The sequence below is a fragment of the Rhinoderma darwinii genome, chromosome 2 (genome assembly GCF_050947455.1).
Source record: "Rhinoderma darwinii isolate aRhiDar2 chromosome 2, aRhiDar2.hap1, whole genome shotgun sequence".
NCBI lineage: Eukaryota > Metazoa > Chordata > Amphibia > Anura > Rhinodermatidae > Rhinoderma > Rhinoderma darwinii.
Window position 1 is genome coordinate 221,944,582 of NC_134688.1, and position 144,179 is coordinate 222,088,760.

A 144,179-nucleotide genomic window follows, 5' to 3' on the forward strand; every position below is an offset into this window, starting at 1 on the left:
TATATACAGGGGGCTGTGTGGTGCTATCTACAGGGTGTATGTGTCACTATTTACAGGGGGCTGTGTGGCGCTATCTACAGCGGGTGAGTGTGGCGCTATCTACAGGGGGCTGAGTGGCACTATCTACAGGGGGCTGTGCGGCACTATCTATAGGGGGCACTATCTACAGAGGGCACTGTGGCATTATCTACAGAGGGCACTGCGACATTATCTACAGGGTGGTGTCTGGCACTATCTGCAGAGGGAACTGTGGCATTATCTACAGGTGTGTGGCCCTATTTACATAGAGCAGTGTGGCACTATCTAGAGAGGGCATTGTGGAATTATCTACATAGGGCACTCTGGCATTATCTACAAATAAAATTCATCCGTTTTTTAAACGGACAGTGAAAAACGAAATGCAGAACGGGTCACAATTAGCCGTCAAAAACACAGACACGTAACAGATGCAAAACAGACGTCAAAAACGGACCAAGACTGCTGTTTTTAACGGCCGACACCCAGATACTGACGTGTGAATAGAAACAACAGCAATTACGGCGTGGTGTGGGTAGGAGATGCGGGGTGAGATTGGGTAGCTGTGAAGGCACCAAAAAATAGCAACTCCCTGATGTTAGGGCTACTGTTTGGCACCTTTGCAGGTTCACAAGGCTGCTTTGAAGATCTGATCTGAGTGGACAGCAGCTGCCTTCTGGGCTCTCCCTCTCGGCACTGCACTGAATATGACACACACGAGATTACAATGTGTGTGTCAGACTTCAGTGAAGCACCAAGGCCAGAGCTGAAGAGAGCACAGACATGCCAGGATCACTTCAGAAGTTTTGTGAAATGACAAGTACACATGTATCTAATCTATCATGTATCCAATCTATCACAAACTATGCTGATAAAAACCACTCTGATAAAATTTGGCATTTTCAGACCCTGGACTACCTTTTTGGTGGACCATTGTGGCAAAAACTGATATTAAAAACCGATGGTAAAAACTGATGACAACGAACAACAACCGATGGTTTTGTAGTAAAACATTGTGAAAAAGCCTGATGGCAACTGATAGATTTTTGCATCAGTTGTAATCACTGAGACAAAAAAAACTGCTGCAACTGAGGCTTTGTTCACATCTGTGTCGGGGGTTCAGACTAAGCTATTGATTCCGCAAAAAAAAACGGAACCTTACGGAACGGAGACAAACGCAAACCATTAGAAATGGAAGCATTACCATTGAAATCAATGGTAATGCAAACGAAAAGCTATGGTTTCCGTTCATGGGTTCCTCCAACGGAAAGTTCTGATGGAACCCATGAACTGAACCCCGTCGGAGATGTGAACGAAGCCCGATATATGTGAAGTGGATATTGCCGATCTTCAGAATGTACACGAATCTGTTGGCATTTGCAGATCAGGAAAAAGGAACCAAAAACACACACCATACAACAGGTATAGAAAGGCACTATTGTTGGAGTTTCTACATGCTAGTATACAATGCATACAGGCCAGATGTATTTGACATGTCTTCTCAGCACATCATTATATCAACCTCAACCTGTATCTCATTAATTCTCTAGATGCCATGCAAATCTATCCACAGAGCCCATATCTTATCACATTTTCTACCTGTTTCTCCATCCTCACAAATCAATTTAATTGACAAACTCCAATAAATTTGGTGCCTCTTCAAATATCCAGTGCTGCACTAAGTTTCTGAATCAAATTGCATGCATGCTACAATTTTTCCAAGTTTAGTAACCATGAGGGTTGCCACATATGCCAATATACAGACAAATGGTGAAAGAGTTAGGCTGGGTTCACACGACCTATTTTCAGACGTAAACGAGGCGAAAATAAGGCTACAATACGTCGGCAAACATCTGCCCATTCATTTGAATGGGTTTGCCGACGTATTGTGCAGACAATCTGTCATTTAGATAAAAATACAGCCTCGTCAAAAGAAGTGCAGGACACTTCTTTCAGACGAAATTTGAGCCGTTCTTCATTGAACTCAATGAAGCACAGCTCAAAATTTACGGCTGTCAGAGAAGCCTCGCAAAATGCGAGGAGCATTTACGTCTGAAACGAGGCAGCTGTTTTCTCCTGAAAACAGTCTGTCTTTTCAGACGTAAAAGGCACTTCTCGTGTGCACATACCCTTAGGGTACATTCAGACGAGTGTCGGCAACGTCGGACATGAAAAACTGACGTTTTTCACGTCCGGGGTGCACCCGTGCTGAACGCGTTGTCACGAATCCCCCATAGACTAGTCTATGGAGGGTTGCATGACACATAGTAAAATAGGACATGTCCTATTTTTTAACTGACCCTTCACACTAACCATTGAAACGGTCGTGTGAACAGCCCCATTGAAATACATGAGTCTGTGACGCCTGTTGTTTTAAGGGCAGTCACACGGACATGATACACACTCGTCTGAATGAGCCTTTATATTAACAGAGTATACATTACTAATTAATCCAACAACTCTTTATAAAATAGTCTACAGATTCGGACAACTCCACATCTGCTGGTTGTGTCTTGCATCTAAGACAAAGTGGGGTATCCCTAGGCCAATATAAAATAAGAATTGCAGTCTTATATACTCTATGTAATAAATACAGATGAGAATCTGTGGGCTGTAGTCAAAGACAGTAGGGGCACCTTTTCCAAAATTTACCTCCAATGATCAGCCTTAAAGGGACAATATTTCCTTCCCATTTGTTTTTAGTTCGCACCTTTTATTTGACCAGGATAGCATCCAAAAACTGGGCATACAAGCTGGATATAACACCAACTGAAAACTCACTTTCAGCAATCAGAACTATAATTTTTTTTAGATATTACCTCAGGCCTGAACCAGGAGTTTCTGTCCAATATGTACGTCAGAGCTGCAAATACTTGTAAAAGTCTGTCTTTGGAAGGTTAAACTCCGTCTGCAGCTGCAAGAATTGTTTGATGTATCCTTCACATAATAAGGCAGTTTTCTATGTGATTTGTACTATTATGGCGCATTTCTTTTTACACTAATTTAAGAACAGATGTTTGCACCTCACTAGACACATTAAAGTGTCTAGAAAAAGGAGCTTGGCTTTGCCGGAAGGGGCCATAGCTTAAAATGTGCTAAAGTGCGCCAAACCAAAACTAAGCCAACCGAGAGTTGGTATAGGGAAGATAAAAGTGTCTAGTAAGTCTAGTACATATCTTCGAAGCGTCCAGGATTCAGCGGGACAGTCCCGGAATCTATGGGAACAATACTGTATGATGACACCTGCTAAGGGGGCATTATACTGTATTGTGTCACATGCTAAGGGACCATTTTACTATATGGGGGCACCTGCAAAGGAGCATTATACAGTATGGGGACACCTGCTAAGGGGGCATTAGACTGTATGGAGGCAGCTAAGGGGGAATTATACTGTATTTGGGAAGCATACTGCATGGGGGGCAGCCATAGAACATCATACTCCATGGGGGCCACTATGGCAGCATTATACTCTATGGGGCAGCTATGGGGGTATTATATTGTATTGGACAGTGATGGAGGCATTATACTGTACAGGGGCATCACACTGTATGGGGGCATCTGTGTCTGCATTACACTGTATGGGTACTTCTATAGGGGCATTATACTGTATGGGGCAGCTATACGGGCATTATACTGTGTAAGGGCAGCTATTTGGCTTTATACTGTGAGGGAGGCATTCTGAGGTATTAAACTCTGTGTGGGGCAGCTATAGGGGCATTATACTGTGGGGAGGTACTATGGGCGCATGATACTGTGTGGGCTGAACTGGGTGAGTATGGGCGGTAATTGGGAGGAGTTATAGGCGTGGTTTAACAGGGAAAAATGTCCCGCAGTGCGCAAGAAACATTGGTTTTTCCTCTTGGCAATGCTTTAAAGTTGGGTGGTATGCTAGTATGATGCACCAAATTTTGGAGCCTGGGCCAAGTTTATGCTATCCAAAACTTTTGGGGGCAGATATAATAAATCTGCTCCAATATGTCTGGCAACCTCTTCACTCCTGCCTGTTTCCACTACCCAAATCCCTCTAAATTTTATATCTTTGGAAGCCATGGGATGTCCCATTAGGGTGTATATATTGTGTTGTGTATATTGCATTCCCACCTTAATTTGTGAATAAGCGTCAAGATGGGTGTGCTTACTGTATATACACTCTAAAATGATGGGCCTTTAACACTTCATTAAAGCTGAAATGCCAGGTAATATGCCCATGGATTAGGATTCACTAGGTTCACTCTTTTCCTATCTCTGCTGTGTTTCCACGAAAAAGATGACTCATTTTGTAAAAGTATCGTATGAAATGTTAAATACTTTTGTGTCAAAAAAGACAAAAGTATAATAGGTATGATACCTTTATTGGCTAACCATAAAAGTTCTATATGCAAGCTTTCAGAGCGCAGAGGCCAATAAAGGTATCATACCTATTATACTTTTGTCTTTTTTGACACAAAAGTATTTAACATTTCATATTGTCTCTGGCTAACACGGTACTACACTATTTTTTACTGTAAAAGTATCGGAAAGGCACCCGGACAGGTGCGTCATGCAACACATATAGCATTTGTGGCATTAATACCATTTTAACTGGTTTGGTTCTGCTTTCCCTACTACCGACAAAAATAGCTTAGAATCAGATCATGCTTATTTTCCTTTTAAAGAGGCTGTCACCAGATTTTCAAACCCCTATTGCATGTGATCGGCGCTGCAATGTAGATAACAGTACCGTTTTTGTTTTTTTCAAAAACGAGCATTTTTGGCCAAGTTATGACCATTTTTATATTTATGCAAATGAGCCTTTCTTAAGTACAACTGGGCGTGTTTAAAGTTAAGTCCAAGTGGGCGTGTATGTACATCTGGGTGTGTTTACTTGTTTTACTAGCTGGGCGTTGTGAATGGAAGTGTATGATGCTGACGAATCAGCATCATCCACTTCTCATTGTTACCACCCAGCTTCTGGCAGTTCAGACACACAGCGTGTCCTCGCGAGATTACGCTGTGACGTCACTTCCTGCCCCAGGTCCTGCATCTGGTCGGACGAGCGAGGACACGTCGGCACCAGGCTACATCGACTTACCTGCAAACCCCGATGCTGCTGCAGAATCAACTGTAGCCTCTGTCGCCTGGTGCCGACGTGTCCTCGCTCGTCCGACACAATGCAGGACCTGGGGCAGGAAGTGACGTCACAGCGTAATCTCGCGAGGACATGCTGTGTGTCTGAACTGCCAGAAGCTGGGTGGTAACAATGAGAAGTGGATGATGCTGATTCGTCAGCATCATACACTTCCATTCACAACGCCCAGCTAGTAAAACAAGTAAACACACCCAGATGTACATACACGCCCACTTGGACTTAACTTTAAACACGCCCAGTTGTACTTAAGAAAGGCTCATTTGCATAAATATAAAAATGGTCATAACTTGGCCAAAAATGCTCGTTTTTGGAAAAAAATAAAACGTTACTGTTATCTACATTGCAGCGCCGATCTGCTGCAATAGGGGTTTGAAAATCTGGCGACAGAGCCTCTTTAAACTTAACATTGGGATTTCATTTTGACGTTACCGTGTTATTGGGAGCGAATTATGTCTATTGGAACCTTAAATCAATTTATTGAGGGTTACAGAGTATTACAGTAGAGCTACATAAACATCATTATGAAGGCATAACAAGGTCATAGTGACCTCTGCAGACATGTTGTCATGTAAACCAATTGTTTTCCACAAGTCTAAATTAAAATGATGTTATTTTATACTGAAACAGTTTTGTAGAAAAATGCGACTTCATCTTTATTCAAAGTGAGACTAGTGTAACCTGCCCACAAATATGCTTTAGATGACATTTTAAAGGCCAGTTCTGCACCCTCATCTACAGGATAGAATTAAAATCTGTTATTTTACACCATGTCCTATGGTTTGAATGTCCTGACAGATTAGCGAGTGCTCCAGCAGAGAAGTATTACACTTGAATAATTGGCAAACCTATGATTTTTCATGTTTAATTTTCGCATAGTGGGCCGCCCGGTTTAACAAATTGTGTGGTCACTCATCACCGCATGCGAGTTTGGTTTCGGCTGCATGCCGCTACATGGGTCTGTATCCTTACAACTGCGCCACCTTACTTCCAATTGAATGACGGACATAAACAAACCTCCAATTATAAAACAACTTTCCATAAATCGACAGTACAAGCAAAAATAAGAAACTTTGTAATATATCTCAGAGAAAAATGCTACTTTCTCCACTTATCAGACTCCTCTCCTCTCCCCAGTTTCTTAACTGTTCACACATTTATAAGTCTATGGAGAGGGGGAGGAGAAGGCAGAAGCAGGAGACTTGCGAACAGTCACCTGCATGCAGAGAAGATCCATTATACAGCAGTAAGGACCATTTTAGCTGAGAATCCAGCACTGGTGTAACAAAGTAAAACACTTACTAGAAGCTACGTGAAGGACATTATACAGCAGTAATGAGAAGTGGAACTGTGAATCTAGCACTGGGGTGAGAGTCAAACACTTGCAAGGAAGCTGCTGCAACATCTGTTTGTCTCACTCACTCTGAAGTTGCTCCCTCCTCCATAGACTTCTACAGGCAGCTGTAACCTGATCATACAATGGAGCTTAGAAACCGTATCCTCCGCCTCACTGAATATGGATTCTATGAACGAATGAATTCTGAGTGAACAGTTGGTGAGGGGTCCTGATAATTGGAGAGGCATTTTTGTCTGTTATTTTATATTTGCTTGTACTGTTGATTTATGAAAATCAATTTATAACCGGAGATGCACTGTAACTACCTCATAGAATGCTCAATGACAATGATTCAATGGAAAGGATATTGTATCCATTCTGAATGTTTTGTCTACATTGGTTTTTTTTCCCCCATGAAACTGAATCAGGTGTACTTTTCTCCTTCAAAAGTAATATTATGGAATATTTAAATATGGCTGTAATTAAGGTAAGCGATGAATCTAGTAATCTGGCACATTTCCACCAATAACTGCCAGAGCATGATGGGAATTGTAGTTTCACAATAGCTTAAGTGTCAACGGTTGCTGACCCATGTATTACATGGTAAATGCTGTAAAAAATATGCACTAAAAAAAAAAAATGCTTGAATCAGTTTTTTGATCACCTTACCATCCAAAAATGGAAGTGATCAAAAAGTTGCATGTACCCCAAAATGATACCAATAAAAACTACAGCTCATCCCACAAAAAGAGCCCACACGTTTACATTCACATGTATGGCACTGCCATACCTGTGAGAACGCACTTAATTTATGGGGTGTCTCCAGAGGTACAGCATATTGTGCACTGAAAAGGCATATTAATGGAAAAATTTTAATTTTCACTTTGCACCATGTGCTGCACATCAATTTCTGGAAAACACCCATGGTGTCTGAATGCTCACTACACCCCTTAATAAATGCCTTGAGGGGTGTAGTTCCCAAAATGGGGTAAATTCTCAGGGGTTTCATTTAGGAATTCACATTGTGAACCAATACTTTGTAAATTGCCAAGACAGACCTCAAATGCACATGGTACTCTTACACTTGAGCCCTGTCTTTTGTCAAGGCAAAAAATGTAGGGTGCTTCTAAAACTGAACCACAGCATAATAATTAAAGAGCAGTCTTTTCAGTGGCAGAAGCTAGACAACATAACTGCCATTTTTTACTTTGCAATATCCACTATGCATTAATTTATTTCTAAAATGGGGTCACTACCCCTAGAGGTTCACTGCAGTGGTACCTCAGGGCAAACCATTCCAGCAAAAAAAACCACAGGCACGCTTTGCTTTCTATGCCCTGCTGTAAGTCAACCGGCAGTTTGAGCATATATGGGCTATTGCTGTACTTGGGAGAAGTTGCCTTTTCCTGTGAAAATGAAAAATTTAGCAGAATCTACATGGGGTAGAGAAAACAAACACTTTCCACAACACAAACATTCACCCCTACATGAATTGTATAGTTTCTAAAAATAAAGTCTGTTAGGGGTATGTGTTTTGGCACCACAGAGCCTCTGCAAACCTATAGCGGCAGTTTGAAACAGCCTAAAAACTAGGCGGAAAACCCATAAAGTACTCCTTCATTAGTCAAGTATTGCACTAGGGCCACACGTGGCAGAGTTCTAAAACATCAGATTAGGTAAACATGGAGTTGTGTTTGGCTTTTAACCATAACCATGTTACAGAAAGAAAAGGATTAATAAATATCGCAACCAAAAAGTCAATTTTGCCTTCATCTCTATGAAAGACCTGTTGAAACATCCAAAATGCTGCTTTAAATTGTGTCTTTTTTGTAGTGTGGTATATTAGACTTTCAAACCAATAAAAAAAAAAAAAACTATTTCCCAACATTTTGAAGAACACTTTTCACTGAGTTCAATGCATCCTGAACTCATGTAAAAGCATTTAAAATTTACTACATAAGTGAATCTGATTTAATGAGCAAGAAAGGTCAAAACTGGCTGCAGAAGGAAGGGATGCAGTTAGGTTAAAAATGGGTAATTACTAGGACCACAATCCCAAGCACACCAGCTAAGAACACTAGGAGGGTGTCTAGAAGTTGGTCCAACCGTTAGTTTTAGATAACACAAATATCTGTGTGTAGTCACAAAATGTTTTTTTTTTTTTACTTTAAATTAAACAGAATGACTATTTGTGGGAGCTGGTCATCCACCGGGTTACATCATATAGATTAGCAAATATATTAAAAGAAAGTTTCTATGAGGCCAAGTATGGTAATGAACGGAACTTTATGCAAAGTGAGCAGTCAAATATATATTTTATGTAACTAAAGATTAACAAGTCAATGCTTAGGAGGGGGGAGGTCTTAGTTTAGGCCATACTGTACAGGTACATGTCTTACAACTACTTAAGACCAACTACATACAATAGCTCTCACATCATCATGACACTTAGACCCCTACAGGTCAACCAAAGTTATAGCTTTTATGGTAAGCAGAATTTGGCTTAGAACCAGGAGTTAGTTATTTGCAACTAGCCTAACATTTGATTTAGGCTCATATAGTCCAGAACCCAAACACTAACAGTATATTTGTTCGCAACATGTCTTCCATTAGTTGCGTCTGTACATTACTCTAACATGAGGGGTAATGGGGTCCTAGAAAGACAAAGTCTAACCAATAGTTCCATAAAACAATGTGATTGAGGTTTAATTCAAATAAAGCAGCACCATATTACAAATAAATAACATTCCCATGTAAATTAGTTACTGCAGTTATAAGCGGTTCTGTAGCAGCATCTTTCCAGGACGTAGCACTTATCTACTACCTCCACTTAAGCGGCTGCAAGTTTCTTTTGCATTGAACATTTAACCACTACAATATAATATGGACTGTAGTTGTAGACCAACCAATGCATTAAATAGTCTAAGGCCCCATGCACACTAGTGTTTCAGTAATTTCTGAAAGTAGACACGGACCCATTCATTTCTATTGGCCACGGACACCTTTCAGTATTTTTACTGATGGTGTCAGTGCTGAAAAAAAATTCTAGACCGTCCTATTCCTGTCAGTAATTACAGCAAGGACTCTCCCATAGAAGACTACAGGAGCTTCCGGAAATACGGCCAGCTGATGAGGTCTTTCCGTATACCGTCTGCATTTACTGAAGCATTGCTAGGCAACATGTTAATGACATCATTTGCAACCTCCTTTCTGTAAGGAACCATATACAGATGTAATATAGGGCCCCTTATGTAGATCTGTATGCATATTGATCTGTATTTAGGGACAGTATTTCTGGATAGATGAAAACTGCCGGGTGCATGGGGCCTTATTCTGCAAGTATTCTTGTGGAAAATGAAGACCACACACACACTTGTTACATTAATCTTTTTATTAAGAATCTAGACGTGCATATAGCAAGCAATCCAGGGCAAGCCACCACCACTACAAAATAAAGAAAACATTAGTGAGCAATTTTAATTCCACTCAAGAATAGTCAAATTGTGAAGGGTATCTAGTGTTCATAATGGTTGTAGCTACAAGAAAATTTAACATGGTGAAGGGCAGTGCAATTTAATATTTATAGCATCACAAACGAAAACCTGGAGTCTGCAGAGTATCTCCTCAATAATAGACCATGGTACACACATGTAGTGCCCACAGTATCCTGTAGAGGATTATTATATTGGTCACAGCGTAAGGACAGTCTGTTTCCTGCCAGAAAAGCCCTCTTTGAAGTGACCGCTAGGCTGATTGTCCTTGTGCTCCTACCTTCAATTCCTGTTCATGAATCCTGGAAGGGAAGCGAAGCATTAAGATTAGACAACATGTTTTATACCAAAGTAAAGAACTCTCAAGTTGCAGCATATCTATCCATCAGAGGCCATTGCGCTGTGAACACAGCATTTATGTAAACCTTCTGAAGTTTTACTCTTTGGTCATGTCCACAGCAGACCACACACAAATAGTTACAGCCGCTTTGGTAATGACCAGTTGCTTTTCTTTGTACCATCAGAGATCTTGTTTAGACAGTACTTGATTAGTTATGATATCATTAATGTATGCATCAGTAACTTCTATTTACCTGATATGTCAACACCTCCAAAAGTCTGCAAGAAAAGCAAATGGTTAGATTTGGAAACCAGCATTTTAGAAATTGTAAACCTTGTCTCAGCATTAATACCAGGTTCACAAACACGAGAGGCCTGAAAACCAACGATGTCACTTTCTGAGTTAATCTCGCACTGTTAAATGAACACCACAATGGGAAAAGCCAATGCGTGCAGATACCATACAGTGCATGAGAACAGACTATTAACTCACCTGAACCCCAGTCCTGTCCTTCCTGCAAGACAATAACAACAAAATGAATGCATAATATCAACTTGCAGAATGACATGTCCAATTCATTAGGACTCTAGAAATCCATGATTTTCTCAGCTGCAAGAGCAGGTCACTTCTAGTCAGAGTTACAAGCTCCGTTCATACTTGGGTCACACAGCAGTTGAACTCAAATCTCATCACGTGATCTGAAGTGCAGCAAGTTGTCATTCCAATTGTAGACCACGGTTTCCAGCGTATGTTTACTTACCGGCAGGTCCCGACTACTGCAACGCCACGTACTGCGCAGCTACGCAAAGCCCAAGCGAGGGTCATCTAAAAAAAAAAAGCTAGGACGTAATCATAAGCAACTGACTGGACAAAGTGCACACAAGTACAAGACTAATTCAGTGTGTTATGCAGTTTATAACCTACTAAGAAAGATTAGCAGGCAAAGCAAACTACAAGCTTTATTTCTGAGGCGTTTCCAACGATATGAGAATACTGCAAAACCCTATCGGGATAGACCTCAACACCAGCCACTTCTGATACATTTCACAATTAACTTTGTTACAATCAGAATTGGAGATAGCCTGCCAAAAAAAAGAAAGCCAGAAACTGTATTATTTTACTTTTTTTGTGCCATATAAGCTCTAGAGGGGGAACACCGGTCTGCGTACTTCTGGGGCTTTCATTCAGAAGTCATTGGTGGCTATAGATTAGACTAAGCGGACATTATAGAAGTCTTCATTTTTAAGATGACGAGATTGAATATACAGGCATGAATTTAGCATTTTACCTTCAAGTCCATCTGCTTGGTCACCGTTTACAACTAGCAAGAAATAAAATAGGATGTTAGCTTTGATAAAAGTAAACTCACTTTATTCATGGTAGGTAAACTGTTCAGACAGTCTTGTGTCAGTCACCCCAAGTCAGAGCAGTTGAACATTGCTGATCATCAGAACAGTCAAGACTGGCTGGGTTATATTAACTATAGTAAGACATGTCCCTCATACAGCTAGGACTAGAAAGACCATTACCTCATGTCATCCTGTAGACTACACCAGCACCTATGGAGAGAAAATAAAGGGCTCTTACAGACTGAAACATTAACCAGGATAACCGAGACGGATACAAAACCTGGTTACCCTTTACTAGTGGCTTGTTAGAATGCCTAAAGGAAAGCTTGAGTGAACTGTCCCTTTAAAGGGATTTTCTGAGATAAAAACGACTGGAAAATGTAAGTATATTACAGATGTATTTGCATTAACAAATTGGCCCCGTTGCCAGATGCTGCCGTGGGGTACTTGACGGGTGACGTCACTCAGGACACTGAATTGATCTTCAATTATTTTACAGGTATATGACACGTCACTTGTGACGTGCATGGGCTGTTCTACAGCCCGTAACACATGCGCAGTCCCTGCTGTTCAAGAAAATAGCAGGGACTGTATGCGCTTTATGGGTGGTACAAGTGACGTGCCATATAACCATAAAAGAATGGAAGATCAAAACAGCAGCCTGAGTGACGTCACCCATTGAGTACCTCACGGCAGCATTTGGACAAAGTATATTACAAATGTATTTACATTAACAGTCATTTTATCTCAGAAAACCCCAGTTCTAAATGTAAACCCAAATATTGTACATACTGGGACGGCCATACAGCACCCGAGTATGATCAGGCCTATAAGCGGATATATTGCCAGTGCAGTGACCTAGTGGTTTATTTAATAGTCATTTTGAATTTGAAGCTGCAGACTGCCAGCAGGGGTGGGTGGTTGGGCCCACACAATGTTTAACCTGGGGCCCTAAGTTGTTGGTGTTCACACATTTAGATTGTTGCCTATGCATTATTAACACTTCAGGCCCCATTTCTATTGAGAATATGGACACCAGTTTTAAAACTGGCACGCATCACTTTAACGTGAAGAACAAAGTGCCATATGCACAACTCCTAGAATAGGCCAGATAACCTTGCAATCTATAAACTCCCTCAGAATGCCTTCCAGGGTTAGATGTCCCTTCCCATAAGTAACACAACTCCTACAGGTCAAGTAGTTGTGGGTTGCAATAGAAGGTTTTGGTCTTAGCACTTCGTTTATGTTTGTACCTAGAATAAGGCCAAACAATGGAAAACCAACGAGTGCTGTTAAGGAAGCTTATAAGATGCACCTACCAGATCAGGGGACGTGATGCACCAGCAACCGCGTGTCATAGCGAGACCACATCTTATACAGCAGCACCTAGTGGGAGAAAATGGTATGACATGTAGATAGCGATCCAGACACTAATGAACATTAGGGAAATGTATAACTTCATAGCGCGCTTTTAGGAAGCCTCCCCCTATGGCTGCTGATAACATGCAGGGACACACGACCCGCTACCACTCTACAAACCCTTCCATAGACATTCACGTGACGACCTACACGAGGTTGAACCTCCCCAGCCTTACATACTACCAGTGCTATTTACAGCACCCTCTAGTGGTGGTGCTACATGTGCCAGGTCTCATTGTCATCACTGCAATCCGTTTTACATGATGGAAGCAAAACCTGCCCGTCCGTATCGCCTCGCTGTACACTAGAGACACATTCATGTAAGATTGCGCCCCATTTCTAGCAAGGCTGCAGCAATCACGAGGATAACCATAAACAAGACAAAGAATTGCAGCAGAAAACGATACGTGCCGCATAGATACAAAGGCTGGTTAGTAAATTCCTTTCAATCCCGCCCATATATAATGTCGGTCACATAGGCCAATGCCCTAACCCAGTACACAGCACAACATTACCTCTCCACAGCAAACCGGGAAATGAGACCGTACAAGGCGTGTGATGGGTTTTTATAGGGTGAGCGTCTCCATCATGACGCCCCGTTCTCGCGATATTTCACTCAAGCGGCTAATTACACAGCAGAACCAGATGGAGGCGCGACGGTGACGTCACTATCGGTTGTTTTAGCTGGCGGTGTACAGCTATGATTATAGGCCATGGTGTACAGAGGGCCCCCTGCTGGTTATGCTTCATATCATCACAACCCAACATCCAGATTCCAGTGGCAAAAGGGGCACCAGCTTGTAGGAGAAAAGGGAAGCCCTGTAGGAAAGGGGGATAGGCTTAACCGGAGCTGCTCCACTGCTTCTACATGGGCTGCTGCTGTGCTATCTACGCCCTTGTTCATAGGGGACAGTTCGCATGTGGTGCACTCATTCAGTATGATTTTTTTTTAATGTCATCCACAAAAGGAAAAATAAGTACACCTTGTTTTTGATCTGTCATTCGGCTGAACTGAAGAAAACTTGTAAAAGATTTATTTTTACTTATATAGCACCAACATATTCCGCAGCGCTGTACAGAGGCCACATAGGGGAAGACATACAAACCCCATGCAGATGTTGTCCTTGGTCCCAGAACCCCAGCGCTGGAAGACAATAGACCACTGAGCCTCCGCGCTTTTAATTCAGTATTATGTTACTAGGAAAAGTGGATAAGGAATAGCAATGTAATATTAAAATGTCACCATTACTTAGTACACGTAAAATTCTTATGTCACCATTTATATTCGATTATTATTTTTTTAAATATAAATATCCCCCTTAGAATAGATAGGTTATTATTACCCACAGGACAGCGGCTGGATGTTCCCTATGGATATTTTTATTCTTTGTATTTACCAGCCTTACCACTATTTTAGAGCCCATTTATTTTCTACCTATTTGCACGTATAGCACTAGTATATTGCTATCCACAACTTTTATATTGTTGCATCAGGCCGCCAGAAGAAGCCAAACCTCACTCGGCAAAAAGTGCGTTGGGACAGAGACGCAGTAGGATAGGGACAGATTGAGAGCCACTAGGGTCAGTAATATAGTCCCCAGGAGTACCCTCAATCCATCCCACACAGCGGTGGTGACTACCACACACGCTGCCTACAATACATAGGAGACGCGGACAGGTGACTACCACACACGCTGCCTACAATACATAGGAGACGCGGACAGGTGACTACCACACACGCTGCCTACAATACATAGGAGACGCGGACAGGTGACTACCACACACGCTGCCTACAATACATAGGATACGCGGCAGGTGACTACCACACACGCTGCCTACAATACATAGGAGACGCGGACAGGTGACTACCACACACGCTGCCTACACTACATAGGAGACGCGGACAGGTGACTACCACACACGCTGCCTACAATACATAGGAGACGCGGACAGGTGACTACCACACACGCTGCCTACAATACATAGGAGACGCGGACAGGTGACTACCACACACGCTGCCTACAATACATAGGATACGCGGCAGGTGACTACCACACACGCTGCCTACAATACATAGGAGACGCGGACAGGTGACTACCACACACGCTGCCTACAATACATAGGAGACGCGGACAGGTGACTACCACACACGCTGCCTACACTACATAGGAGACGCGGACAGGTGACTACCACACACGCTGCCTACAATACATAGGAGACGCGGACAGGTGACTACCACACACGCTGCCTACACTACATAGGAGACGCGGACAGGTGACTACCACACACGCTGCCTACAATACATAGGAGACGCGGACAGGTGACTACCACACACGCTGCCTACAATACATAGGAGACGCGGACAGGTGACTACCACACACGCTGCCTACAATACATAGGAGACGCGGACAGGTGACTACCACACACGCTGCCTACAATACATAGGAGACGCGGACAGGTGACTACCACACACGCTGCTGACAATACATAGGAGACGCGGACAGGTGACTACCACACACGCTGCCTACAATACATAGGAGACGCGGACAGGTGACTACCACACACGCTGCCTACAATACATAGGAGACGCGGACAGGTGACTACCACACACGCTGCCTACAATACATAGGAGACGCGGCAGGTGACTACCACACACGCTGCCTACAATACATAGGAGACGCGGCAGGTGACTACCACACACGCTGCCTACAATACATAGGAGACGCGGCAGGTGACTACCACACACGCTGCCTACAATACATAGGAGACGCGGCAGGTGACTACCACACACGCTGCCTACAATACATAGGAGACGCGGACAGGTGACTACCACACACGCTGCCTACAATACATAGGAGACGCGGACAGGTGACTACCACACACTCTGCCTACAATACATAGGAGACGCGGACAGGTGACTACCACACACGCTGCCTACAATACATAGGAGACGCGGACAGGTGACTACCACACACTCTGCCTACAATACATAGGAGACGCGGACAGGTGACTACCACACACGCTGCCTACAATACATAGGAGACGCGGACAGGTGACTACCACACACGCTGCCTACAATACATAGGAGACGCGGACAGGTGACTACCACACACGCTGCCTACAATACATAGGAGACGCGGACAGGTGACTACCACACACGCTGCCTACAATACATAGGAGACGCGGACAGGTGACTACCACACACGCTGCCTACAATACATAGGAGACGCGGACAGGTGACTACCACACACGCTGCCTACAATACATAGGAGACGCGGACATGGCCGGCCACCATCTTATGTACTTGTGTGGAATGGATGTGCAGCGTTTCAAACAGGTTTTGGAATGCCGCACATGTTGATGTAATAGACGGTTGAACAATGAGATAATACGCTGCATTACAACACCCATTATGTGAAATGCGCTGGTTTACAGCATATGTTGGTATAACAACAAGATTACACACTACAGAGTAACATCCAAAATTCAAACCACACCGCTATAAATATTACCCCTTTGTAATAAGCCATTTTGGAACCTGTTAGGGTATGTGCACACACTTACTAAAAACCATCTGAAAATACGGAGCTGTTTTCAAGGGAAAACAGCTCCTGATTTTCAGCCGTTTTTTAAGCCACTTTTTGCTGTGTTTTTTACGGCCGTTTTTGGAGCTGTTTTTCTATAGGGTCTATGAAAAACGGCTCCAAAAATGGCTCAAGAAGTGACATGCACTTCTTTTTCGCGTGTTTTTTTATGCGGCTGTTTTTAAAAACGGCTGCTTAAAAAAATGGCCCGTCGGAACAGATGTTTGGAGGCGTTCTGCTTCCTATTTTCCCCCCGTTTACGGCCCGAAAAACGGCCAAAAATAAGCCGTGTGAACATACCCTGAGGCTGGGTTCACACATCCTATTTACGGACGTAATTCGAGCGTTTTAACCTCGAATTACGTCCGAAAATACGGCTCCAAAGCGTCGGCAAACATCTGCCCATTCATTTGAATGGGCTTTACGATGTTCTGTGCCGACGGTCATTTTTTTTACGCGCCGCTGTCAAAAGACGGCGCGTAAAAAAGACACCCGCGTCAAAGAAGTGCCTGTCACTTCTTGAGACGTAATTGGAGCCGTTTTCCATTGACACCATAGAAAAACAGCTCCAATTACGTCCGTAATGGACGCAGCGAAAAGCGCCTGCACTTGCCATTACGTCTGAAATGCTGAAGCGGTTTTCTCCTGAAAACAGCTCCGTAATTTCAGCCGTAACGGAGGCTGCCGTGTGAATATACCCTTAGGCTTAAAGGCCATGTACACCCTTGAAATAGACATTTTTATTTAAAAAAAACAAAAACTATCAGTGTGTTTTGTGCAACTTTCTAAATACTTTTTATTAAAAATAATTTTTACTTTTTGAGATGCAGCTGCTTTGTATCCTGTATACAGCAGCACTGACGGGTTTAGTGTCAGCAGATCCTGCATGTCTCTGACACGCAGTGTCCACCTGTTATCGATCACATCTAAGTTATGGACTTAGATGTGATCGGTAACAGCACTGAACCCATCAGTGCCGCTGTCCTGACGGATTCAGATCTCAGCACACGATACAGCTGCATCTCAAAAAGTAAAAATTATTTTTAATAATAAGTATTTAGAAAGTTGCACAAAACACGCTGATAGTTTTTTATTAAAAAAAACACCAACCTATTTCAAGGGCGTGTAGCCTTTAACCAGTTCAGGACCGGGCTATTTTGCGCCTTCAGGACCAGACACCGTTTAGCCCTTTTTAGCACGTGTTTGTTAAATGGCTATAACTTTTTTATTTGTTGGGCTAACGACGTGATTTTTGCGAAGTTTTTTCCGTAGACAATGCAGGTTTCTTTTTTTATCGTTTTTATACACACCTTTTTCGCTATTTTAGAATTTTTATTCATAAAGTTTGAAAATAATAGTAAAAAAATAAGCTTTTTTACGTTTCAGCAATTTTTTTTGGTAATAACATAGTTTTACCCTAAAATAGATCTTTTATTTGTGATCGCCATTGTCTACCGTAAATTTTAATATATTACATGTCTATATTAGGGTAATTGGGTCAGCGCTAGCGTTACAACAATGATTGGCGGGGGGGAATGTTTTTTTTGGGGTGGCTATTTTATGTGTATTTATTATAAAAAAAAATTTGCACTTGACTTTACTATTTTTTTATTACTATGGTCTGTCCCTCAAAGGTCAAAAAAGACCTTTGGGGAACTTTTATATATATTTTTTCTTTCTTTTACACCATCTTTTCCACTGTAACTGGAGCTGCACAGCAGCCCCAGTTACAGGGGAAATCAGCCCTCTCAGAGTGACGATTGTCACTAATAGGGCTGTGCTGGGTCTAGTAAGACCCAGCAGCAGTCTGTCACTAACGGGACCCGGCGATCATGTGACCAGTCACATGATCACCTGGAGGAATAGAGACAGCGCCGCTGCTGCTGCCTCTATTCCTATACACAGCGTTCATTGAGCGAAAGCTGCTTCTATCTTCTCCTCAGGGTCCCCGGCAGTCACTGACAGCCAGAGACCCGACATTCAGCTGCCCGATCGCGCGGGCAGCAAGTTAAAACCCGAGCCGTAAAAAGTCTATGGCTCGGGTTTTAAGGACCCTGACCGCTGGCCGTAAAAACACAGCCAGCGGTCGGGAACCAGTTAATAAGATGGCATGTATGTTTATTTTGTTGGACAATTAGATAGAAAAATACACAGTCTACAAGCAGTCTGAAGGGGATACCAACATATTTTTGTATTCTCTAGGATTATACATACAAATAATTGGAAATAAATGGACCCTAAAATAGTGTTACGGCTGGTAAATATACTGAATAAAACTATACATAGGGAACATCCAGCCTTTGTCCCGTGGGTAATAATAACCTATCTATTCTACTGGTGATATTTATCTAAAAAATTCTAAAATAATAAAGATAATAAATAATAAATGGGGACATAAACATTTTAACCAAATAGATAGAAAAAGTATAGGGCTACATGCACACGTTGCATAATTTGGTGACGAAAATCTGCAATTAAAACCGCAGTAAAGCCCTGTTCACACAGGTTTTTCTTGCCGTGCTTTTCGCTGCGTTTTTCGCCCACAGCTATTGAGCTGCGCGGGCAAAAATGCTGCAAAAAACGCTTTCCCTGCCCCCCATTGATTTCAATAGGCGGTCAGAGGTGGAACCGCAACAAGAAAAAGCATGGCACTTTTTTTTTACCGCGAGCGTATTCAATGGGAGGCGGTTTCAGACGTTTTTTGAAGCTGATTCCAAAGCAGTTTCCGAGTCAAAATCAGCATAATAAAACTCTGTGTGAACTGGGCCTTAGGCCTCATTTACACGAGCGTGTGCGTTTTGCGCGCGCAAAAAAACGCTGCGTTTTGCGTGCGCAAAAGGCAATTGACAGCTCCGTGTGTCATCCGTGTATGATGCGCGGCTGCGTGATTTTCGCGCAGCCGCCATCATAGAGATGAGGCTAGTCAACGCCCGTCACTGTCCAAGGTGCTGAAAGAGCTAACTGATCGGCAGGAACTCTTTCAGCACCCTCGACAGTGAGTTCCGATCACAATATACACCAACCTGTGAATAAAAAAAGACGTTCAAACTTACCATGAACTGCCTGCTTCCTCCAGTCCGGTCTCCCGGCCGTTGCCTTGGTGACGCGTCCCTCTCTTGTCATCCGGCCCCACCTCCCAGGATGACGCGGCAGGCCATGAGACCGCTGCAGCCTGTGATTGGCTGCAGCCTGTGCTTGGCCTGTGATTGGCTGCAGCTGTCACTTGGCCTTAATTGTCATCCCGGGAGGTCGGACTGGAGGAAGGAGCCGGGACTTATCGGTAAGTCCGAACTTCTGTTTTTTTTTACACGTATATGTATATTGTGATCGAAAGTCACTGTCCATGGTGCTGAAACAGTTTAAGTCTTTGAGCACCGTGGGCAGTGACTGTCTCCTGACGTCGCGTACCCGAACATTTTTTGCCGGGTTCGGTCAAAACGAGTTCGGCCGAACCCGGTGAAGTTCGGTGCGCTCATCTCTAATTTGACACTCCGTTTGGATGTTTGTAACCAGAAAAGCACGTGGTGCTTTTCTGTTTACATTCATCCTTTTGACAGCTCTTGCGTGATTTTCGCGCATGCAACGCAGGACCGTCCGTGTGGCATGAGTTGTTTTCACGCACCCATTGAAGTCAATGGGTGCGTGTTTCGTGAAAAACGCAAGAATATAGAACATGTCGTGAGTTTTACGCAACGCACTCACGCAGCGCAAAATTCACGCATCGTCTAAACAGCCCCATAGACTATTATAGGTGCGTACGACACGCGTGAAAAGCACGCGCGTCGCACGCGCGTATAATACGCTCGTGTAAATGAGGCCTAACACACGGGTAATTCCGCAGGTAAAATCCACACCTGATGGTACAGTTTTTACATGTTGTTGAGGAAACAGGTGTGTTTTCTTATAAACTTGTCAGATACAATTCTGAGGCGGAAACGCAAGATAAATTGACAAGCTGCAGATTTTAAATTACGCACCACATGTCAATTTACGCACAGAAAAATTCTGCAACATGTAGATGAGACTACTTGAAATCTCATTTACTTTGTTGGTACCTTATTACGCTGCGGATTTGACGCATGAAAATCTGCATAGTTTTTTGGGTGGAAACAATAGCGCAGTCGACTACGCTATTTATTCCGTCAAAAAAACGGAAACCTTACGGAAAGGAGACAAACGGAAACCATTAGCAATGGAAGCATTACCATTGACATCAATGGTAATGCAAACGGAAGCTATGGTTTCCGTTTGACTTTCCGTTCATGGGTTCCTCCGACGGAAAGGTCTGACGGAAACCATCAACGGAACCTAGTGCAGATGTGCTTAACCAATATGGAGGACAACCTAAATACCCCTCTATAAAGAAACTAAATAGATATCAGTATGTCATATATAATATATTTGATGGTGGGAGGGCATATATTAGAAAACGCCCATGACTACGGGTGACGTCAGCGGTGACTCATAACATAATCAGAATAAAAACCTAAAAATAGAGTCAAACCATGCATATACTGATAAAATATATAATTTTATTGGTACAAAATATAAAAAACACACACATTAATATCAAAGATGATTACCACAGTGTGAAGCAGATGAGGCCAGACAGTTGTCAATAGTTGGATAATAAATAAACATATATATGTGTTTTGGAAGTATCATGAGTAAGGCTTGGAGTAACTGCAACCATGAAAGCACATTCAGTGCTCTACATAGTGTATACAATATATAAACCCGGGAGACATGTAATGTGTTTTAGATAATATGCAGAGTCCCAGGTCTGAGTAATCATTTGAAGGCAAAGATGCAGTCAGCACCAGACCCAAACAAATGGTTACATAAAAAGTATATGTGGATATATAGTATAAGCAACTTACCCGTAGATTTGTGCTGTCTGGCATCACACCCGATGTACATTTCGGCTGAGAGCCTTCGTCTGGGGGCTTATAACTGCACGTAGTGTTATGCAAATTTGTTCTTAATGCCCAAGTGGGCGTTTTTTTACTTTTCACCAAGTGGGAGTTGTAAAGAGAAGTGTATGACGCTGACCAATCAGCCTCATACACTGCTCTCCATTCATGTTCAGCTTTATCCACAGCATAGCGTGATCTTGCGAGATCGGTCAGCGTCATACACTTCTCTTTACAACGCCCACTTGGTCAAGAGTAAAAAACGTCCACTTGGGCATTAAGAACAAATTTGCATGACAATTAAAATGCTCATAACTTTGTCAAAAATAAACGTTTTTTTAAAAATAAATAAATAAATAACACATTACTTATCTACATTAAAGCGCCTATTAGGCCTTATTTACACAAGTGTATTTCACGTCCGTGATACGCTCGTGAAAATCACGCACGTCGCACGGACCTATGTAAGTCAATGGGGCCATTCAGGCATGCCGTGTTTTTCACGCAGCGTCTGTCCGCTGTGTGAAACTCACTGCATGTCCTATACTTGAGCGGTTTTTGCGTATCACGCACCCATTGAAGTAAATGGGTGTGTGAAAATCACGGACATCACACCAACGCACATCCATGAGCTGTGCGTGCTTTGCGCAACAGTTGCTCAAAAAATGATGAGAAAAAGATCTGCACAGCTGATACACCGTCACCATGTCACATATTTGCATACTCCCAGTTAAAACATTTTTATAGTGTCACTAAGCGTCGGGCTCATCTTCACCTGCCGCTTACTGACTTTGAGCGGTTATGTGTTTCCACCCGGTCCCCTGCACACACCATCTCCACACTCTATAAACTACTCCTATCCCAGCGATCCCCTCATCTCCCATCCTTCTGCAGGGCCTGGGAGACAGAATTGGACAGGACATTCTCTGACGCTCAGTAGAGACAGTGTTTTTACCTTTCCCAGAAGGCCTCAGTTGCCATCCGAGCTCAGGAAACTAGCTACAAAATTATTTCTAGGTGGTATCGAGTTCCCGCTGAACTGCATAAATGGTACCCGTCTGTACCTGATGAGTATTGCCGGTGTGGGGTGTCGGGGGCTTCCATGTCTCACATTTGGTGGAGTTGCCCTAATTTGCGGAGTTTTTGGGATGCGGTTCTTAAAATTATATTGGAAGTTACTGGAGTTTCGGTCCCTAATTCTCCTGAGGCGGTCCTTTTATTCATGTTCCCTATGCCGATACCCATTTACAAATGTTCCTTAATTAGACATCTCCTCCAAGCCGCCAAGTCGGTTGTCCCTCGTAGGTGGAAAACGGCAGTCCCTCTACTGTTGGATGAGTGGTTCCAGGAGGTTGCTTTGATACAGCGAATGGAGCACCTTCTGGCTCATTCCCCGGCCACTTCTATACGGTACAAGGATACTTGGTCTCACTGGCTTATGTTCCTCTCTTCTTCCACCTATCGTACTGCAGTGACCTGAGATAATCACCCTTTCCCATGAGACTTCATCACCGTAGGGACTACAGACCGGTGTATTAGGGTTTGTTTGTTCCAACCACATCTCTGACAGGCACATGGCTGCTTCTTTTCATTCTATCTATGATGTTCCGGTGCTGGAGTACAGGTCCGCCACGACCTCCCTTTCTTTTTCCTCTACCCGTGTGTGTTTCCCATTCTATCTTTTCCTTCCCTTATTGTGTCTATTGCGAGTCGTCATTACTTCCTGCGCTTACATGCTAATGCAATTGCATTTTAGGATGTCTGGGTGACTGGATTGGTGTATTCTCTTTTCTTGTTGTTACAATGCTCACTTCCTTTCAGCTTCCTCAGACTGCTGTGATTGTATTTTGCGCTTGTTATGTTCACTCTCCTGTTTGGGCTGTACCCTTATTGTCATGTTCTTTTTATTATAAGGACACATTTTTCTCGATTGTGTGTGTACCTGTTTGTATTAAAATCAATAAAAATTAGAATATGAAAAAAAATGATGAGAACAAGAAAACCACCTCCTTCGTTTCATTTGGCATACGTCAAAACCGCTTGACATAAGGGTGCCTTACGCGCGAAAATAACGCAGACATGCACCAAACACTGATAACACACGGAACTGCCACACGTGCAAAATGCTGCATTTTTTACGCGCGCGAAACTGACACGTTCGTGTGAATTAGGCCTTAGAATAGGTAGAAGATAGGGCAGTTATAAACTTGTGACAGTGCCTCTTTAATCATTTAAATAAAGCAGATATGATAATGCCTTAGCGGAATGAAACTACTTGTACATATTTAGAATGAGTAAGGAAGTAGGACACTACATTAACGATGGGGGGGGGGGTGGCTATCTGTCACAGATAACGTCACAAGCCAGTAGAACAGCCAAACTAGTCCTCCTGATAGTGGGGGAGAAAGAAAAAATAAGGCGTTGTGAGTTTCTGTAGTCTTGTTGTAGGAAGTGTTTCAGGGGTCTCTTCGCTGCTGCAATTGCGGCAGTCGAGGACCTCGTTTTGCTAGCTGCAGCCGCAGCATAGTTTCCAGGTGGTGGAGCGGCCAGAAAATCTAATAGCAGTGTCTCCGCTTCTTCAGGATCCGTGTTGTGCCATCAGGTCTGGTGATGCGTAGTGTCGCAGGATATTGAAGTTGGAAGCGCCATTTGTTGTGATGGAGCGCTGTACAAATCCTGCTGAACACTCTGCGTTTGCGCGTGAGCTCAACAGAGTAATCTCCAAAAAAAAGTACATTGACCCCCTCAATGCGCAGGGGCTGTGCCTTTCTTTTATAGGCTCTCAAGATGTTCTCCTTTTCAGAGTATTCTAAATATTTGACGATGACTTGGCGAGGTCTGTCACGCTGACTCCTAGTCTGCGGCACGTTGTTTCGTTGCATATTTTCAGGCCCCAGTCAGTGTGCGCGTTCAACTTTGAATGGGCCTTCTAAGTCGAGAAGGAGAGGTATTTGCACCGCATATATGTGAAAAAGTGAACTGGCAGGCACAGATTCCGGGAGACCTACCAGCCTTCAATTGCAGCGTCTGGACCTGTTTTCTAGGTCATCAAGCTTTTCCAAGATACGGTTGTTTTCCCGCAGCAAATCTCTAATATGCGTATGTGCTTTTTCCATATCATCTTCAGCGACTGAAATGCAATGTTCCGCTTCATCTAGCCTAACTGCAAGTTTTAAAGAGTCAGTTATAGTCTTAGCTAGTATAGATTTCAAATCCAGAGAGATCCGTCTGGCTACCTAGATGTTGTGTACTGGATTTAGAGTCCTCAGACTCTGCGCCTGAGGAAACTTCTTCTATGTCCTCCTTGCTGGCAGAAGAGCAGGCCGCTGCCATCTTGTGGATGCGGGTCATCAGAGAAATGGCTCCCTCAAGGATGTATGATCACTCCTTCGGTAAGTAGCGTTGACTTCTGCAGGACTGGGGTAATCAACCCGAGTGGTTATCTCTGCGTTGTATAGCAAAGGAGGTTAGGATTTAGGTAGGCCGCGACGGAGCACTCGTCTCCTGCGTCTTCACATGTCAGCGCCGGAACTGAAAGTCATTTTTATCTTTTTTCATGACAATGTATCCAAAAATCACAGACAAACAACATTTTCAAGGATAAAATAGAAAACCATAATGAATCATGCAGATTATAAGTAATAGATTAGTTTAGAAGAGTGATATTAATGCATTAGCTGTAACCTCTAAAATGGTGGTAATTACAATCCTACGAATTGGGACACACTCCTCCAACTTGAAAATATCCTGAATGCATCGATTTCTTTTATGGTCACTGGAAAGTCTATTTTTATGAACTGTCCCGGAATTTACAGGTGGTTGCCAACAGGCCCAGGCCGGTAAAAGTAAATATTTTTACCAGCAATAGAAAGTGCCAGTACTTTTCATAAAAAGAAAGTGTGTGTAAAGTCAAGCTTCTTCCTATTAGTATTCGATGCTCCTCCTTTGCCAGGCCAATCAGCTCTAGAAAAGTCAGGAGTGTCAGCACAAGGACAAGGGTGAGATTGGTGCTGGCCAGAGACTGGCTCTCTGCTGCGTTGACCGCTGCAGAGACACTCACTTCAGTGTCCGGACATGGGCATCCTGTCTGCCAGGGCCGGCATCAGCACCCGGCGAACCCGGGCAAGAGCCGGGGCCCACTACCCTTCAGGGGGCCCACTCGGCCGCCGGGTGCTGATGCTGCCGTCATGGCTCCTCTAGGAGTGGAATCCCCGGAGGATGCATTCATGAAAAGTGATCAGATGAATTGTAATTAAGCAAGGATTTTTTTATTTTTTTTTCACGGTCGCATTCCAAGAGTCATACGTTTTTTTTTTTATTCCGTCGACATAGCCGTATGAGGCCTCATTCACACGAGCGTGGCGTTTTTGCGCACGCAAAAACGCAGCGTTTTGCGTGCGCAAAAACAACTTAACAGCTGCGTGGGTTTCGCGCAGCCGCCATCATTATGACACTCCATTTGGATGTTTGTAAACAGAAAAGCACGTGGTGCTTTTCTGTTTACATTCATTCCTTTGACAGCTGTTGCGCGAATCACGCAGTTCGCACGGAAGTGCTTCCGTGCGGCATGCGTGGCTTTCACGCACCCATTGACTTCAATGGGTGCATGATTCGCGCAAAACGCTGAAAGAACGGACATGTCGTGACTTTTTTTCAGCGGACTCACGCTGAGTAAAAATCACGCACATGTCCGCACGGCCCCATAGACTAATATAGGTCCGTGCAACGCGCGTGCAAATCACGCGCGTTGCACGGACGTTTTTCCCGTTCGTCTGAATAAAGCCTAAGGGCTTGTTTTTTGCTGGACGAGTTGTTTTTTCCAATAGCACTATTTTTGGATGCATCCTTCAGGAGTGGAATCCATGCCAGAGTGTTGCCGACGGGATTCCGCTTCTAGATGGAGCCCCTGTCTAGGAATCGGCGTTAACTACCCCTGTAGCAGCCATAGCGGCTGCTATGCGGCCCGCGGCTGTGTGGAACTACATGGGAGGGTGGCCGTGTGGCACTACGTGGGAGACTGGGCTGTGTGGCACTACCTGGGGGTTCTGTGTGGCACTATCTATAGTGGGCACTAAATTTATGGGGATACAAACTGGGGGCCTAACTTCTTTATGGGGGGCATAATCAGGGCCTAACTACCATATGGGGGCACAGTGACGTTTTATGCCATTTTGCTGCCGCCCTGAGTTACCCCGCAGAGGGGGCCACTGTCAGTGTCACCCAAGGGCCCACATAAACCTAGAGCCGGCTCCGCTGTCTGCACAGCCCCAAACGTAAAGATTAGAGGATTTTGACTGAGTTGCAGTAATTTTGTGTCTAAGGCCCCATTCACATCACGGCCTTCTGTCGAAAAGATTCCTGATGTATACCTCCAACAAAAGGATCAAACATATTCCACCTTTATGGCATACAGCGAGATACAGTACTGGCCAAAAGTTTTGAGACTGACAGAAATGTTCGTTTTCACAAAGCTCGTTGCTTTAGTTTTTATAGTGGCAATTTGCATTAATTGTTATGAAGAGTGATCAGATTAACCCTTTCAGGACCAAGGGTCATCGATGCTTCAATGACCAGGCCTAAATTTAAAGTTTTGGCATACAATCTTTTAAACTGTCATAACTGTTAGGGTATGTTCACACGAGGTCATTACGTCCGTAATTGACGGACGTATTTCGGCCGCAAGTACCGGACCGAACACAGTGCAGGGAGCCGGGCTCCTAGCATCATAGTTATGTACGACGCTAGGAGTCCCTGCCTCGCTGCAGGACAACTGTCCCGTACTGAAAGGTTTGCATTTACCGTATACCTGTGATGGATGTCATACAGTGGCATCACCCATAGGCTTCAATGTTAATAAACGTATCCAGTGCATTTTACTTTTTTTTGTGAGATCCATCATGATGGAATAGCGTATTCGACTCCTGCCCTACCTTCTGCCGCAGGGCTCCGGCCAATGCCTTACGAAGTGGCTAGATTTCTCGGAATCAGCGATGTGCGTTTTGTAGTATAAGTGAATGGAAGTTACAGAAACAGCATAGTACAGCAAGCCATGCTGGTTTCGTATCATGGGAGCTACGGAAACAGCGTAGCTCACTGTTCCTGTAACTCATATTCACTTCCATGAGAGTTCCAGAAACAGCATAGCCAAATGGTTGACGGTTTCTGAAAAATCAGCGTCATAAGGTGGGACGTGCATCCTAGAGATGGATGTAGTCCATGGTAAAATTTGAAACAATAACCTCAAGTGATCCTTAAAAATACATTAAAAAAAGGTCTCCTGAATCCAGTAGAACATCAAAATGATCACTAAAGGACTCTCCCAGTTTGAGAAACACTGCAGTAGCAGGGACATAGGCTAAAAGATCATCGCTAGCCTGTGTCACTGTGACTGCAAGATCAGACTGCACACGGTTTGTTTGTAGCCTGTTATCATGGAGCAGCAGCTGCATCAACCTGGTGCACATAGGGCTGCATACGCAAAAGACTAGGATGTTTTTAATCAAGACCATTTTTTTAACTTACATTTATTGGAATAAAAATAAGTATTGTTCGCACATATCATTACTTGGTGGAGTCCATGCACAAGACATGTTATTCAATGGTTTAAAAGCAGAACACAAAAACTCCACTAAGTCAATGAGTTGTTTTTATTATTGAATGTTATTAAACAGAGCCCAAAGTGCAAGAAATTATTTATTTTAAAGCGTCCCAGGCAATAGTATTGTCAAAATACTGAATACTTCCGATTGTCAAAAAAATATAATTCCCATATTAGTAAAATACATATTTCTGGATTTTGCATTGCGTCTAAAAGATATAATAAATGTGCATCATTCCTTATTACATAAACATGATTTTATGTGGTTATTGCTTAAGAATTTGATATCACTTCAATCCCGTCCAACCATATGCGTAACAGGTGGTCTGTCAATGCGGTAGAGGTACTCCGCTGGATGGAAATATCCAAGGTACTGCACAGAATCTGGCGTTGTGTCATTATGGTAGTGTCCTCCTTCACCATGATGACTGAAGCAATGTGTATGTTCAAGACGCAGGTCAAAGCCCTATAAAAGAAACATACATTTGATCTTTCTGGCCACATTCTTTTTAGTATGGGAAAGTACTGGAAGGGGATGTACAATTTCACCCAGGTTATTAAAGGTTAACTAAACATTCAAACTTCAGAAGTATTGATTGGTGGGGGTCCTAGTCCCCCACCAATCACTAAAACGAATCATGAGAAGAACTCGTGTGAGCGCTGAGCCTCTTACTTTCTATTTGGCTTTTTGCGGAAATCGATGTAGCGGTGTACGGGCTCAATACAAAGTCTATCTATCCTTAGACCCCCACCAATCAAAACTTCTGACGTAACAATGAGATGTCAGAAGTTTGTCAAAATTTTAGTTACCCTTTAAAGATGTTAGAGAAAGCAGTCAACACATCTAAACTAGAATATCGTTCTAGTCAAGAATTATAGAATTCTTTAGTTGCCCCTACACCAAGATTCTTTAACCGGTTAAGAACTAGGCTGTTTTACAGCTAAATGACCAGAGAAAATGTCACAATTTTGCTATGTGCTTCTTTAGATCATTATAACTCTGCAGGTGAATAAAGTTAATCTTTGAATTTTACACTATTTTTAACCCATTTGTGCACCCAGACGTGCTATTACAACCGGGTGTGTGTGTGGGGGGGGGGGTGACATTTGGAACGCGCTCCATATGCTGCGTCCCGGACCAAACACACTGCAGGGAGCCGGGCTCCTAGCATCATAGTTGTGTACAATGCTATGAGTCCCTGCCTCTCCGTGGAACTACTATCCCGTACTGTAATCATGTTTTAGAGGCAGGGACTCATAGTGTCGTACATAACTATGATGCTAGGAGCCCGGCTCCCTGCAGTGTGTTCGGTCCGGGACTTGCGGCCAAAATACGTTCCGTCCTTTACGGACTGAACATGCTCGTGTGAACATGCTTGTGTGAATCCAGCCTAAATGGTACCAAAATAAACTGCAACTCCTCCCGCAAATAAGCCCTCACACCACTCTATTGACGGAAAAATAAAGTTCTGGCTCTTGGAATGTGGGGAGTAAAAAACTAAAATGAAAAATAAAGAATAAATAGTTTTTAGTAGTGAAAAATAAAATAAAAAATATTACGTTTCAGTAAATAAATGTATATTACTTAAACAATATTAAAAGTAAAAAAAAAAACCTTTTCCCATTTTTCCCCTAAAGTAAACAAAATTGGTATCGCTGCGTCCGTAAAAGTCTGAACTATTATAATATATAGTTATTTAACGCATATGCTGAACGCCGTAAAAAATGGAAAATGCCAAAATCGCTATTTTTAGGTCAACTTAGCCCTAAAAAAAAAAATGTAATAAATAGTGATCAAAAAGTTTTACGTACCAAAAAATAATACGGATAAAAACTACAGCTCGTCCCGCAAAAAATAAGTCCCCACATCGCTCTATCGGTAAGAAAATAAAAAAGTTGTGGCTCTCAAAATGTGGCGACGCCACATTTAAAAAAAAATTAAAATGTTATTAATAAAAGTAGTAAAATATAAATTTGGTATCACTGTAATCGTATTGAGCCACAGAATAAAGATAAGATGTTGTTTTTACCGCACAATGAAAGTCGTAAAAACAAAACCCAAAAAATTATTGAGGAATCGCAATTTTTTCCAACTTCAGCCTGCAAAGAATTTTTTTTCAGTTTCCCAGTACATTATATGGAACTATAAATGGTACCAAAAGAAATTACAACTCCTCCCGCAAAAAATAAGCTCTCACACCGCTCTATTGACAGAAAAATAAAAAAGTTATGGGTCTTGGAATGCGGGGAGTGAAAAACAAAAAAAAATAAAAAAATGGCTCAGTCCCGAAGGGATAAAAAAAAGTTAGTTGCCTAACGGAAACAGTTTACCATCTTTTTCGGATTAAAAGACGCACCTGACTACTAGACGCACCCAGGTGTTAGACAACAGAAAATAGGAAAAAAAATTATATTTTACTTCTTTTACAAAGAAAAAACTATTGGTTAAAAAAATTATTTGTTCAGTTTCACCACATTCTGAGAGCCATTTGAGCAGTGTGAGGGCTTATTTTTTGCGGGACGAGCTGTAGTTTTTTTTAGCACCATTTTTTTGGTACATACGATTTTTTTTATCACTTTTTATTTCATTCTTTTTAGCGCTATGGTGACCAAAAGACAATGATTCTGGGGTTTTAAATGTGTGTGTTTTTTACACCGTTCACTGTGTGAGTCAAATAATGCTATATTGTAATAGTTACGGATGCAGCGATACCAATTCTATTATTATTTTTTAACGTAAATTTTTTTTTACACTCCTGCAAATTTATTCATTCTTTTTACACATTTTATTAGTTCCCCTAGGGGAGAACCAGCGATCATTAGATTGCTGGTACAATACACTGCAATACAGGGATGAGTTACGGAAACAGCGCAACTCGCTGAGCTATGCTGTTTCCGTAACTCCCATAGTAGTGAATGGCAGTTACAGAAGCAGCGTAGCATGCTACACTGTTTCCGTAACTACTTTTCAGTTCTATGGGAGTTACGGCAACTGCATAGCTCGGCGAGTTACGATTTTTCCGTAACTCGACGATGTAAGCAGGAAGTGGCCGGAAGACAGCGGAGCCAGGTAAGCTAGAACGGGGCTTAGGGGGTCCTGTTCTAGAGATAAATGCGGGTCCCAGAGGTGGGACCCGCATCTTTCTGATATTTGTGACATATTCTGTGGATATGTCATAAATGTTCTTTATGGGAAAACCACTATAAATGCCGCCGTCGATATTGACTACGGCATTTAACTAGTTAAACGGCCAGGAACAGCGACCATCGCTGTTCCTAGCAATTAGTGCAGCGTGTCAGAAGCGGCCACCTGCAGTGTATGGAGCGGGCTCAACGCGTGAGCCCGCTCCATACATCATCCCCTCGCTGCTCGATGATGTGCTGGCACATCACGGGTCGGGAAGGGGTTAAGTAAGGAGAGGTGTGCTGCCGGGTCCCCTGAAGGCCAACTATAAGATGCAGGGACTTTTTAGCAAGATCTATTCTTGCTAAAAACTGCGTGTTATAGTCCGAAAAATACGTTTATTTTTTTTTGTTGTTGAAAGTTCTACTAAATAATGACTCAGAGAATGTTTACTGTGGAGCAAGCGTACACCTTGCTGTGCTCCTGCAGTTCAGGTAGTGACACCGACTCTGCTTCAGAGGTAGAACTTTTTTCAGACAGTGACGACTCAAGTTCTACTTCTACCTCTTGACCCCATAGCTCTATGGTGGTGGAATCAGTTATCGCTGCACGGCCTAGTGGTGCAGGGATTAGTGGTGCGGGGGCTAGTGGTGTAGTCCCTCCTGTGTTCTGGGATCCCGCAATTTCATTTTACCCCCAGGTCCCGAAACGTTCAGTAACCCCAGGAATAAAAGTGGATATTTGTCCAACAGACAAATATCTATGCAAGACAATTTATTGCACAGTAACGCACATCCCTCTACTCATCATGGACCCCCACTAGTGTCTCTGAGGTTACATTTTTTTTAGGCCTAACTCTAAGGCCGGATTTACACGAGCGTGTGCGTGTGTCAGCCGCGTATGAGGCGTGGCTGCGTGATTTTCGCACAGCCGCCATCATTATGACACTCTGTATGTTTGTAAACAGAAAAGCACGTGGTGCTTTTCTGTTTTCATTCATACTTTTTACTGCTGTTGCGCGAATCACGCGCGGCACACGGAAGTGCTTCCGTGTGCTGTGCGTGATTTTCACACACCCATTGACTTCAATGGGTGTGTGATGCGCGAACAACGCACAAATATCGGACATGTCGTGAGTTTTACGCAGTGGACACACGCTGAATGAAACTCACGGACAGTCTGCACGGCCCCATAGACTAACATAGGTACGTGTGAGGCGCGTGAAAATCACGCGCGTTGCACGGACGTATATCACGTTCGTCTAAATAAGCCCTAAATATGGGGTTGGTCAAAATAACAACTATCTGCTCCTGAGCTGTCCATGCTACCCCTGTATTTGCAGCAGTTATGTCCCGACACTGATATGGATCAATAATGCGCATCATGCATTTTACAGATAACTCCCACATCCCCCAAATAAATAACCCAGGCTACTTTACCTCCTACAAGAATCTTTTCTTAAATCCAACACCCCAGATCAAAATTTATCGGTGGATGAATCCCTCATGAGCTATAAGGGTCGTCTTTCATTCCGGCAGTTCAACCCCTCCAAACGTGTCAAATATGGTGTTAAACTAGATAAGGTGTGCGACAGCACAATGGGGTACACCTGTGTTTTTTTTTAATTATGAAGGCAAAGACTGCCAAATTAATCCCCCAGTCTGCGCCAGAGACAATTGGCACATCCGGCAAAATCGCGTGGGACCTTGTGTACAGAGATCATTTTTATAGCAGTTTCTCCCTGGCTTGGTCATTAAGGTCCAAACAAGCTTTGTCATTAACCCCTTCCCGCTCCTGGACGTACTATTAGGTCATGGTAACCATAGCGTTCGCACTCCATGACCTAATAGTACGTCTCGGGAGTAACGGCCATTTTGGCCGTCCTCCCGACACATACAGGAGCTGTGACAGCTGCTGTCTCGTACAGGAGCTGTCACAGCTCCTACAGCGGGGACCGATCGCTGTGTCCCCACTGATTAACCCCTGAAAAGCCGCGTTTAATAGAGAACGCGGCTTTTTAGGGGTTAAGCTGCCATCGCCGGCCTGCTACACGATAGCGGCCGGCGATGGTGACTATGGCAACCGGACACCAAACAATGACGTCCGGCTATGCCATCGACGGAAGCCTAGTGGGTCCTGACGAGCTGTCAGTGAGTAGCTGACACTTCTAATACACTGCACTACGCATGTAGTGCAGTATTAGAATAGCGATCAGGGCCTCCTGCCCTCAAGTCCCCTAGTGGGACAAAGAAAAAGTTAAAAAAAGATGTGTAAAAATAAGAAAATAAAAGATTTAAAAGTATTAAAAGTAAAAATCCCCCCTTTTCCCTTATCAGTCCTTTATTATTAATAAAAATATATAAACAAACAAATAAACTATACATAATTGGTATCGCCGCGTCCGTAACGGCCTGAACTACAATATTATTTTGCTATTTATCCCGCGCGGTGAACGCCGTAAAAGAAAATAATAATAAACCGTACCAGAATCACAATTGTTTGGTCACTTCACATCCTAAAAAATGGAATAAAAAGAGATCAAAAAGGTCGCATGTACCTAAAAATGGTACTGATGGAAACTACAGTTCGTTACGCAAAAAATAAGTGCTCGCACGGCTTTATTGATTGAAAAATAAAAAAGTTCTGGCTCTTAGAATAAGGTAACACAAAAAGTGAATGATTGTTTACAAAACGTATTTAATTGTGCAAATGCCATAAGACATAAAAAAAACTATAAACATCTGGTATCGCCGTAATCGTATCGCCCCGCAGAATAAAGTGAATGAGTCATTTATAGCGCACGGTGCACGCTGTAAATATAACAGAATAAAAAAACAATAGTAGAATTGCTGATTTTTAGTCACCGCGCCACTTAAAAATAGAATAAAAACTGATCAAAAAGTCGCATGCACCCCAAGAAAACTACAATGGATTCCTCAAGGGGTCTAGTTTCCAAAATGGGGTCACTTTTGGGCGTTTTCCACTGTTTTGGCACCACAAGACCTCTTCAAACCGGACATGGTGCCTAATAAAAAGGAGGGCTCAAAATCCACTAGGTGCTCCTTTGCTTCGGAGGCCGGTGCTTCAGTCCATTACCGCCCGAGGGCCACATGTGGGATATTTCTCAAAACTGCAGAATCTGGACAATAAGTATTAAGTTGTGTTTCTCTGGTAAAACCTTTTGTGTTATAAAAAAAAATGGTATAAAAAGGATTTTCTGACAAAAAGAAAATAGAAATTTCACCTCTACTTTGCTCTAAATTCCTGTGAAACACCTAAAGGGTTCATAAACTTTCTACATGCTGTTGTGAATACTTTGAGGGGTCTAGTTTCTAAAATGGGGTGTTTCATAGGGGTTTCTAATATATAGGTCCCTCAAAGCAACTTCAGAACTGAACTGGAACCTAAAAAAAGAAATATATGAGGCAATACTTCGCTTCTTACATTATACTGATAATGAGCCGTGCCCACCCCGAGATGACCCCAGTTTTGACCGTTTCTATAAACGGAGACCCCTATTAGACCGATTCAGTGCCCGGTTTTCCCAAGCATACACCTCCTCGAATTGTATTTCTATTGATGAGTCCATGGTAGATTTTAAAGGGAGGGTTCAATTCCGCCAGTACCTGCCGGGTAAGAGGGCAAGGTATGGCGTGAAGATGTATAAGCTGTGCAAGCGTGCATCAGGGTATACCTACAAATTTAGGATATATGAAGAGAAGGACACCAGTATTCAGCCCCCAGAATGCCCCCCCTTACTGGGAGTTAATGCAAAAATTGTGTGGGATTTGGTGCACCCACTGCTGGACCAGGGTTACCACCTCTACCTGGATAATTATTATACCAGCGTCCCACTCTTCAACTGCCTCGCTTCCAGAAGTCCTGCGGCATGCGGCACTGCTAGAAGAAATCTGAGAGGCCTCCCTAAGACTCTGCTTGGGCAAACAAGAAGGGGTGAGAGGAGGGCAAAATCTAGCAGCAACATATTGTGTGTCAAGTACAAGACAAGAGAGATGCCACACCAGTACCCATGTACCTGTACGAGGTACCAGTACAGAGACCCCCAAACCAGACTGCATCCTGGACTACAATAGGTACATGGGAGGGGTGGACTTGTCAGATCAAGTCCTGAAGCCCTACAGTGCCATGAGGTGTGGTATAAGAAGCTGTCCGGGCACATCATACAGATGGCATTGTACAACGCGTACGTGCTACGTCGATGTACAGGCCAGACAGGAACTTTCCTGTAATTTCAAGAGGTGGTTATCAAGAACCTAATCTTTAGGGACCAAGAAGGGGGACACCCAGTACTTCTGGAAGCGAGGCCACACACATCGTACCAGGGTAACACTTTCCAGAAGAAGTTCCCCAAACTGGCAAGAAAGGAAAAAGTCAAAAGAGGTACAAAGTCTGCTATAAGAGGGGGATAAGGAAGAACACAATATATCAATGTGACACGTGTCCCGAAAAACTAAGGCTCCGTATGAAAGAGTGCTTCAAAATTTATCATAGATCCCTTGATTTTTAATCTACCCCAGTTTTACTTACCCTGATGCACTCCGCACAGCTTATCCCCTTCATCTTTCCCTCCTGAGCCCTGCTGTGTGCCCAGGCAGCTGATAACAGCCACATTGAGGGTATTGACGTACCCGTGAGAACCCACATTACAGTTTATGGGGTGTATGTCTGCGGTCAAAATGCTCACTAAACCTCTAGATGAATGCCTCAAGGTTGTAGTTTTTAAAACGGGGTCACTTCTTGGGGTTTCAACTGTACTGGTACCTCAGGGGCTTCTGCATACATGACTTCGCCCCAAAAAATCCCCAGTAGGCCAAATGGTGGTCCTTTCCTTCTGAGCCCTCCCATGGGCCCAAACGGCAGTTTATCACCACAAATGGGGTACTGCCGCACTCAGGACAAATTGGGCAACAGAATGGGGTATTTTATTTCTTGTGAAAATAAGAAATTTTCAGCCAAAACTACATATTATTGGAAAAAAATAATTTTGTTTTAATTCCCAGCCCAATTCAAATAAGTTCTGTGAAAAAACTGTGGGGTCAAAATGGTCACAACACTCATAAATGAATTCCTTGACGGGTGTAGTATCCAAAATGGGGTCACTTCTGGTGGGTTTCCATTGCTTTCATACCTCTGGGGCTCTGCAAATGCGACATGGCACCCGAAAACCAATCCAGCAAAATCTGGACTCCAACAAACACATAGCGCTCCTTTCCTTCTGAACCCTCCCATGGGCCCAAACGGCAGTTTATCACCACAAGTGGGGTATTGCCGCACTAAGGACAAATTGGACAACAAAATGGGCAACAAAATTATTATTTTGTTCCCTGTGAAAATAAGAAATTTGATCAAAAATGACATATCATTGGAAAAAATGTCATTGTTTTTATTTCACCGACCAATTCAAATAGGTGCTGTGAAAAAACTGTGTGGTCAAAATGATAACAACAACGATAAATGAATTCCTTGAGGGGTGTAGTTTCCAAAATGGGGTCACTTCTGGTGGGTTTCCATTGCTTTGATACCTCTGGGGCTCTGCAAATGCGACATGGCACCCGAAAACCAATCCAGCAAAATCTGGACTCCAACAAACACATAGCGCTCCTTTCCTTCTGAACCCTCCCATGGGCCCAAACGGCAGTTTATCACGACAAATGGGGTATTGCCGCACTCAGGACAAATTGGGCAACAAAATAGGGTATTTTGTTCCCTGTGAAAATAGGAAACTTGGATCACAAATTACATCTTATTGGAAAAAATGACATTTTTTTAATTTCACAGCCCAATTAAAATAGGTGCTGTGAATAAACTGTGTGGTGAAAATGATAACAACCATAAATGAATTCCTTGAGGGGTGTAGTTTCCAAAATGGGGTCACTATTGGGGGATTCCTACTGTTTTGGCAGCTCAACACCTCTCCAAACCTGGCATGCTGCCTAAAATATCTTCTAATAAAAAAAGAGGCCTCAAAATGCACTAGGTGCTTCTTTGCTTCTGGGGCTTGTGTTTTAGTCCACGAGCGCACTACAGCCACATGTGGGACATTTCTAAAAACTGCAGAATCTGGACAATACATATTTAGTAGTGTTTCTCTGGTAAAACCTTCTGTGTTACACAAAAAAAAATTAATAAAATTGAAATTCAGCAAGATAAATGAAATTTGCAAATTTCACCTCCACTTTGCTTTAATTCCTGTGAAATGCCTGAAGGGTTAAAAAACTTTCTAAATGCGGTTTTGAATACTTTGAGGGGTCTAGTTTTTAAAATGGGGTGTTTTATCGGGGTTTCTAATACATAGGCCCCTCAAAGCCACTTCAGAACTGAACAGGTACCTTAAAAAAAAGGCTTTTGAAATTTTCTTTAAAAAAAAGAGAAATTGCTGTTTATGTTCTAAGCCTTGTAACGTCCAAGAAAAATAAAATAATGTTCAAAAAATGATGCCAATCTAAAGAAGACATATGGTGAATGTGAACTAGTAACTATTTTGGGTGGTATAATCGTCTGTTTTAATTCTGAAAAATGCTATTTTTTCTACATTTTCTCTAAATTTTGCAATTTTTCACCAATAAACACTGAATATATCGACCAAATTTTACCACGTACATGAAGCCCAAAGTGTCACGAGAAAACAATCTCAGAATCGCTTGGATAGGTTTAAGCATTCCAACGTTATTACCACATAAAGTGAAATATGTCAGATTTAAAAAATGGGCTCTGAGCCTTAAGGCCAAAACTAGGCTGCGTCCTTAAAGGGATCCTGTCATCAACATCTTACCTGTTAAACTAGCCTGACCCCTCAATGGCCGCAGCTGTCCAGAGTTCGTTCCTGTTCTCTTCTTTCCTGAAGTCCTCCTCTGTCGGTAAATATCGTCGTTTAAACTTTTCCCGCCTTTTATGGTAATTATTTTTCCCTCTGGGATGCAGCTTCTTAACCACGCCCACTGCCACCACCTGTCCGGCCCTGACTGGCTAAGGAGTTGTCAATCAAAAAGAAGGAGGTGGAGTCCACTCTGAGACACTGGAGGAATGAAAACCTGACTCTTTTCAGATGAAGATTTGACTCTTTTCTGCTCATTTGCATACGGCGTGGGACCACTGAAAAACGGAATACTAAAGCTACAGAGCTTACTTAGAACATATTTATAGCTTAGATGACAATGATTTTTCACCCACTTTCACCAGGTATTGCTGGCTTTATAGCTAAAATGCTGGTGACAGGTTCCCTTTAAGGGGTTAAAGGGAATGTGTCGCTAGAATTTTTTTTTTTTTCAAGGTAAACAATTATTATTTAAGTGATTACAACTTGTTTTAATTTATTTACAAGTCAGAAAATATTATAAATTAGATTCTAGTTTATAACATTTCCATTTGCTGGGCACTAGAGGGAGCAGTTCCCAAAATTGCAGCATGGTCAATGTGGTAAAGCAACCTCAATGATTTATGCTGCAAATTTGGGATGGACACACTCTCTCTAGTGTCCTCACAAAATTCCCCCTCCCTTCTTCTGGCTAGTGCCAGGAGAAGGAAGGGTTTGAATCTTCAAACCTTCTACAATGTGTGCCGCCATTTTCTGAGCGACTGCACAGTGTAGGAGGATTAGATACAGGGCTCAGCAGACAGTATCACACGAACATAATACACACATCGCATACATGAACATAAATTACCTGCTGCCGCCTCCGCTGGCGTACCCTCCTATTCCTTGCCCCTGAACATATGGGCGGAAGTCGTCATCTGACTGTCCGGCAGCTGCTTTCGGTCCACATGAAAATGTCGTCGGATTTCGCGCTGCAAACGAGCTTAGTTTTGGTCTGTGTGTGTCTGTGCGCCGTTCCCACACAGACGGCGTATGCTTATGAGAATGGAATGGCTCCCGTTCGCATTCTCTATGGGGTTGTATGTGCCGTATTCCATCTCTGTATGTGTCGTTATTCGACACATACAGAGATGAAAAGAAAATGGCAGCCTCCATAGAAAAGTAAAAGTAAGAACAATGTAAAAAGTATAACATGAGAACACAAATAAATAAAATTTATGTTAATATCATATTAAAAGCAATATGATAAAAAAATAAAAATACATTCATGACACCTTCCCTTTAAGGGGTTAAGAGCATAATAATACAGAAGAAATAATAACATCTCTCTATGCCTGATGTTATGGTAGTGTTATTCCCAGCGCTCTAAACCAATCAGATGTCTCCTCAATTTTGAACCCTCTCATTTAGTTTATCAGATACAGAGATACTGCTGCTGCATCCTTACTACAGATTGCTGGAAGAGGAGGAAATTGCCACTTTTCCATCATAAGATGTATTACAAAGTTAGAAAAGTTGTACCGTAACTATAGGTATACTTAAAAAAGTGTCACTGCACCTTTGTTTTCCGACCTGATCTTACATTAGGCGTGGAAAGAAGTTAATGCATGTTGGGCGGTACAGTTGCCGAAAATGAACATACGACACCCGATACTTTTGCATGATTTTTATTAATTAGGTGAGGACTTGTGCTCGAGACTCCCCAGGAGGAGAATAACCCCCCTAAGTGTCCCAGCCTCTCTTCACGGCCAGTGTAAGAATGAGAAAGAGAGCAAAGGTGCAGTGACACTTCAAACCTAAAAACAAATGAGACTTACAGGGTCATGAGAAACAAACACAGACTGACAGATAAGAGGAGCCTTCATGTCAAAAAACTTCAACCAGCGATCTACATCTTCATCTGTGTTTAAGGGACAGGCGGAATATTCACGTGGCTGTAGAAAAGTGAATTATATAGACATTGAAAGCATGTGCATAGTGTCAGTAAATACAGTATAAAACTGCAGCATACAGAAATTGCTGAAAAGAGAACATAAGGCCGGATATGCAAATAAAAAACTGCCCTTAAAGAGGCTCTGTCACCACATTATAAGTGCCCTATCTCCTATATAAGGAGATGGGCGCTGTAATGTAGGTGACAGTAATGCTTTTTATTTAGAAAAACTATCTATTTTAAACCACTTTATGAGCGATTTTTAGCTTTATGCTAATGAGTTTCTTAATGCCCAACTGGGCGTGTTTTTACTTTAGACCAAGTGGGCGTTGTACAGAGGAGTGCATGACGCTGACCAATCAGCGTCATGCACTTCTCTCCATTCATTTACACTGCACTAGCGATATAGTTATATCGCTATGTGCAGCCACATACACAAGCCCTAACATTACTACAGTGTCCTTATAATGAATATACATCACTACCAGCCTGGACGTGATGTCTATTCAGAATCCTGACATGTCTGTAGCATCTCTGAGATTCAAGCAAGTCAAGCGTAATCTCGTTTGAAATGACAGGTTACATCGTAATCTCGCAAGATTACGCTTTTCGGCCGGTTTTTGACGAGTTTTGCGGAGCGGATTCCGCTCCAAAAAGCTCGTCAAAATACTCCGTGTGAACAGGCCCTTAAGCGTGTGAACATAACCTTAGCCTGAGTTCACACTGAGTTTTTTGCAGGAAGATAATTCTGCCTCAAAATTCTGTTTGGAATTTTGAGGCAGATTTTCCTCTGCCTGCAATCTATTTGCCTCGTTTTTCGCTCGCGCCAATTGAGTGCTACGGGCAAAAACGACGCAAAATACTCTGTCTGCCTCCCATTGATGTCAATGGGAGGTCAGAGGCGTAAACGTCCGAAGATAGGGCATGACGCTTCTTTTTACAACGAGGCGGTTTTTCAGCTTGCGGTAAAAAACACGTCCGCCTCCCATTGAAATCAATGGAAGGCATTTTCGGCCGTTTTTTGGCGCGTTTTCCGAGTGAACTGGCCCATAGACTGTTACAGCAATCTATAAAATGTATTTCATGGATATTATTATAGGAAAACAGGACTGAAAATACACTTCTTACCATTATATGGAGCTTTGCTTTCCCCTCTTGTATAATAAATGAACCTCCTATTCCAACAGATTTGTCTCCATAATTTTCCTTTAAAGATTTTCTCATACAACTCACAAAATTATCTTTCCCAGTCCGCCTCTTTACCTTGACTTCAATGACCTGAAAAATGCATGTACCGATCATTGAATTATCTCAATATTAAAATTAATCCTCATATCGATTTGCTTCGTTAACCATTGTTGCTCCCTTTGTTTTCGTTTTTTTAGAAGAGTATATTGGGCATTTAGCACCTGTAGTTGCTTAGAGACGCTGAGAGCGAATGTTTGCTAGGCTGTAACCTATTAGGACATGCTCTTAAGGAGTCAACATAGCGATATTAGAGGATAAGCAAAAGAACTGTGTCTGTGCTCAAAGAACTGAATGACCTTGAATGGGTCAGTATTCTGTTCGTGAAAAAAACTGACAGAACACTGAAGATAAAGACAGACGTGTGCATGAGCCCTAAGTGAACTTCCTGTAAAAAATGTAACTGTGTCCCTTTAAAAGCTCAGTGTGCGGATTGTGGACCTTGCAGAGGTCCAGGAAACATTAAGAGACCATTCAGACATTGAGGTGCGGTTAAACCTACATCGAAAAAGTACATAAAAAAACCGCATGCGTTTCCCCCCACAATTTGGTGTTTTCTTTGTTGTGGTTTTAACCAAAAACCACACCAATTAGCAGATTTTGGATGCATTTTTTCGATGCGGCTTAAACCGCACCTCAATGTCTGAAAGGACCCTAAGGCTTAGCCTTTGAACGCTGTCACAACGGGTATGTGCTGAGTGCAGGGGATAAGATATCCCTAAGAACTAGGTGGGAAGGGGAACAGACACTGTGCAGTCACTTGCGCACTACGGTTATCCAGCAGTGCAGGAGCTAGATCGCAGGGAGCCGTAGTAGAATAGCTTTGCGAAGTTGGGTGCTACGGGAACTCCAGACTCCGGCTTGTTCCTCAAGAAGGCCTCAGTGGTTAGTAGCATATTTTCCTGTGGCCGCCGAACGTTACAGGTGGTATTAGAATCTGAGAGTAAGGAGCGGGTCTGTGATGTTAGTGCGGGCGTGTTGCAGCTGCATCTTCTGGCCAGGCGCTCAGCAATTGGGACAGTGATGCCCAATTAATTATATTCAGTTTGATTTTAGATTTTAACCAACACGTTACTATTAAGGGACTTTCACATCTAATAATGTTATGATATAACTTTAGAATAAACCACAACATTTTGACCAGGGGGTGCGACCTCTGGGATCCCCACCGATCACGAGAACAAAGGGACCGCATTTCCTTCATCTTATTCCCTCCACAGCTGCAACCTCCTGTGCACGGAATGGCCACAGGCCCATTTAAGTGTTGTAGCTCAACCAACACTGCGGTTTCTTAATTCGGAGGATGGGTGGGAGTCCCAGCAGTTGAACCCCCATCGATTACTTAGTATTCTAGGAAAACCCCTTTAAATAAGACCTAAATACCTGAAAGAATACATCAATCACACTGACTTTTATACACTATGGGGCAATTTATTAAGACTGGCGTTTCAAATTTATTAAGACTGGCAAAAGCCTCCTAATCAATGTATTGAATGTGTCGGCTGGGTCATGTGCCACAATTGTGGCGCAACGACTGCAGACGTGTGTCGCCCCTACTCGCCATCGGCCATAAAAAAATAAAACCCATTCACCTGACCTTGACTCCCTTCCGGCTCCCTCATCACTCCAACGCCACACATACAAGGTCCTGACACCGAGCAGCGTCAGGGCCTTATATGCGACGCAGCACTTCAAAGACATACAATGTCCTGACGCAGTCCGGCGTCATTACGTTGTATGAACACCGCTTTAATGATGAGGGGACCCGGAGGAGAGAAGAGAATCGCTAAACTGAGTTTAATTAAATGTTATTTTTTGTTTTAACTGTACAACGGGGGGTTGGGTGGTTAGTCTGATCGGAGGAAGGAAAGTTAGGGGCCCAGCACAGACCTATGCCTTGCTACACCCCTAAGAGTGAAAACTTCCCCAAGCTAGGACGAGATTTTCGCATCTGTGGCCATGCCCATTTCCCGGTAGGCACGCCTTCTCTTCACAAAAGAGGTGAGGTTGGCGCAAAAAGGCCAAAAGTCTGGCATAGAACGGTTTATAAATTACCCCCTATATGTGTTGGAGGATGATGTTTGTTAACAAACTGCTGAAACGGATGTGATAATAAGGGATACTATTTACCTTTCCTGGGTTTCCCTCACTGGCATACAGGTTTGAGAGAAGCCCAAAGTCATGGTCTTTGTACTTTTCCATGTATTTCTCCAAAATACAGCTGTTATCCGCAGGATTGATGCTGGCCATGTAATTACCATTTACCGCAGGTGAAGTAGCACTCTCTGCTTTTACAGAAAATATCATCTGCAAAGTAAGTTGAATAACAATTCATATAAATTCAGAAAGCTAGATCACTTCTAGCAAAACATGAGCAAACAGCACTCCTCCAGCTTATACAATAGAGAGCAGTAAGAGTATAGGATGGCCTGGACAAAACGGATCCACGATCCATTCTTTTGTCAAATACACAATAGCTATTGCAATATGACACACTATGATTTATTTACCCATTATTGTGTACATACAGTCTCATCCAGTCTGTTTCTGTACCCGGAAGCTGACCAGCGTCTGGTACTTTTACCCCTCTTCTCAGAAGCGTACACTAACATTCATTAGTCAAGCTTGATACTGACTACAGCCAAACCCCTGGAGGAAGATCACACTTTTTTTGTGTGGAATTTGTGCCAATCTAACATGTACAGGGATGTTATCAGACAACTTCTGATGTCCCCTCCCAGAGAAAAACTAGACTGGCCATGACAGAAAATGACTTCTATGGGAGAGTGTTGTGAGCATGCTCTCTGACACGTGCCGTGGTCACTGTGCAGACAGTGGTAGGTGGAGCTGAGCTGTCTCAACACATTGTCATTGGTGTGATCCTGTGGTATCTTCCTCCAGCTTTATGACAAGAGGATTTACCTTTCATTGTAATCCTGGTGTAATAGCGGACAAAGGGTATGTTCACACGCAAACTCAAAAACGTCTGAAAATACGGAGCTGTTTTCAGGCGAAAACAGCTCCTGATTTTCAGACTTTTTTTTAACACGGCCGTTTTTGGAGCCGTTTTTCAATGGAGTGAATGAAAACCGCCTCAAAAAACGTCCCAAGAAGTGTCCTGCACTTCTTTTGACAAGCCGTCATTTTACGTGCCGTATTTTGACAGCGACGCTTAAAATAAAGGCTCGTGGGAACAGAACATCGTAATTCCCATTGAAAGCAATGGGCAGATGTTTGTAGGCATATTATAGGCGTTTCTTCAGGCGTAATTCGAGGCGTAAAACGCCCGAATTACGTCTGAAACCACTGCGTGTGAACATACCCTAAGGGTTCTTTTACACGGCTCGTCTTGTAGGTCGGCACTCGTTTTCATGACCTGCATTCTGTTGATCGGCACTCGTTTGCGTTATGTATGGGGATGAGCGATCGTTACTACGATCGCTCGTTCCCATACATTTCCATCATGTCAGCATATCTCCTTGTTTACACACGGAGATATGCTGCCGACTAGAGACTATTTTATTGGCCGTGTAATCGAGCAGATCAGCCAATGAATGGGTTTTAGTCGTTCATCGGCTGATCTTTGCCCTGTTTACACAGTTTAACGATCAGGAATGAGCGTTCGCAGAAACGCTCATTTGCCCAATTATTGGTCTGTGTAAAAGGGCCTTAAAAGGAACGTGTCGCAAATGTAAAAAAGTTTTTTTGCTGTATTTTTTTTTCTTACACAAGGTGGAAAGTATTAAAAATTAAATAATAATTTGACATGTTTTCCTATGCTGGCCACCAGAGGGAGAACTTTCCAGAATTATAGCAAGGTCAATAAGGGAAAACAGCCCGACTTACAGCTGCTGTAAAGGTGGAAGGGAGACTCAGCCCCTCCCTATTTTTGGCTACAAGCCAGGAAAAGGTGTCTTCAAATTGCTAAGCATTGTCCAGCTCCATTTTGGGAGTGTTTTTGGCAGAAGCTACAGGACACACCAAAAGGCTAAGTATTATTAAAGTCAAGAGGGAAGACCCTGTGGTGAATGACTTTTCAGTTGACAGGTTCACACGTCGTGTATTTAACTCGGGTTTTGACGTGCTGAAAAACACGTCAAACGCTTGATTAAGCTTCCCATTTACATCGACGGGAAAGCGCGCCATTAGTACATACAACACGATTTTTTACGCAAGCGTTTTTAAAAATGCATTGCGGAAAAAAAGCAGCATCTTGTCAATTCTTTGGTATGTAATGCGCGGCAAATGTTCCCATAGTCCGTTTTTAAGAAATGAATAAAATGGTTAATAAGGGTTGTGCGGGGGAGTTTTTATTTGAATAAAATAATGTTTTTTTTGGGTGTGTTCAAACAGTGTGGTTTTGCCGCATTTTTGCGACGCAGCCAAAAACCGCATCGAAAAAATTGCGGGTAAAACAGTGTGCGCTATTCGATGTGGTTTTCAGCCACTCGGGAAAGACGCGGCAAAACTGAACTGTGTGAATACACCCTTAGGCCCTGTAAACACAGTTTTTTGTAGGCAGAAAAAAAACGTGTCTTAGAATTCCATCATGAATTTTGAAGCCGAATTTAAACTGCCTGCACTTTCTTTCCGTTATTTTCACTACAGTTTTCGTTCGCGTCCATTGTAGCTTATGCAAGAACCATGGGCAAATGCCACGAAAATCGCCTCCGAAAAGATTTCAATGGGAGGTCAGAGGCGGAAGCCGCAAGAAAGGAAACCCCCCCCCCCCCGTGAGCGGTCAGAAGCCACCCGGGAAAAAAACGCCTCTGCCTCCCATTGAAATCAATGCGGGGAGATTTCGGGGGTTTTATGGCACTGATTCCCACGCGATTTCTGCATCAAAGTCAGCGCCAGCAAGCTCTGTGTGAACAGGGAGTTATATCTCGGTTTTTTAATACTTTATTACTACCTTAGTAATTGCAGTTGTCTGTTTGACGACGTCCATTACTAAGGCGGGGCTTAATGTTGGCCAGTAAAAAGGCTAATACTAGCCCCCATTATTACCCCGGTATCCACCGCCACCAGGGGTATCAGGAAGAGTGGAGTACGATCCAGTACCAGACTATCTGTAGTGACGGTTAGGCTCCGGAGCGGCCACAGGCTGGTATTATTGGGCTGAAAGGGTCAAAAACAGTGGTCCTTCCCACCCTGGTAATGCTAGGCTGCGGCTGCTTTATTGTGTCTAGCTGGTTATGAAAAATGGTGGGGGGACGACGACCATTTTCGTCAATTTATTCTTTAAAAAAAACAACAAAAAAAAAAAAAAAAACACGATGTGGGGGCCCCCATTTTCATAACCAGCCAGATACAATAAAGCAGCCACAGCCTAGAATTACCAGGGTGGGAAGGGCCACTGTTTTTGGTCGTTCCCAGCCTAATAATAGCAGCCTGCGGCCGCCCCAGTGCCCAGCCATCATTACAGATGGTCTGGTACTGGATCGTACCCGGCTCTTCCTGATAACCCTGATGGCGATGGTTACCGACGTAATAATGGGGGGGTTAGTGCTAGCATATTTTACGGGCTAACACTAAGCCCTGCCTTAGTAATGGATGCTGTCAAACAGACAACTGCCATTACTAAGTTGGTAATAAATTATTTAAAAAAACACAGACATAAGAATATAATTTTTTATTGAAATAAAAACTTCCCCACACAATCCTCTTTCACCATTTTATTTAAAAGAAAATAATAAAAGGAGATCAGACGTAGCCCAACGAAACTACAAAATAGTCCAAACAGTCCAGTGGAACCTGCAAAACAAAAAAGTTAATAATATACTGCTGCTTCTTCATTCCTTGCTCCTATTGTGAATCGCCATGTAGTTACACGGCGATTCACAGTAGAAGCAAAGAACGATACCAATCAGCTGTTTTGAAGGAACAGTGGCGAGCACTGCTGCTCTGTTGAGCACACCCCCCCCCCCCCACACGCACACACACACACTAACCCCCACACATGCAACCTCGCCACAGACAGACAAAGCCACGCACGCACCTTACCTGCATGTTTTGGGGGGTTTGTGTGAGGCGCTCGACGGAGCAGCGGTGCTCGCCGCTGATCCTTCACAACAGCTGATAAGCGGCTATGAAGGATCGGCGGCGATAGTGTGCCGCTGGTCCTTCATAGCCGCCAATCAGCTGATTTGAAGAAACAGCGGCGAGCACCGCTGCTCTGTCGAGCACTCCCCCACACACAAACCCCCACCAGACATGCAACCGCACTACACAAAGACCCCCCCCCCACACACAAACCCCCGCCACCAACAAACAAACCCCGCACACACACACACACCTTACCTGCATTTTTTTTTCTGGTGTGTGAATGTGTAGGGGGGGCGCTCGACAGGGCAGCGGTGCTCGCTACTGATCCTTCAAAACAGCTGATAAGCGGCTGTGAAGGATCAGCGCTGATCCTTTATAGCCGCCAATCCGCTGTTTTGAAGGAACAGCGGCTAGCAACGCTGCTCCGTCGAGCAGCGCCGAGTACCGCTGATTCGGCGTACACCGCTGCTCAGGCGAGCGCCCCTCCACACACACACAAACCCCCCCAAACATTCAACAGTGCCACACACAGTCCCCCACACACACGCCTCTTACCTGCAGCTGGTCTTCTCCAAAATGGTGCCGACTTTCTCCTTACAAACCAGCCTCTATGCTGGGTCGCTCTGAACTGCGCATGCGCAGTACAGGGCGAGACGGCACAAGCACAGGATGTAACGAACGAGAGCGGTTCTTTATGTCCTATGCCCTGTAGCTGCCGGATTTCATCTGTGTATGTGTCGTTATGAGACACATACACAGATGAAATAAAACATGGCAGCCCCCAGTGAATTTAAAAAAAAGTTAATAAAAAAAAACATTTTAAGTAAAAAAAATGTATATGTACTTTATTTTATTAAATAAAAACACAAATTAATAAAAAATAATAATTCATGACACCTTTCCTTTAACACATGACAAGACCCTTCATTGTCTTGTCAAGACCCACCCTATGTGCCACATAGAAACACCTGAGGAGGACTATGGTTCTGTCCCAGCACAGTCTATAGAACAATGGTATTGCCAGCGACAAGCATAACTGAAAGGTTACAGCATATAACACAAACTATGGCTAAGCAGGAAAATATAGAGGTACATTGACAATATATTATTATTATATCATTCCCTGACAGTTCAAGAATATTTGTGATTAGTGAAAAAAAAACCCTATAAAGCCTACTAATCTAGCAAATAAACTAATCCAAGAGTCACCCACCTCAGCATTTATCCCCACACTTTTATGAGAACACGCTCCAGCACCAAGCATGTAGGCCCCAGGTAGCTCAATCTTCTCTGCTACAGTGTTAATGTTATAAATCTTTAAAACAAACATAAAAACGTTAGATATAATACAAATTATGCAAGTACATAGTAAAAACAATTTACTGTAAGTGCATTATTATATGCGAAGATCACTGGAGAATGTCTGGGCACACTACTCAAGGGGGGGGGGGGGCGTAATAAAGTGGGCACTACTGGTACAATTTTAGCCAGAGATCTCCTTGGGATACAAATGTATGGGCTATACTCTGGTCACTACTATATTACTAATCTGAGGCACACCTTTATGGGTACCACTGTGAAGTAATACTGATTCTTAGGTCTCATGCACACGACCGTATTTTTTCCCACCCGTAAATACTGGCGTAAATACGGGTCCGGTGTCACACGTATTCCACCCGTTTTGCACCAGTATTTACGAACCCGTGCCCGTAAATATGGGTCCGGTGTCACCCGTATTCCACCCGTATTTACGGGCACGTTTTTGGCGGCAAAATAGCACTGCACTAATCGGCAGCCCCTTCTCTCTATCAGTGCAGGATAGAGAGAAGGGACAGCCTTTTCTGTAATAAAAGTTAAAGAAATTCATACTTACCCGGCCGTTGTCTTGGTGACGCGTCCCTCTCTTCACATCCAGCCCGACATCCCTGGATGACGCGGCAGTCCATGTGACCGCTGCAGCTTGTGATTGACCTGTGATTGGCTGCAGCGGTCACATGGCCTGAAACGTCATCCAGGACGTCGGGCCGGATGTCGAGAGGGACGCGTCACCAAGGCAACAGGCGGGAGACCGGACTGGAGGAAGCAGGAAGTTCTCGGTAAGTATGAAAGTCTTTTATTTTATTTTTTTACAGGTTTATACTGATCGGTAGTCACTGTCCAGGGTGCTGAAAGAGTTACTGCCGATCAGTTAACTCTTTCAGCTCCCTGGACAGTGACTATTTACTGACGTCGCTTAGCAACGCTGCCGTAATGACGGGTGCACACATGTAGCCACCCGTCATTACGAGAGCTCCATAGACTTCTATGGACTGTCCGTGCCGTTATTACGGCCTGAAATAGGACATGTTCTATCTTTTTCAACGGCACGGGCACCTTCCCGTGAGAAAACGGGAAGGCACCCGTCGCCAATAGAATTCTATGAGCCCGTTATTACGGGTCGTAATTACGACCCGTAATAACGGGAGTTTTTACGGTCGTGTGTATGAGGCCTTAGTCTGTGTAGTAGAACAAAGCAATATAACATTGAAGCAAACGGCAAAATGTGAAAATTCTGTGGTTAAATCACTAAATTTATCTCATACTTTATCAGGTTGCGCAGTGGGCACCAAGTATGGAACACCTCCAACATCCGCAATTCTTGTCTTCCCACATAGACCTGTAAATAGTAAAGACAATCCAGGAGTACGTACATAATATCTGTATGCAGGACTCTTACACATATCTCTTACTACTACTTTCACATCTAGTAGTGTTCTCAATATAGCAGAGACTACCGAGCATCCGTCATATACTGTACCCTATTTATCAACAATAATGTGTAGAAGGGAGGCAGTTTGACTGTCTACATGGACACGAGATTTTCAGCAGATTCTGTTACAATGAGTGTGATCGGCCATGAAATATCTAACATCTACGGCCAGCTTATAGGATTTTTTCAGTTTTTTGTTGATTTAATTTGAATAATTTTACAGTATAAGTAGTTATAAAAAGTGATGCTACTCTCCAATGATTTGTGTTTCAATTGCTCACACTTTTTAAGATCCTGTCAGCGAATGGAACTGAAAGTATTGTCTACTTTGGACAACCCTATTTCATATGGTATGTTCACTTCTGTCCAGTCTACATATATTTTGTCTGTAACCGTGCGTCCCAATCTCAACTATGGATGTTTATGTAGCTTTTTTACTTCTTTGGTCTATCTTTTCATCCTGAGATTTAGGTAAGATAACTGGTAATGAGAAATCTAAAAACAATCCCAAACAAAAGTGATTTAATCATAGAATCATACCTTTTACAGGGAATCCAAATGGATCCTTTGTAAGATCGGGGCAGTCCACAACTTTAACGTGGACTTCTGCATAATTTTTCTTTAAACCACATTCTAGAACTAGAGCCAAAAAAAGAAATAAAAGTTAGACATTATGACAAACATCTAATGTAATTCCACTTTGCCAATAGAAAGAAAAAAGGACAAAGAAACCCAAACAAACATACTTTTAACCTAAACAGTTTATCCTATTTTCACCAAACCCTTGCCATTGTACGACCCTCATGCCAAGTAGCAGTAGTTGCTGAGCCACACGTTCTATGCTTATTTCTTTGCAAGATCCTTTCAGGGAAAGAAGAATCAGTTATTACTGGTAATTGGATTTCTACAAATCCTCCATAACACCACAGGAGTTGCCCATTGACCCTAATAAGGACAGGGAACACCTCCCCACACCATATATATATATATATATATATATATATATATATATATATATATATAAAACTACTCCGGAACATCAGAGATGCTCAATATTTACAGGAGTAGTGAGGTAAACACAGGTGCTGTCATGGAGTATTTGTAGAACTAGTCCTTTCTTTAATAATATGGACTTTTCAAGATGTAGGCCGCCAGATGCAGGTTCAGAATATCTGAATGAAATATTAGACAGTCTTTGAAAGAAAGACTGGATCTTCGAGTGACAGACTTTGTGGAAGACCAAAAAGGAATCAAAATCAATTTTGCTTTTTCCAACAATATCTTCTGTAACACTTTTAGAAAAGAATTGGAGGCAAGTGCAAAATACCAAGTCTGTGAAGGACTAACTTTCTTTGGTGGTGGCGCCCATTAGATCCTTTCCTTCAATGCGGAATGAAATTGTGAAAGAGCCTCTACACTCAAAGATTTGTCTTTGGGATTCAGGGAGAAAACTCTTTTGACCTTTCCATTTTGTCAGGTCGCAAACAAATCCTTTTCTAGAATTCCCCATCGGTGGACCAAGGTCCGGAACAGCGCTGTGTTTAGACTCCTGGACTTAACCCCTTAATGACCAAGCCATTTTTTACGTTTTTCCATCGTCGCATTCCAAGAGCTATAACCTTTTTATTTTTGCGTCGACATAGCTGTATAAGGTCTTGTTTTTTGCGGGACAATTTGTACTTTTTAATAGCACCATTTTGGGGGACATATTATTTATTGATTAACTTTTATTAACTTTTTTTTGGGGGGGAATAGAAAAAAACCTGAAATTTCGCCACTCTTTTTCGCGTCTTAAATCAACGGCGTTTACCGTGTGAAATAAATAACACAATAACTTTATTCAGTGGTTTGTTACGATTGCAACGATACCAAATTTGTATAGTTTTTGTATGTTTTACTACTTTTACACAGTAAAAACGCTTTTTTTTCAAAATTATTTGTTTTTGTGTCTTCCATATTTGAAGAGCCGTAACGTTTTTATTTTTTTGCCGATGCAGTTGTATGAGGGTTTTTTTTTTTGCGGGAAGACTTGTAGTTTTTAATGGTACCATTTTTGAGTAGATGCGACTTTTTGATCACTTTTTATCACATTTTGTTAAAGTCAGGATTCAAAGAAAACAGCAATTTTTCCATAGTTTTTATTACATTTTTTACGGCGTTCACCGTGCGGGTTAAATAATGTAATACATTTATAGTCGGGGTCGTTACGGACGCGGCGATACCAAATATGTGTAACTTTTTTACTTTATTTTGTTTTTTTAATAGTAAAGCATTGTGTAAGGGGAAAAGCTGGGTTTTTCATTATTTTTCAATTAACTTTATTAAACTTTTTTTTTACTTTTTTACTAGTCCCACTAGGGGACTTTAATATGTGATTCTCTGATCGCTATTGTAATACACTGCAATACTTTTGTATTTTGTACAGTGTATTACTGCCTGTCCGTTTAAAACGGCCAGGCATCTGCTAGGTCATGCTTCCGGCATGATCTAGCAGGCATTCGCTCCAGGCAGATCTGGGGGCCTTTATTAGGCCCCCGGCTGCCATTAGAGACACAGACACTCGGCGATGGTATCGCCGGGTGTCGGTGGGAGAGAGAGGGAGCTCCCTCCCTCTCTCCAAAACCACTCAGATGCGGTGCACGCTATTGCGCACCGCATCTGAAGGGTTAAACGGGTGAGATCGATACTAATATCGATCTTACCCGGCAGAGCAGGGATGCCCCCAGCCCTCAGCTGTCTCTAGCAGCTGAGAGCAGGGAGATCTGACACTCCCTGCTCTGTTTACTTTATCCTGATGCAGCGCCGTGAAAAGGCGTATGCATCAGAATAAAGCCCGTTAGTGGCCGCCGTTAAAAGGTGTATTGGCGGTCACTAACGGGTTAAAGGATAACTAAACATTTAAAAAAACTTTTGACATGTCATAGTGACATGTCAGAAGTTATCGGTAGGGGTCCATGCGGAAGTGCTTGGGTGAGAACTGTGCTGCTTAGTTTCTGATCGCCTTTCCTCAGAGGGTTTTAGGCCCTGTTCACACAGAGCTTTTGTGCAAGCGGAAAAACCTGCCTCAAAATTCCTTCAGGAATTTTGTGTTTCAATAATTTTTATTGAAGTTTTACAAGGAAAGGTAAACTGTACTTTAAGCAATACAAAAGAAAAAAAATCTAGTCGGGGACATTCCCCGTAGATCAAACCATAACATAGAATTATAAATCAAGACTTGCCATAAATCATATAAAAAGGTAAGGAAGGAATAAAAGGGGGAGGGAGAGAAATAGGGAAAAGAGGGCAGAGGGGACAGGAAAATGAGGGTCAAGTGTCCTTCAGACAAAATAAACCTAAGGCCTCATGCACACGACCATAGCCGTGTGCACGGCCGTGATTTTCGGGCCGGCCGGCTGCGGACTGTCAGCCGCAGGCCGCCCGCAAATCGCGGGACATGCACACGCCATTGTTTTCAATGAGCCCGGACCGCAGAACAGGGCCGTAATAAGACATGCCCGTTCTTTCTGCGGTCCGGGCTCACGGGCCGTGCAAGGACCGCAAAAACTATGGTCGTGTGCACTGCCCCATAGAAAAGAATGGGGCCGCAATTCTCCCGTGGATTTTCGGGGGAATTGCGGCCGCAAAAACACGTTCGTGTAAGGGATTGTCCCAAGGTGCCAAACCTGAAGAAAGAGTTCTCCTTTATTAGAGACCATACAATGCAACCGATCATTAACCAAAATCAAATTCAATTTAGACTTAACTAGATGAATAGGAATCAGTGGACTTTCCCAGGAAGTAGCTATAATAATTTTGGCTGCCATGAAAAGAAAGGATCCAAATTTATGAGAGGCTTTAGATAATCCAGGGATGGTCACATTAAGTAACGCCTGTGACGGGGACAGTGTCAAATTAATCTAAGTTATAGAAAATAACATATTAAAGATTCACCGACAGAATCGGCGTACACTAGGGCAACCCCACCATACATGCAGAGGGTCTCCCACACATCCACAGTTTCTAAAGCAAGAAGATGAGGCAGAAGGGAACATCTTGGCCAACCTAGAGGGAACTAAGTACCGTCGTAAGAATACTTTATAATTGGCTTCAACCAGCGAAGTCTCTCTCCCACACTGACATGTATGACAACTTGTCCGAGGGAGCCACCAAAAGGGAATAAAGATTAAACAAGAGATGATGACCCCCAGAATTATTGAGACATAAATTCTCCAACACTGAAGTATTTTGCAGAACAGTAGTAGGTTTAAACGAGGACAAAAAATGATGAATCTGGCGAAAACGAAAAATCTCAGAATTTGGCATATGGTGGATAGACCGGTAAAAATTACAGGGTTTAACGCCTAGTCTTTTTACAAAATTGTCCTATTCGGTATAGACCTATATACAGCCACCACTGAAATGCTGACGGTTGCATACCAGGAGCAAAAATAGGATTAGCAAACAGTCTGGCTGCAGGTGTATGTATGGAACAGAGACGAAACCTAGGACTCCGTTTATCCCACAGCGCTAAGGAAGAAGAGAGAGGAGTGGACACAATACAGGTGGTCTGTGCCTGGGCTTCAGCCATAACAGCTGGTCTACAGGAATATCTGGAATAGCTGCCTGTTCGATAGAGATCCCCTTCAGGAATTTTGAGGCAGATTTTGACCTGCCTGCACTCTTTCCCGCCTTTTTAGCTGCATTTTCTGCCGCAGCCATTGAGCGCTGCAGCCAAAAAGCACAGTGAAAACCACTTTCTTTGCCTCCCATTAATGTCAATGGGAGGAGGTCAGAGACGGAAGCGCCCGAAGAAAGGGCATGACGCTTTTTCCCGCAAGCGTTTTTTTCCACTCGCATGGAAAAAAAGGCCTCCGCCACCAATGAAAATCAATGGGAGGCATATTCGGCCATTTCAGAGGCGGTTTCGGCCTCAAAAAACGCACCAAAAAAACTCTGTGTGAACAGGGCCTAAGGGTTCAAAAGAAAGTCTGCGAGTCCGTACACCACTTGCTGGGCTTTCTGAGGAAAGCCGATCAGAAATCTGCTTGACTGTTTTTGGACTGTCAATTGATGCGTGGCAGAAAGGGAGAGGATCTGGCTCAGAAGATGTTTGCAGAGAGAAGTTGGCTTGATCTGTGTCGCCTTTGGTGGTGAAGATGAGCCACTGTTGTCAGAGAATAAATGAACAAGTCTCCCTTTGCAGCAGATGTTTTGCACTTTTTACAGTTTCCCAAACTACATTCAGTTTTTCATATCCTGAGACTACACACACACACACACACACTGAAAAGTGTGAAAAATGTTGGCCTGCCAGATGCTCCTTCATCTGTGGTGACTACTATGTTGGGTGCCTGATGCCAAACAACCCCTTTTTTCAGAGTAGAGATTTATCTACCGGTTTGGTCAGAGATACCGTATTCTTGACTCCAATCGTTTTTTGTTATAACTGGAGAGAATCAGACTCTGAAAAGGTATTGACACCATGGTACTGCTGAAATGAATGAGGTCATGGATTCTAGAACAGACATGGCTTCCCTTGAATGATCTTTCTCTTCTCTGATGGAAGGTAATTTGTTCTAGGGAGAATAAAAGAATCCCGAAAAAAAATCTTGTAGGGGTGAGATCTGATTTTCCTTTGTTTAGCAAATTACATGTCTTGCAGAGGTAACCGACGAAGGGCAGAATTCGAGATTAACAGGTCGTCCAAATATAGAACAATATTTATCTTCTGTTGTCTCAGATGGGCTACTGCCTCCACCATTAGCTTTGTTAAGATTTGTGGATCAGATGAAACTTGAAGTGATGAAGGTCTTGAGTTCTGTAGACTGCAAACCTTAGAATCTCTTGGTATTTTTCATGAATTGGAACATGATATTATAATCATAAGAGGTTGGAAATCAATTATGCATATGACTATTTTTTTGCAACAAGGGGAATTGGGGACCGGGTGGACTTCATCTTGAAACGTTTGTTACAAATAAACTTGTTCAGAGGCTTTAGATTTATAATGGTTATGAAAAAAATATTTGGTTTCTTTATCCAAAGACTGGAATTGTGGCCTTTGATTTTTTATTTTTTTTTAAATCGAGCACCTCAATGCGAAGTGTACAAGCCTGAGGCAGTAGTTAGAGGAGGAAGGGTAGAGTCGAAAAACCTCTATTGCGCAGCGGTGAGTAATCCAGGGAGTAATCCTATTGCTGACCTTGAATTCCTTTCAGAGAGTTCTCTCTAGCCGATGGCTCCTTTAGTACGGCAGGAAGGTGTCACGAAATTTTTTTTTTTATATGTTTTTGCTTTTAGTATGTTATTAAAATAAACTTTATTTATTTGTGTTTTTGTGTTTTACTTTTTTCTTTCTTTTACTTCTCTGTGGGGGCTGCCATTTTTTTTTCATCTCTGTATGTGGCGATTAACGACACATACAGAGATGGAATACGGCACATACATCCCCATAGTGAATGCGAATGGGAGCCGTTCCATTCACTATAGCGTACGCTGTCTGTGTGGGAACGGTGCATGCACCACTCCCACACAGTCCAAAAGCAAGGTCTTCGGCCGAGCGACATCCGGCGCCATTTTCATGTGGACCGGAAGCCGCGGTCGGACAGTAAGATGACTAATTCCGGTCGAGGCTTCCGGACATATGTTCCAGGCAGCGAAGACGCGAGGAGTAGGATCGGAGGCAGCAGCGGCGGCAGGAGCAGGTAAGTTATGTTTGTGTATGTGATGTGTGTGTATGTTCGTGTTATACGGTCTGATTACCACTGTATCTAATCCTCCTACACTGTGTGCCACCATTTTCTGAGCGAATGCACAGTGTAGGAGGATTAGAAGATTCAACCACCTCCTTCTTCTGGCACTAGCCAGGATAAGGGAGGGGGGATTGTGTGAGGACACTAGAGCATGTGTGTCTACACCAAATTTGCAGCATAAAGCAATGAGGTTGCTTTACCACATTGCAATGCTGCAATTTTGGGAATTGCTCCCTCTAGTGACCAGCACATGGAAATGTTATAAATTAGAATTTAATTTATAATATTTCCTGACTTGTGAAAAAATTAAAACAATGTTTAATCACTTAAATACTGTTTAACTGAAAAAAATACAATAACATTTCTAGCGACACATTCTCTTTAACCTCGTGTTTAACGTACTTATTAGGGCCAATGAGCAACTCCTGTGGTGCTGTGATAGAGAATGAGGCAGGAAAACATAGCTCCATATGTCTTAATGCAATGTACAGGACATATGAAACATTGTTAGCACTTTGGTTGTGTTCATATACCGGTTATTAAACAGTACTTTAGTAAGAAGTTTCCTCAAACAGGGAGTTCTGGGGCTCCACACAACCTGGCTAGGAGTTTCCTAGGACTCAGCAGCAGGACCTATCATTTTTACAGTAGATATGGCAAACTGATTTAAACCAGCTCTAAGATGCTTGGTAAAACATTCCACACATTTCAGCCAGATTATTAAGTATAGAATGCTTTACCCGTTCTATGCCAAGCTTCTATGAGGTAGGAATAAGAAAAAGGGTACGCTGAAAGTGTAAAAAACTTTTAGGGGAACCCCTATGTTAATAACATTAGGCATCGCTGATATACAGCATAGTTTCTGGAGAAATATTGCCTTTTGAGTTGCTATAAGAGACTAAGTGGAGCTACAAGGAATAGGGGTGAAAAAAGTGTGAAGCTGGCTATGCACGTAAAATCCCCTAAGGGTATCGGCCGCATTGGTGACATTCTGCCCATAATGACGATTCTGCCAGTTGACACATAAATAAAACCTTTTATCTATTAAAAATAAACAAGGCAACAGAGACCATGTTGTATTTTTATACTTTATATATCAGGCTTTTCCATTACTCTTAGGCCTTATTCACACGGACCTATATAATTCAATGTGGCCGCTCACACGGCCGTTGTTTCAACGGCCGCGTGAAGGGTCCGTGAGAAAATAGGACATGCTCTATTTTTTCACGCATCCCTCCATAGACTCTAGTCTACGGGGGGATGCGTGATATCGCGTCCCGCAGTGCAGAGCACGATTGCACCTTGGACCTGACACTCGCTGAAACCTGGATTCCTTTTTCTGGAGTGGCACTTGGTGTGTTAAATGGGTTCTAGTTTTTTATGTAATGAAGAGAAACCATATAAAGACAGTACCCAATTCTAGTTATGTATAGAGTATACGCGTGAAACAGATGTAAGATAATAACTCACCCCCGGCAATGTCTTCTAGAGCAGGTAAATGGAGAGGACAACTTTCAGTATCTGCCATACTCCTCTAATGGTACGGCAAACTCAACTATTTAATATAAGACGATTCCAGGAATGACCAAAGTTCAGGCAGCTCTGAAAGAATGAAATGAATGATTAAAAAAATGAAACACAGAAATTCGGTTTGTTCTGGTTCACTGAGAATGAAAAAGAATACAAGACAATTTCAAGCATAAGCAAATGCAATGTGTGATTATCATCATCATCAGTCAAGTGTGGTCGTAGTTACCGACAGTGGGCTGGGGTAAGGGAGGGAAAGACCTTTAAAAAGGGTATTCTACGGGATGTAAAGGGGTTGTTCGGTTTCAGCAAATTCATGTTCTTTTTTTTGTCTAGTTAAAAGTTATCCAATTTTCCAATTTCGAGGTTAACTTTTAGTGGATAAAATTCTGTCCATGGTCATGTGATGAACACACAGGTGCATGGTTCGTTACAGTATGTGAATCAGAGCTGTGTCTTCTTAGCTGTATGAGGACTTGCTGTTTGCGGGATTAGTTGCATTTTTTTAATGGCACCATTTTGGGGTAAATAAACTTTTTTGATTAACTTTTATTACGTTTTCATTGGAGGGGGGGGGGGGGGGGTAGAACAAAACAGCAATTCTGCCATTGTTCTATGTGTTTTAAATTTACGCTGTTCACGTTACAGCGTAAATAACATGTTACCTTTATTCTTTGGGTCAGTACGATTGCGGCGATACCAAACATGTATAGGTTTTTTAAGTTTTACTACTTTTTCACAATAATTGTATTATTATTTTTCTTTACTGTGCACTGTGTTTTAAGAATTTTTATTTCACAAATAATTATTTTTCAGTCCCATTAGAGGGACTTCTCTATGTCATCTTTTAATCGCTGATATGCTTTGGTATACCAAAGCATTATTAGGCATATAGCCAGGGATATGTATATATATTATTAGGCATATAGCCTTTGCTTGACAATCAATTGGGAGCCTGCGATTGCATTTGACCACTTAGATGCCGCGGTACTATTGACCACGGCATCTAAAGGCTTAAATGGCCACAATCTAAGAAAACTTCGATTGTGACCGTTAGAGCAGGAGCCTGGCTGTCATAAGACATCCAAGCGCCCGCTCCATCCCGCAGGACTTAGACTAGGCCATTAGTGACCCCCGTGAAAAGGCATCCTGGTGGTCCTTAACGGGTCAGAGCCTAAATTGAAATTCGAAGTGGAAAACTGCAACAAAATCTGTAGCAAAATCTCTATATCGAACTTGTACATTTTGCTGCGGAAATGCAGTGGATTCGGTGGACGTATCCGTATAGTTTAATGTTTTACTACTTTGGCACAAAAAGTAGTAAAATAATGGCGGAGGCCTCTTAATAAATTTGTGCACAATTCCGCAATAAATTTCTGGTGTAAATGACAGTAAATGCCACCGCTTCTGCTAAGCTCCACCCACTTTGTACACCAAAATACTGGTGTGAAGTTGTTCAATAATTTGAATAATAATGTGTTTTCAGGTTGTCGCTTTCCAAGAGCCATCAATTTTTTTTATTTTTCTGTTGAAAAAGCTATTGGGGCTTGTTTTTTTGCAGGAGCACTTTTCAGTGTTAGGCTATGTTCACGCCTGCGTCCATGTGTTCCTTTGTTCTGCTCCGTCAGAAGAGCAGAACAAGGGAATTATGGAAGCTACGATTCCGTTGCACAACGGACTCCGCCGGTGACCGACGGAACCCATGGACTTCAAGGAGTTCTGTTTGGCTTTCAGTCGGGGTGTCCGTGATTTTATCGGAAACAGCGCAGCATGCTGCGCTAATCCCTGCCAGATCTGCGACGGAGGCCACTAAGGGAGCCTCCAATGGAGATGTGAACAAGGCCTTACCAGTCAGGGGCACATACCACTTATTGATTTAACTTTTATTGCTTTTTTTGAAAGGGTAAATGAACAAAAAAAATGCAATTTAGTAACTTAGGATTTTTTTTTATGATGCACACAGTGCAGGATAATAACGTGTCACTTTATAGTACAGGTCGTTACAGTTGCTGTGATACCAATTATGTCTAGTTGGTTTTAATTTTTAGCATTTTTCATAATAAAACATTTTTTAATGCAAAAACAGTTTTATTCAACTATTTTTAACAATTCTTTCTAGTACCGCTATGGAACTTGAACATGCGATCGCTCACATAATACACTGCACTACTTATGTTTCTGCACGAGAAATTGACATGCTGTAGATTGAGTCCGCACCACAGGTCAATTTCCACGTGTCTTTTCTGCAAATTTTTTCTGCAACATGTGGATGAGATTTGTTCAAAGTCGCAACACATAGCTCTTTGTTGCGGGTTTTACCTCCCCATTCAATTCAATGGGGAGAGCCCGCAACAGCAGAGCAGCCATTCTGCAACATCAATTGACATGCAGCAGCTTAAAAATCTGCACCTCAGGTCAATTTAGGAATGCTTTTTCAAATACGTTGCGGAAAATCTGCAGTGTATACACTGTGTGTGTTCCAACTCTGAGGGTAACTTAACACGTTGCGTAAATACTGCGGTTTTTCCCGCAACATATCCACAGCAAATACAGTAGCAGAAAAGTGGATGAGATAAAACAAATCTCATCCACACGCTGCGTAAATACTGAATCGGACGAACTGCTCAGAGATTGACCTGCGGTGTGGAATTTTATTCCGCAGCATGTCAATTGTATTTGCATAAACGCTGCTTATTTGTTGCGGGTGTTGAATTCAATGGGGAAGTAAAATCCGCAATAGTAGTTGTTGCATTTTTGTTTGCAGCGATTCCGCCACAAAAAAAAATAAAATCTCATACTTACCCAGAAATCTGTGTTCCTCCCTCCAGCGCAGCCTCCTGGGATGACGTTTCATCCCATGTGACAGCTGCAGCCAATCACAGGGGATGAAACGTTATCCCAAGAGGCCGGCCTGGATAACGTCAAAGATCGGCTGCAGCGGTCTCCTGGTATGAAACGTCATCCTAGCAGGCCGGCAAAGTGCTGAAGTTTTCCGCAGCAGACATTTCGGGCGAATAACTGCACCAGTTTAATGCGGTTTTTCGGCCGGAATTCCCTGCGGCGCACAGGGCAGATACGGTGTGTGCTTTTACGCAGCGTATACGCCCCGTGTGAACTCAGTCTTAGGGTGGATTCACACATGCCAGATTTTGTTGCAGAAATTTTCTGCGACTCAAAACCTGTTCCGTTCATCTGAATAGAACTCGCAAAAATTCATACACCTGCTGTAGAAACAACCCCATTCAGATAAATTGTAACGGATTTTCAGTCGCAGAGATTTCTGCAACAAAATCTCCTACATGTGAATCCACCCACGCAGCCTATTATTCCCTGCTTTTGAGGGGGCCTAATTGACTAAGGTGCATATCAGACCTCTAGCCCATCGGCAACCTGTGATCGCTTTGCAGGGATACTGATGGGCTTACAGAGAGAGCCCCCTACCTCTGTAAAAACACTAAGGCCCCATGCACACGAACGTGCTTTTGCGACCGCAATTCCCCCAAAAATCCATGTGAGAATTGCGGCCCCATTTATTGCTATGGGGCCATGCACACGACCGTGGTTTCCACGGTCCGTGCATGGCCCAGGACTCATAGCAAATAATGAATGCGGCCATGTGCACGGCCCGCGATTTGCGGGTGGCTCGCGGGTGACACTCTGCTGCCGTCCAACTCGAAAATCACGGCCGTGCACATGGCTACGATCGTGTGCATGAAGCCTTTAGGTGCCATGGTGATACACAGTAATAATATACATGATCATTTGGACTCCGGTCCTTTTTTCGGTGAATTGCTTTTGTTTTGGATCCTGAATATTTTACTTTGAGGACATTGCGGTTTTCCACAAGTAGTTTTAAAAACCCTTAGAACATACCTTTCAAAAACATGCCAAACTCACCATGAAGCATGGGGAGGCCGAATTATACTCTGGGGATGCACTTGTTAAGTCTTGTGAACAGTTTGAGGGTAAAAAAATTGCAGACAGGTACTGGAACTCCTCTTGGTAAACCTGCTGCAGTGTGCAAGAGAACTGTAAAAAGATTTCGGTTAAGATTTAGGGTATGTTCACACGATGAGAGGCATTTACGTGTGAAAAGACAGACTGTTAACAGCTGCCTCGTTTCACACGTAAATGCTCCTCCTTGTAATTTACGAGGCGTCTGAGACGCTCGTAAATCTTGAGCTGTGCTTCATTGAGTTCAATGAAGAACAGCTCAAATTACGTGGCAAAGAAGTGCCCTGCACTTCTTTGCCGAGGCAGTCCATTTACGCATCGTCGTTTGACAGCTGTCAAACGACGACGCTTAAATTACAGGTTGTCTGCATAGTACGTCAGCAAACCCATTCAAATGAATGGGCAGATGTTTGCCGACGTATTGCAGCCCTATTTTCAGACGTAAATCGAGGCATAATACGCCTCGTTTACATCTGAAAATAGGTCGTGTGAACCCAGCCTTAAGGTATGTTTACACGGCCTATTTTCGGGCCGTAAACGCCCGAAAAATCGGAACCTGAACGCCTCCAAACATCTGCCCATTGATTTCAATGGCAAAAATGGCATTCTGTTCAGAAGGGCCGTTTTTTTACGTGGCCGTTTTGAAAAACAGCCTCGAAAAAGAAGTGCATGTCACTTCTGGAGGCATTTTTTTTTTAGCTGAGTTTCCATTGAACACTATGAAAAACGCCTAAAAAAACGCCTCAAAAGAAGCCTGAAAAGAAGCTCCAAATTAGGCTATATTCACACGGAGTATTTTGCAGGCGGAATTTCTGCCTCAAAATTCAGTTTGGAAGTTTGAGGCAGATGTTCCTCTCCCTGCACGACGATTTTCGCTGTGTTTTTCGCCCGAGTCCATAGAGCGTTGCGGGCATAAAACGCCACGAAATACGCTTTCTCTGCCTCCCATTGAAGTCAATGGGAGGTCAGAGGCGTAAACGCCCAAAGATAGGGCATGCCGCTTCTTCTTCCCATGAGGCGGCTTCACTGCCCGCCGGAAAAAGACGCCTCTGCCTCCCATTGAAATCAATGGGAGGCATTTTTGGGCCATTTTTGACTAGTTTTTTGGCGCGGTTTCCGCGTCCAAAAACTCAGTGTGAACATAGCCTAAAAAGAAGCTTCATTTTCAGCTTAAAAAACGCCTGAAAATCAGAGGCTGTTTTCTCTGAAAACAGCTCCATATTTTCAGACGTTTTTTGTTAAGCGTGTGAACATACCCTTATTTTCCATGTTTATGTGGCTGACATGTTTTATGGGGGAACTTTCTGGCTGCCAATGTTTACGCAGGGCAGAGGCATCTGGCATTGTGTTTGATTTGGTGCATATTTTGTGCCAGAGATACTGCTGCGGAGAAGAAAATAAAAAAAAGATACCATACTCACCTGCCCTGGCAGTCCCTTAATGCAGGGGCGTAGCTGGGGGGGGGGGGGGGGGAGGCAGGCAGGGCATGTGCCCCGGGCGCAACTTAGAGGGGGCACCAGCGCCACCCCCTCCTGCACTATACTTGTACCTGCGTCTATTCAGCGGCCATTCAGCTGCTTTCTACGAGTGAAGCGGCGCGATACTTTGCGGCGCTTGCGTAGTTGAAAGGCGCTGGAATGACAGGGAAAGTCTCTGCCCTGCCATCAACGCCTTTCATAGACACTTCGTTCAACCCCAGGAGACCTGCGCAGAAGAGAGCAGGTCTCCATTGCTGCCGGACGGCGTGGGAACGGGATTAAACGGAACGTGTTGCTAGAATTTTTTTTTTTTTTTTTCAGTTAAACAATTAGTATTTGAGTGATTACACATTGTTTTAATTTTTTCACAAGTCAGGAAATATTATAAATTAAATTCTAATTTATAACATTTCCATGTGCTGGGCACTAGAGGGAGTTCCCAAAATTGCAGCATGGTCACTGTGGTAAAGTAACCTCAATGATTTATGCTGCAAATTTGGGGTGGACACACTCTCCTCTAGTGTCCTCACACAATCCCCCCTCCCTTCTTCTGGCTAGTGGCAGGAAAAGGAGGCGTTTGAGGGTCTTCAAACCTCCTACACTCCTACAGGGGGGCTTTATCTACAGGGGGGCTATCTGTGGAGCACTATATACAGGGGGACTATATACAGGGGTGGGCTATCTGTGGAGCACTATATACAGGGGTGGGCTATATCTACAGGGGGACTATATACAGGGGTGGGCTATCTATGGAGCACTATATACAGGGGTGGACTATATGTGGAGCACTATATACAGGGGTGGACTATCTGTGGAGCACTATAGGGGGCGCTATTTGTGGGACACTATATACAGGGGTGGGTTATATGGGGGCACTATCTACAGGGGGCACGGTGTGTGTGTATGTGTGGGACACAATGTATGGCACGCTATTATATTTAGGGGCGTAGTGTGTGGTATAATGAGAACTTTATCCTTGTTTATAGGTGTAGAAATGTTGGAAAAGTGAGAAGCTGAAGACATCTGAGCGGCAAACTGCAGAAATGGGCTGTGACTGGGAGAAGTCATCATAGAGGTCTGGATCGGATGGAGAAAAAGAACTAGAATCTGAATCTTTGCCCCGGGTGCTGAAGAACCTAGCTACGACTCTGCTTAACGACACGTCCCTGCTCCCACTGTTTGTTCTCGGTTGAGCCGGTCTCCTGAGGTGACATCTCATCCATGTGACGCTGTAGCCGGTTATTGAATGCAGTGGTCACATAGGACAAAATGTGACCAGCCAGAGGAGCAGGGACACGTCGCCAGGGAGCGCAGTGCAGTATTTTTTTTTATTTTCAAGTAGAAAAAGGAATTACATTTTATTTTCCAGTTGTGATGAATTGCAGCTGTAATGCAGCAAAAAAAAAATTAACATTTGTCGCAGATTTTCAATTCCCTATTGAATTCAATGTGGAAAATTTCCAACACACGTGCAACCATCCCGCAGCATGAATTTACTTGTTCCAGATTTAAAAATCCACATCCCATTTGTTAGAAACGCTGCTACTGTAATACGCTGCCTGAAAATCCAGATGAAAGATCTGCAGCAATAACACTACGTGTGAACATAGCCTTATGGGACTGCTTTGGCTGTCCTTATATGAGGGAAAGACTTAGTGGCCATATCTGAAGTCTTCTGAAAAATGATTAACTATAAGAGACCTAGACGAATCTATCGTCCCCCTCCCCAAGCCGTCACGTCGATACATACAATATGTCGTCCAGCACATAAACCACTGACCCTCCATATGTAAAGTCCTGATTATCAGCTCCTGGATCGCTTTGCAGGACGCTCCTGAGCCACGCCCACTCATGGTCATGTGGCCGACATCAGCAGGTCCCGCACTAGGATGCAGTTAGGCTGCACTTTTGTACGTGCCCGAGCGCCATATTTCCGAAGTCTTTTCACAGATTAAATACAGCCATGTTGGTGAAGCCGACAAATTATTAGGGGACGTGTATGCGGTCTGGACTTAAGTGCATTTGCTCGGTAATATGGGTCTTGTAGTCTGCCTTATCCGTCATTCGTCATAACCCTGCGGCAGTCAGTAGAACTCTTGGTCAGTATGTAAGCCAGACTTCACACTTATTTAGTTGGGCAGTTCGTGCATATGATGTGACAATAGTCTCCACTGTGCCAGGTGTTTACCTCATCATGTCTACTGTTTATTTACCCTGCTACATTATAATGTATTTTTTCTTGTAATATTGAGGCTCTTGAGGGAGATTCATTAATGGTGGTGCAATGTACAAACAGCGCGCCAATATTCCCCCATCTCCAGTGTACTGACGTGAGGTAAAAACTTCAGTCACAATAAAGCCACACCTACTTTACCTCAACATAGTCACCTGTGGTGCAGGGTTGTGTCATCAGAGGTCCTGCTCCCAGCGCAAAGCTGATTTTGCTGGGATAATCCGTCTTTGACCAGACGTTTCCCCTGCAGTGGCCACTGGAACCACATGAGTCTGTCGGAATGGAAGCTGCTGGTCTCTGTTCTGGCTCCTAGAAGGAGGTCCCCAGCGGGGCACCCCCTCTATTATGTCTTTATGCCCTAACCGAGCATAGGACAGGGATGTCTTCAGTTCAGAGTTTTTTGCAGGAGGAAAATTCTGCCTCAAAATTCCGTTTGGAATGTTGAGGCAGATTTTGATCTGCCTGCATGCGGTTTTCCGCGTTTTCCACTTGCGCCCATTCAGTGCCATGGGCAAAAACTCAGCGAAATACGCTTTCTCTGGGAGGATAGGGGCGTAAACGGAAATAGGGCATGACGCTTCTTTTTACCGCAAGCGTTTTTGTACCGCTCGCAGTAAAAAAAATGTGTCTGCCTCCCATTGAAATCAATGGGAGGCATTTTTGGATGTTTTTTGGCGCGGTTTCTGCACGTGTAAAAAAACTCAGTGTAAACAGGGCCGGGGTTTTCCACAATCAGGCAACTGATGACCTATCCACTGTATGTGATCACTGGGGGTCCGACACCCTGACCCTGCACCCCTCAGCTGCCTCCAGGCATCGGATGATACTACCAGAAGCAGTTGGCTCTGGTCACGGAATAGCGGTCAAGTGAATAGGCGCAGAACGGCCGCTATGCAGTGGTGGGAGCCATCTGCTTCCGGCTCCAGCTGCTGCATACCGTTGAAAACCTAGGCAGTCGGAGCAGCTAATCGGTGTGGGGTCTGGGTATCAGACCTGCACTGGTGATATACTGATGACCTATCTGGTGGATAGGTCATCGGACGTCCGATCGTAGAGAACCCCTTTAATATAATGTTTGGCCCTTTAAACCGTGAATGGTCGTGACTTCAGACGGTCCGGTTCATGCCGCGTGGCCGTAAACTACACCGCAAAAACTATTGCGGTTTTCCAGCTAGCACAGGTGAGGCTCGTTAAACTGCGGCAATTTGCTGTAAGATCATGTCTGTTTATTTTCTGTCCGGTTGTCAAGATTCGCACCTCAACCGCACTGTCCGAGTAAACCCTAATAATGCATTTTTTGTTTTGTTTGATGAACTCGAGACATAAGCGTTTATCTACCAAAATAAAAAAAACATGTTAAAAATGCAACAAAAACGCACAGTGTGAACCCAGCCTAAATCTGCTGCAATGTGTTATGTGAAAAGGGAGGATGCACTTCTGAATAATTACAGCCTAGAAGGGCCCCCCGTTTACTAAAGCATGACCTAATTTTGTTGGACAGCGACCAATTGCACCAACAGTCTGAAGAAATGTGTGGGGCTTGCCAGAGGCACAGGACGGGTGCAGCGTTCTCATCTGCAGCTCATCCCAATTCTGCCTTCCTGTCCTAATTGCAGGGTTTACAGAGGAGCAGATCTAGGACATATCATTACGTTGGCGTGTTGCGTTCTATAATATGGCTGCACTTCACAGATGAGACTTCTAGGACATATTCTCTTGTGCTGATCTCCCAATACAGTTTGGTCCACAAGTGGAAGTCGTGTGTGATTGGCTGCTCACACGTTACTCGTAGTCGGTGGGAGGAAGAAGTGTAGGAATGAGCTGTAATTCTGTTACCTCAGGTTTTCAAATAGTTTTAAGAATCTTTTACACTAGTCTTTAAAGTAAAAGTAATGCTTATGGGCCATCCAGATCCCTTACAAAACATATGTCATATCTCATAGGGCCTTTCAAAATGTTCAGAATATAATCTTAATTTACATAGCTTAAAGCGATACTGTCACCATACACTGCTGACTTGTTTATGGGCTGCATATTATGGTGGGACAGGCCCGGTCTATTATTAGCCCAAACATTTTTTGGGGAAGATTTATTTTTGTGATTGCGCCTAGACCCTGTGTAATTGTGGAGCGTTATGTCACATTATGTTTTAAACCTATTTATGAGCCAAATGCTCCAAAAAGAACAGATTTTTGTACCTCACTAGTCACTCAAAGGAGACGGTGACTGAAAATGTGACAAAGCAAAAAAAAACAAAAACTGGTAAACTAAGCCAAGTGTCTAGCAAGATTCTCCAAAATTATCATAAAGCGTGCACCACTTTGATAAGTTTGGCGCTTCTTTGGACTGACTGGTCTGTTTACGCTGTCAAAATCTTATACATCATTAGTAAATCTGCCCATTGGTCTGTTTGGCTGATAGATATTAAAGAATCTCCTCCCTTCCCTCTAACCAGTGATTGTTGGCTTCTGTATACACAGCTGCCATAAATCACTGGTGAGGGGGGCCGGGGGAGTGGCCCTCATAAATTCAGCGTGCTGCTAGCTAGTATTCACTAATAGTAAACGAGACCTGTCCACGTACTATGCTGTCCGTAAAAAGGGAAGCAGTGTATGGTCACAGATCTGCATAAAATTACACTGTGAGGGTATGTTCATACCGCTTATTTTCAGCTGTTTTTCGGGCCGTAAACGCCCCACGAAAAACGGAAGCTGAACGCCTCCAAACGTCTGCCCATTGATTTCAATTGGAAACACTGCGTTCCATTCCGACGGGGCATCTTTTTATGTGGGCGTTGAAAAAATGGCGCGTAAAAAGTGTATGTCACTTTTTGAGCCGTTTTTCACTGTGTCAATAGAAAAACAGCTCCAAAAACGGCCGCAAAGAAATACATCAAAGAACGTTTGATGCTTAACCCCTTAATGACCAGCCTATTTTAGACCTTAATGACCAAGCCATAATTTACGTTTTTCCATCGTCGCATTCCAAGAGCTATAACTTTTTTATTTTTGCGTCGACATAGCTGTATAAGGTCTTGTTTTTTGCGGGACAAGTTGTATTTTTTAATAGCACCATTTTGGGGGACATCTTATTTATTGATTAACTTTTATTTGGGGGGAAATAGAAAAAAACCCTGAAATTTCGCCACTCTTTTTCGCGTCTTAAATCTACGCCGTTTACCGTGTGATATAAATAACACAATAACTTTATTCAGTGGGTTGTTCCGATTGCCACGATACCAAATTTGTATAGTTTTCGTATGTTTTACCACTTTTACACAGTAAAAACGCTTTTTTTCAAAATTATTTGTTTTTGTGTCTCCATGTTTGAAGAGCCGTAACGTTTTTATTGTTCCGCCGATGCAGTTGTGTGAGGATTTTTTTTTTTGCGGGAAGACTTGGAGTTTTTATTGGTACCATTTTGGAGTAGATGCAACTTTTTGATCACTTTTTATCACATTTTTTTTAAGTCAGGATTCACAGAAAACAGCAATTTTTCCATAGTTTTTTTATTACATTTTTTACGGCGTTCACCGTGTGGGTTAAATAACGTAATAGATTTATAGTCAGGGTCGTTACGGACGCGGCGATACCAAATATGTGTAACTTTTTTACTTTTATTTTGTTTTTTTAATAGTAAAGAATTTTGTAAGGGGGAAAAGCTGGGTTTTTAATTTTTTTTTCACATTATTTTTTTAAATTAACTTTATTAAACTTTTTTTTCACTTTTTTACTAGTCCCACTAGGGGACTATAATATGCGATTCTGCGATCGCTATTATAATACACTGCAATACTTTTGTATTGCAGTGTATTACTGCCTGTCCGTTTAAAACGGACAGGCATCTGCTAGGTCATGCCAGAGGCATGATCTAGCAGGCATTCATTACTGGCAGACCTGGGGGCCTTTATTAGGCCCCCGGCTGCCATTGGAGACACAGACACTCGGCGATCGTATCGCCGGGTGTCGGTGGGGGAGAGAGGGATCTCCCTCCCTCTCTCCAAAACCACTCAGATGCGGTGCACGCTATTGTGCACCGCATCTGAGGGGTTAAACGGGTGAGATCGATGCTAATATTGATCTCACCCGGCAGCTGAGAGCAGGGAGATTTGACAGCTCCCTGCTCTGTTTACTTATTCCGATGCCGCGACGTAAAAAGTCTATGGCATCGGAATAAGGCCCGTTAGTGACCGACGTAGAAACACTATGGGCCGGTCACTAACTGGTTAAACGGCTGAAACTCAGAGGCTGTTTTCCCTTGAAAACATCTCCGTATTTTACAGCCGTTTTTGTTTCTGCGTGTGAACATACCCTTTCTGGCATTATTGGAAATTGGTACTATGGTTGGGCACTATTTTATGTACTACAGCCTGCACTATTAAGTATGACGATGATATTATATATGCACTGTATCTGATGTAAATATGTATGCAGTATTGTAAATGCGGGTGGCTGTGCCTGGGGCCTAACTCCAAATCAATTTAAATTTGTCACAAAGGGCTCTGGGTCCCATCTGTCACATCTGTTAAGTAAAGGTGGGGGGGGGGGTAGAGTCTCAGCATAGGGGCCACTATCAATAAGCTACATATTTGGGGACCACTTTCCGTTTTTGTGTGGCACCACTTTTTTTTATATCATACATGTATCACTGTTGATTGCCAGTGTAGGGCAAGAGGGGGATACATCTGTCCTACTGTAGATATGAGAGCATTAACACAGAATTTATATTTCTTTTTAAATCCTTTTTATTTTGTTCTTTGACTAGGATGATAGATAGACTCCTCTGTAAGCCTGCAAATGGATCGTGCTGATATTGAGTGTGAGCTGAACCGTAGCCCACCTGGAAGCAGTGTAGAATTCCCCCACAGCCAGGAGCTCATCAGTGATCCAGGACATAGAGTGGAAAGGGAGAACACCATCACAATTCAAACATCCAGCTCCAGTGATGATGAAGACGGGTAGGACCTTCTGATCCCTTTTTCTCTTCCACTGAATAGTTGTGTTACTAACTGGAAATGCTTTTAGTAGAACCTTTCACAAACACAGTAGGACACTATCACATTGATTAGTCAGTCCTGTTTTTGTGTTACCTTTGTTGCAGTTTTCAATGTGGTTTCTCCTTTGATTTTTGTAAACACCGCAAAAAAACAACATTTTAGTGACTAAAACGATTTCTGTAAATATAGCCTTAAATGGGGTTCACCAGACTTTAAGAAAAGGGTTCTATAGACTTCTAATAATCTTACCAGTTCTGGTACATACCACCGTTCTCTGTCCCTGTCCATGGTAGTGACGGATCGCATTTAATCTAAACAGCATGAATTTTTGTGGCCTGTTGCATTGGTCAGTACATCTGTTGACTTTACTTCAGTCATACCTCTTTCCTGTCAATCATCGCCATTGCCATATATGTCCTCATAGGCAGGTCCACTCACATTCCTCCGCATTCCTAGCCTTCCAGCTTGTGTATCTTTAATAGACATTGCCATCATTTTACATTATTGTACATTTGAAACCCAAGTTTTTCAAAACCTCTCATCTGCTAATAGAAAAAATAATTTCTTGTAAATAGTTTGTTCCAGGCTACGGTTAGTGCACCCACAAGGACTAGAAGAAAGCTAAGAGATGGAGAGACATCAAGTTCTTTATCTGCCCTGAATTTGACTTCTGATGACTCGTCAGATTTTGATATTGCACCAAGAAATTTCACATTGAACCAAGAAATCCAAGAGTATTTAAAAAATCCCTTTCGCAAAGGCAAGAGACAAAGAAAAAAGAAAAGGAATAGGTTCTTAGTCAGAAGAAAATGGCCACGGAGAGTTACCAAAAGCAAGCCACAACATTTCATTACTTTAGCAGAGAGAAGGCGGCGACCGATTGATCGAGAAATAAAATTTCCCTTTACGCCTTACAAGTGTCTACCATTTACGCTGTATTTTTCAAATGAGGTAAAGCACTGGCTCCACACACTGTTTATTTTTAAGTCAAATAAATATTGCAAAAAATGGAAATGAAATCCGTTGTCTAAAAATGAACAGCACTTTCTCAGATTGAAGCTGAATGCTGCTTCCCTGACCCGTGGCAATCAGCTGTTATCTGTTAAATGAACGAGCAATCATGTCGTACATGGTCGTGCCGATTTCACCAGTGCTTCAGTCCCTCCTCTTATGTCCTTCTATGTGGAAAGTTGTTTTTTTTTTCCGGTGGGACAACACTTTTAAGGGGTTTGTCAGCAGTTTTGATCCTGCAAAATTTCTGACCGCACTATATAAGAGCCCGGAAAGTAGTTTAAAAACATACCTTTGTGTAGTGTTTCAGTAGCATCAAGAGAGAGAAGTTTTAATCCAGCATGCACCGCTGTCGCAAGTGCCATTTGGGCATTCCCTGATGCTAAAGTGATCTCAGCTCTCTGCAGTAAGGCCGCGTTCACACGAGCATGTTCGGTCCGTAAAATACGGACCATATGTCGGAAGCGTTTCCCGGACCAAACGCACTTCAGCATTTACAGCACAGCACAGCGAGATCTCGCTGTGAATAACAGTTTACAGCGTAATCTCGTGAGACTACGCCTGCTGTGCTGTAACTCAGAGACGCTACAGAAGTGGTCAGGATTCTGAATACACATCACGTCCTGGCTGGAGGTAATGTATATTCATTGTCATTACACATGAGTAGCGTTATAGTGTGTTTATGTGACTGCACATAGCTATATCGCTATGTGCTGTATAAATGAATGGAGAGAAGTGTATGATGCTGATTGGTCAGCGTCATACACTCCCCTGTACAACGTCCACTTGGTCATATAGTAAAACACGCCCAGTTGTCCATTGAGAAACTCATTAGCATAAAGCTAATATTGGTCATAACTCAGTCAAAAATGATCGTTTTTCTAAAAAAAAAAAACACTGCTGTAATCTACATTACAGCACCGATCACATTATATACAATATAGGCCACTTATAACGTGGTGACAGAGCCTCTTTAAGTCAACCTGGCCTAAGCATTTCACAGGCTCAAAATTGCTGACAGACCCTTTAAGCTTTTGTTCAGAGATGCATCAATCTTCCACGTTCCAAAATATGAATTACTGGAAGTCCCAGAAACTGGAGCTCTCAATAATTGGGGCAGCTGTGTGATATCAATGTATTAAGGTATGAGCACCTGACACCCATGCAAAATGCATATAAATCACGTGGGACGCGCAATGTTGATAAGTGTGGTTGAAATTGTTATCGTGAGATTGTGTTCTAGAAAATGCTCTTAAAGAGGCTCTGTCACCAGATTCCCAAATCCCTATCTCCTATTGCATGTGATCGGCGCTGCAATGTAGATAACAGTAATGTTTTGTTTTTTTTAAAAACGTTCAGTTTTGGCCAAGTTATGAGCTATTTTATATATATGCAAATGAGCTTTGAAATGGACAACTGGGCGTTTTTTTTTCGTTATGTCCAACTGGGCGTGTATTGTGTTTTTAACTGGGCGTGTTTACGTGTATGACGCTGACCAATCAGTGACCAGTCAGCATCATACACATCTCCATTGATTTACACAGCAGCGATGTGCAGCCACATACACAGAGATTAACGTTAATCAAGTTTCCTGATAATGAATAGACATGAAATCCAGCCTGGACGTCATGTGTATTCAGAATCCTGACACTTCTGACTTTTCTGTGAGATTTCCAGCAAGGGAAACGAAATCTCGTTTACCTCCGTAATCTCGTGAGAATTCGTTTCCCTTGCTAGATATCTCAAAGATTTCAAACCTCATTTGCATATATATAAAATAGCTCATAACTTGGCCAAAAATGAACGTTTTTAAAAAAAACAAAACGTTACTGTTATCTACATTGCAGCGCCGATCACATGCAATAGGAGATAGGGATTTGAGAATCTGGTGACAGCCTCTTTAAGTCAGTGGGAAAAAATATATATTTACGGGAAGTTGTCCGTGCCATATAAACTTGGTGAAAAAAATAGAACATGTAGTATTTTTTTATTTTACGGACCGTGCTCCCATACTTTATAATGGGAGTACGGCCCGTAAAAATGTCCGGCTGTCCTCGACCGGCCGTGCTCGTAATTGTGGGTCGTAATTACGGGCACGTCGTGTGCATGGGGCCTAAGTGTTATCTCTCACCCTAGTGCTGGATTCACAGCTACACTGCTCATTACTGCTTTGTAATCTTTTCCATGCAGCTTCTATATATGTGATAGATCGAGATATGAGAGCAGGATTCTCCTTTGTTCAGTGTATAGAATATATGATAGTGGTTAGGCTCTGCCCACTAGCTCAGAGAAAATAAAGAATTTGAGAATGCAGAATACAAGTTATATAATGGCCAGAAATAGTGTTATTCCTCATGTACACACATATGACACCTTATTCTCAAACGTCACCTGAAACACAATACATATTTTAATGATACAACTAACTGTATTGTAATTTGGTCATCATAAATTGGTAGCCTTTGTTTCAATGTTCTTAGGCTAAACCTGTACTATTTTGTCTCCTAAAGTTACTAGTTGATCATATGGTCATTTGTTTTATGCAGCAATATGTTTTGGGTGGCTTTCTGAACCATATAAAAAATCTTAAATATGAACGTACCTTGAAATCTTCGCTCAAGGAAATGGAAATGGATGAAGAGATGGAAAATGAAAACTTTCAAATGAGGAAATATTCATATTTAGATGAAGATGGACCTTTATCTCCCATTTCTGAGCCAGGGTAAGCCGCATTCCTCATATCATTTCATAAGTATGCTGATCTATAAATATAACCTCTGGATCTTCTTGCACCAAATATATCATTTATGATGTACTGTTGCATTTACCCCAATTAATAGCCAGCAACAATTTTTAGTATTTTATTTTTATTAAAGGGGTTGTCCGAGATAACATAATATTTTAAATAACACCATTAAATCATTTAAGTTAAAAAAATAAATATATTTGTAATATACTTACGTTTTCCAAAGTGGCCCCGTTTCCAGATCCTGCCGTAGGGAACTTGATTGTTGACGTCTCTCTCTGCTCCGGTTCTGCCGCGTTGTTGATCTTGAATTCTTGCCGGGTACACGACACGTCACTTGTGACGTGGTGTATATCGGCTTGTTCTGTTGTAACGCGCATGCGCGGCCCCTGCTGTTATCTCGAGAACAGCAGGGACCGCGAGAACAGCAGTGACAGCGTATGCGTGTTACTGCATGTGAAGCAGAAGAAGCCGATCTACACCACGTGACAAGTGACGTGTCGTATACCATCCGAGGTCTCTCTGGTGTGAGACCATGTGATCGGGATACGACACGACAGTGGAGGCGGCAGAAAAGGTGACGTCAGCGCTCAAGTGACCAGAAGGAAGAAGCAGCCAGAGCGGAGAACAGAAGCAAGATTGCACAGGTAAGTATACTATGCAATTTTTAATGTGTGTAATGTATTTGTAAATGTACTTTCCTCCCTAATCCACAAATGTTTAATTTTATCCAGGAGCCCTTCTTCCCAGAAGTCTCCTTGTCTGTAGCATTCTGAATTTATTACAGTGGCCGAATCTTTCAGTAGCGCTCGTTGACTCCACTTTCGCTTAACATAGTGTTTCCTTATGGGTTTTCCAGAGGGAGCTGTAGGCAGAAAGAATACGCACAACATGTGGATGCTGGTGGTCATCTACTTTTGGAGGCCACAAAAAAATTCAATTAGGAAATCTGAATTTGATAATGGGCTGTTGTCTGTAAATGCATATATATCCATTTCTAATTGCTGGCATACCCCTTTAAAGATTATTTACAACAAAAAATTTACAGTTTTCTTATGAAATATCCAATAATGGTTGCCCGAAGATTTCTTACCTGGACACACGTGTTTTGTAAGCACTTGTGGTTTCCAGATGTCGCTGTCTCTCTCTGCTGGGTGACAACCTGTATGTGAGATCTAGAAGAAATTATCTCCTGGATGTCCTTGGCTACTGAAGTTCTTTAGTGACTTGTTCTCTAGTTTAGCCGGTAGATCTCAGCAACTTGAATGTTTGTTTAACCCCTTCCCGTCGTAAACAACTTTCAGATTTTCATTTTCGTTTTTTCCTCCCCACCTTCCAAAAGTCATAACTATTTAAGTAGCGCCATTTATTGTGCCATATAATGTACTAGGAAACGGGGGACCAAAATTATTTGTGGGTTAGAAAATGAAAAAAACAGCGATTCCTCCATTGTTTTTTGCGCTTTAGTTTTTACAGAATTCACTGTTGAATTAAAACAACATGTTAACGTTATTCTGCGGGTCAATACTGTCGTGGAAATCAATGGCTCAAAATATATTAGACTAAAATTTAGACAAGTGCTCCAACAGACACTCCCACCAGGAACTTTATCCAGCTTCCTAATCAGGAGATTTCATAACGATATATATCGAGAGAGGAGAAATAACACACAGACGCTGCTGGTATGCTCAAAATACTCCTCTGGAGGTTTATTGCCAAACTCAATTATAAAAATCATTCAAAAGGGGTGTAGGCTTGAGGTTAACCAATCAGGGGCAATGTGACAATATTTCTTATTCAGCCAATAGCAGACCATAAGAACATTTCAAGTACATAATTATAATTCTTAATTAAAATGCTGACATCAGGTAACACCTGGAGACGAGCATATAATGGGGTGTTGTTGTTGGTTCTTTCTCATGGGGGAATTTGTTGCGATTACCCTGAGGCAGGGCTTAATAGAAGCACAAAGATGGCAGACCTGGGTGGCCTTCTTTAGGCCCCCAGGCTGCCATAGCAACCATCGCCACAGCGCGATTGCATTCTGGGGGGGTGATGAGCTGCTAGAGGGGGTCACCCCCCCCCCAGTTTCTAACCATTTAACTGCCGCGGTCGCTATTGACCGCGGCATTTAACGGGTTAAACAAGCGGGATCGCGCTTGACCGCGATCCCGCTCGTTCCTGTGAAGTGCCGGCTGTAACATACAGCCAACACCCGCATCGTATGGAGCGGGTTCACTCCATCAGCCCGTTCCATACTTCCCCCTATCCGGCTATGACGTATGGATACATCAAATGTTGGGAAGTGGTTAATGAACTATTAATTATATTCGTATGAATAGTCCGCTAGATATTTTTGCTAAAGAGATATGTTTTAAAGCATGGAAACCAGTATACAATATAAAATCTGTCCATAAAACGTATTTAGTTAAAAGCTATGTACGCCTTTGACATAGTTGTTGTGGTTTTTAAAAAATAAAATAAATATTGTGCATCAGTGTGATTGGTGAAACTTAGAAAATAAATGTTATTAAAAAATCTTTTTACTTTGAGATACCGCTGCTTTGTATCCTGTATACAGAGCTGCTGCATCTAACGCTGAAATCTGTATCTATGTGACCGGTTCAGTGACAGTGAGTCCCGCGTGTCTCTGACATGCAGGATCGAGCTCTTACCGATCACATCTCATAACTTAGATGTGATCGATTACAGGTGGATCCTATGTGTCATACACACACGGGACCTACTTTCACTGAACCTGTCAGTCCCGCTGACCTCTCGGATTCATATCTTAGTGAATGATACAGCTGCTTTGTATACAGAATACAAAGCAGCTGTATCTCAAAGTAAAAAATAATTTTTAATAAAATGTATTTGGGAAGTTGCACCAAACACACTGCACAATTTAATTTGAACAAAGAAAAAAAAAAAAAAACGATGTCAAAGGTGTACATAGCCTTTAATATCTATTACATATGGAAGGGAGTCTCTCTAGAAGTACTACCTATCAGTTTTAGAGGACTGAGCAAGTAGCTTACAGCACCCCACTTCTCTGGTTCACGGAGGGGAAGGGGCTGTACAGCCCACTATCCTAACTACTCTCATTCATCTTATAAATGCCTGTACCTGACATGTAAGTCATCTACTTTATCAAACAAGTATGAGTTTATTTTAACATATTTGCTTTAATTCTAGAGAGAACCTAAATGAAGAGGAAGCTGAGGAAGAAGTAAAAGTTGTGGTGAGTGTCCTTTTTTTAAAGATGATTTGTTACACAATCTCATTTAATAAAGAAATATGTCCCACCGTGACTGTATTCCTACTACTTCAGCAGTTAAAGTTCATGCTCATGCACACGACCGTAGCCATGTGCACGGCCGGGAGCGGAGTGTCCACAAATCGTGGGTCGTGCACATACCATTATTTGCTATGAGCCTGAACCGCAGAACACGGCCGTAATAAGACCTGTCCGTTCTTTCTGCGGTCCAGGCTCCTGGGCCATGCACGGACCGCGGAAACCACGGTCCAGTGCATGGCCCCATAGGAATGAATGGGGCCGCAATTCTCCTGTGGATTTTCGGGGGAATTGTGGCCGCAAGAGCATGTTCGTGTGCATGGGGCCTTAGGCTGCACGTTGTGAAGTTTTCGAGCAGAAAATCCGCATTAAAACCATAGGTAATTCCACTGGTAAAATCTGCACTTATTAGTGCGGTTTTTACATTTTGATACGGAAATAGTTTTTATGCTGCGGATTTGTTGTGGTTTTTAAAAAAAATCTAGTCCGATACAATTCGCAAGTGGAAACGCAAGATAAATTGACACGCTGCAGATTTTAAAATACGCACCACAGGTCAATTTATGTGCAGAAAAAATCTGCAACGTGTAGATAAGATTTCTTGAGTTTTCATTAACATTGCTAGTACTGTATTACACTGCGGATTTGCCGCATGGAAATCCGCAGGGTTTACCGACCATAGACCTTTATGGAATATCTACGGAAATTGAGACCATGGTGTCCACAGTTCTCATAGGTTGGGGTCCAAGTGGTAGGGCTACCACCTTTTTAGGCATTTGCGGCTTGTCTTGTTGGAATGCCAATGCTCTAGCTAGAGATAACTAGAAATCTTCATATATTGATAAATACAATCCCTCCCCCTCCTTAACAGACAATACCAAAGCTATGTTGGTCATAGTCACCCCTCACACTTCTCCTGACATATGTTTTTTTTTGTATTCAAATGTGGCATAGTGCCCAGTGCCAATACAGATGTGGTGTTTCACCAAGGCGAGATTTATTGAAACATAATTTTTGCTAAACTTGATTATCAGCTAGTTTTCATTGCTGCAGTCTAACGTAAACTGTTACAGTTAATTCAAAGCAAGACTTAAAGGGAATGTGTCGCGAATTAAAAAAAATGTAAGCAAGTTACTTATTTTTATTCTATTTATTTTAGTCTTTTTGGTGTATTTTTTAAAAATAATGTTAAATTTTTCTTCCACAAAGTGTAAAGTATTAAAAATTAAATAATACATTTACATGTTTTCCTGTTTGCCACCAGAGGGAGCACTTCCAAGAATTACAGCAAGGTGAATCGGGCCAAAGTAATCTGACTCACAGCTGCTGTAAATGTGGGAGTGAGACCATTTTTGGCTACAAGCCAAGAAAAGGTGTCTTCAAACTGTTAAGCATTGCCCCAGCTCCCATTTTTGAAGAGATTGTGCAATGTAGCTGGCAGAAGCTAAAGAAGAGGACAAAAGGCTAAGATTGATGAAATTCAAGAGGGAAGATCATGTGGTGAAGGACTTATCAGTTTCACACGGCATGTATTTTCAGCGTTTTTTTTGTGCATTTTTTCTGCAAAAAAAACCGCTTGATTAAGCTTCCCATTTACGTCAATAGTAAAGCGCGCTGTTGGTATATACAACGCGCTTTTTGTTAAAAAAGAGGAGTCTGGCTTTATGGCGCTGATTCCGACGTTTCCGCGCCAAAAATCTGTGTGAACAGGGAGTTATGTCTCTGTTTTTTAATACTTTATTAGCACCTTAGTAATGGGAGTTGTCTGTGTGACGACTTCCATTACTAAGGCAGGGTTTAGTGCTAGCCAACAAAAAGGTATCGGAAAGAGCCGGGTATAATCCGGTCCTCGACCATCTATAGTGATGGTCGGGTACCGGGGCGGCCGCAGGCTGTTACTAGGAGGCTGGGAAGGGCCAAAAAGCCATGGCCCTTCCCACCTTGGTAATGCTAGCCTGCTGCTGCTACGTTGTATCTGGCTGGTTATGAAAACGACCGTTTTCGTCAATTACTTAATGATTTTTTTTAAAAAACTGTGGGGCCCCCCCCCCCATTTTTCATAACCCCTAGCGCCCTATAGAGCGGTAAGCCGCCATATACGATTTAAGCAGCGCCATAAGCAAGACTGAATCAGTCCCCAGTATGGCTCAGTGCCCGATGAAGGTCTCTCGACCGAAATGTTAACGTTGCACTTGTAGCCTCTGGCATATACCTAAAGAAATAAAATCTATGTTGGATACTACTAAGGTGTGCTGAATACATTTCTTCTGACCTCATTTTTCATAACCAGCCTGATACAATAAAGCAGCCACAGCCTAGCATTACCAGGGTGGAAAGGGCCACGGTTTTTGGCCCTTCCCAGCCTGCGGCCGCTCCGGTTCCCTGCCATCACTACAGATGGTCGGGTACTGGATTGTACCCAGCTCTTCCCGATACCCCTGGTGGCGGTGGGTACCCGGGTAATAATGGGAGGGTTACTGCTAGCCTTTTTACAGGCTAATACTAAGCCCCGCCTTAGTAATGGACGGCGTCAAACAGACAACTGCCATTTACTAAGGCGCTAATAAAGTATTAAAAAGAACAGACATAAGAAAATATTTTTTTTATTGAAATAAAAACTCCCCCAGAAAACCCTTTTTCACCATTTGATTTATTTAAAAAAAACGTAGATCATGATCACGTAGTCCAATAGGTCCAGCGGAACCTGAAAAACAAAAAAATAAAGTTAGTAATATGAAAAGTAAGAACACTTCTACTCACCTTCAGCAGACTTCTGTCTCCCCCCCTGCACCGCAAAATAAACTACAGTTCAATGAACTGAAACGGAACTGGAGATGCAGCAGAAATATTAATAGTTATTAATAAAGCTGGCGCATCATGGAGCCCCCCCCCCCCATAAACCTCCCCCACACATGCAGAGAGACACACACACACACACACACACACACACACACACACACACACACACACACACACACACACACACACACACACACACACACCCCTGCCACAAACATGTAAAAAAAACACACACTCACACTCCCACACCTTACCTGATGTGCGGCAGGCTTTCCCCCTATGAACCAGCTTCTATACTGGTCGCTCTGAACTGCGCATGCGCAGTATAGAGCTAGACGGCAGAAGCGCAGGACATGTGAACGGGAGCCGTTCGTATGGCCTGTAGCTGCCATATTTCATCTGTGTATGTGTCGTGAAGATTCACGTACACAGATAAAATACAAAAAAATGGCAGCCCCCAGTTCTTTTGAGGGCCAGTTCACACGTAAAACAAATCTCATCCATACGCTGCGGAAATACTGAGCGGAAATACCACTCAGAAATTTACCTGCGGTGCGGAAATTAATTTCGCAGCCTGTCAATTGTCTTTACGTAAACGCTGCTTATATGTTGTGGGATTTCCCCCTATTCAATGGGGATGTAAATCCTGCATCAAATAGCAGTTCCGTTTTTTGCGGCAGTTTCGCAGTGATCCCGCCGCAAAAAACGGAACTCGTAAAACAAAACAAAAATGAAACCTCTTTCATCTTCCTGGGATGACGCTTCATCCCCTGTGACCGCCACTGCAGCCAATCACAGGCTAGAGCAGCAGTCTCCTGGACCAGACCCATCCCAGGAGGCAGGCCTGCTAGCAGGCCGGCTTTAGTGCTGCAGTTTTTCACGTCAGAGATGCGCAACGCCTGTGTGATTCTAGCCTAAATGTGAAGACTTGCAGTGACAACCTTGGTACTGGCTCTCATTAACGTAATTGGAAGACGTTTGCTTCCTTCCACAGGGCTAGTCCATATTTCCTCCAGTCACTGTTCTTTAGGCAATGCATATCCCTTCTTTATTTTGCTATAGATTATGGGCTTGTCCACACACAACGGAATTTCTGCAGCAACTCCATTGAAAAACGCAGACATTCCGCTGCGGCAAAAACACACCATTTCCTGCGGCTTTTACAGCAGAAAATGGTGTGTATTTTGCGGCGTTTCTCACTATGTTAGGAGATGGAGACATCTCCTCTGAAAAACGCAGCAATTCTGTCTACTTTCCGCAGCAGGAATTGACATGCTTCAGTCCAAAAAATACGCACCGCAGGCCAATTTCTGCTCAGAATTTTTAGGCAGCTTTTGGATGAGATTTGTTGAATCTCACCCACTATGCTGCTACTGTATTATGCTGCATATTTTCAGTTGAAATTCCGGCCGGAAAAAATTCGGCAATTCCGCAGCGTGTGGACGAGCCCTAAAGGGGTTATCCCATAACTTGCCATTTTTCCAGAACCACATGTATCCTCATAAGTATAGATTACATAGAATCATGCCCTCAGAAACTTATGTTTAAGTTAACTGGGCATTCTTGATAAGCGTCCACGTGACCGCAGATTCTATATGAGAAACTACATTCCCACAAGCACGTTGGATCATGTAGGGAGAATTACCGGTGCTGTCTGACGATCCTCACATTGTGTGTTTTCTTTTTTTATTAGTTCTTGCTTGTGGGAAATGTAGTGAATGCAGGGCAGAGAGACAGTCTTCTCTGCGTATGCTCGCCCTGTGCACTGAAGATGGGAATCTGCGCAATCGCGGTTTCTCCACACAGAGACTTCTATTGTCCCTAGTAGCCCCTATTAAGCCCTAGATTCTAGTCTAGAGGAAGGCCCCATTCACATCGCGTTTGTACTATCCGTCGGGCGTATACGTTTTTTTTTTTTTTTTTTTTTTTTAAAACGTGGACCTTTTGAAAACTTACCATTTTCTGTTTTACGTTTGTTTTTTATATCGTGTTCGTTTAGCATACAGTCATACGTTGGTATAAGTTTCTGTCTGTTTTTTACCTAAAAAAAAGTATACGTTGTTTTTTAAAGTGAACACTGATAAAGAATGGATAGATTTACTGTATGTAAGTGGATACAAACGTATAGCATTACGTTTGCATACATCGTCCATTGGGATCCATGCTAAAAAAAGTTACGGTGCGTATACTGTTTTTTTTTTAAGTACAGAATAGCGTAGCAGACTACACTTTTCAGTACTTTCAAAGCAACAGTATCCCAACGTAAACCATGACCAACATAGACCAAACGGATGCTATTTTGGTCGATGTATACGCCTAGCTATACTTTTCAATAATTTTTTCGTGTTTAAAAACGTATACGCCCGGCGGATATCACAAACGCGATGTGAATGGGACCTAATCAAAGGGAGAAGAGAGCTGGGTATAAACAAATCTATACAGATAATGAAAAACGCAAAAAAATCCGCTATGAAGTTAGCACAATTGCACGCATATTTAGGAATGAAGTCTAAAAAAAGACTTCCAACTCGAGAACGAGAGCCATCCAATATTCACTATATGGACAAAAGTATTGGGACACCTACACATTACACCTACAGGAGCTTTTATAACATGCCATAGGCCTTAATATGGATTTGGTCCCCTTTTGCCTAAATCGGCTACCACTCTTATGGAAAGACTCTATGAGATTTTAAAATGACTGGGAATTTTTTGTACATTCATCAAGAAGAGCATTTGTGAGATTAGAAACTGAAGTTGGATGAGCGGGCCTGGCTCAAACTCTGTTCCAGGTCATCCCAAAGATCTTTGATGGGGTTGAGGTCAGGGCTCTCTGCGGGCCAGTTAAGTTCTTCGTGTTTTGTGACGTAAGGCTTGCATACAGCTGCTCGGCCATGAAAACCCTTGCCATGAAGCAGTTTGTGCATAGGTTAAGGCCTCATTCACACGACAGGGTTTCCCGGCTGGGTGCCGGCCGTTCATAAGTCGGCCGGCACCCGGCTGCATTAGGAATAATAGACCCCTAATGGGGCTATTCACACGACCGATTTTTTGACGGCCGGGAAAACCGGCCGTCAAAAAATGGGACATGCTCTATTTTCGGCCGGGTACCCGGCCACCCGGCTCCCATAGAAGTCTATGGGGCCGGGTAATACACGGCCATCACCGGAATGTGTCCCGAGTGATGGCCGGGTTTTCCATCGCTTGCGCTCTATCTCCTCCTCCTCACAGCGCAGAGTGCATGTGAGGAGGAGGAGTTTATGCCATTCGGACGAATGGCTGTACACTGCGTGGCAGGGCCGGGGTGTACAGCAGGTGGAAGGGAGCACTGCGCTGGCTCCCTTCCCCTGCTTGCTTTAAAAGCGCCCTGGCCCGGCGACACCTTCCATGGCGCCGCTAGCAGCTGCTGCTGCTGCTACTACTGTAGCGACGCCACTATAGCAGAGCAGGGAGGTATCTCCCCACTCTGCTATGTGCTAGCCCTACTTTAGCTCCTTGAAGGAGCGGAATCCCCGTGTTTTCGGGGATTCCGCTCCTGGACAGAGCGCTTGATGTCTCTGTCAATATCTGGGCAGTGACATCAGGGGAAACTCCTGAAGCGGAATCCCCGAACATATGGGGATTCCCCTTCAGGAGTTGCCGCTGATGTCACTGTCCAGATCTGCCCGGCCCGGAACGGATGCAAAACTTTATGCAAACCGGCCGGGCAAAATGGCCGATTTTACCAGCCGACACTCTGGCTCGGGCGGGACCCTGTCGTGTGAACCCAGCCTAATGCCAGAGGAGGTTTGGAACTCTGCAGTTATTGAATCAGTACAGCATTGTTGACCTTTATGCACTATGCGACTCAGCTCTCGTGTCCCCGCTCTGTAACTTTACGTGGTCTATATTTGTAAAGGCAGACTGCATGGAATTCAATGATTAAGGGGTGTGCTCCAAAGGTTTTTTCCATATAGTGTATATATCTTTGTACATCCAATGTTATTTAACGCCTTGGCCCATAATCCCGTACATGCACGGCAAAGAAAATAAATAAAAATATATGGCATTGCCGCGATTGTAACAATCCGAGCAATATAGTTAAAGAGGCTCTGTCACCAGATTTTGCAACCCCTATCTGCTATTGCAGCAGATAGGCGCTGCAATGTAGATTACAGTAACGTTTTTATTTTTAAAAAACGAGCATTTTTGGCCACGTTATGACCATTTTTGTAGTTATGCAAATGAGGCTTGCAAAAGTCCAAGTGGGCGTGTTTAAAGTAAAAGTCCAAGTGGGCGTGTATTATGTGCGTACATTGGGGCGTTTTTACTACTTTTACTAGCTGGGCGTTGTGTATAGAAGTATCATCCACTTCTCTTCAGAACGCCCAGCTTCTGGCAGTGGAGATCTGTGACGTCACTCACAGGTCCTGCATCTTGTCGGCCACATCGGCACCAGAGGCTACAGTTGATTCTGCAGCAGCATCAGCGTTTGCAGGTAAGTAGCTACATCGACTTACCTGCTAACGCCGATGCTGCTGCAGAATCAACTGAAGCCTCTGGTGCCGATGTGTCGTTGCTCGTCTGACACGATGCAGGACCTGTGAGTGACGTCACAGCGTGATCTGGCAGAAGCTGGGCGTTCTGAAGAGAAGTGGATGATACTTCTCGTCAGAACGCCCAGCTAGTAAAAGTAGTAAAAACGCCCCGATGTACGCACATAATACACGCCCACTTGGACTTTTACTTTTAAACACACCCACTTGGACTTTTGCAAGCCTCATTTGCATAACTACAAAAATGGTCATAACTTGGCCAAAAATGCTAATTTTTTAAAAATAAAAACGTTACTGTAATCTACATTGCAGCACCGATCTGCTGCAATAGCAGATAGGGGCTGCAAAATCTGGTGACAGAGCCTCTTTAACACAGTCATTAAACCGCTGGTTGAACGCTGTACAAAATTCCCTCCCACCAAAAAAAAAAGCTGCACACATGGCTAAATCGACGTAAAAATGAAAAAGTTACGGATCTTGGCATGCACCGAAGCAAAAACAAACCAGCTTCTATGCTGGTCGCCATAAACGGCAGAAGCGTAGGATAAAGGCTCCTGACTATTTCCCTATGCCCTGTAGCTGCCGTATTGCAACTGTGTATGTGTCGTGAAGAGATACATACACAGATGCAATAAAAAATGTCAGCCAAAATAAAAATAAGAGTTTTATGTAAAAAAAAAACTAAATGAATTAAATAAAATATTGAAATAAAAAAATATATCCTTTCATTTCTGGTCTGTGTGGTTTTGAGTCTATGCATATGCTTGGTTATCTATCGAACTGGCCGTCAGATTCTACTTGGTCTGAATTAATACGTCACAAATTGAAAGTGCCCCGATTGTCCTGAAAATTTGTGTATGACACACTCAGGTTTACTAGGACTGTATCCAACCCGTAAATTCTTTAGCGCCAAGACCGCATTAGTAATGTCAAAGTGATAGCAATATATATGGGTAAACGGATGGTAGCCGGTGGTAACAAACAGCCTGTTTAAAAACACACCAACTTGTCAGATTTTGTTTATGCTTTTTAAAATGAAAAAGCAGTCCAAAAATTCTGAGCTTTCTGGAAAGTGAGGAAGCAATGACTTTTTTTTACAAAAGCCTTTAAAAAAAAAATTTTTTTTTTTTTTTTTGGGGAGTAGTTTCAAGTTTGTTACATTGGAGTGTTCCCAGCAGCAGCTGGCCGAATTTTCGTGCCGTGTTTCGATACAAAGTATGGGAGCATGGCCCGTAAAAATCAAAAAGGAGGACATGCTCCATAATTCCCGGCACAGTTCTACGGCAAAGACACCGTTCTGTAGCAATACGGATAGGGGTCCGCGGCCAATAGAAGTGGACGGGTCCGTAATTGCGGACCGTATTGCAGTTTTTTTTAAGGTCATGTGCATGGGGCCTGAAACATGATGGACAAGTCAGGAGATGTAAGGGTAGTACTAGCGACAGCTGCTTTTTCTTCCTCCATCCCGTGTTGCATCGGTGTAAGGGTATGTTCACACGCTTAACAAAAATCGTCTGAAAATACGGAGCTGTTTTCAGAGAAAACAGCCTCTGATTTTCAGGCGTTTTTGGAGCTTCTTTTGAGGCTTCTTTTGCGGCGTTTTTCATACTGTTCAATGGAAATTCCGCTCCAGAAAACGCCTCAAGAAGTGACCTGCTACTACTTTTTACGGAGCGTCTTTTTACGCTCCGTTTTTTAAAACCGCGGCGTAAAAAGATTGATTTCAATGGGCAGATGTTTGTAAGTGTTCAGCTTCCGTTTTTTCAGGCGTTTTTCGAGGCATAAACGCCCCGAAATACGCCTGAAAACACTGTGTGTGAACATACCCTAAGCGTTTGCTCCAATATAAATATATCGGGGGTGACCTAGTTGATGCTGCTGTTTTTACACACAAACCTGGTGGACTCTTCGAAGCGCCTGAGCAGGCGACACGCATCCCTGATGAGCTGCCACTGCCTGAGCTCAAAATAGCCCATGCTCTGTTGCTGTTGGGGACGGGAAAATGTCCATTGAAGAAGACGTGGAGGGGGATAAGCGCCTAGTGTTGGAACCAGATCTGCACAAACGTGGCGGTGTCGCTAGCACCTGGCCTCATTGCGGTAATGCATCAATTTGCTCATCTCTTGTTGTAACCCATCTCTCCTCTTCCTTTGATCACCCTAGGCCCATTATTTGGCTCTTTAAAAACGTAGGACTTAGGGCGGATTTACACGAACGTGTAATACGTCCGTGCAACCCGCATGTTTTTCACGCGTGTGGCACGGACCTATGCAAGTCTATGGGGCAGTGCAGATTGTCAGTGATTTTTGCGCAGCGTGAGTCCGCTGCGTAAAACTCACGACAGGTCCTATATTTTGGCGTTTTTCGCGCATCACGCACCCATTAAAGTCAATGGGTGCGTGAAAATCACGCGCGCCACATGGAAGCACTTCCGTGGGACACGCGTTATTCGCGCAACAGCAGTAAAATAATGAATGTAAACAGAAAAGCACCACGTGCTTTTCTGTTTACAAACATCCAAACGGAGTGTCATAAAGATGGCGGCTGCGTGAAAAGCACGCAGCCGGGCACCATATGATCATGACACACGGAGCTGTTAAGTGCCTTTTGCGCACGCAAAATGCCGCGTTTTTTGCGTGCGCAATACGCACACGGTCGTGTAAATCCCCCCTTACAGAGGCTTCTAGGGCCAGGTTAGAGACCGGGGTCACCCCTTTCGCAGCTGGTGCTCTAATAATTAGGTAGGGTGTTACTAGGGATCACTTAGTTTTTTTGAGGTAATATGTAATGGTCATCCTGGTCAAATATATTTTATTAATTCAGTTATAGCTTCTATTGTGATTGTCACCTGGATCAGCGGTCTCCTTGTCTGTGATCTTTTTACTTGACAATCATGTGTTTTAGAAGGCTTGGCCCCTTTTTATATGACCTTTTAACTGAACGTTTCTGCAACTTTCATTCAAAAAGGGTCTGTCTTCATGAGACAACCCCTTTTTAAGATCCATGGAGCGGATTTTATCCACTATGAAGTAGTCGGAAATCCAGAGCAAAGTCATTAATTGTCATAAATGCCATACTTGGATCTGTGTTCTAAGAAATTTAATTGGTTTTAAAGAGGACTTGTCACTAGGTAATATAAGTTGAACTGGTTAACTGACCTGAATAGCGCTGCCTCCCTGATTCCAATACGGTTTTCTTTTCTTCTTTATGGTCCACCCCCCCCCCCTGCTCGTTCCACCAGAGATATGGCCCACTGTTGTGTTGGCTCGCTTTATACGAATTTTGAAGTAGTTAGCCAATGGGGTGGAGCTAGCTTCCCTACCTCTAAAGCTAACTAATCAGCACAAAGCAGTTTGAGGGAAGTTCACGTCCTGTTGGCTAAGTACAGCAAATTAGCACATAGGGAGTCAACACAACAGCGGGCCGTGTCTCTGGAATGGAGCTTTAGGGGGAAAAAAAAAGACGGCGCTATTCCGGTAAATTAACCAATTCAATTTATATTACCTAGTGAGAGGTCCTCTTTAAAGAAACAATCCTAACTCATGTCATTAATCTGAACTACATCCGCTGCAATGTTTGAACTTCGGTAGGAACTCCTAGATCAGATGTCACTTTACTTTCCCTACGATGGACCATTAGACGTAACTAAATATAGCACTTGAATAGCTGTAGTTCCCCAAGTGTTTTCTTGCTTTGCGGCTCTGTCGTGTTTACTGAAATTCTTTTCTTTTTCTTTTCTTTTCTCTTTTTTTTTTTTTTTTGCAGGAGAACAGTACCTTTATTTTAAACTGCCAAGTGCCCAGCAAGAAAAATTGGCAGGAAAAAAAAACGAAGGAAAAAAAAGCGAAGGGGAAAAAAAGATCAGCAGCAAGTGATAAAACTTGATTAGGACAGTCAAAAAAATTAATTAAATAACGTTTGGCCAGCCTGTTTTAAATATATTTGTATTTTTTTAAATAAATGGATAAAAAACTGCTTTAAAATGGCTTTAGGCTCTGTTTATGCTGGCGGGTAGATCCAAATTCTCACCAACGGACCCCATTAAAAATGAATCTTATAAATGGAGAAAGAGGCATTTTTATTGATCAATATAAATTACAGAGTTCATTGACTTTTTATACGCTATTGAATTATGGAAAAGAAAAGTTTACATGATCGCACCATTTTAACTATGTGGGCATTTGGGGCACTATCAGAAAACTGAGCTTACAGCTATAAAGGTTATATTAAGTAGTGAATGTCCGCTTTTTAACACAATGTAATTTTGGGTCCAAAATCTTGTGCTCATTCGTTTTCTATGGGGCAGGGCAGACTGTCCGTGATTCTTGCACAGCGTGAGTCCGCTGCGTAAAACTCACGACACGTCCTATTTTTCGGCGTTTTTCGCACATCACGCACCCATGTTTGAAAAAGGTCCCATAGCAGGACAGCTCCTCGGAGACCGCTACGGCTATGGTCAAGCCTTGAATTGCGGCTACTTGTGTGGCCAGAGCTCTAAGCATATGGCTATAGGGCAAGATCCTGTCTTTGGTTTCAGTGCTAACTTTCTGTATGATCCTTCTGCAGATTTAGTCAGACTTACCGCTAGATCAGCTGCCCTCTCCAATGCTACCAGATTATCTATTAGGCTCCGATCATGGTCAGGAAATGCAGGTTCTGATTTAAGTATTCGCTTCCCAACACGGTACACGGCCGCCCCCTCCCCCCCCATTTTTCTAGTAATAGAGGCAGATGGGTCCTTCAGAGCCATTTAGCAAGTTAAGAACTCAGAATAATCGGTACATAAAATGCAAAAAATTCAAGATTGAGACCATCAATTCTACCATACAGTTTCTGAACCGAGACAGCTTCATGGTGAACCTGGATCTTCAGGACGCTTATTAGCATGTCTTAATCGACAAAGACTTCTCAGGTTCTTGAGAATTGTAGTCCTCATCAACAAAAGTCTGATTTTAAATTCCAGGCTCTTCCATTTGACCTCTCTGTAGCTCCAAGAATCATTGCCAAGATCATAGCAGAGGTGTCTCCGTCCGTCAACATTTTTCAGACATTACAAATTGTGTTATCCAATTAGAACATATCTTTTGGCTGTAAACTCTTGTCAGCTGTTGTCCCACCCTAATTGTTTTCTCTGGTATTCCTGCTGTCAGTGCCGTTGTAGATGTGTTCGGAAAAGATGAAAATTACACTCACCAGTAAATGGATTTTCCAATAACCCCCACAATAGCACAGGGGTTTTCCCATCCCACCAAATATGATACACGTTGATTAGTTATAATTCCTTCCACGTGCATCCTAAACCATGTCTATGACAGTAACTTTAGAAGGTGATGGGGAGAGGGCTTTCCATGTTTCCTGTCCGTAGGGAGGTGGTGAAATTCTCCTGTCCGTGGTGTTATGGAGGTTAACGGAAATTCCCATTACCTGTAGGTGTAGTTTTCATGTTTTCTGAAACAGAGCTCCGTATCCCGTACAAAGACAACATTGGCTGCCTGCAATAGCCATCAGAAGGATATTATCGTATATTGTTTAAGAATTAAGTTCAATGGATGACAGTATAACGTATGCCCCTTGTAGATGGTAACCAGAACGTTATGTTTCAAATTTATGTCTATGCATGGGGTTTGGAGCTCTGTATCAGAAAGTCGGAGCTTTGACCACTATCAAGATATACTAAGAAATTATTCCGCAGAGAATTTTTAACCTATTAAGCCTATGAAACAAATCGTATTCAGGGGTGAACATTTACCTTAAATAGGTACTGCAGTTTGAACACATTGCATAAATCATTAGTATAAGCGAATATAAGAAACTTTGTAATATATCTTATTAGAGAAAAATGCCTCTTTCTCCACCTATTGGGCTACTTTCCACCTCACTCTCCTACTAACTGTTCACTCACTGTCTCCTCAAAACTGACTAGAAGGCTAGATTCACACGAACATGGCAGATTTATGCGCATAATAAACGTGTCAATCTGTCCGTGTGCGATGCGTTATTGCATCAGGGTGCCTTGCGAGTGGCATGTGTTTTTCACGGGCGTATTTCACGTTCGAGTGAATAAGGCCTTCGTATGTTGAGGCATCAGGTTCCAGCTGCCCATAGAAGTCTATGGAGATGGGAGGAAGGGTCAGAGTGAGAGAGAGTCAGAGACACACAAACACTGCAGCTTCTGGTAAGTGTTATATCTCACCCCAATGCTGGATTGACAGCTACACTGCTCATTACTGCTGTATGATGTCCTCCATTTTGTTGTTGCTTTTTTTTAATATGTTATAGAGAGAACATCCTAATCTACTATGTCTATGGGTGCAATGTATGCCTTTGCCCACTAGCTCAAGGAAAACTGAGCATTAGAGAAAAATCCTGCTGAGCAGAAAACTGCTAAATAATACCACATACAAGTCATAAAATGGCCGGAAATAGTGTTATTCCTCATGAACACGCATACGACAGCTTATTCCGAAAAGTCACCTGAAACGACAGGTATGCTTTATGGATCAAAATATTTACATCAAAATAAGAAGACAAGCAATCTGTTTTCCTTGTCCGTATTTAACTCCGTAATTTATTAGACAAATGGGAATGAAGTCTAACCTGCACTTTTAAGGACTTATGTTTCGTGTGTGTCCCACTGATTTGCAGACAGGGCCTTTTTCCTCAGTGAAATCAATATGGAACTATAATCCCATGCATTTCATGGTGTGGAGGAGGCTCGGTCATTCCTGCATAGTGGAGCTTTGCATATTACGCTTAGGGTGGGTTCCCACAGGTCGGATACGCTGCGTAAACATCACGCAGCATGTCCGACATAGAACCGGCAGTTCATTGCGTCTGAAAGATCACGCCACATTGTGGTGCGATTTTTATTTTTTATTTTTTGGACAGAATTTCCGCTGTGTAAAAAAGCTTATCCACTCCCTCCTTTGACATCCGCTCCTGCGTCCTACGATGACGTTGCAGGCCATGTGACGCTGCAGCCTGTGATTGGCTGCAGCAGTCACGTGATGAAACGTCATCCAAGAGGCCAGGCTGCAGGCAGAAGGAGGGCGTTCTTGGTATGATTTTTTTTTTTTGAGGACTTGTTTTTTGCAGGATGAGTTGTATTTTTCAATGGCACCATTTTGGGGTATATAGAATTTTGTTATTAACTTTTTTTTGGGGATATAAAAAAACCAGCAATTTAGCCATTGTTCTATGCGTTTTACATTTACACCGATTACTGTGCAGCGTAAATATCATGCTACCTTTATTCTATGGATCGGTACGACTACGACGATACAAAATATGCATAGTTTTTTTATGTTTTACTACTCTTGCAGAATAAAAACACTTTTGAACTAAAATAATTTTATTTGGCATCGCTGCTTTCCAAGAGCCATAACTTTTTTATTTTTATGTCAATGTCGCCGTAATTGTTTTTTGCAGGACTTCATTGCTACCATTTTGGGGTACATGGGACTTATTGATTTAATCTTTTATTATTATTATTTTGGGGGGAAAAAATAGCCATTTTGCCATTGTTTTTTGCATTTTTTTTTTTTTTTTATGGGGTTCATCTTGCGGTTCAAATAATATGATAACTATTTTTGTGAGTCATTACGATTGCGGGTATACCATATATGTGTAGTTTTTAGTTCATGTTTACACGTTTACTAAATAAAACCATTTTTTTATGGAAAAAAAATGGTTTTATTTTTTTAATGTGTACCTTATTAATTTTTAATTCACATTAATTATTTTTTCAGTCTCACTAGGAGACTTCACTCTGCGATCTTCAGATCGCTGCTATAATGCTTTGGTATACAACGTATACCAGAGCATTATTGCATGACCGTAAAGAACGGACAGGCATCTATTAGGACATGCCTCTGGCACGTCCTAATAGGTATATAGCCAGGGCAGACCTGGGGGCCTTTGCTAGGCCCCAGGCTACCATGGCACCCCATCGGATTCCCGCAATTGCATTTGCGGGCCACCGATGGGTGACAGAGAGCTCACTCCCTCTGTAAACAACTCAAATGCAGCGGTCGCTAATGACCGGCATTTGAAGGGTTAAACTGTCGCGATCTAAGTAAACTTTGATCGCTACCGTTGGAGCAGGAGCCCGGCTGACAGTCGATCCCCGGCTCCAGCCTGCACTGCAGGACGTTGATTAGGCTGCCGTGAAAAGGCGGCGGGCTAGAATAAAGCCCATTAATGACTGCTGTGAAAAGGCGGTCATTAAGGGATTAAATTCCGCACCGCAAATCAATTCATTAACGTTTACGCTGCGTTTTTTTCCACAACGTGGGCATGAGATTTTCTAAATCTCATCCACTTTGCTGCTACTGTAAACGCTGTGGCATTTTCGCACACAATTCCGTTGCGGAAATTCCGCAACGTTTACGCTACATGGGAACCCGGCCTTATTCTGTATCTCACCACAGCTAGAAAGCAGAAGGGATTTCACAATAGGAGGGCATTCATGCTGACTGTCAGTGCCATGAGTGATTACTGCTGATTTAGTTTTGCCACTCAATAATGGCAAAAAATGTTTAGACATAGTAGTCCCTACAAATCCAAAATATCATATAACCCCAATACTTCAAGCACACACAGTTTGCTGACCATACGCACTTGCTCTCCGCAGTTTAAATTTTTTCCTTGCAAAGCCAGGAGCGAATCCTAAAGATAGTAGTAAAAAGAAAAGAGTAAGGGCTCATGCACACGGGATCCCTACGGGTCTGTACAATGGACCAGAGGGACTCCATGCGCTGCAGTATGGCTCCTCCGTGAGGCACCATACTTTTCGCTAGAAGCATAACTTTTTTTTTATATGTAAAAGTACAGGAAAGGGGAGTGGAAAAAGTAGTGTGTATATAAAGAATAGAAAAAATAATAAATACTTTATTAATGAATAATTAGTTAAGAACAACAATGTTAGATGGGAGTTATATAGCGCCAAGGTCCCCTAACTTGGCACAAAAGACCGAATGTGTCTGGAATGGACATACTCCGTCATGTTAAAGTCCTAGCCTACACTGGTGAGATATAGTAGGTAAATTATTTGTTAAACCCATCCTTGTAGGTAGAGCTAGTCCACCAACAGCCAGTCAACCAGTAAGAAATGGACCCTAAAAAATAGACTATTGGATATATTGGTGTAATAAATCGCACAGAGAGGGCTGTTAAATTGCCCTACATCACAAATAGAGCCCAACAGTAGGGAAACCTTGTTTGATCAAGGGTGAAAGCATAAACTTGAAAAAGCCGCATGCAATTGGTTAGCATGAGGACAGACACGGCACTGTTAAGTGCGGTACCGCACAAGGTCTAATCTACAGAAAAAGGGATACTGCGGGTTAAACCAAAGTAGGCTATAGCACATTATTCAGTTGTCCTAGCAGTTATTCTGGAGTTGTAAGTGTGTCCTCAAACTGATTTTGATTGACACATCCAGTTTATAGCATGTAAAGCAGGAATAAATTAAATCACACTTGATACTGTAGGCTCCTTCATCGGGCTGTAATAATAAGCCCAGCGGTGGAGGAACCCTTTGCATCAATTGTAGTAACAAAGTGTTGTCTTGACATTAAATTCTATGTGGACAAGCACGCAGGGCCACCATCAGGGCAGTACTAGGGGTACTGCTGTAAGGGGCTCGGCCAAACCTAATTGAAAAGGGGCACGGCAACTGGCTCGACTTGCCTTTGGTCGAGCTACTGCGTGCAAACTCAAATGTCCGCACGCACCCACGGACGTGCGCACCCGCACTCGCCCGTGCACACTGGCGCACACACGACTCACCTGGGCCTCATCCTCCAGAGCGTAGCTGCGTAAGGAGAGGGAGGAGTCAAGTTGCGGCGGCAGCAGGCGTTCTCCGATCCCCGCCATTTTCTGGAGCCTGGAGTTGAAGGTCTGGACCTGGAAGACATCGCCTGACAACGAGGACTGGAGTGGGAGCCAGCAGCTCTTCTGACATGGTAAGTAAAGTGTCTGAAAGTGCTGATTAAGTATGGCGCTGTTCACACGGAGTATTTTGCAGGCAGAAAAAATCTGCCTCAAAATTCCTTAAAGAATTTTGAGGCAGATTTTGACCTGCCCACACTATCTTGCCACGTTTTTTGCCCGCGGCAATTGAGGACCGCAGACAAAAAGAGCAGCGAAAAATGCATTTTCTGCCTCCCATTGATTTCGATGGGAGGTCAGAGGCGGAACCGTGGCAAGAAAGGACATGCTGCTTTTTATTTTTTCCGCGACTGGCTCACATTGATTTCAGATGAAATCAATGGAAGGTGGTTTTGGAAGTTTTTTGGCGCTGATTCTGACGCAGTGTCCGAGTCAATATCAACACAAAAAATGGGACATAGATAACTTCAAAACCACAAAAAAGGCCATACTTACTAAGTGGGCGGGTGAAAACTCGTTCCCAGAAGGACGCAGACAGGTCACAAAATGCTGCAGAAGGAGGGTGCATTAAATAGTGATGGCCACTCCCACTAGTCTTGGGGGGAGTGGCAAACTAAGTGCTCACAAGTGTGTGATAAATGAATGTCAGTTTTAGTGTAGTGCTAGGGTGTGAATGTATGGAAGTGTCAGAAATGTGTGATGTAATAAGAAATAAACGTGTGATGAATGGGGGTCAGTGCTGTGAATATTACATGGGGTGTCAGTACTATGTGTAATACGTGGAGGGATAATGTGCTGGTCGTCAGGCATAGCATATCTTGCCGAATCACAACCTATTTTTAACGCCGCTACTGTTAGCTAAGGCGGGCTGCTCTGCATGCCAAGCCAAACGCCAGCACATCATGCTCTCGCAGCATATAAGACCTGGCTGCGTCCTGAAAAATAGTATACATAGTAAACATATCCATGAAACATGGGATATTAGTTGTTATTTTGGCCAAAATACGCAAAGCTCGCAACCCAATGTCAAGGGTCCCCAGTGCCTTGCGAGTCCCTAACTAGAACTTTTCGTTCCTAATTTAAAAACACCAGCAGAAAAAATGGGACATAGATAACTTCAAAACCACAAAAAAAGGCCATACTTACGAAGTGGGTGGGTGGAAACCCGTTCCCAGCAGGACGCAGACAGTGGTTTTCACCCACCCACTTAGTAAGTATAGCCTTTTTTGTGGTTTCGAGTCAATATCAAGGCCCAAAAACTCTGTGAACTGGGCCTTATCGTTAGAGTAAGAACACACTAGGCTCGAACATTGCAGATTTTATACAACACATTTAATTGCGGAAAATCCGCAGCGTATAACAGTAGCAGAAGAGTGGATGAGATGTGAACAAATCTCATGCACACGCAGCAAAAAAAAAATTGACCTGCAGTGTGGTTTTTTAAGCCACAGCATGTCAATTTATGCAGCGGAATCGCTGCTCCTTTGTTGCGGAAATGCTGCGGTTCTGCCGAAAAAAATCACAAATGAGAAATAAAAAAGGTATTTTTTTTATTTAAAAGTTATAAAAAAAAAGTTTAGACTTACCCCGGCCGTAGTCTAATCGACGCGATCCTCTATTCTTAGCGCAGCCCGGCTTCCTGTCATGACGTTTTATACCATGTGACTGCTGCAGTGGTCACATGGTCTACAGCGTAATCACAGGAGGCCGGGCTACGATTAGAAGAGAGAGTCGCGTCGCCTAGACTACGGCCGGAGTAAGTCTAAACTTTTTGTTTCCCTGCAGGATTTCCACAGCGGACATGCCTCACGAAACCTGCACCACTATTTGGTGTGGTTTTGCTGGCGGAATTCCCATCAGCTACCGGGGCAGATAAGCTGTGTAGTCCTACTCAGCGTATCCGCCAAGTGTGTTCCTACCTTTATGATATGCTCCTGAAGCTGCTGCCTGTCTCTAAATAGACAGTTGGTCCAGTAGAATTTGTAATTTTTTTAATTTTTTTTTGTGACCCAGCTTAAAAAAATACAAAACTTTTGTGTTAGTCACATCTGCGTTCGAGGCTCCATTGCAGATCTGACCAAGAATACCGGATACAATAGTGCAGCATGCTGCTTTTATTGTTTTTGTTAAAACCACGGACACTCCAACGGAAATCCGACCAAACCCATTAAAGACAATGGGTTTAGTTGGCGGCAGATGTTGTCCATTGTGCAACGGATCAGGTGCTTCTTATTTTTCCGTTGTTCTGCTCTGATGGAGGAGAATAACGGAAAGCTGAACGCAGGTGTGAACCCAGCCTTACATTTTGGGCATTTTGCGTAAAATAAAACTTGCACTCCCATGCAGGCGGAGCTTGTAGGGAGCAGCGGTCAAGCATGTACTCTGCTGTTTCCGTCATTCCCATACACTTTGAATGAAATGGAAGCGTGCACGCTTCACCGGCGCTCAATTCAATGTCCCCCCTCACTGTGGGGGGTGCAGTGAGGAGGATCTGGGGGTTTGGGACCCTCGTCCTAATGAACACAAAAAAAAAATGTTGGCCTGACTTTCTTGCTTCCTGCTCCATTCACTCGTTCTGGTCCCAGTTTTCCAGGATCCAAGATGGCTGCTACTGTCTCAGGCTTGCATGTGGAGAGCGTTGCCTGCCAGTCTGAGAAATGCCCCCACTTCCTTCACTGCTCTCGGAAGGACTAGCACAGATGATGTCTTCGCTGAGTCAATCTCTTCTGACACTTCTCCTGCTGGGTTCTTGACATCCTCAATGACAGCGCGTCAGTGGAGGACAGAGGGAGACAGCGCCAGGGTTGTCATGAATCATCTTCTGTATGTAAGTATATCATATTGTATGCTTGTAACGGTCTTATATGTTTTATTGTCTGTGTTTTTTTTAAACAGGTTTCAGTATCTTGGACTACGTAAGATCGTTGTAGGATCGAATTTTTACCAATAAAATAGTCAAAGCGGGCTGTAGGGGGCAGTTTATTTCAATAAAGTGGTTTTTATGCATTTTTCCACTGTATAACAGAACTAGTAATCAAGGTGTCTGACTGACACCTCTCCATTACAATCGCCAGGGCCTGGCGTCAGCCAGAGGTGTGCTATCAGCGAGGATGTTGCTGCAACTGGAACCCCTGTCAAGAACCCAGCAGGAGAAGTGTCAGAAGAGATGGACATCATCGGTGCTTGTCCTTCTGAGAGCAGTGAAGGAGATGGGGACATGTCTCAGACTTGCAGGTAATGCTTTCTATATGCAAGTCTGAGACAGCACCAGCCATATTGGATTCCGGAAAACGGGGACCGGAATGAGGAAGCAGAGCCAGAAGCAAGCAAGAGAGGCCAGCAGGTAGGTTAACAATAATTTAGCAGTTTTTAATTAGTTTGTTTTTTTGGACTGAATGGTTGCTTTTTAACCAGTAAGCAGCAGCTCCAATGTGAGTCTAGCTGGGGTGTATTTAAATTGCTCAGCAGTCTCATGCTGCAATCTAGCACATCTTGTCGTCACGCTCACAACGTCATAAGCGTTAACCCTAACGTTTAAAACTCTGTAGAACTAATGATGAAGCTCTTTACAATGTTTATTTATATACACTACCGTTCAAAAGTTTGGGATCACCCAGACAATTTTGTGTTTTCCGTTTTTTTTACACTATTTGTTATGTTTTAATGAGATTAATGATGTCAGAGCACACTTGCTATTTATATCACTGCCATAAGTATCACTATGCTTGAGAAAGGTCCTATTGCAGGACTGAAACGTTGCCCTTTTACTTGATGTGGACTGAATAAATCACACTTTTTTTGCCTATTGGAGTGCTGCAAAATCTTCTTTTTTGATTCGTGAGTTGGAAAATATGTTGAAATCTCTCATTTCCATTGATGACTTCAATATACATCTGGAGAAGCTGCAGGTGTCTGTGACCAAGATGAGGTCGGAGACCGAAGACACAAAGAAAATAAAATGGTATCGCGACCAGCTTGATTATGAGCTGGGTCGTGTCTACACCTGGGGTAACCCTGGTAATTACAGTTATGGTCTACAAAGACGAGACCGCAGACCACGTGACCAACAGTATCCCAACAAGGAGAAACCTAATCAGGAACACTCCACTAATTTCACCAAGAATTCTAATCAGGTTATTTTTTTAGGATCCAACGATCCGGATGCATTAAGAGAAAGACTACGAGGAGAGCAGGACATAAAAGACACTGAAACCGGGTTCTTCCTCCCTCTGAGGTATTTACAATTACAAGGTCAGAAGACCCTACCCAGCAACAAGAAGGGTGCTCACAGACTGTAGTAAATATCTCTTCCCATACATTATCCGACGCTGAGTTACGTTTATCTAAGGGTCTTTCATTTTGCCCAAGTCAACGTGTCGACTGGTTCAAGTTGGAACTGGATTTACATAATTTTGTCAGATCTGTAAAATTAAAAATCTGGTTTGATGCTCAATGTAATAAAAAAAAGTATTAGGTACTAATCAGCATGATTTTTGTCTTAATAGTTATGGTTTACGTAATAAGAGCAATTAGTGTCTCATTCCGTTGAAACATTCGTGGAATCAGTCAAAAGGGATTTATGTGCACTGAGATCCTCGACACAGGGTAACAACATTAAACATCCAAACATCACTACTGTTGAAATGCAGGCACTGATTGAATTGGTCCATAGCCACGACCTCCCTATTAAACCCGCTGACAAAGGGGGTGCGGTCTTGGTTATGGACACTAATATGTACATTGATGAGGCTAGGAGACAATTAAATGATCCAAGTGTATACAGGATGCTGAAAGGTGATCCCAGGTTTGATATTGAACGCAGAATTAAGACAGTAATCAACCAAGCTCATGAGGAGGGTATTATTGATCGGGCCCTGATGAATTTTCATGTTGTTGTACACCCCATCACACCTTGTGTGTATTTACTCCCAGAAATATACAAGTTTAATTAATCCCCCCGGGCGCCCTATTGTGTCAGGGAGGGGATCCTTACTTAGCAATATTTCTATCTTTGTTGACAAGGTCCTGAGGGTTTTTGCCATGGATACCAAATCATACCTAACCCCTTAACGACCGCCCACCGTCTTTTGACGTCAGGCGGTGCAGGTACTCAGTCTACAACAACGCCTTTTGGCATCGCTGTAGTAGAGGGGGTTTAGCGGCACCCTGGTGAAGTCTGCACTAAAAACCGGCTGTAAGTATCAGGTCCGGTTCTTAGTGCAGCCATCAGGACCTGCCGATTTCGTCATAACATCATGTGACCGCTGTGACAGCCAATCACAGCGGGCACATGCTGTTACTGTGTACAGAGCCGGCAGGGAGTGTCTAAATGACAGCTCCTGCTCTAAGAACGAGCTGTTGCTACCAGCTCTGTTCTTAGAGCAGGGATCAGGAGCCAATAGTATTGGTTCCTGATCTTTTGTATTCACTATGAGATCCAATATTAGTGATCACTACAGTAAAATAAAAGTAAACACATGTATCTGTTTCTCCTCACTCTGTTCTAGCTGTGGAGAGAAACAGATACAAGTCTGTCAGTGTCCCCACACAAAATCACTTGTTCCTCACACACGGTTTAAAAAAAACAACAATTTTTTCAGTATTTTATAGTATATAGTATATACATATATATATAATATAAGTATATTTACTGTATATACTAAGAATCGTACTATAAACGACTTTCTTTTTAGGGTACGCTGCTAGACGGCGTGTACGCTGTTAGACGGCGTAGGGTGCTGTTCTGGGCTTGGGTTTACTGTTTGTGTTAGGCGTAGGGTTTAGGTTTGAAAAAAAAAAAACGTAAAAAAAAAATTCAAAAAAAAAGTTACATTCCTTTAGTGTTCTTAGTTGATTCGTTGATAAAAAAAAATTAAACCGCTAGTTCCATTTATTATTTGCGGTTTAGACTGTATTATCATTATGGCTGTCAGAAGATACAGCGTTGAGGAAGCCTATGAGATGCTATGCTCAGATACGGATTCTGCATCTGAAGTTGACCTTTTACTTGAAAGTGACAGCGAAAGTGTCGCTTCAAGGGATTCTATGGATATGAGACCCAGCACCAGTGATATGGGAGACGGTGCAGTTGCCACAACGTCCGTTCAAAGTGCAGCCCCTGAAATTGCACAACCCCACCAAACTGATTTAGTGTGGGAACCCACAAGTTTATTTTCTCCCACCATAAATGACTTTATTGCTACTCCTGGCATAAATCCCAATGTCAGTAATTTTTCACCACTAAATTATTTTAATATTTTTATTACGGACCAAGTTTTGGAACACTTTGTGCAGGAAACAAATTTGTATGCCAGGCAGTACATTGCAAATAAGCCTTCGTCACCTCATGCCGGGTTGTGGAATCCCACAAATGCAATGGAAATAAAAAAAAATCTGGGCCTCACCCTTAACATGGGAATTATAAAAAAAAACCCTCTATTAGGTCATATTGGGCATCAAGCCCTATACATGCCACCCCCATTTTTTCTGCCATTGTCACGCAGCAGGTATGAAATACTTATGCGATTTCTCCACTTAAGTGACAACCTACAGGCACCCCCTTCCAGCGACAGAAGCCGTGACCGGCTGTATAAATTAAGGCCTTTGCTAAATTTTCTTAATTCCTCCTTTTTAGGAGCATATACCCCTGAACAAAATTTAGCAGTGGATGAATCGCTAATGAATTTCAAAGGGCGTCTCTCATTCCGCCAATTCATACCCTCAAAAAGTGCAAAATACGGGGTAAAGATCTACAAATTATGTGAAAGCACTACTGGCTACACATGTGCGTTTAAGATCTACGAGGGTAAAGACAGTGAATTCAATCCACCAGGGTGCCCTCCAAATATTGGTGCCACTGGTAAGTTTGTGTGGGATTTAATTGGCCCTTTCCTACACAAGGGGTATCATGTATACACTGACAGTTTTTATACCAGTATGCCATTATTTAGCACCCTTCATTGTGCCAACACCGGAGCCTGTGGCACAATACGCAGGAATCGCAAAGGTTTCCCACGTCAACTTGTGGATAAAAAACTACGAAAGGGGGAGTCATGCACTTTTCAAATTGAGAAGATGCTGGCTTTAAAATTTCGTGACCGCAAGGACGTCTACATGATCAGCACTGTCCATTCAAGTGCAACAGCAACTATTAGAGAACGTGGGGCCTCTGCAGATAGACCAAAGCCTGTGTGTGTCATCAACTATAACAAATTCATGGGTGGGGTAGATTTGTGCGACCAGATGTTACAACCTTATCTGGTTAAAAGGAAAACCAGAACATGGTATAAGAAAGTGGCAATATACCTCATCCAGGTTGCAATGCACAATGCATTTGTCCTGTACAAAAAATCTGCGGGCAGGGCTACATTCTTTGAATTTCAGGAGAAAGTGATTGAAGATCTCCTATTTCAATCTGCAGACCAGAGAGTAGTCCATGAGTCAGAGGATGTACGCCGACTTGTTGAGAAACATTTTTTACACCCCATCCCTTCAACACCTAACCAAAAATACCCCAAAAAACGGTGTCGGGTCTGCAGCAAACGAGGACAGCGAAGTGAGTCACAATATTATTGTTCCGCTTGTCCTTCCAACCCCGGTCTATGCATAAGTCCCTGTTTTGAAATCTATCATACCGTCGCACATTACAAATTTTTTTTTGTGAGCTATAAAAGTTAAAATGCAGGATTTATTTAGGATTTTATTTTTATATATATTTAGGAGATGCCAAAATTTAGGGTTCTTTTAGAGATTTATTTTTTTTATCACTTTTTTTGGGAGGGAAGGAAATATACTTTTCTAGATTGAGTCATTTTGGGATATAACCCAGTTATAGAAAGTGGAATAACGCCCTGAAATTCATTCAAGATAAAATTGTGCCTTGAAAGCTTTTTATTTATTTTTCCGTTATGACTATGTCCTGCCATAAATAGCTGTTACTGACTGGGGATACGGCATAATTTTTTCTTTTTATTCTAAGGATTTCTAATAAGCGAGCTGTTCCTTATCAATACACTATGGGCTTTATTACAGTTTTGTTCGGGTTTTTGGTGGACCTCTTACACCTGACAATACTAGAAATAGCGACATTAATTTGGGGAGTAGGGGTCGTTTACTGTATCTATACATACGGTGTGGGACACTGCCCCTTTATATATTCTACAGGTGATTGGTTGTTTTGTGCACATGGCGGTTCCTTCCTTGCCGGGCAGGGGCTTGTTATGGTGTACCGCGTCACTTGGCACATTCGTCCCTTATATAGGGATTGATGGAGCTAAAGAGATGTTGTATGACCAGTCACTTTGAATAATAAAGTCATTACAGCCCTACAAATTTTCTTTCATCCTGTGAACATGCTCTAGTTTTCCACATAGCTGGATACATTCTTCCTCCTTTTTTTTGGATATATTGCCTTTTTCCGCCAACAGTTTAATACATTTTCCCACTCTAACTTACTATATATCAGAGCGGGTTGATATACATAATGTCTATGGACTGACATGATTGCAGGACAGCTGCTTTCTTAGCACGACATAGTCATAGGGTGTAGAAACTGCTAGGGACATATATTTCTCAATCTAGAAAAGTGGAATCCTCTCCTTTTCAACAAAAAGTTATAAAAACATGAAATCCACTTCACTTCTGTTTGTCCCTCAATGATGAGTATTCGGCATATTTCTATACTAAGGCATACAATAGTAATACCTTTAAGGCGTACTTCACCAGTTGCATGCACTTTGTGATAAATATGTGATAAAAATGAACTACTTGAGGAAAAAAATAAATGTGTAATGGGGCCTGAAACATTTTCAAGCAAAATGTGTATCCTGAAAGCCTCCGGGTGCTCCCTTCCTTTCGGGTCCTGCCGTGTGTCCAGGAAACATATTAGGGCCACAATGGGGATATTTTTGAACACGGGAGAAACAGGGTGATACATTTTCTTGTGCATTTCCTTATTCTCATGTCCTCTGTACGAGAAATCTGACCTTAAAATGACACATTTGTGGAAAAATAGTAAAATAAAATTTTCTTTCCACCTGCTTTGCATTAATTCCTGCGAAAACTGTGGGGTCAAAATACTTAGTACACACCTAGATGAATGCCTTAAGGGGTCTAGTATTCTAAATGGGGTCGTTTATGGGGAGTTTCTATCGTTCTGGTAGTTCAAAACCTCTCCAAATGTACAGTGGGGCCTAAAACATTTTCAAGCAAAATATGAGACCTGAATGCCTCCGGTTGCTCCCTTCCTTTCGGGCCCTGCCGTGCGTCCAGGCAATGCATTAGAGTCACAATGTGGGCATTTATGAAAACAGGAGAAGCAGGGTGATAGATTTTGGGGTGTGTTTCTTCATTCTCATGGTCGCTTTACAAAGAAATCGGTCTTCAAAGTGATACTTTTATATAAAAAGTATTTTTTTAAAAATTTCACCTGCTATGCATTAAATTTAGCAAACTGTGGGGTCAAAATACTCACTACACCCCTAGATAAATACCTTAAGGGGTCTAGTTTTCTAAATGGGGTCGGTTATGGGGAGTTTCTATCGTTCTGGTAGTTCAAAACCTCTCCAAATGTACAGTGGGGCCTAAAACATTTTCAAGCAAAATATGAGACCTGAATGCCTCCGGTTGCTCCCTTCCTTTTGGGCCCTCCGTGTGTCCAGGCAACGCATTAGAGTCACAATGTGGGAATTTTTAAAAACAGGAGAAACAGGGTGATAGATTTTGGGGTGTGTTTTTTCATTTTCATGTTCGCTTTACAAAGAAATCGGTCTTCAAAGTGATACTTTTATGAAAAAAGTGAAATTATATTTTTTTACGCCTGCTTTGCATGAATTCTTACAAAAAAACTGTGGGGTCAAAATACTTACAACACCCCTTAATAAATACCTTAAGGGGTGTAGTTTTCAAAATGGGGGTCATTTGTGTGGGTTTCCACCATTATTACACCTATGAGCCTCTGAAAACCTGGCTTGGTGCAGGAAAACAAAATGTACTTCAAAATGTATAAAATTATTACTAAATTTGTAAGTCTTCTAAATTGCTAAAAAAAATATATTTTTTTTTCAAGAGTGCTGCCAAAATAGAGTAAAGAGATGGAAATATATATTTAATTAAAAAAATTGTACAGTATGTACATATGTGACATATTGCAGTTAAAAATAGGGAAAATGATAATTTTAACAAAATTTCTTCAATTTTTCTATTTTTTTATTAATTTCCGCAAATCGTATCAGTCTACTTTTACCACTAAAATAAAGTACAACATGTGACGAAAAAACAATGTCAGAATTACTTGGATATTCAAAACTTTCCCAGAGTTATTCTCTGATAAAGTCAGACATACCAGATTTAACAAATCTGGCTTGGTCATTAAGGTCTTTTCAGGCCCAGTCATTAAGGGGTTAAAAGACACTTCAGATCTCTATCTTAAATTAAGAGATGTGACACCACCCCGTGGTTCCTTTTAGTGTCCTTTGAAGTTGTATCCTTATACACGTCCATTAGTCACAGTAAACGTATGGAAGCTGTCAAGTGTAGATTATGTAACTCGGATTACTCATCACCAGCTTGCAAATTTATTATTTTCCAGTAGAACTTTTTCTGACATCAAATTATTTTACCTTTGAAGATCAATACTACATACAACTCATGGGGACAGCCATGGGGTCTAACATGGCACCGTCTTATGCAAACATTTTTATGGACATGATGGAGGAGATGTCGATCTATGTATCCCACCACTTCACTCATGTTCTGAAGTGGTGGAGATACATAGATGACATCTTCCTCATCTGGACTGATACTGAGTGTTCTCTAATGGCATTTCATCAGCATCTAAATACACTTGATGATGACATTCAGTTTACTATGGTCTACTCTGCGGAGTCCATCCAATTTTTGGATGTTACTGTGATTGAGGATGTGACACTCAGGACCAAATTTTACACTAAAGAAACAGATAAAAAACACACTTTTAAGATTCGAGAGCTGCCACCCAAGGAATACGATTAGTTCATTACCTTATAGCCAAATGATAAGAGTGAAGCGCATTGTTGAGGATCAATTGGATCTAGATCAATCATTAGAAAGGATTACTCTGAATTTTTTACAGAGGGGATACCCTAAGCGACTATTACATGCACATAGAAACAAAGTTCTTTCTACACCTAGACAGGATCTGTTCATCAAATCTAATCACTCTGCACCAAATAGAATTCCTTTCGTGTCTACTTACAGTGATCTTAGTGAAGACATATCCAAAATCCAGAATAAACACTGGTCGATTATTAAGAATAATTACAGCCACATAGACGAGTTGAGTAATGCTCCTCTCATGTCTTATGGACGATCGCATAATTTACGAGACAAATTGGTTAGATCCCGAGTTAAAAAGCCTCGTGGGGGTAAGACACAGAATTTACTTGGGCCTCTCAAACCTGGCAGTTTTCCATGCTACAACTGTGTTAACTGCCCATTGATGCATAGAGGTGGCACTTTTATGCATCCGGAGACTGGTATCCAACATGACATTAGATATACGTTGACCTGTGATTCTAGTTGGGTGATTTACGTATTGTGGTGCCCCTGTCAACTATTGTATGTGGGGGAAACCACATGTGAGATGAAGACACGCCTCAATAACCATCGTTTTTCTATTAGAAAGCAAAAACTTGATTTACCTGTGTCTAAACACTTCTCAGAACATGGTAACACTGAGAAGGATTTGAAATTCATGATCTTGGATCATGTTCCCCTATCTTATCAGGGTGGTGACAGGCTTATGGCACTTCATAAATGTGAACTGAAATGGATATTTCTGTTGAATACATTGAGACCACACGGGCTTAAAGAGGCTCTGTTACCACATTATTAGTGCCCTATCTCCTAGATAAGGAGATCGGCGCTATAATGTAGGTGACAGCAGTGCTTTTTATTTAAATAAACGATTTTTACCACTTTATTAGCGTTTTTAGATTTATGCTAATGTGTTGCTTAATGCCCAACTGGGCGTATTTTTACTTTAGACCAAGTGGGCGTTGTACAGGGGAGTGTATGACGCTGACCAATCAGCATCATGCACTCCTCTCCATTCATTTACACAGCGCATAGGGATCCTGTTAGATCCTTATGTGCTGTTTTATACTAAGGGTATGTGCACACACACTAATTACGTCCGTAATTGACGGACGTATTTCCGCCGCAAGTCCCGGACCGAACACAGTGCAGGGAGCCGGTCTCCTAGCATCATAGTTATGTACGATGCTAGGAGTCCCTGCCTCTCTGCAGGACAACTGTCCCGTACTGTAATCATGTTTTCAGTATGGGACAGTAGTTCCACGGAGTAGCAGGGACTCCTAGCATCGTACATAAGTATGATGCTAGGAGCCCGGCTCCCTGCACTGTGGTCGGTCCGGTACTTGAGGCCGAAATACGTCCGTCAATTACGGACGTAATTAGTGTGTGTGCACATACCCTAACACATTAACAATACTGAAGTGTTTAGACAGTGAATAGACATTCCACGGGATGTCTATTCACAATCTCTGCACTTCGTTACTGTTTCTATGGTAGTTACAGCAGAGGAAGCGTGATCTCGTTGTAACCAGTCATTTACCGCGTAATCTCGCGAGATTACGCTTCTTCTGCTGTAACTACCACAGACAGAGTAACGAAGTGCAGAGATTGTGAATAGACATCCCGTGGAATGTCTATTCACTGTCTAAACACTTCAGTATTGTTAATGTGTTTGTATAAGACAGCACATAAGGATCTAACAGGATCCCTATGCGCTGTGTAAATGAATGGAGAGGAGTGCATGATGCTGTTTGGTCAGCATCATACACTCCCCTGTACAACGCCCACTTGGTCTAAAGTAAAAATACGCCCAGTTGGGCATTAAGAAACTAATTAGCACAAATCTAAAAACGCTAATAAAGTGGTAAAAATTGTTTATTTAAATAAAAAGCATTACTGTCACCAAACTTTATAGGAGATAGGGCACTTATAATGTGGTGACAGAGCCTCTTTAATGTGGAGTTTAATGTGGCTAGGATTGCTTCCTGAGCTGTCACTGCCTATGCTCCTCTGACCCTCTCTGTGTCCTTTACGGATTAATTTAGTGATGCAGTTTTCTTAAAATACTACTTTATGTGGATCACATGGATCCCATGCTTTTTATTAAATTTGTATTTTTGTACTCTTTTGATAGTACTAACATTGTCTTTTTTTATTTTTCTGGATCTACAGATCACAACGACTATCACTATGTTTGAGGATCACTCTCCAATATACTACATTGATGTTCAAGAAACATTACAATATTAATGTATTAATCCTCTTGCTGTTCTCCTTTCTTTGATGTGCTTTGGATCTGGGCCGTTTGTGTGTAATTTTGATATATTTATGCTGTATTATTTGTATTCATTCATGGCAGATGGGGTGAAGAGATATATACATTTTGCGTATATCAGCATTATGTTTTTATTTTCTTATCTTGAAGCAGGGACGCAGCGGGATGTTACCTTGCAGCAGACGCTGTAGGTCTGTTACACAAGTGGGGTTTTAGGTGGATGAGCCAGATCCACGGTGGTGGATTCTGGCACACTGACGAGCCCGGATTGTGGGTCTTTTTCTGACCACTTAAGTGTGGCCATAGCTCCTCGGATCCACGTGTGGACCATAATTATATTCCGCTCTTCTTTATAATATCTTCTTTCTAATATCTCCACCACCTGCCTGTCGGTGAATATATGGATGGTCGGGGAATTTTTTTCCCTTTTTCACTTCCTGGAACGTCCTAGCACATTATAGAACAATGGCTGCTATTTTAAGACATTTGATACAGACTTTCTGTTCATTTTGTCTATGTATGATGGTCACCTAGCAACATGACGCCTTACTTACCCAGCCTATGGATGACCGGTTGTAACTACTTGTAACTTCCGGTCTTCCTACATAGCAGCATGTAAACTTCCAGTGCGCCGCTAACGCATGCGCACTAGTTACTCAGGGACGCCGGTGATAAAAGATAATACCGACTCAATTATATCTTAGGTTTGAATGCCATTAATTATTCAGAACATCAATCAACACTGATTGGTGAGTGTTCTCGTAGCTCCACCTTTGACACAACTGTTGAATTTTTGAAATACCTAAATAGATAGATTTTATATATATATATATATATATATAATCTCTACTCCCAATAATCACACTTTTTTTTTCTTTTCTTTTATTTGATCTATAGAGCTATACTATATCTTGAGCTCTACCAGACTGTCTAATGGGTATAGAGCAACTGTTATGCCCTCAACTGCACTAACCGCAGTTACTATATTCTATACGTTGAGATAAGACACGGAATAGCCATATGATTTTACCAAGTCATTATGTAGATTCTCCATGTGCACACTACACCTTAGATATATTTTATTAGTTTATACTTACCTTCTGTAGTTCTCTACTAAACTATCGATATCTTTGCCATTCTTTTGGCTCTTTCTTCTTCATCTGTCATCATAATGCGGACTTCACAGACGCTCGTGCTGGCATTAACAACACTTTTGTGTTTGAGCCTCTTAGGCTTCCATAGTTCCTTGGCGTCATATTACTATGCTGACCATGCACTTACACAATGCTGCTCGTTCCTTCTAATTTGCACACGACCTCAGAACATGTTCGTAACACTTTTTTTAAATTATTTGTGAAACAATTATCCTGCTGATAGAGTTGTATATATATATATTTAACAATATATCAAGGTGCCGCTATGCAACAGCAATACATGTTTTTAATTTCTTTTATAATTAAATTTTAGTCCTATGGTGTATATTTATACAATATATTTTAACTTGAGACACTTTTATAATCTGTTAACAAATAAGATTCAGCTATGTTTCCATGTTAGCGATTCCTGTGAGCACCGTCTGTTATAATGTGACCCATAAACTTGACCCGGTAGTCCTCGTTACCATCAGTTTAATATCTGTATATAAAATAGCATGCACCTTGAACGTATACATCATTTGTACCAAACCTGATGAAGAGGCCGGTTTGGACTCGAAAGGTGTCATTTTTATTTTACAAATAAAGAATTTTTGAACCTCATTGGATTTCTCATCTTACCGATCCATATTGAACCTATATGGCGACGGAGGGATTACATCTCGGATGCGCCCTAAGCAATCCGTTTTTCCTTTCCTCACCTCTATTACCTATCTGGATCATTCAGGTCTCGGATCAGAACCTGGGCTGCAACCTTATTAACCCTTCTGCCTCTGTAAATCATCAGATCATGCGCTACTGGAAGTTTGTGCTCCTGCATAACTTTACCAGGTCAGCATATTTGACCACCGTTTACATCATCAATTGTTCTTTAACTAGTTCATGCACTATGTGCGCTTTGTTGTTCTTTTTTTTGCTACAGCAAATTAGCATAGGGTCAGGCAACACAACAGGCCATATCTCTGGAATGTGTGTGTGTGTGTGTGTGTGTGTGTAAGAAAAAAAATAAAAACTGTGCTGGAATTAGGGAGACAGCGCTATTTAGGTCAGTAAACCAGTTCAACTTATATGACCTAGTGACAGGTCCTCTTTAGAGAGGTTAATAATATAACAAATTGGCATAAGAATCGAGAGAGCTTATATTTTATAATAAATACATTTCACTGTGGTCAGAGGGGTCGGGCACAATATGGTACCACTCTGTCTCTGCCAGGGTAAGGGCATGGCCACACGTGGCGGATTTCCTCCGCAACTGTCCGCATCAATGCCGCACAGAATCTGCGTTGCAGATTCTGCGGCGGATCTGCCCAAATGTGCAGTAAATTGATGCGGACTAGCTGCTGCGGATTGCGTGAAAAGTGCTTCCCTTCTCTCTATCAGTGCAGGATAGAGAGAAGGGACAGCACTTTCCCTAGTGAAAGTAAACAAATTTCATACTTACCGGCCGTTGTCTTGGTGACGCGTCCCTCTTTCGGCATCCAGCCCGACCTCCCTGGATGACGCGTCAGTCCATGTGACCGCTGCAGCCTGTGATTGGCTGCAGACGTCACTTAGACTGAAACGTCATCCTGGGAAGCCGGACTGGAGACAGAAGCAGGGAGTTCTCGGTAAGTATGAACTTCTATTTTTTTGACAGGTTGCTATATATTGGGATCGGTAGTCACTGTCCAGGGTGCAGAAACAGTTACTGCCGATCGCTTAACTCTTTCAGCACCCTGGACAGTGACTATTTACTGACGTCTCCTAGCAACGCTCCCGTAATTACGGGAGCCCCATTGACTTCCTCAGTCTGGCTGTAGACCTAGAAATACATAGGTCCAGCCAGAATGAAGAAATGTCATGTCAAAAAAGCAAAACGCATCCGCAGCACATATAACATTTTCATGACAGCTGCGGACTTCATTGCGGAATTTAGAATCTCCATTGAAGTCAATGGAGAAATTCCGCCATGAGTCCGCAACCAGTCCGCCACAACTCCGCAACAGCCCTAGCATGCTGCGGACACCAAATTCCGCTCCGCAGCCTATGCTCCGCAGCGGAATTTTACGCATCGTCTAAACGAACACTGCTAAATAAAAGTGGAAGTCAATGGACAAACGGCTCCGCTGCGGATTAACGCTGCGGAGTGTCCGCTGCAGAATTCAAGAGGAATTCCGCCACGTGTGGCTTTGCCCTAATAGATATAAGGCTGGGACATCAAACTGAATGTTTGACCCAGGTGAAGGACAGCCTTGCTACAACTCTTTTGGGAACCATTCCTTATAGTCTGTCATTCTATGACTGGGTTCATAGAAGTCTATATGCAGAGGTGCATATTTACTAATTTTGGCGCTGTACTGAGCATGGCACCAGTATTCATTTTCATGTCGAATACAACAGAGCTACTAAGCCCTGGCCCTATCAAAAGAAATGCCAGAGAAGACGACGGCCCTTGCAATTATTGAAAACAAAACCAGGAGCTAATTCAAATAAGAGCGTAAGTAGTATCGGTTCTTTATACTTTCACTTTATGATCCACACCTGGTTTTGTCTTCAAAAACAACATTAAAAAACCTGAACAAAACCTGATCAAAACCAGCACGTGTGAATACAACATGACCGTAAAGAACGACCATGTGACAGATGTTTTTTTTTTAGGGCCGTTTTCAGAACAATTATCTTCTATTTTTGGCCTTTTCAATAGGAGTTGCGAGATCAGTTTTTAACGGCTATTTTTCAGAAATCACTCCTTGTGATTGTCATTTAAAAATTAGCCTGGCCTTCACAAACCGACTCCCCGGGCACAGCGCTACTATAAGCGATGAACCTGGGAAAGCCCCTGACATCACTGGACAGTGATGGCAGGGCTTTCAACTAAGGAGGCCCCAGCCTAGAGAATCGCAAGCTCTTTGGCAGGGGACTCTTGTCTTGGGAAAGCCATTGACGTCACTTTCCATATATGGACAGTGATATTAGGGGCTTTGTAATTACAGAATCACCAGCCAGCGTGCCGACAACCCTCTGGCCAAGGGTACCGCTCCTACAGGGAGCTTCTGATGTCACTGTGCATATATGGACAGTGATGTTAGGGGCTTTGAGATACTGAAATCTCCAGCAAGAGTGTCGGCAACGCTCTGGCCGAAGATTACGCTTCTGGAGGGAGCCCCTGACATCACTGTCTATATATGGACAGTGACGTCCGGGTTCCCCCAGGAGCAGAATCCCCAGCCAAACATTGTCAATGCTCTGGCCGGGGTTTCTGCTCCTAGAGGGAGCCCCAATGGCACAATCTACAGGGGTGGGGGCGCTATCTACAGGGTGGGGTGTGTGTGACTCTATCTACAGGGGGGTGTGGCGCTATCTACAGGGGGGTGTGGTGCTATCTACACAGAGGGTGCTGCTATCTACAGGGAGGTGTCTGGCACTATCTACATGGGCACTGTGGCACTATATGGGAACAATCTACAGGGGATACTGTGGCAAAATCTACATTCTAGATGCCTTGTGTGGCACGATCTACATGGGCAATGTGGCACTATATGGGCACAGTCTACAGGGGACAATGTGGTGCAATCTACATGTGCACCCTGAGTGGCACTATGTGGCACTGGTACTTTATATGTGGGCACTATCTACAATTGGCAGTGTGGCTCTATGTGGGCACTGGCACTATCTATGTGGACACTATGACACTATCAACAGGGGCATTGCGGTACTATTTACATGAGCACTGTGGTGTTTTCAGGGGGTGGGACAAAAACCCCTGACAAATGAAATTCATCCGTTTTTTTAATGGCCATGAAAAGCAGATGACCGTCATCAGAAGGCCGGGAAATTGATGAAAATTTGGAGACACACGGATGCAAAACGGCCATTAAAAACTGACAGTTGATCCGATTTTAACTGACTTTTTTTTTTTCATTGTCGTGTGAATATCGCCTGAGGCTACATACACACGTTGCATATTTTGCTGTGGAAAATATGCAACCAAAACCACAGCAATACGCAGGAAACTCACAGGTAAAAACCACACTAGATTGTGCGTTTTACGATGCGCTTTTCTGTTTTTACGTTTTGCTGCGTAAATCAGTGCATTTTCGTTCCTCAGCACTAGGCAGATACAATTCACAAGCGGAAACGCAAGACAAATTGACATGCTGCAGATTTTAAATTCTGCACCGCAGGTCTATTTACGTGTGAAAAAATACCACAGCGTGTACATGAGATTTCCTGGAATCTCATTGACTATGCTGGTGCTGTATTACGCTGCAGTTTTCAAGCACGCAAATTCACGCAGCAAAACCGCACATAATACGCATCGTGTGCATTGACACTTAGAGTCAGTTGATACAATGCGTAAATACTGCGAAAAATCCGCAGCATAATACAGTAGCAGCAAAGTGGATGAGATAGAATAAATCTCATCCACACGCTAAGTAAATACTGAGCAGAAAAAAACGCTCAGAAATTGACATGCGGTGCAGAATTTTATTCTGCAGCATGTCAATTGTATTTGCGTAAATGATGCTTATTTGTTGAAGGTTTTCCTCATTGAATACAATGGGGAGGTAAAACCCGCAACAAATAGCAGTTGTTGCATTTTTTTGCAGCAGATTTGCAGCGATTCCGTCGCAAAAAACACAACTCAGAAAAAACAACAACTTCTACATAGTCTGTGTTCCTTCCTCGAGGGTGGCCTCCTGGGATGACGTTTTATCCCATGTGACCGCTGCAGCCAATCTCAGGCTGTAGCAGTGGTCACATAGGATGAAACGTCATCCCAGGAGGCCGGCCTGGGGGAAGAAACATAGACTTCTGGGTAAGTATAAGTTGTTTTTTTTCTGATTTGCGTTTTTGCGGCGGAATCGCTGCGAATTTGCCGGAAAAAAAAAAAGCAACAACTGCGGATGACGTCAGAAGGCCGGCCTACAGCGAAGATGTTTCATCCCATGTGACCGCCGCTACAGGCAATCACAGGCTGCAGCAGTCTCCTGGGATAAATGCAGTTTTCCGCAGCAGACATTCCGGCCGAAAAACTGCACCATAGATTGGTGCGATTTTTCGCCCCAGTGTGATTCTCGTCCGTGTGATGTGCGTTGAAACAACGCACAGCACATGGACCCATTGATTTCAATGGGGCCATTCACACGGCGTAACTACTGCTGTAGCACCCGTAGCGGCTACTACTGGGCCTGCAGCTTGAGTGGGCCTGTGCCGCCCGCCGACACGCTCCCCCATATGCCCGGTGGTCCCGCTAGCAGCCTTTATGACTGCTACAGCGGTGGCGACGCTACTATGGGGCCCGCACCGCCGAGCCTCTAATATGTATGGGCCAGGCGACACAGGCCCTCTCATGCCCAGGGGTGTCACTTACACCGTAGGGGGCCCCGATGCTAGCGACAGCCACCCCCTCTTGCAATAATTGAACCTGCGTCTATAGCACGCAGGTACAAACACATGCATTAGCACTGAATGGCCAGGCATGTTCCGTGACCGACCATTCAGCGCCTTACAATGACGCTGATTGGCGGGGGAAAATGACTTGCCCCGTCAATCAGCGACGTTCAACGAGGCTGACGGCGCGATGATGGGAACTATCTACAGGGGGAGCTATATGTGGGACACTATATACAGGGGTGGACTATATATAGAGCACTCTATAGGGGAGCTATTTGTAGGGTGCTATCTATAGGGGTGGGCTATATGTGGGACACTGTATACAGGGGTGGGTTACCTGTGGAGCACTCACTACAGGGGGGCTATATGTAGGGCACTGACTACAGGGGTGGGCTATATGTGGGGCACTATATACCGGGGTGGGTTACCTGTGGGGCACTATCTACAGGGGGGCTATATGTAGGGCATTATCTACAGGGGTGGGCTATATGTGAGGCACTATCTACAGAGGTGGGCTATATGTGGAGCACCATCTGTAGGGGAAACTATATGTAGGGCAGCACGATGGCTCAGTGGTTAGCACTATTGCCTTGCAGCTCTGGAGTCCATATGTTAGCACTATCTACAAAGGGCTGTATGTGGGGCACTATCTACAGGGGCTTTTATGTAGGGCACTATCTATAGAGGCTCTATGGGGGTCACTATCTACAGGGGGCTATGGGGGCACTATCTACAGGGGGCACGATGTGTGTGTGTGTGTGTGGGACACAGTGTATGGTACTATTACAATCAGGAACACAGTGTATGGCACTAGTATAGTTAGAGGTGCAGTGTATGGCGCTTTATTATATTTAGAGGTATTGAGAATTTTAACTTTGTTTACTGGTGCATAAATGTTTTAAAAGTGAGAAGTTGAAGACATCTGAGTGGAAAACTGCAGAAATGGGTCGTGGCCAGGAGAATCCATCATAGAAATCTGGACCGGAGGGAGAAGAAAAGAACTAGAATCTGAGACGTCACCAGTTAGCCACTTAATATAAATGTTTATTCTGCCTCTAACCAGTACTGTAGTCACTGCATGATCTGCAGCGAGATGATGGGTGGTATGATTTTTTTTTTGCGAAACAGCGTCTCTCAGCATATCTATTGTTAGCATTACTATTGTTCGGGCCATGCTGGGAGCTGTAGTTTTACGCTGTACAAACCTATACGGCAGGGGTTGCACTAAATTGAGCTGTATTTGTTGTGGTGTTGTATATATGAACTGAGCTTGGTTCTGGGGCTGTATATATGTATGAACTTTGTTCTGGTGCTGTATATATGTACTGAGCTTGGTTCTGGGGATATGTATATGTTCTGAGCTTTCTTCTGGTATTGTATATATGTACTGAGCTTGGTTCTACTGCTGTATTTATTTACTGAGCTTGGTTCTGGTGCTGTATATATGTCAGAGCTTGGTTCTAGTGCTGTAATTATATAGGATATATTTATAATAACAAAATTGCAGGGCAGGTGGAATTGTTCTCAATTCATTGTACATTTCATGGGAACCTGTCTGGTAGTTTTAACCCCTTGAACTGCCACCATGCAGTAATACATGACCTGACAATATTTCCAAATGTGTTTCTTTCAGATGCAGCAAAATCTTTAAAATCCACTTTTAAAACTACGCACACTATATGCTAATTACACATTAAAGGGTCATGGGGCGGTGCTGCTATCCCAAAGAGTCACATAGTCCTGTCTCCAAACCCACCTTTCCTTGTTTGATTGACATCCCCCTGGCTGATACAACTTTCTCGGATGCGTCATTGGCTTGTGGCACTATATACAAGGGGGGGGGGGGGGGGCTGTGTGGTACTATACACATGCGGGAGCTGTGTGGCACTATACACATGGTGGAGCTGTGTGGCACTATACACAAGGGGCTGTGTGGCACTACTAAGGGGGGGGCTGTGTGTCACTATCTACTCGGGGGTTGTATGGCACTATTTACAAGGGGGAGGGCTGTGGCTATATCTACAGGGGGCTGTGTGTGGCGCACTCAACAGAGGTCTGTGTGTGGCACTATCTACTAAGGGAGGGCTGTGCGGCACTATCTACTAAGGGGGGCTACGTGGCACTATATACAAGGGAGGGGGGCTGTGTGGCACTATATACAGTGGGACCTGTATAGCACTATATACAGGGGGGGGGGGCTTTATGGCAATATGTACAGGGGGCTGTATGGCACTATCAACAAGAAGGAGGTGGGGGGGGCTATATTCAATTGGGGTGTGACACAGTCTATAGGTGGGGCTATATAACACTGTCTACAGGGGGGCTGTATAGCATATTCTACAGGGGGAAGTATCTATAAGGGGGGCTGCTTGTGGCACCTCAGGGGGGGCAGTCAAGAGTTTGCTATGGGGCCCAGTCTTTCCTAGTTACGCCCCTGCATTTACACATGCATTGTTTTCCACGCAGTATGTGTCGGTTGCGTGAAACTCACTGCATGTCCTATATTTGTGCGTTTTTACGCACCTAGTTGCCCATTAAAGTCAATAAGTGCGTGAAAACTACAGACAGCACACAATTACATTGAAAAAAAAGTGCTTGCAAGTGCGTGAAAAACACACGCCACATGTAAAGCACACAGATGCAAAAACGCAACACACGCACGTAAATCTGTCACGCTCGTGTGAATGTAGTCTAAGGACTTTATTTTACTTCTACTTTGTGATTCAAAATTAACATAATAAAAATTTGCAAAATAGACAGTTTGTTTTGCTTATTTAACCCCTAATTGCCAAAAAAGTAAAACATTTATATTTAAAAATATTAGAAAAATAAGTTTTAGTGTCACAAAAAAATATACATAATTACCTGAATAAACTAATCAGAGAAAGTTTCTTGGATTAACTAATCAGTCTTTAACCCTCCGTGTACCAAAAATGTATCTTGTAATTTACAGGGGGAAATACCCCAGTACTGAAGTGGGTAAACAAACACACAAAATGTCTACATTTCTCAGAGGAATTGTAGACTTTTAATCCAGACATATTGTTTTACCTCATGAAAAAGGGAATAATTTTTCTCAGATGTATAGTATGAAAAACCAGGCTGCTGTACGGGCAGAGGTGTGGGTAAAATAAACGGTCCGCATCTGTATTGCACTACAGCCTACCCCACCAGCTGCGCTCCTGTAGTCTACAGGACTAAGATCACCGAGCGCAACAGGTTGAGGTAGGCAGACGACTCTGCATTGTGTACGTTCTCCCTTCTACCTCTAGGGGGCGTCAGTCTGCATGGTGGTGCCAGGCAACCAGTATACAACACTGACGCTGTGCCTGAGGTGTAACTGCTGAGGTAACGTGCACTGCTGCTGCTCTCCTGGTAAGTGCGCTGCTATCACACTTGTTCTGTCCATATCTCCTGTTTCCAGGGTCCATTAGGAAATAATGTCTGTTTATACAATATACTTATTTATTTCAATCAGTTTATGTTCAGTTCTATAGGTGTTTATAATTTCAAATATGTGTAAAGCCTCATACATGTACATAACTTTATACATGTACATAACATATGTATATAACTGCATACATGGGTAAATAACTGCATTGATGTATATAACATACTTGTGTATATAACTGCATACTTTTCTACAAAACTGCATGTATATATAATTTCATAAACCTGTACATTACTGCATATTTGTGTATAGAACTCATACATCTTTACTGACCTATATACTTTTATACATGTATATGTAGCCTCATACCTGATTATATAACTTCATACATGTCTATATAGCCTCAGACAAGTTTCCATAACTTCATACATGTGTGTGTATAGACTCATTCATGTTTATTTATAGTCTCATACATGTTTATATAACTTCATTCATGTGTATATAGTCTCATACATGTTTATATAACTTCATACATGTGTATATAGTCTCATACATGTTTATATAACTTCATACATGTGTATATAGTCTCATACATGTTTATATAACTTCATACATGTGTTTATAGTCTCATACATGTTTATATAACTTCATACATGTGTATATAGTATCATACATGTTTATATAACTTCATACATGTGTATATAGTCTCATACATGTTTATATAACTTCATACATGTCTATATAGCCTCATACAAGTTTCTATAACTTCATACATGTGTGTGTATAGACTCATTCATGTTTATTTATAGTCTCATACATGTTTATATAACTTCATTCATGTGTATATAGTCTCATACATGTTTATATAACTTCATACATGTGTATATAGTCTCATACATGTTTATATAACTTCATACATGTGTATATAGTCTCATACATGTTTATATAACTTCATACATGTGTTTATAGTCTCATACATGTTTATATAACTTCATACATGTGTATATAGTCTCATACATGTTTATATAACTTCATACATGTGTATATAGTCTCATACATGTTTATACAACGTCATACATGTGTATATAGTCTCATACATGTTTATACAACTTTATACATGTGTATATAGTCTCATACATGTTTATATAACTTCATACATGTGTATATAGTCTCATACATGTTTATATAGCCTCATACATGTGTATATAGTATCATACATGTTTATACAACTTCATACATGTGTATATAGTCTCATACATGTTTATACAACTTCATACATGTGTATATAGTCTCATACATGTTTATATAACTTCATACATGTGTATATAGTCTCATACATGTTTATATATCCTCATACATGTGTATATAGTATCATACATGTTTATACAACTTCATACATGTGTATATAGTCTCATACATGTTTATATAACTTTATACATGTGTATATAGTCTCATACATGTTTATATATCCTCACACATGTGTATATAGTATCATACATGTTTATACAACTTCATACATGTGTATATAGTCTCATACATGTTTATATAACTTCATACATGTGTATATAGTCTCATACATGTTTATATAACTTCATCAGGGCCGCCATCAGGGGGGTATTACTGGTACTCCCGTCAGGGGCCCGGCCACATGAATGAAGTAAAAGGGGCCCGCCGGGCTGCCGTCGCACCCCCCCCCTCGGACTGTTGCCCCCCCCCCCTCGCAACGCTCACGGGCCCCCCCCTCGCGACGCTCACGGGCCCCCCTCGCAACGCCTGCGGCACCCCCCTAGCGTCACCCCCCTAGCGACACTCCCCTAGCAACACTCGCGGCAGCCCCTGCATACCTGTTGTAGCTTCACTGGAGAGGAAGATGCAGCATGTGCTGAAGCTGCGTGTGGAGATCCCGCCCCCCAGCTCCTCTACACTGCCGACCGGACCTGCAGGCTGGTGAGTATGTTCCCCTATCCATTCTGATTCCCATCCCCCTGACCCCATTTGTAGATTGTATAAAGTTGGTTAAAAAGTTTTTGGGTATTTTTTCGTTTTCCTAGCGCTTTTTTGCCGCGATTTTCGTAATCGCGGCAAAAATGGCGCAGTTTCGCCGCGATTATATAAAAATCCGAAATACGAAAATTGCATAAAAAAAGATACAAAACATGAAAAGTGCTGTTAGGCTATATTCTCACAGTGCGGTCAAGTCACGTTTTTTTGCAAAAATTGTGGCAAAAAATGGGATTTCACCGCACTGTGTAACTAGACTAAGGCCTTATTCAGACTAAGGCCTTATTCATAGATAACTGTGATGCAAGAAACCCGGCTCCCTGAACTGTGGTCGGTCCGGGAAATATGGCCCATACACGCTCCGTATATCACAGACCGAACATGGACATCTGAATAAGCCACTTACTTGCCTCCTATTTTTGGTGCGGATTGTGCACTGAAAATTCACTACAAATGACAATATAAGGCCTTATTCACACGAACGTGTTATACGTCCGTGATACTTATTACGTCGCACGGACTTATGTTAGTGAATGGGGCCGTTCAGACTGTCAGTGAATTTCACGCAGCGTGTGTGCGCTGTGTAAAACTCACGACATGTCCTATACTTGCCCGTGTTTCGCGCAGCACACACCCATTGAAGTCATTGGGTGCGTGCAAATCGTGCACGGCACACGGAAGCACTTCCGGGTGACGCGCGTGATTCGCGCTACACAGGGCCGCCATCAGGGGGGTATTAGGGGTACTAGTGTAGGGGGCACGGCCAAACTTAATTGAAAGGGGGGTCCGGCAACTGCCGCGACTTGCCTTTGGTAGAAAAAAACAGGCCCCTGCAATGGGGCCTGTTCTTTTCACCAAAACAATGTCGTGAGCTGCGGGCCCCCCTCTCGTCAAACACCGCCGTGAGCTGCGGGCCCCCCTCTCATCACCGCCGTGAAACACCGCTTGCGCGCGCGAACGACCGCAAGCTCGCACCCGCGCGCGCATGACCGAAAGCGAACGACCAGGCGCGCAGCCGAGAGGGAGGCGGTGCGCCCGCAACACAAGTCCGATCTACGGGGAAGGACAGCCACACAGGGACAGCAGCGCACAGTTTACTTACCTGCTGGCCCGCCTCCAACTCCGCCTCCTCGTCCGACTCCGCCTCCTCGTCGTCCTCCTCGTCCGACTCCGCCTCGTCCTCCTTCTCCAGAGCGTAGCTGCGTAAGGAGAGGGGGAGGAGTCTAGTTGTTGCGCGGCGGCAGGAGTTCTACGATCCCCGCCATTTTCTGGAGCCTGGAGGTCAAGGACGACATCTGGACCGAAGACATCGCCTGAAGAGGACTGGAGTGGGAGCAGCTCTTCTGACACGGTGAGTAAAGTGTCTCAAAGTGCTGTTTATGTATGGCCCTGTTCACACAGAGTATTTTGCAGGCCGAAAAAATCTGCCTCAAAATTCCTTAAAGAATTTTGAGTCAGATTTTGACCTGCCCACACTATCTTGCCGCGTTTTTTGCTGCGTTTTTTGCCCGCTGCGATTGAGGACAGCAGACAAAAAACGCAGCGAAAAATGCATTTTCTGCCTCCCATTGATTTCGATGGGAGGTCAGAGGCGGAACCGCGGCAAGAAAGGATGTGCTGCTTTTCCTTTTTTCCGCGACTGGCTCCCATTGATTTCAGATTAAATCAATGGGAGGCGGTTTTGGAAGTTGTTTGGTGCTGATTCTGACGCAGTGTCCGAGTCAATATCAAGGCCCAAAAACTCTGTGAACTGGGCCTTATTGTTAGGGCTTATTCAGACGAACGTGTAATACATCCGTGCAACGCGCGTGATTTTCACGCGCCTCGCACGGACCTATGTTACTCTATGGGGCCGTGCAGACTGTCAGTGATTTTCACTCTGCTGCGACTGTAATACGCTGCGGATTTTCCACAATAAAATGTGTTGCATAAAATCCGCAGTGTTCATGCCTAGTGTGTTCCTACCCTAAGGCCGGATTTACATGAGCGTGTGCTTTTTGCGTGCGCAAAAACGTGGCGTTTTGCGCATGCAAAAGGTCCATAACAGCTCCGTGTGTCAGCAGCGTATGATGCGCGGCTGCGTGATTTTCGCGCAGCCGCCATCATTATGACACTCTGTTTGTATGTTTGTAGCACGTGGTGCTTTTCTGTTTTCATTCATAGTTTATACGGCTGCGGAAGTGCTGGGCGTGATTTTCACGCACCCATTGACTTCAATGGGTGCGTGATGCGCGAACAATGCACAAATATCGGACATGTCGTGAGTTTTACGCAGCGGACACACGCTGCATGAAACTCACTGACAGTCGGCACGGCCCCATAAACTAACATAGGTCCGTGCGAGGCGCGTGAATATCACGCGCATTGCACGGACGTATTACACGTTCGTCTGAATAAGCCCTAACAATAAGGCCCAGTTCACAGAGTTTTTGGGCCTTGATATTGACTCGGACACTGCGTCAGAATCAGCACCAAAGAACTTCCAATACCGCCTCCCATTGATTTAATCTGAAATCAATGGGAGCCAGTCGCGGCAAAAAGAAAAAGCAGCACGTCCTTTCTTGCCGCGGTTCTGCCTCTGACCTCCCATCGAAATCAATGGGAGGTAGAAAATGCATTTTTCCCTGCGTTTTTTGTCTGCTGTCCTCAATCGCCGCGGACAAAAAACGCAGCAAGATAGTGTGGGCAGGTCAAAATCTGCCTCAAAATTCGGTGCGTGGTTCCAGGCGGTCGCGGGTGGGCATGCGCGGGAGTTTGCGGGTGCGCGCGATCGGTCGCACGGGCGGCAGTGTTTGACGGCCCCCATGACGACCCCCATGCTACCCAGGGCCGCCATCAGGGGGGGTATTATGGGTACTGATGTGAGAGGCCCGGCCAAACCTAATTGAAAGGGGGGCTCGCAGCTCACGACATTCTTTTGGTGAAAAAAACAAGCCCCATTGCAGGGGTTTGTTTTTCTTTTCTACCAAAGGCAAGTCGCGGCAGTTGCCGGGCCCCCCTTTCAATTAGGTTTGGCCGGGCCTCTCACATCAGTACCCATAATACCCCCGCTGATGGCGGCCCTGGGTACCATGATATGGTGCTGGACGGAGTACCGTTAACAGGCGGTGCCACGGTAGGGGGGCCCAGAAAATTTAGCTGTAGGGGGCCCTGAAATTCCTGATGGCGGCCCTGAACTTCATACATGTGTATATAGTCTCATACATGTTTATATAACTTCATACATGTGTTTATAGTCTCATACATGTTTATATAACTTCATACATGTGTATATAGTCTCATAACTGTTTATATAACTTCATACATGTGTATATAGTCTCATACATGTTTATATAACTTCATACATGTCTATATAGCCTCATACAAGTTTCTATAACTTCATACATGTGTGTGTATAGACTCATTCATGTTTATTTATAGTCTCATACATGTTTATATAACTTCATTCATGTGTATATAGTCTCATACATGTTTATATAACTTCATACATGTGTATATAGTCTCATACATGTTTATATAACTTCATACATGTGTATATAGTCTCATACATGTTTATATAACTTCATACATGTGTTTATAGTCTCATACATGTTTATATAACTTCATACATGTGTATATAGTCTCATAACTGTTTATATAACTTCATACATGTGTATATAGTCTCATACATGTTTATATAACTTCATACATGTCTATATAGCCTCATACAAGTTTCTATAACTTCATACATGTGTGTGTATAGACTCATTCATGTTTATTTATAGTCTCATACATGTTTATATAACTTCATTCATGTGTATATAGTCTCATACATGTTTATATAACTTCATACATGTGTATATAGTCTCATACATGTTTATATAACTTCATACATGTGTATATAGTCTCATACATGTTTATATAACTTCATACATGTGTTTATAGTCTCATACATGTTTATATAACTTCATACATGTGTATATAGTCTCATACATGTTTATATAACTTCATACATGTGTATATAGTCTCATACATGTTTATACAACGTCATACATGTGTATATAGTCTCATACATGTTTATACAACTTTATACATGTGTATATAGTCTCATACATGTTTATATAACTTCATACATGTGTATATAGTCTCATACATGTTTATATAGCCTCATACATGTGTATATAGTATCATACATGTTTATACAACTTCATACATGTGTATATAGTCTCATACATGTTTATACAACTTCATACATGTGTATATAGTCTCATACATGTTTATATAACTTCATACATGTGTATATAGTCTCATACATGTTTATATATCCTCATACATGTGTATATAGTATCATACATGTTTATACAACTTCATACATGTGTATATAGTCTCATACATGTTTATATAACTTTATACATGTGTATATAGTCTCATACATGTTTATATATCCTCACACATGTGTATATAGTATCATACATGTTTATACAACTTCATACATGTGTATATAGTCTCATACATGTTTATATAACTTCATACATGTGTATATAGTCTCATACATGTTTATACAACTTCATACATGTGTATATAGTATCATACATGTTTATACAACTTCATACATGTGTATATAGTCTCATATATGTTTATATAACTTCATACATGTGTTTATAGTCTCATACATGTTTATATAACTTCATGCATGTGTATATAGTCTCATACATGTTTATATAACTTCATACATGTGTATATAGTCTCATACATGTTTATATAACCTCATACATATGTATATAGTCTCATACATGTTTATATAACTTCATACATGTGTATATAGTCTCATACATGTTTATATAACTTCATGCATGTGTTTATAGTCTCGTACATGTTTATATAACTTCATACATGTGTATATAGTCTCATACATGTTTATATAACTTCATTCATGTGTATGTATTCTCATACATGTATATATAACTTCATACATGTGTATATAGTCTCATACATGTTTATATAACTTCATACATGTGTATATAGTCTCATACATGTTTATACAACTTCATACATGTGTATATAGTCTCATACATGTTTATACAACTTCATACATGTGTATATAGTCTCATACATGTTTATATAACTTCATACATGTGTATATAGTCTCATACATGTTTATATAGCCTCATACATGTGTATATAGTATCATACATGTTTATACAACTTCATACATGTGTATATAGTCTCATACATGTTTATATAACTTCATACATGTGTATATAGTCTCATACATGTTTATATATCCTCATACACGTGTATATAGTATCATACATGTTTATACAACTTCATACATGTGTATATAGACTCATACATGTTTATATAACTTCATACATGTGTATATAGTCTCATACATGTTTATACAACTTCATACATGTGTATATAGTATCATACATGTTTATACAACTTCATACATGTGTATATAGTCTCATATATGTTTATATAACTTCATACATGTGTTTATAGTCTCATACATGTTTATATAACTTCATGCATGTGTGTATATAGTCTCATATATGTTTATATAACTTCATACATGTGTATATAGTCTCATACATGTTTATATAACCTCATACATGTGTATATAGTCTCATACATGTTTATATAACTTCATACATGTGTATATAGTCTCATACATGTTTATATAACTTCATACATGTGTTTATAGTCTCGTACATGTTTATATAACTTCATACATGTGTATATAGTCGAATACATGTTTATATAACGTCATACATGTGTATATAGTCTCATACATGTTTATATAACTTCATACATGTGTATATAGTCTCATACATGTTTATATAACTTCATACATGTGTATATAGTCTCATACATGTTTATATAACTTCATACATGTGTATATAGTCTCATACATGTTTATACAACTTCATACATGTGTATATAGTCTCATACATGTTTATATATCCTCATACATGTGTATATAGTATCATACATGTTTATACAACTTCATACATGTGTATATAGTATCATACATGTTTATACAACTTCATACATGTGTATATAGTCTCATACATGTTTATATAACTTCATACATGTGTATATAGTCTCATACATGTTTATATAGCCTCATACATGTGTATATAGTATCATACATGTTTATACAACTTCATACATGTGTATATAGTCTCATACATGTTTATATAACTTCATACATGTGTATATAGTCTCATACATGTTTATATATCCTCATACACGTGTATATAGTATCATACATGTTTATACAACTTCATACATGTGTATATAGACTCATACATGTTTATATAACTTCATACATGTGTATATAGTCTCATACATGTTTATACAACTTCATACATGTGTATATAGTATCATACATGTTTATACAACTTCATACATGTGTATATAGTCTCATATATGTTTATATAACTTCATACATGTGTTTATAGTCTCATACATGTTTATATAACTTCATGCATGTGTGTATATAGTCTCATATATGTTTATATAACTTCATACATGTGTATATAGTCTCATACATGTTTATATAACCTCATACATGTGTATATAGTCTCATACATGTTTATATAACTTCATACATGTGTATATAGTCTCATACATGTTTATATAACTTCATACATGTGTTTATAGTCTCGTACATGTTTATATAACTTCATACATGTGTATATAGTCGAATACATGTTTATATAACGTCATACATGTGTATATAGTCTCATACATGTTTATATAACTTCATACATGTGTATATAGTCTCATACATGTTTATATAACTTCATACATGTGTATATAGTCTCATACATGTTTATATAACTTCATACATGTGTATATAGTCTCATACATGTTTATACAACTTCATACATGTGTATATAGTCTCATACATGTTTATATATCCTCATACATGTGTATATAGTATCATACATGTTTATACAACTTCATACATGTGTATATAGTATCATACATGTTTATACAACTTCATACATGTGTATATAGTCTCATACATGTTTATATATCCTCATACATGTGTATATAGTATCATACATGTTTATACAACTTCATACATGTGTATATAGTCTCATACATGTTTATATAACTTCATACATGTGTATATAGTCTCATACATGTTTATACAACTTCATACATGTGTATATAGTATCATACATGTTTATACAACTTCATACATGTGTATATAGTCTCATATATGTTTATATAACTTCATACATGTGTTTATAGTCTCATACATGTTTATATAATTTCATGCATGTGTATGTAGTCTCATACATGTTTATATAACTTCATACATGTGTATATAGTCTCATACATGTTTATATAACCTCATACATGTGTATATAGTCTCATACATGTTTATATAACTTCATACATGTGTATATAGTCTCATACATGTTTATATAACGTCATACATGTGTTTATAGTCTCGTACATGTTTATATAACTTCATACATGTGTATATAGTCTCATACATGTTTATATAACTTCATTCATGTGTATATAGTCTCATACATGTTTATATAACTTCATCCATGTGTATATAGTCTCATACATGTTTATATAACTTCATACATGTGTATATAGTCTCATACATGTTTATACAACTTCATACATGTGTATATAGTCTCATACATGTTTATATAACTTAATACATGTGTATATAGGCTCATACATGTTTATATAACTTCATACATGTTTATATAGTCTCATACATGTTTATATAACTTCATACATGTGTTTATAGTCTCATACATGTTTATATAACTTCATACATGTGTATATAGTCTCATACATGTTTATATAACTTCATACATGTGTATATAGTCTCATACATGTTTATACAACTTCATACATGTGTATATAGTCTCACACATGTTTATACAACTTCATACATGTGTATATAGTCTCATACATGTTTATATAACTTCATACATGTGTATATAGTCTCATACATGTTTATATAACTTAATATATGTGTATATAGTCTCATACATGTTTATATAACTTCATACATGTGTATATAGTCTCATACATGTTTATATAACTTCATACATGTGTATATAGTCTCATACATGTTTATATAACCTCATACATGTGTATAAAGTCTCATACATTTTTGTATAACTTTATACATTTGTATATAGTCTCATACATTTTTTAATAACTTCATGCATTTGTATATAGTCTCATACATTTTTGTATAACGTTATACATGTGTATATAGTGTCATACATGTTTCTATTACTTCATACATGTGTGTGTATATAGACTCATACATGTTTATATAACTTCATGCATGTGTATATAGTCTCATACATGTTTATATAACTTCATACATGTGTATATAGTCTCATACATGTTTATACAACTTCATACATGTGTATATAGTCTCATACATGTGTATATAACTTCATACATGTATATATAGTCTCATACATGTTTATATATCCTCATACATGTGTATATAGTCTCATACATGTTTATATAACTTCATACATGTTTATATAGTCTCATACATGTTTATATAACTTCATACATGTGTATATAGTCTCATACATGTTTATACAACTTCATTCATGTGTATATAGTCTCATACATGTTTATATAACTTCATACATGTGTATATAGTCTCATACATGTTTATACAACTTCATACATGTGTATATAGTCTCATACATGTTTATATAACTTCATACATGTGTATATAGTCTCATACATGTTTATATAACTTCATACATGTGAATATAGTCTCATACATGTTTATACAACTTCATACATGTGTATATAGTCTCATACATGTTTATATAACTTCATACATGTGTATATAGTCTCATACATGTGTATATAACTTCATACATGTATATATAGTCTCATACATGTTTATATATCCTCATACGTGTGTATATAGTCTCATACATGTTTATATAACTTCATACATGTGTTTATAGTCTCATACATGTTAATATATCCTCATACATGTGTATATAGTCTCATACATGTTTATATAACTTCATACATGTGTATATAGTCTCATACATGTTTATATAACTTCATACATGTGTTTATAGTCTCATACATGTTTATATAACCTCATACATGTGTATATAGTTTCATACATGTTTATATAACTTCATACATGTGTATATAGTCTCATACATGTATATATAATGGCATACATGTCTATATAGTCTCATACATGTTTATATATCCTCATACATGTGTATATAGTCTCATACATGTTTATATAACTTCATACATGTGTTTATAGTCTCATACATGTTTATATAACCTCATACATGTGTATATAGTCTCATACATGTTTATATAACTTCATACATGTGTATATAGTCTCATACATGTTTATATAACGGCATACATGTGTATATAGTCTCATACATCTTTATATATCCTCATACATGTATATAGTCTCATACATGTTTATATAACTTCATACATGTGTATATAGTCTCATACATGTTTATATAACTTCATACATGTGTTTATAGTCTCATACATGTTTATATAACTTCATACATGTGTATATAGTCTCATACATGTTTATATAACTTCATACATGTGTATATAATCTCATACATGTTTATATAACTTCATACATGTGTATATAGTCTCATACATGTTTATATAACCTCATACATGTGTATAAAGTCTCATACATTTTTGTATAACTTTATACATTTGTACATAGTCTCATACATGTTTATATAACTTCATACATGTGTTTATAGTCTCATACATGTTTATATAACCTCATACATGTGTATATAGTCTCATACATGTTTATATAACTTCATACATGTGTATATAGTCTCATACATGTTTATATAATGGCATACATGTGTATATAGTCTCATACATCTTTATATGTCCTCATACATGTATATAGTCTCATACATGTTTATATAACTTCATACATGTGTATATAGTCTCATACATGTTTATATAACTTCATACATGTGTTTATAGTCTCATACATGTTTATATAACTTCATACATGTGTATATAGTCTCATACATGTTTATATAACTTCATACATGTGTATATAATCTCATACATGTTTATATAACTTCATACATGTGTATATAGTCTCATACATGTTTATATAACCTCATACATGTGTATAAAGTCTCATACATTTTTGTATAACTTTATACATTTGTACATAGTCTCATACGTTTTTTAATAACTTCATGCATTTGTATATAGTCTCATACATTTTTGTATAACGTTATACATGTGTATATAGTGTCATACATGTTTCTATTACTTCATACATGTGTGTGTATATAGACTCATACATGTTTATATAACTTCATGCATGTGTATAGTCTCATAACTGTTTATATAACTTCATACATGTGTATATAGTCTCATACATGTTTATATAACTTCATACATGTGTATATAGCCTCATACATGGTTATATAACTTCATACATGTGTTTATAGTCTCATACATGTTTATATAACTTCATGTATGTGTATAGTCTCATACATGTTTATATAGTTCATACATGTGTATATAGCCTCATAAATTTTAATATAAATTCATACATGTGTATATAGATGCTTATTACATAGTTCTAGGAATATTTTGTAAGACTGCTTATTAAAACAATTCACCCACACTCCTCACAAGGAAAACAATATGTACAAAAATGCAGGACTGCAATATGAGTCAGGCCAAAAAGTTCACTTAATATTTTTTCTTAATATAGGTGCTTTATGTTCATGTGTATGTGTGTTACCTAATGCAAATGTCATAGGTGAAATCTTCAGATCAGGGTAAAAAATAATAAAATTGCCAGCGATAACTAAAAATTGTTATGTTCACCGGAAAGTAATACATTTTCTGTCAAGACTTTTAAAGAACCTCAAAGATTTATGGATCTCACATATCAAAAATGACAGAGAAAACGTGGACTGTAACCACCAATCAGTAATTATGTTTCTTTTTTTTATCTCAGTGCAATTTAGAAAATAAAGCTGAGCTGATTGGTTGCTACGACAAGGACACTTTTTCTTTCCAGCTGGGGTACTAGGCCAGTGAGGTAAATTCTTGGAGTTCATTGATCGTCTTTTGATAAAACTGTCATCTGCTCCTTTCTAAGCAGGAATTCTAAGGTCAGTTCACACGTTGCATAAATACTGCGGATTTTCCGCAACGGAACTAGTTGCGGAAAATCCGCAGCAAAATAAAGTAGCAACAAAGTGGGTGAGATATAACAAATCTCATCCATACTCTGCGTAATTACTGAGCGGAATAACCTCTCAAAATTGACATGTGGTGCAGTGTTTTATTCCGCAGCATGTCAGTTGTATTTGCGTAAGCGCTGCTTATTTGTTGCAGGTTTTCCCCATTGAGTTCAATGAGGAACTCAGGAGGTAAAACCCGCAACAAATAGCAGTTGTTGCGTTTTTTTTGGTGGATTCGCAGCGATTCCGCCGCAAAAAACGCAACTCAGAAAAAACGACAACTTATACTTATCCAGAAGTCTGTGTGTCTTCCTCCAGGGCGGCCTTCTGGGATGACGTTTCATCCCATGTGACTTCTGCAGCCAATCATAGGCTGTAGCGGCGGTCACATGGGATGAAACATCATCCCAGGAGGCCGGCCTGAAGAAAGAAACACAGACTTCTGGGTAAGTATAAGTTGTTGTTTGAATGTCATCCCAGGAGGCCGGCCTGCTAGCAGGCCAGCTAAATGCAGTTTTCTGTAGCAGACTTTCCGGGGCGAAAAAACTGCACCACAGTTTGGTGCGGTTTTTCGCCCAAAATTTCCTGTGGCCCACAGGACGGATACGCTCCATGCTTTTACACAGCGTATCCGCCCCGTGTGAACTCAGCCTTAGGACTTTATTTACTTCTACTTTGTGATTCAAAATTAACATAGTAAAAATGTGTAAAATAGACCCTTTTGTTTTGCTTATTTAACCCCTAATTGCCAAAAAAGTAAAACATTTCTATATAAAAATGGTAGAAAAATAAATTTTTGTGTGTCACAAAAAAATATACATAATTACTTGGATAAACTAATGAGAGAAAGTTTCTTGGATTAACTAATCAGACACAAAATGTCTACATGTCAGAGGAATTGTAGACTTAATTCAGACATATTGTTTTACCTCACGAAAAAGGGAATAACTTTACTCGGATGTATAGTATGAAAAACCAGGCTGCTGTACGGGCAGAGGTGTGGGTACAATAACCGCTCCGCATCTGTATTGCACTACAGCCTACCCCACCAGCTGCGCTCCTGTAGTCTACAGGACTCAGATCACCGAGCGCAACAGGTTGAGGTAGGCAGACGACTCTGCATTGTGTACGTTCTCCCTTCTACCTCTAGGGGGCGTCAGTCTGCATGGTGGTGCCAGGCAACCAGTATACAACACTGACGCTGTGCCTGAGGTGTAACTGCTGAGGTAACGTGCACTGCTGCTGCTCTCCTGGTAAGTGCGCTGCTATCACACTTGTTCTGTCCATATCTCCTGTTTCCAGGGTCCATTAGGAAATAATGTCTGTTTATACAATGTACTTATTTATTTCAATCAGTTTATGTTCAGTTCTATAGGTGTTTATAATTTCAAATATGTGTAAAGCCTCATACATGTACATAACTTTATACATGTACATAACATATGTATATAACTGCATACATGGGTAAATAACTGCATTGATGTATATAACATACTTGTGTATATAACTGCATACTTTTCTACAAAACTGCATGTATATATAATTTCATAAACCTGTACATTACTGCATATTTGTGTATAGAACTCATACATCTTTACTGACCTATATACTTTTATACATGTATATGTAGCCTCATACCTGATTATATAACTTCATACATGTCTATATAGCCTCATACAAGTTTCCATAACTTCATACATGTGTGTGTATATAGACTCCTACGTGTTTATTTAACTTAATACGTGTGCATATAATCTTATATATGTTTATATAACTTCATACATGTGTATACAGCAGCATACATGTTTATATAACTTCATACATGTGTATAGTCTCATACATGTTTATAAAGCTTCATCAGAGGCGTAGCTAGGTTCTCCAGCACCCGGGGCAAAGATTCAGTATGGCGCCGTGTTTGTTTTCTCTACCAATCGACGTGTCATTTCTTTTTATGTAACGCGAGCATAAAAACATTTGTACATTTTACAAGCAATATGGTTCTTTACACAACACAAGAACCAAGCTCGGTACATATATACAGCATCAGAACCAAGCTCGGTACATATATACAGCCCCAGAACAAATACAGCTCAATTTAGTGCAACCCCTGCCGTATAGGTGTGTACGGCGTAAAACTACAGCTCCCAGCATGGCCCGAACAATGGTAAGGATATGCTGAGAGATGTATTTTCACAAAAAATAAATCATATTATAATCACACCACCCATCATCTCACTGCAGATCGTACAGTGACTACATTACTGATTAGAGGCAGAATAAACATTTACATTGAGTGACTCACCGGTGACGTCTCAGATTCGAGTTCTTTTTCTCCATCCGGTCCAGACCTCTATGACGACTTCTCCCGATCACAGCCCATTTCTGCAGTTTGCCGCTCACATGTCTTCAGCTTCTCACTTTACCAACATTTCTGTACCTATAAATAAATATAAAGTTATCATTATACCACACACTACACCCCTAAATATAATAGCGCCATACACTGCACCTCTAATTATAATAGCACCATACACCGTGTCCCACACACACACTGTGCCCCCTGTAGATAGTGCCTGCCATAGAGCCCCCTGTAGATAGTGCCCCCATATAGCCCACCCCTGTATATAGTGTCCCACAAATAACTCCCCCTATAGTGCTCTCAGATTGCCCACCTCTGTATATAGTGCTCTACAGATAGCCCACCCCTGTATATAGTGCTCCACGTATAGCCCAACCATGTATATAGCCCCCCTGTAGATATAGCCTACCCCTGTATATAGTGCTCCACATATAGTCCACCCCTGTATATAGTGTTTCACAGATAGCCCACCCCTGTATATAGCCCCCTTGTACATATAGTCCACCCTTGTATATAGCCCCCCTGTAGATATAGCCTACCCCTGTATATAGTGCTCTACAGATAGCCCACCCCTGTATATAGCCCCCCTGTAGATGTAGCTTACCCCTGTATATAGTGCTCCACATATAGTCCACCCCTGTATATAGTGTTTCACAGATAGTCCACCCCTGTATATAGCCCCCTTGTACATATAGTCCACCCCTGTATATAGTGCTCCACTAGATTATACAGGGGTGGGCTATCTGTGGAGCACTATATACAGGGGTGGACTATATGTACAAGGGGGCTATATACAGGGGTGGGCTTTCTGTGGAGCACTATAGGGGGAGCTATTTGTGGGATACTATATACAGGGGTGGGCTATATCTACACGGGGACTATATACAGGGGTGGGCTATATCTACAGGGGGACCATATCTACAGGGGGACCATATCTACAGGGGGACCATATCTACAGGGGTGGGCTATATACAGGGGTGGGCTATATACAGGGCTGGGCTATATACAGGGCTGGGCTATATACAGGGCTGGGCTATATACAGGGCTGGGCTATATCTACAGGGCTGGGCTATATCTACAGGGGTGGGCTATATACAGGGCTGGGCTATATACAGGGATGGGCTATATACAGGGGGACTATATACAGGGGGGCTATATCTACAGGGGGGCTATATCTACAGGGGGGGCTATCTATGGAGCACCATATACAGGGGTGGACTATATCTACAGGGGGCTATATACTATATAGCCCCCCCTGTAGCTATAGCCCACCCCTGTATATGGTGCTCCATAGATAGCCCACCCCAGTATATAGCCCCCCCTGTAGATATAGCCCCCTGTAGATATAGCCCCCTGTAGATATAGTCCCCCTGTATATAGCCCACCCCCTGTAGATATAGTCCCCCTGTATATAGCCCACCCTCTGTAGATATAGTCCCCCTGTATATAGCCCAGCCCTGTATATAGCCCACCCCTGTAGATATGGTCCCCCTGTAGATATAGTCCCCCTGTATATAGCCCACCCCCTGTAGATATAGTCCCCCTGTAGATAGACACCCCCCGTAGATAAAGCCCCCCGCGAGTGGACAAAGTCCCCCCTGCAGATACAGCCACACTTTTATTACAATTAAAAAAATAAAACTATTCAAACTCACCTTATTCCCGCTCCCACGCCGTCCGGCAGCCATGGAGACCTGCTCTCTTCTGCGCAGGTCTCCAGGGGGTTGAACGCGGCGTCTATGAAAGGCGCTGATTGGCTGGGCAGGATGACTTTCCCTGTCAGTCAGTCAGCGCCTTTCATCAACGGAAGCGTCACTGGTACAATGACCGTGCCCGGTCATTCATTGCTTCTAATTGTACCTGTGTCCTTGCGACACAGGTACAATTATAGTGCAGGAGGAGGGGGCGCTGGCGCCCCCCTCTAAGCTGCGCCCGGGGCCCATGCCCCGCCTGCCGCCCCATAGCTACGCCCCTGGCTTCATACATGTGTATATAGACTTATACATAAAATGTTTAATACAAAATATGTTATTTGCAGTTGGTGCAAGAATGGATGCACTATTACATTGGATTGAAATCAGGGTCATGTCATCCTTGAAACCACGAGCTGACGACATGAAAGCTCTGCTTTTGGATCATACATACAGGTATTAATATCATTGATCCTGGTTTATGATGTGTGCATGTTTACACACAGACAATCCACCATACAAACTTTCTTATGTGTTAGGGTATGTTCACACGGCCTATTTACGGACGTAATTCGGGCGTTTTTGCCCCGAATTACGTCTGAAAATAGCGCCTCAATAGCGCTGACAAACATCTGCCCATTGAAAGCAATGGGCAGACGTTTGTCTGTTCACACGAGGCGTATATTTACGCGCCGCTGTCAAATGACGGCGCGTAAATAGACGCCCGCGTAGAAGAAGTGACCTGTCACTTCTTTGGCCGTAATTGGAGCCGCTATTCATTGACTCCAATGAATAGCAGCGCTAATTACGGCCGTAATTGACGCGGCGTTCAAGCGCCTGCACATGCCGGTACGGCTGAAATTACGGGGATGTTTTCAGGCTGAAACATCCCCGTAATTTCAGCCGTTACGGACCCCCGCCGTGTGAACATACCCTTAGGGTATGTTCACACGGCCTATTTACGGACGTAAATCGGGCGTTTTTGCCCCGAATTACGTCTGAAAATAGCGCCTCAATAGCGCTGACAAACATCTGCCCATTGAAAGCAATGGGCAGACGTTTGTCTGTTCACACGAGGCGTATATTTACGCGCCGCTGTCAAAAGACGGCGCGTAAATAGACGCCCGCGTAGAAGAAGTGACCTGTCACTTCTTTGGCCGTAATTGGAGCCGCTATTCATTGACTCCAATGAATAGCAGCGCTAATTACGGGCGTAATTGACGCGGCGTTCAAGCGCCTGCACATGCCGGTACGGCTGAAATTACGGGGATGTTTTCAGGCTGAAACATCCCCGTAATTTCAGCCGTTACGGACCCCCGCCGTGTGAACATACCCTAATACTGGTTGTCCAGTTATATTTTTTTCTATATCATCTCTTCACAACCATCTTCTTACAGTCTACTATATAAATTTTTGGGGCAACCCAGTTTGCGGCTAATTGGTTGTACCCCTGCTAGCAAAAAGTAGTAAGTGGCAGCCTAATCTGTGGCATGTGTTCAATGACCATCAACACTGATGGCCAATTAGACCGATGTTTTTTTCACCGCTGCTCAAAATAGTTGGGCAACACCACAGATATTAATTGGGCAAAATAGAAAAGGCATTCAAAGGCCCCAGGGTTTGAGCGATGTGTCTTGTGGTGTCCTTTCTGGGTGCCTTGTCTGACAGAACGTTGAAGGCAATGTGCACCTTCCTTCCCTGATCAGTGCAGAGCAGGGAGGGGGGGGGGGGACTGTCCGACTGTGAACAGTTGCACAGTTCTCTATACATCAAAAAGCTAAACATGATGTGCATATCACGTTTGACAACCTCTACTGCTCTGCCTGGTCATTAAGGAAATGATCATGAGGGCACCATGCCTGTGGAATTTAAGTTGCACAAACGTTTTAGCAATATTTTTTATTGCTAAAAGTGCACCATATAGTACAAAAAATATGGTACTTTACTATATCAATTTGAAGTATAGCTTATTACTTTATCTCACTGAACACCTTCTTGCAAAATTTGTATTCAACATCTGCATTTATCTGTGATAACAAGTTGGGTTCTCTGAAATTCTTCTCCCGTAGGACCAACCTCTGTGAATTTCTGAAGAATGAAGATGTCCACACATTATATATTTATTTCAAACTTTCAAAGGCATCCCTTGCAGCCTCCCTTAATCCTCCTTCAACATTACGGAGTAAATGCATATGCTTTGTGAAGCTGACATCTGCAATTAAGCTCACAATTGAAAACATAGGTAAGAGACTGAGGGGTAATTTCATAGTAGTGGACATATTCTAGGTACAGTGGCAATCACCAAGGGAGGGTTAAAAGTATAATTACATAGTTACATAGGTTGAATAATGTCACATGTCTACATGTGTTTGGTTGATTTCTCAATTACTATTCATTTATTATGTTCCGGATTATTTTAGGTAACCAAGTGATATCGGTGGACTGTGCCAAATTTCCATTGAAGTACTTTGACATGGTTCTACATCAAGTCTTCCTGCCACTCCTCAGCAATGAGAATATTACAGATGGATCACATAGCAATGATAAGATTGTTGAAATTTTGCATAGGTTAACTGGAAACCTGGAAGTTGTAGCAGGGTATGCAGAGGTAGGTTACATACCCACCGATGTAATAAGAGGTTTGCAGGTCAAGACAGCGATAAGATGTACTAAATGAGTTTGACCAAAAATCATATAGTTGTGGTGTAATCCTTCTGTAGGGTAAAGCAAAATAGAAACCTAGCTGTTCCCACTAAAATGTGTTTTATAGATGACCATATTTAATGCAATTTCAATATTTGTATTTTTGTATATGCTTTGACAGGGCTCCATTGTGCTTCCTATTCCCTCCATGGAACTACTAAAAAACACAACATTATTAAACAAACAGCGAGCTGCAATACATATTATGGAAACAACAGTAATTGGTTGGATAAAGCAGGTCAAGGTAAGAAATGCAATTTACAAAAACAGTGCAAAGTGTCAATTAGGTGCTGCTTGGAGAGTGCTTGTGTAATCTAGGATTACTTGAACATGCCAAAGCAAAGTTGGCTAAAAGCACCACACGCCGCCAGCTGTGAGTGGACCTCATGTTTGGGTCATGTATCAATGCAATTAGAGCAGTTATCTGATGTAATTGCATTGAAAAAGGGTATTAAAGGGAGTCTGTCACCAGAACTTCGTTTTGAACTAGCAGTATCCTAATATAGTTCATGTTAACCTGATTTTAAATGTGTTTTCCTTGTTCCCCAGGGTGCCTGCTTTGCATTAAAAAAACCTCTTATTAAGTTTATGCAAATTAGCATGTCTCCTTTGCACCAAAATGCTAGCGAGTCATTGCCCTGTTAAACCCCCTGTCACTCCCTGCTGGATATGATTGACATGGGCAAGGCAGCGTACTCGGTGAGTTCACACCCGGCCCCGAATTGTAGTGAATGCATTTGCGTTCCTACATCTTAGTCAGCGCATGCGCAGTACAAACAATATGTCTGCCGCTGTAATAGGCACTACTGTGCCTGCGGCGGACATATTGTTTATACTGCGCATGCACCGTCTAAGATGTAGGAACGCGCGCGCGCGCGTGTTCACTACACTACGGGGCCAGTCACCAACTCGTCAGGTACGCTGCCTGGCTGACCTTATTTCAGTGATTCTCAAAACCAGGAAATACCTCAGACATTTTAAAGGTGATCATACACATTAGATCAAAGTTGATGAAAATAGACAATTTCAACCATATCGAATGATCATCAGGTATAATTTAAAAGCGTTTTCCAGCCAGTAAAAATTGATGGCCTATACTCAATAGCTGATCGGCCGGGGTCCGACTCCCGGGACCTCTGCCAATAAGATGTTTATGAGTGCTGCTTCCCTTTCATTTATAGTTGCTAACTGTGAATCATTGACACATTTGTAGCGGCGATTCACAGGTTATTGCAACCTTTTTTCCCATTCACTTTATTTAAGCAAGACCGTCATCTTCTGAAAAGGAGTTGACTGTGTTTTTTTTCAGAATAGTTGTAGTGTGTATATGGGTCACTCGGTCGAGACACGCACGATCATTAGTGAAAGACCGACCCACAGGGCAGGAGAGTAGGCATGTGTGGATGTCACGTTTACTTGCTAACCCACGGGTGGGCATGGAATTCCATATCATTATGACTTCAGGCAATACATCGTCAATACATCGGCTGTTACTGGCCTGGTGTAATATGTATGGGCACTTTGAATAACTGTAACGACCAATAGCATCTCAAATGTGTAGAGACGAGGCATTAAGGGTGTGTTCACATCAGCGTCAGGCTTCCGTTCATGGGTTCCGTTCGACCTTTCCGTCGGAGGACCGATGAACAGACAGTCCAACGGAAACCATAGCTTCTGTTTGCATTAGCATTGATTTCAATGGTAATGCCTCCATTGCAATTGGTTTTCATTTTTGGGCGGAAACAATAGCGTAGTAGACTACGCTATTGTTTCCGCAAAAAAACGTAAACTTTACGGAATGGAAACAAACGGAAATCAATTGCAACGTAAGCATTACCATTGAAATCAATGGTAGAAAGTAGAAGTAACCCAAAAATATTTTTTAAATACATAAATAATAAGAAACTGAAAGTGTTGGTCCTCTCAAAAATAATCTCTCGGTATAATGGTGGAAGAGGATGAGGAAAAATCCAATCTATTAAACGCCTTTTTCTGTACTGGAAAATCCAATGCCAGACAACATGATTAGAGATACAGTAATTTTTTTTTTAAATCTGACATGTTTCACTTTATGTGGTAATAACTTCTGAAATCTTTTACCTATCCAAGCGATTCTGAGACTGTTTTCTCGTGATACATTGGACTTTATGTTACTGGCAAAATTTGCTCGATACATGAAGTATTTAATTGTGAAAAACACCAAAATGTAGCGAAAAATTGCAAAAATTAGCATTTTTCTAAATTTATATGCATCTGCTTGTAAGACAGATAGTAATACCACACAAAATTGTTCCTAATTAACATCACCCATATGTCTACTTTAGATTGGCATTGTTTTTTGAACATCCTTTTATTTTTCTAGGACGTTACAAAGCTTAGAACTTTAGCAGCAATTTCTCACATTATCAAGAAAATCTCAAAAGGCTATTTTTACAGGGACCAGTTCAGTTGTGAAGAAGATTTTAGGGCCTTATATATTAGAAACCCCTGATAAGTCACCCCATTTAAAAAAAATTACCACTCAAAGTATTCAAAAGAGCATTTAGAAAGTTTCTTAACCCTTTAGACGTTTCACAGGAATTAAGTAGATGTGAAATTTTCAAATTTCTTTTTTTTTTGCAGAAATTCATTTTTCATCTACTTTTTTTGTAACACAGAAAGTTTTACCAGAGAAACACAACTCAATATCTATTGCCCAGATTCTGCAGTTTTTAGAAGCACAGGCCTCAGAAGCAAAAGAGCACCTAGAGGATTTTGGGCATCCTTTTGATTAGAATATATTTTAGGCACCATGTCGGGTTTGAAGAGCTCTTGCAGTGCCAAAACAGTGGAAATCCCCCAAAAATGACACCATTTTGGAAACTATACCCCTTGAGGAAATTATCTAGGGGTGTAGTGAGCATTTTGACCCAGCAGGTTTTTTGCAGAAATTATTGGAAGTAGGCCGTGAAAATGAAAATCTACATTCTTTCAAAGAAAATGTAAGTTTAGCTAATTTTTTCGAATATCCACAAGAACTAAAGGAGAAAATGCACCACTACATTTGTAAAGCAATTTCTCCCGAGTAAAACAATACCCCACGTGTGGTCATAAACGGCTGTTTGGACACACGGCAGGGCTTAGAAGGGAAAGGGCGCCATTTGGCTTTTGGAGCTCAAATTTAGCAGGAATGGTTTGCGGAGACCACGTCGAATTTGCAAAGCCCCTAAGGGACCAAAACAGTGAAACACCAAAAAAGTGACTCCATTTAGGAAACTACACCCCTTGAAGAATCCATCTAGGGGTGTAGTGAGCATTTTGAACACACAGGGGTTTCATAGATTTTATTAGAATTGGGCAGTGAAGATAAAAAAAATCCTTTTTTTCCAATAAGACGTAGCTTTAGCTAAAAAATTTTAATTTTCTCAACAAATAAAGGAATAAAAGAACCCCAACATTTGTAAAGCAACTTCTCTGGAGTATGGCAATACCCCATATGTGGTCATAAACTGCTGTTTGGGCACACGGCAAGGATCAGAAGAGAAGGAGCGCCATTTGGCTTTTGGAGCACAGATTTTGCTGGATTGGTTTCTTGACACCATGTCACTTTTGCAAAGCTCCTAAGGTACTAGTACAGTGGAAACTCCCCAAAAGTGACTCGATTCACGAAACTAAAGCCCTTGAGGAATTCATCTAGGGATGTAGTGAGTATTTTGACACCACAAGTGTTTCATAGATTTTATTACAATTGGTCAGTGAAAATAAAAAAAAATCCTTTTTCTTCAATAAGACGTAGTTTTAGCCGAAAAGTTTTCATTTTCTCAACAAATAAATGAAAAAAAGCACCCCAACACTTGTAAAGCAACTTCTCCTGTGTACGGCAATACCACATATGTGGTCATAAACTGCTGTTTGGGCACAGAGTAGGGCTCAGAAGGGAAGGAGCGCCATTTGGCTTTTGGAGTACAGATTTTGCTGGATTGGTTTCTGGGCGCTATGTCGCATTTGCAAAGTCCCTGTGGGACCAAAACAGTGGATCCCCCCCCAGAAGTGACTCCATTTTGGAAACTACACCCCTCAAGGTATTCACCAGAAATTGGTGTGCACTCGATGTTGCAGAGTGAAAATGGGATTTTTTTCCATAGCTATGCCAATATGTGGCGCCCAGCTTGTGCCACCATAACAAGACAACTCTCTAATTATTATGCTGTGTTTCCCGGTTTTAGAAACACCCTACGTGTGGCCCTAATCTGTTGCCTGGACATTCGACCAGGCTCAAGAGTGAAAGAGTACCATGTAAAATTAAGGCCTAATTTGGCAATTTACAAAGTATTGGATCACAATTGCAGAGGCTCTGGTGTGAAATAATAAATGAAACTGCTGAGAAGTGACTCCCATTTTGGAAACTGCACCCCTCAAGGCATTTATTAAGGGGTGTAGTGAGCATTTTCACCCCACAGGCCTTTTCCATGAATGATTGCGCTGCGGAAGGTGCAAAGTAAAAATTAAAATTTTCCCCTAGATATGCTATTTCAGTGGCAAATATGTCGTGCCTAGCTTGTGCCACTGGAGACACACACCCCAAAAATTGTTAAAAGGGTTCTCCCGGGTATGGGGATGCCATTTATGTGGAAGTAAACTGCTGTTTGGGCACACTGTAGCTTTCAGAAGGGAGGGAGCGCCATTTGGTTTTTGGAGCGTGGATTTTGCTTGGTAGTAGTTTTGTTTGGAGTCTTACTGGTGTTTCCGTTTATAATGTGGGGGTACATGTAAGCCGGGCGGAGTATATGAGGGGCATAGTCAGGTGGTATAATAATGGCGTAAAAAAAAACAATTAAATAATCCATAGATATTTGTTACGCTGTGACACAATCCTTTCTGCACAGGCCGGTGTCGCACTAATAAATGGTCCTTACTTATTCCCCTTTTGGTCCACACTAGGCACAGTTTGAGGAATTTTGCTGGGAAGTGTTGTCCTGGTATAATACGGGCACCCTCACTTCCAGCAGATATGTTTTGGCCCTACCCTTCCTGGTTCCCTAATTTTAGGGGCCTTGATAATTCGCCACTTGAAACAGAAGAAATGTTCCCCTCGGGTCGGCACAACTGCATATTTTTTCTTTCCTGACTTATTGGAGCCTTAACTAATTTTATTTTTTCATAGACGTAGTGGTATGATGGCTGTTTTTTTTTGCGGGACGAGCTGTAGTTTTTATTGGTACCATTTTGGGGTACATACGACTTTTTGATCACTTGTTATCCTTTGTTTTTTGGGAGGCAAGGTGACCAAAAAACAGCAATTCTGGCATATTTTTTTAGTTCTTTTTATACAGCGTTCACCACACGTTATAAATGACATGTTACCTTTATTCTGCGGGTCAGTCCGATTCCGGTGATACCTAATTTATAGCACTTTTTTATATTTTACAACTTTTTGCACAATAAAATAACTTTTGTAAAGAGAATGGATTTTTTCTGTCGCCAAGTTGTGAGAGCCATAACGGTTTAAATTTTTTCGTCGACAGAGCTGTATGAGGGCTTGTTTTTAGCGAGAAGAGTTATAGTTTTTATAGGTACCATTTTTGGGTACATGCGACTTTTTTATCACTTTTTATTTCAATTTTTGGACGACAAAGTGAC

At 42.0% G+C, this 144,179-nt stretch overlaps 3 protein-coding genes, 1 long non-coding RNA gene and 4 other non-coding genes across 14 annotated transcripts in view; 2 read left to right on the plus strand and 6 right to left on the minus strand.

Annotated features, from left to right (window-relative positions):
* Positions 1-9,849: 9,849 nt before the first annotated feature.
* Positions 9,850-13,680, minus strand: LOC142742774 (uncharacterized). 2 transcript variants are annotated; one of them, XR_012881434.1, is made up of 9 exons: positions 13,591-13,680; positions 12,976-13,042; positions 11,837-11,866; positions 11,596-11,628; positions 11,068-11,132; positions 10,800-10,821; positions 10,561-10,585; positions 10,248-10,269; positions 9,850-9,920 (listed from the first exon to the last, which is right to left on the minus strand). It is a non-coding gene; the product is annotated as an uncharacterized LOC142742774 (long non-coding RNA). The 2 variants fall into 2 exon arrangements; XR_012881433.1 differs by having other exon boundaries at positions 9,850-10,269; positions 13,591-13,678.
* LOC142747821 (small nucleolar RNA SNORA8) lies at positions 10,640-10,777 on the minus strand. The gene has a single exon (XR_012882057.1). It is a non-coding gene; the product is annotated as a small nucleolar RNA SNORA8 (small nucleolar RNA).
* LOC142747831 (small nucleolar RNA SNORA18) lies at positions 11,207-11,330 on the minus strand. Its single transcript, XR_012882066.1, has one exon. It is a non-coding gene; the product is annotated as a small nucleolar RNA SNORA18 (small nucleolar RNA).
* LOC142747838 (small nucleolar RNA SNORA40) lies at positions 12,814-12,947 on the minus strand. Its single transcript, XR_012882072.1, has one exon. It is a non-coding gene; the product is annotated as a small nucleolar RNA SNORA40 (small nucleolar RNA).
* LOC142747824 (small nucleolar RNA SNORA1) lies at positions 13,294-13,425 on the minus strand. The gene has a single exon (XR_012882060.1). It is a non-coding gene; the product is annotated as a small nucleolar RNA SNORA1 (small nucleolar RNA).
* A 14,531-nt stretch (positions 13,681-28,211) lies between the features above and the next one.
* C2H11orf54 (chromosome 2 C11orf54 homolog) lies at positions 28,212-66,312 on the minus strand. 3 transcript variants are annotated; one of them, XM_075852891.1, is made up of 9 exons: positions 66,183-66,312; positions 58,306-58,437; positions 50,642-50,740; positions 49,935-50,008; positions 48,566-48,667; positions 43,438-43,614; positions 41,191-41,340; positions 39,947-40,063; positions 28,212-28,636 (listed from the first exon to the last, which is right to left on the minus strand). In XM_075852891.1, the coding sequence occupies exons 2-9, from the start codon at positions 58,361-58,363 to the stop codon at positions 28,463-28,465; spliced, it is 951 nt and encodes a 316-aa protein (XP_075709006.1). In that variant the 5' UTR covers positions 58,364-58,437; positions 66,183-66,312; the 3' UTR covers positions 28,212-28,462. The 3 variants fall into 3 exon arrangements, with proteins under 3 accessions (XP_075709006.1, XP_075709007.1, XP_075709005.1); XM_075852892.1 differs by having other exon boundaries at positions 58,306-58,435; positions 66,169-66,312; XM_075852890.1 differs by lacking the exon at positions 66,183-66,312 and adding an exon at positions 65,575-65,678.
* Positions 65,651-89,476, plus strand: TAF1D (TATA-box binding protein associated factor, RNA polymerase I subunit D). Of its 4 annotated transcripts, none has more exons than XM_075852894.1 (6): positions 65,651-65,901; positions 70,792-70,984; positions 71,599-71,974; positions 74,581-74,756; positions 77,976-78,021; positions 89,175-89,476. In XM_075852894.1, the coding sequence occupies exons 2-6, from the start codon at positions 70,824-70,826 to the stop codon at positions 89,292-89,294; spliced, it is 879 nt and encodes a 292-aa protein (XP_075709009.1). In that variant the 5' UTR covers positions 65,651-65,901; positions 70,792-70,823; the 3' UTR covers positions 89,295-89,476. The 4 variants fall into 4 exon arrangements, with proteins under 4 accessions (XP_075709009.1, XP_075709010.1, XP_075709008.1 ...); XM_075852895.1 differs by having other exon boundaries at positions 65,651-65,823; XM_075852893.1 differs by having other exon boundaries at positions 65,652-65,893.
* Positions 89,477-132,971: 43,495 nt separating this feature from the next.
* Positions 132,972-144,179, plus strand: part of LOC142741794 (uncharacterized) — a 659,023-nt gene continuing 647,815 nt past the window's right edge. Inside the window, exons 1-5 of the mRNA XM_075851126.1 lie at positions 132,972-133,060; positions 136,205-136,313; positions 137,927-138,099; positions 138,278-138,465; positions 138,682-138,804. Coding sequence (XP_075707241.1) covers positions 136,216-136,313; positions 137,927-138,099; positions 138,278-138,465; positions 138,682-138,804 — 582 coding nt within the window. The 5' untranslated portion in view covers positions 132,972-133,060; positions 136,205-136,215. The remainder of the gene's footprint in view (positions 133,061-136,204; positions 136,314-137,926; positions 138,100-138,277; positions 138,466-138,681; positions 138,805-144,179) is intronic.

What these genes read in the sequence shown, in the direction of transcription:
- C2H11orf54 (XM_075852891.1), bottom strand. Translation starts at nt 58,363, where the DNA reads ATGGCAGATACTGAAAGTTGTCCTCTCCATTTACCTGCTCTAGAAGAC. An exon ending in TCTAGAAGACATTGCCGGGG is followed by an intron (nt 50,741 to 58,305) that starts GTGAGTTATTAT and finishes TTTTGGCTCTAG; the next exon opens with TTCTAGAATGTGGTTTAAAG. An exon ending in TGTTTGTTTCTCATGACCCT is followed by an intron (nt 28,637 to 39,946) that starts GTAAGTCTCATT and finishes TTTCTTTTATAG; the next exon opens with GGCTTTGACCTGCGTCTTGA.
- TAF1D (XM_075852894.1), top strand. Translation starts at nt 70,824, where the DNA reads ATGGATCGTGCTGATATTGAGTGTGAGCTGAACCGTAGCCCACCTGGA. An exon ending in TCCAGTGATGATGAAGACGG is followed by an intron (nt 70,985 to 71,598) that starts GTAGGACCTTCT and finishes TCTTGTAAATAG; the next exon opens with TTTGTTCCAGGCTACGGTTA. An exon ending in TCTCCCATTTCTGAGCCAGG is followed by an intron (nt 74,757 to 77,975) that starts GTAAGCCGCATT and finishes CTTTAATTCTAG; the next exon opens with AGAGAACCTAAATGAAGAGG.